The sequence below is a fragment of the Mustela erminea genome, chromosome 2 (genome assembly GCF_009829155.1).
Source record: "Mustela erminea isolate mMusErm1 chromosome 2, mMusErm1.Pri, whole genome shotgun sequence".
NCBI lineage: Eukaryota > Metazoa > Chordata > Mammalia > Carnivora > Mustelidae > Mustela > Mustela erminea.
Window position 1 is genome coordinate 154,491,371 of NC_045615.1, and position 144,179 is coordinate 154,635,549.

The window sequence follows — 144,179 nt, forward strand, 5'->3', positions numbered from 1 at the left end:
AAAAAATAAAAAAATAAAAAATCCAGTTAAGAAATGGGCAGAAAAACATGAATAGACATTTCTGCAAAGAAGACATACAAATGGCTAACTGACACATGAAAAAATGCTCCACATCACTCGGCATCAGGGAAATACAAACCACAATGAGGTACCACCTCACACCAGTCAGAATGGCTAAAATTAGCCAGTCAGGAAACAACAGATGTTAGTAAGGATGTGGAGAAAGGGGAGTCCTCTTACACTGTTGGTGGGAATGCAAGCTGGTGCAGCCACTCTGGAAGACAGTATGGAGGTTCCTCAAAAAGTTAAAAATAGAACTACCCTATGACCCAGCAATTATACGACTAGCTATTTGTCCAAAAGATACAAAAATAGTGACTCAAAGGGGCACATGCACCCCAATGTTTATAGCAACATTGTCCACAATAGCCAAATTATGGAAAGAGCCCAAATGTCCATTAGCAGATGAATGGATAAAGATGTTCATATACAATAGAATATTACTCAGCCATCAAAAAGAATGAAATCTTGCCATTTCCAATGACATGGATGGCGCTCAAGTGTATCATGCTAAGCAAAATAAGTCAGTCAGAGAAAGACAAATACCATATGATTCATGCATATGGGGTATGTAAGAAACAAAACAGATGAACATAGGAGAGGGGAAGGAAAAATAAGACAAAAAACAGAGAAGGAGGCAAACCATAACAGATTCTTAACTATAGGGTTAACACTAGGGTTGCTGGAGGGGAGGTGGGGGGTGGAGTAAATGGGTGATGGGCATTAAGGAGGGCGCTTGTAATAAGCAGGGAGTGTTATATGCAAATGGCAAATCACTAAATTCTACCCCTGAAACAAATACTGCACTATGTTAACGAACCTGAACTTAAATAAAATCTTAAAAGAAAAAAATTTGAATATGTACTATAAAATGTGTAGTAGTACATTTTAAATATTATTTTTAAATTATGCTTTAAGATATTGGTATTAAATTTTGTGCTGTTTTAAATAATATATTACTTTTTAAATCCAAATAATTATAATAAAATTATAATTTAATAAAAATGATTGCTTTAATACAAATAATTCTAGAAAGTGAAAACAAACCTACAGTGACAGAAAACAGATCAGTGATTGTCTGGGAAAGCAGGGCAGGGAGAGGAGAGAGGAAGAAGATTACAAGGATGTCCAAGGAAACCTTTGGGGAAGATACATGTTCATTGTCTTGATGGTGGCTACAAATTCCTGACTGTATATACACGTCAAAGGTTACTGTACAGTTTAAATGTGGGTATTTCACTGTGTATCTATTACATCTCTATAAAGCTATTAAAGGTTCATTTCTTCAGAATTCAGTTTTTAAGTATGATCTTGGGTTTTTCTTGAAAGTTCTTTATCAAGTTCAGGAAGTTCCCTCCTATTCCTAGTTTCCTGTTTTTTGGTTTTTTGGTTTTTGTTTTTTTCAGAAATGGATATTGTACATTTTCAAATGGCTTTTCTCTGATTATTGAGATGAGCACATGATTTTCACTTTTCAGTTTGTTACTACAGTAAATTATAATGACTTTAAATGTTAAATTAATCTGGCATTTCTGGGGTAAACCCCACTTATTCATGATGTAATATCCTTTTTATAAACTGATGGATTCAATTTACTAAAATTTTGCCTTGAACTTCAGCATTTATATTCACCAAGGATATTGGTCTGAAATTATTTTCTTATAACATCTTCACTTAGTTTTGTTATCAGGATAATCCTTACCCAGTAGAATAAGTTTTGAAGTTTCTTTTCCTCTCCAATGTGCTAGAGGAGATTGTGTAGAATTAGTTTTTTTTTGTTGTTTTTTGTTTTTTTTTAATGTTTGGCAGATTTCAGCAGTGAGGCCAGGTCCCGGAAACCCTCTCAAGGCAAGAAGCTGGCAATGGCCGAGGCCTTCACATTTGTTTTCTGTCTCTGAGATCACGCCTTTTGTTGCCTAACGTCCAATCTCTTAAAAGCCATTGTTTCATAAGCCTGTCAGTTTCTTCTGCTTGTTTCTGGTGGGAGAGTAGATCTGATCTCTGTTATTCCATCTCGTTTCAAACTGAATATTAGAGATTTGAAGTTAAAAGTGAATTTTAGATAGAAGTTTTTACAATGAAGTAGACTTTTTTTAAATTGACTACTCTTTAGACCTGTTTTAGGTTCACAAAAATATATACTAGACATTTAATGATAAAAAATTTACAAAATTACTGTATCATCTTAAAACACTGTCAAGGGAAGGCAAAGAAAAATTTAATCATGGTACTTTGGAAGCAATAATTTGGAGGAAAAAATGGTTTCGTTGAACTCTTCACTGCCCCAAACTCCTCTCTACATCCAGTCTTACCCCCATTACTCATTGTTTGCCCCGCAGACGGTGATCTTTTCAAAAGGTAAATTAGAACATATCTGATTCAAAACCTACACTGGCTTCTCGTTACACTTAGAATAAATTCAAACTCATTATCTCGCCTGATTTCCCATAACTCTCTCTTTCACTTACATTCTCCAGCTACTTACTTACTCGGGGCCTTTGGACTTTTTAGTCCCTCTGCATGAAACGCTTTTCAAATCTTTGCTTGGCTGGTCCCTCATCATCGTTCAAGTCTCAAGTTAAGGATCATTGCCTCAGAGAGAATTTCCCTGGTTGCAAACCATCCTAACCCACCAGCAATCACTGTCGTATTACCCTATTTTATTTTCTTCATAGTATTTACCATACTTTGAATGTCTTTATTTAGTATCTGTCTCCTCATTAGAATAAAAGCTTCTGAAAATGGCATTGTCCTGTTGCTCACTTGCATTTCCAAGATCAGAGCACAAAAACACCTAAAATATATTGATTGAATAAAGGATGAATGGAGAACATTTTCCTAAGGAGTTGAAAACTCTCTAATTTAACTGTATGCAGCAATATTAGTCTCTTTTTTGAACAGGCTTCCCACTACCGCCACCCCCCCACAGCCTGCCTGTTTGCCTACTTGTGATCTCTGTCTGTAAAATAAATTTTAAAAAAATAAATAAGTGCTTCTATAAACATTTAATATTTAAACAGTTGGGATTTGGGCAGGAGATTTAGCATTGGTCCTTAAGTTTTATCTTATTAAACTCAGACCAACATTATAATTTACTGAATAAAACCCAGATTCTGAAACCCAGCTCATGGGTTACTTCTCTCAGCTTCACAGCATCTACAGACTTGATACCCATGCCAACGGGGTCCTTATTTAAGTTGTTTAGAGAAATGTTCAGTGGGCTAGTGCTGAAAACAGACTTCTTCAGCATGCATCGCAAGACCCGCCTCTAAGCTAACACTGATCCATTCATAAGCACATTTGGGGCATAGCACTTCATTTTCAGTTAATTCATACAATACCATACTATCACACAGACTAAAATTCTCCATGTCATCCATAAGGATTGTATGAATACTTATCTTAAGTAATTAGTCTCTCCTTAGCCTAGATCTTTAATATCATGTGATTTCTCCCCTTGAAAGTCTTTCATAACATAAAAAGACCTTGATTTTCTGGAATCTTGCCACTTACACATTTAAAGGGATGATGATTTTTTTTAATAGCCTTCTTGGCTTTAAATCGAAGATGTAGCTGGACTCCCTTTATTTTCCTTTTAGTGGATTAAATTCTGCATTCAGTCTAAGAAGTCATTGCTCCCATCTGTCCTTGAACTTGATATATTAAAAACAAGTTTTGGTAATGAATGGTATTGTCCAAATTATCTCCAAAAATAGACCATCTCAAATACACCACAGGGTCATCAGGAACATGGCCTTTATACCTTATCTATATGTACCATATCTCTACCTTCTAGACCTTTGAGACACTACAGAATACAAAAGTAACTTTAGAGTCAATCCAGAAAAATAAACTGGGAGAAGATCTTACTAGCAACAGAGGAAGGGACTTCAGCCAAGACAAGCTGAAAAAAAATGATCTCCAAGAGAAATGAAGCAAGATAAAGCATTCAAAAATGGAAAATTCTTTATGTGTCTATATATACCCGATATAATGAATATATAATTGCAACCGGTTTAATTTTAAACATCCTGAAAGTCCCAAACATCCTATAGTCACTCAGAGTTCCACAAATCTGTTGTATATGAAGTTATTCACAAGGATTAAAGAGGGAGTTTTCTAAAGTGAGTTATTTTCTAAAGTGAGTCAGTTACCTGACGCGCAATCTATTCTTGCCCATGGGATGACCCTAGCTGGATTGCTCCTGTAGAGCTTCTCCTCCCAATTCCACAAGAGCAGATGGAACTTAACAGGAACCATTATCAGCTCTTTTCCATGGTGCCTTGGAGGCCATAAGCTGCTTTAGGGTGAAACTAAACATCCCTTTCCCAGCCACTGGCGGCCAGAAACTTACTGAAGTGGGGGATGGATGCAACTTTGTACCCTTTAGGAAGAGTTATGGCCATAGAAGTTGCTGGTAACAGTCTGCGCGAGGAATGGAAGTGTTCAATGCCATGAAGCAGGGTGTCCCTGACCCATGGCTGTGTCTATTAGCAGCTGAGTAAGCATTCCTGCCACAAACCAAGGAGGACTAGAGAAAGAAAGGGCAAATCTGTTTGGGGTGGCATTGTGGATGCCAATCTCAGTGCTCTCAACTTATCATCTCAAAAAAGGGTGAGAAGCATATTTCTAGACTCACCGATACGACTGTGCCTCATTGTCTGGAGACTAAAATAGCTAGCAGAACCCACAAAATTTTCAATCTCTAAAAAAGATGTCCACAGTATGTTGTAATAATGCCCCTAAACAAAGAAGATGAGACACCTAAAACCAAAGGGCCCAAAATTCAGGGTCTTGTTACTACACATGTCCCCCAACACAAACATCAACATATTGCTTTAAAGAAAGAGCGTACTAAGAAAATTAAGGAAGAGACTGCAGACTATTCTCAACTTTGGGCCAAGAGCATAAAGGAGGCCAAAGAAAAACGCCAGGAACAGACTGCCAAGAGACAGAGTCTGACTGTTATCTTGAGGTTCTGGCAGAGAATCTACTTCTAAACTCATTCAGGTTTTTGGCAGAATTCAGTCCCTTAAGCTTTAGAGGTGATGTCCCCATTCCTTTTCGGCTGTCAGGTGGAGGCTGTTTTCAGCTTCTAGATGATGACAGCATTCCCTGGCTAGCGGCCTGCTTGATCTTTAAAGGTAGCAATAGTGACTCAAGTCCTGCTCTGATCTCTGCTTTTGCCTATCTCCTCTGCTTCCATCTAGGGAAAGTTCTCTGCTGTTAGGCCTCATGTGGTTATCTTGGCCCATCCAGGTAACTGAGGGTAAACTCCCCCATTTTAAGGCCCACACCCTTAGCCACATCTGCAAAATCTCTTTTCCTATGTAACAGTTTTACATATTCACAGGATCTAAGGATTAGGGCACGTGGGGTGGGGGTGGTTGCAGGGGACATTATTCCGCCTACAACAGAATCACACAAACACTGCTCCAAAAAGAAAGGAAACAGCAAGTAAAAGGCCCAAGATGGGAAAGAATCTGGACAGGTCAGGTAGCAGGGAGGAAGGCCCCAGAACCGTAGCAGAATGAAGGAGAGAACTATAGTAATGACACCACGCACTTCTTTACAGGAGTCAAATTTTTCCCATTTGAGTATAAATTTATAATGTATTTTGAATTTTAGAATTAAGTCATTAAACGTGGACCATAGGCCTCCTAACTCCTAGTCCAATTCACCTTACAAAGCTACAAGTCATTAATATTAGTTGTTTCATATATACATGGAGAAATTTCTTCTCTTTGACATTTTTTAACCCTAAACATTTTTGCTTATTGCATACAGAATCTCTTAATATTGACCCGTATCGAATCATGTATATGTAAAATTTGCATTTAGATCAGGAGACAAAAACTAAGTTTAAAAAGAATATGAAACGTGAGGAAGAAACTTCATCCCAAATTCCTTTTAAAAATTAAAAAATTAAGACAAAAAACTGAACTCTCTTTTTTCCAACGCCTTTCCACAGAGACTTTTAGGGTAATCTTCTGTGGTTAAATGTTTATAAGGAGAATTGCACCTGTGTTGTGGTCTGTTTTTAAATAAACTTGCACCTGCAGTGGCTTTTCATAGAACTGCTATTTGGGATATTACATGTCGGTCGTTTGACTATTATGCAGAGCTGTTCCTCTTACCACACTACTTTCTGGACAGGTCCTAGTTTATAAATAACCTATTTCCAAAAATCCATTAAAAAAAAGCTAACATCCTCCCCCGCCGCCCCGCCTGCCTCTCTGCCTACTTGTGATCTCTGTCAAATAAATAAATAAAATCTTAAAAAAAAAAAAAAAAAAAAAGCTAACAGTTCAGATTTCACGGTTATTTTTTCAGAGACACAATAATAAACAAGATTTCCAGGAAACTTCTCAAACAATAACATGCTCCTTTTAATTCATGAATTCCAGTGGTCTGTCTCTTGATGCTTTAAGGAAATTCTAATCTATTTTCAGAGGAGGCCTCTGCTCTATTCAAATATGTCTGCTTTCCTTTTCCTATATATGATTTGCTAATTCCTGTTTCAGAATCTTTTTTACGCTGTCATTTTCCTCACTGTAAATTTCTTCTTCCTTTTTGCAAGTTCTTTTCAGAAGTCCTAAAATCCTTTAAAATTAATTCTGATAAGTCTTCCCCACATAATGTCATCTCATTCTGTTCACTCTATTACTCTCTGTACTTGGCTGCCCATCTGATAGCTCTTTATATCATTTTACATGAGTTAGCATATTACATTCTTATTACTTCTCTTCGTATTTGTACAGTTTATCTCATATACGAAATTAATGCTCTCTAGATGCAGAAGAGGGGTTAATAAAGAGAAGTAGCAATTGGCACCAAAGAACAGGATATGAGGAAACACCAAAAAAGAATTATAAAGAATCAGTTAGAAAAATGGAGGAAAAAATAAAAAATTTTTTTTGCTCTAACTCTTCTATTCAGAGTTTTTACATCATGTATAAGTACTATACTAATTTTGTTTTTCCTAATAGTAAGAAAGCATAAATTGATGATGGAGAATACTGAGGCAACTATTTTTAAAATACCTAATGCATTTTCTCAAGACAATCGTAGTAAGTCTTTGTATCTCTCGGAGTTTCGAATGAGCTGCTTTGGCCCAAAAGGTATGCAATAATTGATCATCTCCCAACCAGTTTTGCAATATTATAGTTATAAATGTATCTTAATTTTAATAATTTATATAATACCTAAAACACCATAATACTTTACACTGTAAAGATATGCTTTAAGAGACACACTATTCTATCTACCATCTTCCTACTGAACAAAGCAAATGCTCTAGAATCAGATTGCCTGGGTTCAAATGGCGCTTAGGTAAGTTATTTAATCTCCATTTTCCTCAGTTTAATCTATAAAATAAGCATAATTATAGTACATACTAGATGGGATTGATGAGAATTAACAGTTGTAAAGCACCTAGAACATGCCAGCAACATATAAACACTCAATTATTTTAGTCACTTTTATTCTTTTTTTTTTTTAAGATTTTATTTATTTATGAGAGAGAGAGAGCGCACACACAAGCAGGCACAGTGGCAGGCAGAGACAGAGAGAGAAGCAGGCTCCCTGCTGAGCAAGGAGCCCCAGGAGGGGCTCGATCCCAGGACCCTGGAATCATGACTTGAGCGGAAGGCAGTGGCTTAACCGACTGAGCCACCCAGGCATCCCGCCACTATTATTCTTTTATGTTGAGAAAAGATAGCATCTTCTTTCAGAATTACATAAGTGCTAAGGTATAAAGGTTGGCAGAATAGTGGCCTATCTAAGATATGTCCATGTCCTAATTTTCAGAACCTGTGAATACATTACATTACATGGCGAGGAGGAACACAGGTTGCAGGTGGAAGTTTGCTTGCTAATCAGCTAGCCCTCAGCTGGGGAGATTATGCTAGATTATCCATGTGGGTCCAACGTAATCACAAAGAAAAGAGGGAGGTAGGACAGTCAGTGAAAAAGTGAATGGAAGGCTTGAAGATCCTGTGCTGCTGGCTAGGGGGATGCAGGAAGCATCTAGAAGCTGGGAAAGGCAAGGAAAGCTTTCCTCCCCCAAGAGCCTCCAGAGGGAACACAGGCCTGCTCACACCTTGATTTAAGCCCAGGGAAACCATGTCAGACTTCTAACCTCCAGAACTATTAGGATAATAAATGTGTATTGTTATAAGCTAAGTTACCACTAAATTTGTGGTAATCTGTTAGAGCACCAATCAGAAATTCGGTGTCATTTTGGTTCACAATATCCTAGTATAATTGGGGCAACAACGTGTTTTTATTTTTTAAAAATTTCTCTTTACACACCTGGCTGGCTCCATCAGTGAAGCGTGAACCTTTTGATCTTGAGCTCCATGTTGGGTGGAGAGATAACTTAAAAATAAAAATAAATATAATAAATAAATAAAAATAAAACTTTAAAATATTTCTCTTTAAGGGGTGTCTGGTTGGCTGAGTTATTAAGCGTCTGCCTTTGGCTCAGGTCATGATCCCCAGGGTCCTGAGATCAAGCCCCACATCTGGCTTCCTGCTCAGCAGGAAGCCTGCTTCTCCCTCTCCCACTCCCCGTGCTTGTGTTCCCTCTCTCTCTTGCCATGTCTCCCTCTGCCAAATAAAAAAAAAAAAAAAAAAAAAAACTTGTAAAAACTCTCTTTAAGGCATTGAAATAAAGTTGCCATTATAGCAAATATGTATAAGGTGGTCTACAAGGTTAATGCCTTACCTAGCTGTAGGTACGCCTAACTCTTACCTAGCCCTTAATTCAAATGGTCATTCATTCATTTGTTCTTTCTTTCCACAAATATCTGTTGACATCTACTCAACATAGCAGGGACACAAGTAAACAAGAAAAGTCCGACCTTTGATTAGATGGGTTGACAGTCTATTGGGTAATGATAATATATATTCACAGGATGACCAAGTGCAATGTGTCATAGGAGCACAGATGTTGGAGGAGAGGGTAGTCAGTGTCAAGAAAGCTTCTGAGAGGAAGCAATGTCAACGGTGAGATTGAAAGATGAGTAAAAGTCAGGCAAAAGAGGGATGACTATGGTTTAGGATAAAATATAACACAATTTGGAGTTGAAATAAAACATGGTTATTCAAGGAAATGAAGGTGCAATATGGCAACAGAAATCCAGACACCATGTGCTTTATATGTTTCAACATCTCTTCCCTTAAGTACTTAGTACAGTGCTGTATGCAGTGCAAAATTAAAATGTTTTACATGGGTGTAAATTTAGCATTATTATATGATTTGGTTGTAGAGTAGTGATTTTGTACAGATAATTATATCATACTTGATTATTAAATATCGTCAGTTCAGTTCCTTAGCAACATAAAACAAGTTTTCAAATATAATCAGAATATTATCAGTTATCTACATTTATACAAAAGGAAATACTTAGGTAAACACTTATGTGTTCACTACTATTTTAAGTATTGTATAACAGAACGCTAATTGTAGTAGTTAGTAATCACAGTGTGAAGTAATGTTCCAATATGGCAATTAGCATAAACAGAAAGAAGTTGAAGGAAAATAATTTACAGCAAATAAACAATTCTATCAAAATCACAGAAGGAAAAAAAAAAGAAGAAATCTGCCCAAAATTAATCGATGTGGAAATAGCAGACCAATCTCTGAATGATAACCTTATTTATGCCTTATGATTATTTGCCTAGACCCTGAACACATCTATTACACTCATGCCAGAAATGAAATATGGTTGATGCCTCCTAATTTTCTTATTTTTCTGCCATTATGTTGGTTGAATTTGAAACCATACCTCTGACCAATCTTAGTCTATAAATCTGAGTCAAAGTTTTTCAGTACACATTGAAGCAGGAATGCATAGGTCTGTGGGCTCTACAAGTTTTTCATTAGTGATAAAATATAGATTAGGTAACAGTACAATGAAATGATTTAAAAAAAACCAAGTTCAGTGTGACAGACTTGAGTTTAACCACCAGTTACATAATCTTGTGCAAATTACTTCACATTTCTGAGCTTCATCCGTGGAAAGAGGATAATGGTACCCTTCTCAGTGATATACTATAGTAAGATAATGTACTTAAAAGACCTAATGCAGGACCTGATACATAATTAGCATCTCCCAAAATATTCAATGTTATTTTTTTAAAGATTTTTATTTATTTATTGGACAGAGAGAGAGAGAGACCATAAGTCTACAGAGCAGCAGGCAGAGAGCGTGGCGGGGTGGGGGGGGGCAGGCCCCCCACCGGGCACACAGCCCGATACAGGGCCCTATCCCAGGACCCTGAGATCATGACCTGAGCCGAAGGCAGAGGCTTAACCCACTGAGCCACCCAGGTGCCCCTAAGTGTTATTGATAATAGCTAGTGGAGAAGGCCCAGACAGGTATTAAAACTGGTGGACACGATAAAAATGCAAGTTGAGCACATGAGGAGGCTTTATTCAGATGGATTTTGTTGTTGGTGATGGTGATATGTCTCACAGGGCACATTACAGGTCTTAAACTTTAATAGATTTAAAATTATACATTTAAGTGCATATAGCTCATTTATTAACCTGAAACTTTTAAGTTTGACACTTGGTGAGAGACAGACAGACAGTCCTGTAACTGTAGCAGCAGGCAAGTAATATACTCCCTCTGGTCCAGTTCATGCGGGCTAGATACTTAGGTAAAAGCAATCAAATCTTATTTTGCCTGTTTTCAATTAAATATCAAATATAGTTCCATGTTCCAACTGAATGTTGAGGATCCCCAAATGTCTTTTCTAGTTTAGCTATTTCTCCATAGCTTCAGACTCATATATTCGATGTCAATAGACATTAAACACTTGAACTTCTTCACAGAAGACTCAAATGCAGCAGTTTTGAATTCTACAGCTCATTTCTGCCTGTTTCCTGCACGCTGCTAACCTCTTTCCTCTTGAGTTTTCTATCTTAGTTGGGGGAGGGGGAGGGGTTGTATCATCTACTCATTTGTCCAAGAAAACCTGGGAAGTCTCTGTAACGCCTTACCTCTCATACTTAATCAGACACTAAATCCTATAATACCATCTCCCCAAATAGCTCTTAATCTGTCCACTGTTTATACCCTTATTCCCAGGGCCCTAGTTTAGACACTAAAATTCATCACCTAAATGATGATTGTAACAACCTCCACACAAACATCCTGCCTATCTTACCTCTTCCCATCAATTCTGTCCTATTTGAAACCCTCCAATGGTTTCCCTCTTTTCCCTTAACATAAAGTCTTAAGTTATCTCTAAATACCACAAATAGATACAGATCAATGTCCCATTTGCAGAAGCTTATTAAATTCTTGGGTTGTTTTTAATAACTTCTAATACCATACTGAAATTTAATAGAGCTCAATTTAACTCTCATTATTTGATTAGCGATTTATCAGTACTTACTATGTATGGTAATTGAGTAATTGTATTAGATATTATAAGGGTTAGAGATTAACAGTGATATATCTGGAGGAAAGATGAGACAAGTATATAAATATTCTTAACACAATGGAGAAAATGTTTTAAAATCCCAACATAGGAGTTAAAGGGCTATCAGATGCTAATGGAAGGAAGCATATCAGAACATACAGCCTGAAGAAAATATGATTTTAGGTAGGCCTTAGAGGCCAAGAGTTGAGATATAGGGCAGCATAAGCAAAAGCCAAGAGATAAAAATCTCAAAATGAGAAAAAGAACATGAGTATTTTAGTTTGGCTGGACTGTAGAATTCTTTAAGAAAAATAGTAAGAAAGTAGCTGGAAAAATAAGTCAGGACCAGATAAAGGTGAACCCTGAACATTAGGTTAAGAGCTAAGGCCTTTATTCAATATAGAGAATGATAGAGAATGAGGAATAACTTAAAGAAAAACATTTTTTCTGAGCCATGTTCAAAAGACCTTCACCATTAAAGCTATACAATCAGTAGCTAATATGTAAATAATTGTATCCACAAGGTGCCTCATGATACAGAAATATAAAGGATTAAAATAATGTTTGGAAAACAATTACACAGTATTTAGTTATATTAGAGTTTGGAAGGAGAAATGGTGTTACAATCTCATTAAATTCTTCCTTTCATAATTGAGGCCACCAAACCAAGTCATCATCAGTTAAAATCTTAGACGTGTTCATGTGTGTATCCCATATTTCAGTACAAGTTCTGTATTTTACTTCCAAATTACTTTTAGGATTTGGGAGTCTTTAAATAGATACAGATCTTAGTTGAAAAAAGAAGCTATAACCTACTAGTTTCAGGGTAAGTGGTTTCTGAGAGAAATGAAAGCAGATGACAACTATGTCTTCTCTTCCATTTTCTTTTTTATGGTTAAAAATAATCCTTCATTCTTTTCTGTACCCAAAATTAGTTCAAGGAGTTTCTGTGATTATATCAAACTATCTAACGAAGTTGAACATCGAGGATGCGTTTTCCCATTATTACTAACATAAAATTATTTGCACCATTACTACTTCTTTGAGCATTAAAGAACAAGCAAAAACAAGGTACTTCTTGTGACATCTTCAGTCATCACATTCTAGTCTGTGACACTGGCATTAAAAGTAAAAATGCATTTAACTATTAGCTGAAGTACACAAAGCCATATAATAAACATTTGATGTTTCAAATGTCATTTTTAAATTTTAAAAATGGGGGGGGCACCTGGGTGGCTCAGTGGGTTAAAGCCTCTGCCTTCAGCTCAGGTCATAGTCTCAGGGTCCTGGGATTGAGCCCTGCATCAGGCTCTCTGATCAGCGAGGAGCCTGCTTCCTCCTCTCTCTGCCTGCCTCTCCACCTACTTGTGATATCTCTGTTAAATTAAAAAAAAAAATTTTTTTTAAAGCTGCTGATGACTAGAGAAGGTCAAAAGACACGGAAATTCATTGTTAAAGGTTGCTGTTTTCATATGCTGACAATGAGTCTAGAAACATATCTACTCAAGTACTGACCTAGATCCTGGGGATTTAAAAAATGACCACATGGATCCAGACTGAATGGGACTCATAGATCTAGTGGAGGGAAACAGAATAGTAGAGCACATAAATTAGAACAAAATGTTTCAACATAGGAGGGATCAAAGGTATGGCTGGAACGGTTATTTTTTGGCAAAACTGAGGGAGGGTCATGTATGCCATGAGTTTTATCTTGATACTGAGAGTCACTGAAAGTTTTTATGGAAGGATGTAGGTTGATAGAAATCATATTCTAGGAGGATATATAAGTCCTCCTAGATATATATGATTGATCTGATGATACTGAATCAAACGTACAGCACAGACTGGAAATGAGACTTATAAAGCCAGGACTAGCTAAGTGGTTAGCTAGAGCACAGTGTGGATTCTGAAGCCAGATTACCTGGGTTCAAGTTTAGTTCTACTCTGACTAGCCTTATCACCTTATTGAAATTCTGTGTGTCTAAAGTTTCTTCCAGCAGAGATTAGTATAGTACCTTCCTCATATAGTTGAAGAGCTTGTAACATATAGTTCAAGAGTTTGTAACAGTCTTGGCACATAGTAACTGCTCTCAATGTTAGCTTTGTTGCTGTTGTTGTTGTTGTTGCTACTATTATTGCTCTTGCTGCATAAGCCATAATTGAGTTCAATTTAAGCAAATCTAGTGGTAGAATACCTTCAACACCCAGAACTCATGTCCTGAATAATGTATCCTAATACCACCTCCTTCAAGATTCATAAAACCCTACCTTCTCCAGTAAGAAAATCCCCCCAAAACTCCTACAGTAAGGCCAAAATGGTATACTGAAAAAACAAACAAACAAAAACCTGTTGGCTCTCATTACCTGTAGCTTGCTAATGCCTAAGGCAGGCATCACAATAATGTAACAAATATTCAAATTGATGATAAATTATAGTTGCCACAAATATAATGGTTAAATGGTTATTCAGGATTTGTTCATTTTCTCTGGGGACTGTTTTTCACTTTATTTTTTTTTTAAGATTTTATTTATTTATTTTAGAGAAAGAGATAGAGAGAGGGTGTGAGTGGCGGGGGAGACCCAGAGTGAGAGGGACAAGCAAACTCTGCACTGAGCGCAACCTCATGTGAGGCTCCATCTCACGACCCTGAGATCGTGACCTGAGCCGAAACCCAGTCAGATGTTTAACTGACTGAGCTCCCCAGGCACCCTGTTTTTCACTTTAATTGCCATAGGCTCATAACAAAATTATTAAGCTGTCTTTTCATAAAAACAAATTGTTGACCAAAAAAAATTCCTCACCTAAATGGTAAATAAGTCTAAGATTAAGCCATGGATGATCAGACTATGGGAACTTCTGGAATTGAAAAACTGGCTTTTGAATGGTTCTTTATCAGAAAGATCTGAGCATGTTGGACTACAGCACTCTCTCAACACACAGGATACGGTAACTCTTTTCTAAATACTTAGCCAATGTAATTTTTAGTATAAATAATATTAGAGCAATGTGATCATTCCCATTAAAAAATATCAAAAATATTTTTCTAAGTTCTCTATAAAAATACACACATTCTGCAATTGCAGGGTCCAAAGATACAGATGTAGTGAAAAGAAGGGCCATCTGTACCCCAATGTTTATAGCAGCAATGGCCACGGTCGCCAAACTGTGGAAAGAACCAAGATGCCCTTCAATAGACGAATGGATAAGGAAGATGTGGTCCATATACACTATGGAGTATTATGCCCCCATCAGAAAGGATGAATACCCAACTTTTGTAGCAACATGGACGGGACTGGAAGAGATTATGCTGAGTGAAATAAGTCAAGCAGAGAGAGTCAATTATCATATGGTTTCACTTATTTGTGGAGCATAACAAATAGCATGGAGGACAAGGGGAGTTAAAGAGAAGGGAGTTGGGGGAAATTGGAAGGGGAGGTGAACCATGAGAGACTATGGACTCTGAAAAACAACCTGAGGGTTTTGAAGGGGTGAGGAGTGGGAGTTTGGGGGAACCAGGTGGTGGGTATTGGAGAGGGCACAGATTGCATGGAGCACTGGATGTGGTGAAAAAATAATGAATACTGTTATGCTGAAAATAAATAAAAAATAAATTAAAAAAAAAAAAAACACATTCTGGCCCTAAAGTATGGCCATAAATTCTCCAGTAACTCGCAACAAAATTAAGCAGAAAAACTGGGATTTGTGGGTATAAATAAAATTTAATTTTTATATATAATGAAAATTTAATACATTTAAAGCAAGGTTATAATTACAGTCCCACTTAGATGCAACATTCTCGAAGCAGTATTTCAGAATAACAATCTAGAGGCAGTCTCTCACCCCTCTGATCTCTCACAGCATGGGGCTTACATCACACACTGCTTTATATTTTAATAATCTGTGTGCATGTGTTCTTTTATACCTGATTATAAATTCTTTAAGGGAAGAGACTCTGACTAATTCACCTTTGGATCTACTACAACATGTAGTATGCTGCTACAGTGAGTAAGTAGTTAATATTTTTAAATAATAAAACCTATTAAAACTTACATTCAAAAATGAATTCTGTGCTTACCATCAGGACATAGGACTTTCACCCACATTTTTTAATTCATTAAATTGGATTATATTTAAAAGGCTTTAAAATGCTTAAGATACCTTTCGGCATTTAAAAAATATTTAGTTCAAAATATTACCTTTCTAAAAATTTGTATTTTTTTTCCAAATGACACTATTTGTTCTGCTAAGAAATTGTATGTCACCCTTAATTTTAGCATCATATTGGAAGTCCAGATTCTAGGCCCCTACATTTGAAGGTGTCATTAATACTCTGAATCTATCATATGTAATATCTGAAAACAGTAACTTTGAACTAGTCTAAGATTATAGGGCAGTCCTTTCATATTTCTAGCCTAATAATACTTCCAAAGACAAGTCTGATTAATTCTTCCCTATTTCCACCCTCTTCCTCAAATTTTTTTTTAAGATTTTTATTTATTTATTTGACAGAGAGAGATCACAAGCAGGCAGAGAGAGGAGGAAGTAGGCTCCCCGCTGAGCAGAGAGCCCGACGTGAGGCTCGATCCCAGGACCCTGAGATCATGACCTGAGCCGAAGGCAGAGGCTTAACCCACTGAGCCACCCAGGCGCCCCCCTCAAATATTTTAACTTATGCTCTTCTCTGTCATCCACCCAGCAAAACCCACCCTCAGGAAAAAGTCTGAAACTAATTTACACTGAAGAGGCAAAGGACTGGGAACAGCTCAGTGTGAGCTGGTCGGGGAGCCCTGTCCCAGGCTTCTGTGCCAGCTGTGCCAGAGTAACCTCCCCAAGTGTCTGCTTCCACATGTATAAGGCGGAAGTAGTTAGAATTAATGATTCCTAAGATTCGTCCCTGCCCAGATCACCGCCTTTAAGGGTCGTCTGCAGCCTTCTGCGTCAGGCATTCGGTTTCTCGCAGCACCTGCGACCGGTAACCAGGTATAGTCCTTCCAGGACTCAGTCACTGAACCAGCGCGGGTCGAACACGTGTTCTGTGCCTGGCGACAGCCGTGTTTGCAGAGATCTACGAGGTGATGGAGGAGGAGGAGGAAAGACAACGAAGCAAGTAACGAGATGGAAGCAACGCCCAAGCTCGCGCGACACAGCCAGCGCGTCCCCGAGTCGGGCGGGAGACTCAACCGGTCCTCAGCGCGGGGTGCTGCGTCCTGAGGCAGGTCGAGGTCTCGGCCGCGGGAGGCCGGGGGACGGGCTCCGGGTCACGTGCTCGCGGCACTTGCCCCGATTCAATCAGACGCACGTCGTGCGATTTGTTGAACGCGTGTCCCTGCTAGACCTCAAGTTCCTGAACTGCGGGACAGCGTGCGCGCGTGTCCACCATTTCCCCCAGAGGCTCACACACCGTGTCATGCTTAGTGACTGCTGAAGAATGGATTTAAAAAAAAAAAAAAAAAAAAGGCCCCCGCGAGCGTGTCGCGTCCAAACATCTTCCGGAGTGGCCGGTCCGCTGAGGCGGGGACCTGTGCAGCCCACTCGAGCGCCCGCAGAGTCAGCTCCGCCCGCGCACCGACCCCCCGGGGACCGCCTCGGGGTCACAAACCACCGCCGTCACCGCGCCCTGCGGGCGCCTCGCTGGAGGTGGGTAACAGCCTCCCCGAGGCCCGGCCAGGGTTCTCGAGGCCGGCGGTGCCGTCCGGGCCCGCGGTTGCGGGGCCAGAAAGGCAGCATCTGGACGTCGCGGACAGAAAACCTGCTTAGCTTCCGGACAGACGGGCGGAGGGGTGTGTCACAACGGCAGTCACTGGGGAGTTCCGACACGTCTACCCTCGCTGCCGGCCGGAAGCGCCCCGTACGATCACGCGACAGCTCACCGGACACCCCCGGGCCGGTCCGAGGCGTGGAGGCAGAGCCCCCCCTAGCGGCCCCGGAGACCGCGCCGCGAGATTCCCGCAAGATCCCGTCTCCTAGCCACGCCCAGACTCGCGAGAGTAGGAACCGCGATCTCAAAGGGCTCCACGGAACGGAACTTCCTACGTCTTGTGTTCCTACACGGAAGGATCTGAATTCACCGGAATCGATTGGCGTTCAAGGGCAAAAGCGAAGAGGGAGGTGCTCTTGAGGTGACAAAGCCTACCGGACGGAGCGGAAGTCCTGGTTCCTACGCCGCACGGAGAGGATCCTGGGGGCCGGAAGGAGGTGGAAACTCCTGCCGCGGAGCAATTCGCGGGCGGCCTGTCCGGGGAGGAGAGCGCGTGGCTGTGGAAAGAGGCGTGTGGCTGCAGCGCGTGGCCGTTGGCGGCGGTCGGAGGTGACCTAAGGCCTGACGTCGCTGTGGAACTGGAGCCCGTGAGTGATGGTGGGGAGATCCCGGCGGCGCGGAGCGGCCAAGTGGGCAGCTGTGCGAGCTCGGGCTGGTCCCGGCCCAGAGGACGAAAATGAAGACGATTCAGAGTTGCCCCCCTCGCCTGGGGACTCCAGCTACTACCAAGACAAGGTAGACGATTTCCATGAGGCCCGGTCCCGGGCTGCCTTGGCTAAAGGCTGGGGCGAACTGGAGAGCGAGGGGGAGGAGGAGGACGGTGATGAGGAGGAAGAGGTTCTGCCCCTGGATATTGCTGATGAGGACGACGAAGGTGGAGAGAGCGCGGGGGAGGACGCGGATGACGATGGCGGGAGCTCCGTGCAGAGTGAGGCCGAGGTGTCCGTGGATCCCAGTTTGTCGTGGGGTCAGAGGAAAAAACTTTACTATGACACGGACTACGGTTCCAAGTCCCGACGCCGACAGAGTCAACAAGAAGTGGAGGAGGAGGAAAGAGAGGAGGAAGAGGAAGCGCAGCTCATTCAGCGGCGCCTCGCGCAAGCCCTGGAGGAGGACGACTTTGGGGTCACCTGGGTCGAGGCCTTTGCAAAACCAGCACCTCAGGTCGATGAGGCGGAGACCCGCGTCGTGAAGGATCTGGCGAAAGTTTCAGTGAAGGAGAAGCTGAAGATGCTGCGGAAGGAGTCACCAGAGCTCTTGGAGCTTCTAGAAGACCTGAAGGTGAAGCTGACTGAAGTGAAGGATGAGCTGGAGCCGCTGCTGCAGCTGGCGGAGCGAGGGGTCATTCCCCCCGGAAAGGGGAGCCAGTACCTGAGGACCAAGTACAACCTCTATTTGAACTACTGCTCCAACATCAGCTTCTATTTGATCCTGAAAGCCAGGAGAGTCCCCGCGCATGGACATCCCGTCATAGAGAGGCTTGTCACCTACCGCAATTTGATCAACAAGCTGTCAGTTGTAGATCAGAAGCTGTCTTCTGAAATCCGTCATCTGCTCACATTTAAACAGGATGCTGGGAAGAAAGGACTGAATTCGAGAGCAAAATCCACCAAGGCCAGGCCAAAATCCGTTTCAGAGACCACTGCTGCTGCCTCTGCTGTTGCAGCCTCCTCTGATGATTCGGATCTTGATGAAGCAGCTGCGCTGAAATTCTATAAGGAAATAGAAGACAAGCAGAAGTTGAAGAGAAAGAAAGAAGAAAAGAGTGTTGACGAACAGGCTCTTGAAGATCAGAATGCGAAGAGAGCCATTACCTATCATATCGCTAAAAATCGAGGACTTACGCCTAGAAGAAAGAAGATCGATCGCAATCCCAGAGTGAAACACCGGGAGAAGTTCAGAAGAGCCAAAATCCGCAGGAGAGGGCAGGTCCGCGAAGTCCGGAGAGAGGAGCAGCGTTACACTGGCGAACTCTCTGGCATTCGCGCGGGAGTTAAAAAGAGCATTAAGCTTAAATAACGTTTTCACTTGGCTTAAGTTTTTCGGCAATAATTTTAGATCAATAAATTTTTATCTTTAAGTGGTGAAGTGATTGGATTGATACATAATACCTAACCTTAGATTTTAAAAATTCTTGTCAACAGGGAAATTTGGTTTGTTGCTCAATTTTTTTGTTGTTGTTCTTTAATTTGTATTGAAGTCATACTGGGAATTTGGGGAGCAGTACAGAAGTGTTTGGTAAAAGAGGTGGTGTGGACCAGAGCTCTCCGATATCCTGTCAAGTGGTCGCCTAGGAAAGTTTCCTGGGTGGTGAAGGAGCAACTGTCAAACTTAGAACACTTTTATAATTTTTCTTGTGAAGAGAATGCACCTTTGGAATCATCTTATTTGTAAGATGGCCTGTAAAATAGTTCTGACATATTAATTTCATTTACCTGAGTGTAATTCTTGAGCAGGATACTTGTAACTAATAGGTCTAATGTCAGCTTAAGGATTTTGTACATTCTGTGTGGTAAAAGCTTAGGAATGAAAAGGAACTTTGGTTAAAAGTAGAAAAAGACATGACAATTACGTTAATTGTGAACATTTTTCTGATAGTCCTTAATGTGATAAGGTAAAAATTTCATTTTCAGTACTGTACTGGGGACTACCAACAGTTGCCGTTTGTACACTCTACTTGCGGAAAATTTGGTAGGATTACTGTGAGGTGAGTGACAAGTTCAAGTGGTAAAAAAGAAAAAAAGTTAGAGCTTTCCTTAGTTATTCTGGTCTTTAAATTAGGAGGGAAATGCTGAGATGGTGAACTTGAAAATATTTGGGATGATGCCAGGGAAGAAAATGACCAGCCTAGTGAAGGAAAGCATAAAAGATGTTGTAACTATGTCACCGTTCATTAGCTATTGTTAATTAAATATCACTAGCCATTAGAGATACAAAGACGATCAGTGGTTAATATTTATTAAACAATCACCATGTACCAGTTGTGCATCACCTCATCTAACCTTTATAGTAACTTTGTGAGGTGTGGTACTGTTTTATAGATTTCCCTTAGGAGGATGCTGAAATTCCAGGAGGTTAACTTTATAAAGGACGCAGGCTTGGGATTTGGACCTAAACCGTCTGGACCTAAACCATCAGTCCAGCCTTTCTGGCTTTCCTTTCCTGATACATTAGGAAAAGTACAAATTTTGCAGTTAACTTAGTCGGGTGCTTTTGAGTTAATTACTTGATTTCCAACTCATTTTCTTTATGGTACAACTATACCTACCTTGGAGAGGTGATGTAACAATGGTTAAGAGCTTTGAGACAATAGCAAGTATGTGTTTTGGTTCTGCCCCCAATCCTTGGCATAGAACTCCCAAGCCCTTGTTAATTCCTAAGTGATAAGAGCACTCAGAGCATTTTTTTGTTCTAATGAGGTGACTGGGTGGGCTCCTGCTTGGCACTGGAATGGGGGCTAGTGCCCAGAAAGTTCAGGCCATAATGAAAAGCTTGGAATTTTCAGCCCTACCCCCATTCAACAGAGAGGAGAGAGGCTGGAAATGGAATTAGTGATTTATGATGCGTATGTGAGAAAGCCTTCATAAAATCCCAACAGTGTGAGGTTCAGGGATCTTCCAGATTGGTGAATGCATCCACGCGGACAGGGTGATGCACTCCAGCTCCATCGGGACAGCATCTCCTGTGCTTGGCAGCCTTTCGCACTTCACTAAATGAATCTCTTCGTCTGACTGTTCACCTGTATACTCCTATCCTTTAACAGGCTGGTAAAAGTTAAGTAAGTGTTGCCATGAGTTCTATGAGCCACTCCAGCAAATTAATTGGACCCAGGGAGAAGGTCGTGAGAACCTCAGATTTGCAGCTGATGGGGCAGAAGCACAGGGAACAGCTTGAACTATCCAGGCAGAGAATGTCAGAATTTAGTTAAATTGTACAATACCCAGCCAGTGTGACAATTGCTAGGGGGAAGAAAGGGGCTCACATCTGGTGTTAAGAAATATTGTGAGTGTGGTAGTATAAAGGAAAGAGATGTAAAACAGTTTTCCCAATTCGAGAGCAGACTAGACTCCCTGGGTTCGTAACCCATTTCCATCACTTAGTCTATGAGTTGGGGTACATCTCTCTGTTCCTTAGTTTTTTTTTTTTTTCATCTAAACTGGGAGAATCAGTAGCAGTGTCTGCTTCGTAGAGGTTTTGTGAAAATTAATATTAAATTAATAATTAAAGCACTTCAAACAATGCCTGTTACACAGCAATCACCTAGTAAGTTTTGGCTCTTAACTACAGGGTTGTGACAACACACCTCAGCACATAGGTGCCCAACGAATTGTAGCTAAAACAGAAACAGAATAAAGAATAGTATGTAAAAACGATTGAGAAATAATATCCTCAGTTTGAAAGAAGAGGGGAGCATTGGGTGAGCACATTAAGGAATACAGAAAACCTAGCACAAGACAGAGGAAATGAAGTTAAGAGGTTAATAATATTCGATGTTCTATGTCAAATCTCTGCCAGATGTATAAAATGAGGAGGAGGAGATATTTTAAAAGGAAGAAAAGCTTTCCATTTAGGAAAATGGAAAAAAATATGCCTGTTAAATATTCCACCAAATACTCCTTAAGAGACCTCACAACACATTGTAAACATTAATTCATTCTGGAATAGCTAAGATATAGGTGGTGCTATCCTAATTACAGACGTAAAAAATGGCCTTGCCTGATGTGAATTGATAGTTAATGAAGTAACAAATTGCTGGATATAGTATTTACATCATCCAAATTTTGTATATATTTAAACATTTAAAGGGCACTGAGATGTGGGGGGTACCATCCTAACATGGGAATAACTAACTACTCAGTGTGATCACTTAACCATAGCGACTCAGTGAACTCAGGAGTGTCGTGGGTAACAGTTCCAATAAAATAAATGACTGGTTTCTGGCATCAATCAATATAAAACAACATCCTCTTAGTTTTATGTCAGCATGTTAAGCTGTGGGTAACTTAAAAATACTAAAAAGTAAAGAAAATACCAAACTAGTGATCCAGTGATTTACTCTACCACTAACCAGCGGACGAGTTTTGAGTATCAATTTCTCTAAGCCACAGTTTCTTAGTTTCTTACCTATATTCTTGTGAAGGAATTAAATAAAAATAAATGTATCCCTTTAGTTTTTGTGTAGAAATAAATTTGCTTCTCAGGCTTCTTTTTTTTTTTTTTTTTTTTGAATTTGACAGACAGAGATGACAAGGAGGCAGAAAGGCAGGCAGAGAGAGAATGGGAAGCAGGCTCCCCACTGAGCAGAGAGCCCAGGACCCTGACATGACCTGAGCGGAAGTCAGAGGCTTAACCCACTGAGCCACCCAGGTGCCCCTGCTTATCAGACTTCTAAAACTACCTTAATGGTCAGAGCTTTTGGCCCCTGGGAAATTACTTTTTGTGGTCTTAAAGATAAAAATAGCTTATAATTTGAATAGTTATATTCACATATCTGACACAAAAAAACATCTCTGAAGAATGACTGGAATTGCTTATTCCTTGCTATTTGTCTAAAGTAAAAGTTTTAATATGTTACAGTGATATAACATTATCAAAATAATTCAAGAAAAGTGAAGGTCAGTGTAATTTACATCTCAGATCACAATGAGGAACAAGTACCACTGACTGAATAGAAACTGATCCCAAAAGATCATGTAGGATTCACCTAGAGTTCAAATCACTCAAACTGAATATTACTTTGGGTAATAATCAGAGTTGTTGTTTTTTTAAAGATTTTATTTATTTATTTGACAGAGATCACAAGTAGGCAGAAAAGCAGGCAGAGAGAGAGGAGGAAGTCTCCCTGCTGAGCAGAGAGCTCCATGCAGGGCTCGATCCCAAGACCCTGGGATCCTGACCTGAGCTGAAGGCAGAGGCTTTAACCCACTGAGCCACCCAGGTGCCCCATAAGTCAGAGTTTAAATATTCTTTTAGACAGTGATTCTTTTTAACACATTTGCATTATACCACAGAAACAAAATTAAAAATTTACCACCACTCGGGGCACCTGGGTGGCTCAGTGGGTTAAAACCTCTGCCTTTGGCTCGGGTCATGATCCCAGGGTCCTGGGATCGAGCCCCACATCTGGATCTCTGCTCTGCAGGGAGCTGGCTTCCTCCTCTCTCTCTCTCTGCCTGCCTCTCTGCCTACTTGTGATCTTTGTCTTTCAAATAAATGAATAAAATCTTAAATAAATAAATAAATATTTTTAAAAAATTTACCACCACCCAAATCAACAAGTGTAAATGTGTAAGTTTTAAATTTTGCTTAAAGTATATTTTCCTAATATCAAAGTTTTTAACTTAGTTACTTCAGCTATGCATTCCAGAGGTTTTCTGGATTCCTTCAGCTATACATTTTTGAGGAAGAAAAAATGATTTTTTTTTCCTTACATTTGCTTCAAAGCGAAGCTTTAAATGAGAGTAAATATTAAGAATCCACATTTTTAAAAGTATAAACAAAACAACAACCAAAAAAAAAACCCTGGAGGAAATGAACAAAATGGTCTGCCTTAAGGAAAACAATGTGGGGTAGCAAGTAAAAGTGACCTCGGGAGCCAGACTGAGTTCAAATCCCAGTCACCACTTACAATGTGTCTTTGATCTACTTAATCTCTTCCCAATTTCCTCACATTGAATAATGTATGATGTTCTAGCCATTTAAATAGTTAAACCATATAATATACGTTTAGAACAGCACCCAGCAGGTAAGTGTTTAGTGTTAGTTAATATTAACTTTTTTTATTATTAATCCATTAAAAAAATCACTCCCTCCACTTGAAAGAGTTAATTTTCTCCTTGGTTCTCTCAGTACTTTACAAACCAGAGCACCTAAGGACGAGGCGGTAAGTTGAAGAAGCAGATTTCTGTGCCCTACCATCACAGACTCGGATTTAGCAGGCCTGGTGTTAATCCAGGGATCTGTATTTTTGACGGGCACCTCAAATGATGCTGATCCAGATAACCTATAGAATACACTTTGGGAAACACTGCCCTGGGCACACTGGTCTTAGGTTTCTCTTAGCCAATAACAGAGACATGAATGAAATTAATTACAGGAATGAAATATGGGTGGTATTAACATAAGACTACAGAACCTCAATTGTTAGTCCCATGAGAATCTGTTGAAAGCAATGGACCGCCAGGCAGAACAATAACCTAGGCTCGACCACATTTTACATACCAGGAGTGGGTTCCTGGACTCTGAAGCCAGGAGTCCTTGGACCTCAGGAAACCTTACACTTGACCTGTTCCTTTTATTTACCCTTAAGCGTTGCTTTATCTAATACATACTCTAGGAGACCATCTTATGATGAGTGAGAGGGGATTATTCAAAATAAGCAGATGAGGGACGCCTGGGTGTCTCAGTTCGTTGGACGACTACCTTCGGCTCAGGTCATGATCCCAGAGTTCCAGATTGAGTCCCACATCGGGCTCCCAGCTCCACAGGGAGTCTGCTTCTCCCTCTGACCTTCTCCTCACTCATGCTCTCTCTCATTGTCTGTTTCTCAAATAAATAAAATCTTTAAAAAAAAAAATAAGCAGATGACCAAACAACTGTATTAGCACTCATAATTCTTTTATTCTTATTACATGAGCAATTTATATGTATATATTTTTTTTAAGATTTTGTTTATTTATTTCACAGAGTAGGCAGAGAGGCAGGCAGAGAGGGTAGGGGGGCAAAGCAGGCTCCCTGCTGAGCAGAGAGCCCGATGCAGGCCTCAATCCCAGGACCCTGGGATCATGACCTGAGCTGAAGGCAGCAGCTTAACCAACTGAGCCACCCAGGTGCCCCTACATGAGCTCTTTTAGACATACAGTTGACATTTGAACAATATAAGGATTAAGAATGCAAACCCACACCCCCATGCAGATGAAAATCCCATATCATTTTTGACTCCCCCAAAACTTAATAGCCTACTCTTGACCAGAAGCTTTACTGATAGTATAGATAGCAGATTAACACATTTTTATGGTATGTGCATTATATACTGTATTCTTTTTTTTTTTAAGATTTTATTTATTTATTTGTCAGAGAGAGAGAGCACACACAGGCAGAATGGCAGGCAGAGGCAGCAAGAGAAGCAGGCTCCCTGCCAAGCAAGGAGCCCGATGCAGAACTCGATCCCAGGACCCTGGGATCATGACCTGAGCCGAAGGCAGCAGCTTAACCAACTGAGCCACCCAGACATCCCTATATACTGTATTCTTACAATAAAATAAGCTAGAGAAAAGAAAATGTTATTAGGAAAATCCTATGGAAGAGAAAATACATTCACCAAACTGGACTGTTACTTATTGGAAAAATCCACATAGAAGAGTCCCTGCACAGTTCAAACCCATATTGTCAAGGGGCAATTGTACTTATGTTTCTAATTACATCATATTCAAACCTACACATAAAGGGAAATTAAGGCCAAACAAATAAGTTTATTCCTTAAACTTCACTTAAGTCCAACTTGTCACAATCACTTCTGTTCAGGGTCCCAATGGCACAGAGTTTTATAAGATTTCAGGAAGAGTAAAAGTATTTCTGAGAACTACTAGAGGAGTAAATCTGTTGTGTACTGTAAAAAGGAGAAACTCAAAGATGTCAACTTTCGGAGAAGACTCATTGGTGAAAGAGATAGACATGTTGAAGTTGGACTGATTAACTGCTTAGTTAGGATGCTGTGGGACCTCAAAACAGGCATGTAGCTCTTACATAAGGAAGGCAGAGAGTTCTTTTTGAGTAGAATCTGGGAGGAAGAGTGAGTGTGGCAATGTGGGGAATGCAAACATTTTAAAGTTTATCCAGGAGCACCTGGGTGGCTCAGTTGGTTAAGTGTCTGCCTTTGGCTCAGGTCATGATTCCAGGGTCCTCGGATCAAGCCCCATGTCAGGCTTCCTGCTCAGTGGGGCATCTGCTTGTCCCTCTGCTTCTGCCCTTTCCTCTGCTCGTGCTCTCTCTCACTCTCAAATAAATAAATCTTTTTTTAAAAAAAAGTCTATCCAAAGGCAACAAGGGCGAAACAAGGTTGGAAGATAATATTGGAAAGGTAGGGAGGGGTTAGATCATGAAAGACCTTAGATTGTATCCCAGATACGAAGAAGACAAGCAAGGTTTTTTAAGAATCTATGCAACATAATTAGATCAACCTTCAGATAAGCTAATTACTCATTCTAACTGCTGTAGAGCAATGGAATTGGAATAGATTAAAAATAGAGGCAGGAAAACCAGCTAGGATTGCAATAATACAGGCAAAAAAGAAGATTCCAATTAAAGCAGCGAAAACAAATTAAGGAACAGATTTGACAGAAATTTAAAAGAGAATCTGATGAAGGCATGAGAAGTGGGAAAACAGTGAATAAAGTCATACAAGGCCAGAAATCTGAACAACCGCATAGTTTCAACATTACTGAGGTATTAAATTCCAAGCTGACACAAAACATTATAAGCTTCTCTAGCGTAAGCCTTTGAACGCCCCTTTTCCACAGTAAACACAAGGAACACCACTTTGCTCTTTGCTATTAATAGAACTTCGTAAAATATACATATATAATTACCAAACTCTTAATCAAAATCATCCCTCAACATGTTTTGTTTTCTATTATAAAGGCTAGGCCTTCATCATAGACTATTTGCAATACAGGAAAGTGGAAAAATGGAAAAATGCATCCATATTTCTTTCACCCGAAGAAAACTGCCATCGCTTGACCTGGGTTAAGTATATTGCTGAAGATAAATATATCTTAAGAGCGCATTGTAATCTCATTAAGAATATTATATTAAGAGTAGTGCTTATAGGGGCACCTAGGTGGCCCAGTCAGTTAAGTGCCCGGCTCTTGATTTTGGCTCAGGTCATGGTTCAGGTCGAGACCCCTGGTGGGCTCTACACTCAGTGGGGGGGTCTGCCTGAGGATTCTTTATCTCCCTCTCCCTCTGCCCCTGCCTGCTGTGGGCTCTCTCTTTCTCTCTCTCTTTGGGACAAATAAATCTTAAAAAAAAAAGCAGGGCTTATATTTCTAAGAGTTTAACGGATAAACACGGAGAGGACATATATATATATTGACTAAGTATTTTTATAATTACTCTTTTGCAAAAATAAGTCAGTGACGGTCATCAAAACCTTGTGAATCAAAAGGAAAGAACATTGGACTCTCCAGAGAGCTTTCACACTGAGGCTTTATATTAACTAGTTGGTGTAAATAAATTTCTGGATTAAAATCAGAAGTTAAACATGAAATCTTGAGTGTATAGTTTTCAAGTAAGTCTTTCCCCAAGTACCACACAATGAAAAACAAACTGCTCAAAAAAAAAGTTTTTTTTTTTTTCTCAAGATTTTATTTATTGACAGGCAGAGATCACAAGTAGGCAGAGAGGCAGGCAGAGAGAGAGGAGGGAGCAGGCTCCCTGCAGAGCAGAGAGCCCGATGCGGGGCTTGATCCCAGGACTCTGGGATCATGACCTGAGCGGAAGGCAGAGGCTTTAACCCACTGAGCCACCCAGGCACCCTTATTTCATTTTATTTAAGATTGTATTTATTTGAGAGAGAGAGCACAGAAGGAGAGCGAAAGCAAAGAGCAGACTCCCTACTGAGCAGAAAGCCCGATGTGGGTCTTAATCCCAGGACCCTGAGATCATAACCTGAGCTGACCCAGGCGCCCCATGAACTGAGCTGAAATACCTAATTGACTGAGTCACCCAGGCACCCTTATTTTTTTTTTTAAGTTTTAATTACTTAAATAATCTCTACATTACACATGGGGCTTGAACTCATGACCCCGAGATCTTGAGTTGCCAGCCCTTCCCCCCGAGCCAGCCAGGAGCATGGAAAACTATTATCTTGGAATCATTACAAGCCTATACACAACACTGAAAAAGAAAAAAAGCAAAAACAAAAATGTTCCATCTGTTCCCAAGTAGTATTTTTTTCTCTCACCACAGTTCTAAAAAGCTTATGCTAAAAGTACATCCATGATATTGATTTCTAAAAAGTGTTGTCACACGTTCTAAGAGTCCATCCTTAAGATCACCAGAGGATTTCAAAAAAAAACCGAAGGATAAATAAAAACAAAATGAATGTAGTTGAAAAGCCTCTCTTGCTTATTTCACAAGAAAATGAATAAAGCCTGATTCTTACAGAAGCTTGGATTTTGTCCCTTTAAAACAGTACAGTAAGATGTTCTGTGAATTTTCAAGAAGCAACATGTTTAGGCTTGTTTTTATAATCTTGGCTTCCTTAAATGTGTGCAGCAGCTGAATCAACCCTTACTGCACTGAAGCTGATGCAGAGCTGTGATCATATTATTGATCCAAAAGCTAAAAGCATAAGCAACTAGGAACTTGGAGTACCATCCACCTTTAAAGAAAAGGCTCACAAAGAGCCTTACCTATAAATTTTAAAGAACTCATATTTCAGCTGGCTTTCTATATTCATTACACGGCCACTTAATTAACGACATAAAACATAAATAGAACTGCTTTTAAATGCAGAGAGGCACGCACAAAAAACAATTACACTGCAAGATTCCACAGCATGTCAGTGTTTCTTATACCTATGGGGATCTTGGCTAACTAGAGAGGAGAAAGCTGGCGATTTAGACTAGATCATGTTTTGTACTTGAACTCCATGACTTCCTTGGCTGATTGTGATTTGTGAGGACTCTGCTCTTTCCTCCTACCTTCAATGGAGTTAAGTGTATATTCTTGTCAAATTCTTTACTGAAACATTGCAAAACATCTCCGTGAAGGAGCTATAATCATACTTAAATTTTTCTGCATGCAAAAACAAGGTAGAAGATCCAGTTAAGGATGGACATTAAAACCATATAACACACCCGGAATCTTTAAGTTTTTCTTTTTGAGGTATTTTACAGTTTGTAATTCCTAAAAGGCAAATATGTGTTTTATCAAGATTCTCACCCTCACCAAGACTGAAATAAAAAGGCCAAACAATCTCCCCAAATGCTAAAGATACGATGAAAAAGGTTTTTTTCCCCCTCAGTTGAGTTTATTTCTGAAAGTTCTATGCTGTTTTGCCAGTAATAAAATATAGCTAATAACATTATAGCTAATAAGAAGTTGACAGGTCTGGTCTTAAAGGCTTTCCCTGAATTTCTTATTTAATCTCCACAACATGTCTGTGAGTAAGGAATATAATAATTTTTACAAAAGAGGAATCCTGGCTCAGAGCACAAGGAACTTAGTCAGGGAGGCTGCAGCGCTGGGATCAACAGGTCAGGGAAATGCCAGAAACAGAAAAAGCTACAAGAAAACGGTCAAGCTCCTTGACGTTAGCTGCTCCTAAACGTTTTTTAAAATAGTTTTTGTTTCAAAGTTTTTTGGTGAAAGATAGTATTAGAAGGTTCACGTTAATTCCTTGTAACTTCGAGAGTGATTTTCAGAGAATAACAATAAAAAAGGTTTATTTTCCCAGAGAAGGACAGCTTCCTCTGCGGCGGGAAGGACAGAAAGAGAAAAGCGGGCGCCCCTGTGCCACAGCAGGGGCTTTGATGGGGAGTCCGCACGGGTCCCCACGCCGGCGCCCCGCAGCCCGAGCGCCAAGCCAACCCGCTAGGAAACCCGCGTGGAGGCTCGCGGAATCCGGCGTCGGAAAGCGCGGTAATAACCGGAAATCGTCTCTATTGGAGAAAGAAGCGTTTGCTGAGGGGAATGACTGGATCCGTCAGCATCGACTCAAACACTGAAAATAGAGCCCCGGGCCCCACGGAAGGGAAAACCGTCGACCTGTAGCCCACGCGGGTCGCATCAGTTCTCGTGTTTGGTTGAAAATGCGCTCGTGCGCGCCCGGAACGCCCGAAAACCCGGGAGCTCGCGTCCCAGCAGAGACGACGCGTCTACAGGGCGCGCGTGACAGGGAACAAAAGAGGTGGCGGAACGCGGACGCCCCCCTCGAGTCTGTCCCAGGCGGCGCTCAGCCATGAGAACCGTGAACCAACGGTTCGAGTCCGCGCGTGTGAAAGGCGAGTGGGGCCGCTGAGGACCCGCGCGCTGGGAGGCCCCTTTTAAAAGGAGCCTCGCCCCTGCTCCCACCGCGATCGCGGCGCCTCCGCGCTCCGGCTGACGGGAGGCGGCAGCCCCGGGAAACGCCACGGGCTGCGGCGCCCCGTCTCCCGCCCCTCAAGCCCCGGGGGGCGGACACCCCTGACGGCCCAAGGGGGCCGGGCTCGGGGCGGGTGAGGTCGCGGCCCCGGGCGCCGTCTCCTCCTCTAGGGTCGAGAGGGAGGGCCCCGCCGGCGGAGGGAAGCGGAAGGCGGGACGTGGGCAGAGGAGGACGCCGCCCCCTAGGGGAGCCGCGCCGCTGGCTGCGGGCCGGGGCGGGAGGAGCCGCGCGAGGAGGCGGCGGTAGGGGGACCGCGCCGTCGGGCGGGGCCGCCGCTCCCGCTGGCTCCGACCCCGGCAGGGCGGCCTGTAGACGGCGCGGCGGAGCGCAGACGCCGGCCCGCGGCCGAGGAGAAAGGTGGCGGCGGCGGCGGCGCTGACGGGACGAGGCGGCGACTCGCCGCCGTGACCCTCCGCTCCCCTGCCCGCGCCCGGGAGCGAGTCGCCGGCGGCGGCGAAGGAAGGAGCGAGCATGGCTGAGACCCCGCCGCCGGCCGCCTCCGGCGCGGAAAGTTGCAGCGAGGAGCCGGCGAGGGGCGGGGAGCCGCTGCCGGAGGAGCCGCGCCGCGCTCCAGCCGGGGCGGCGGACCGAGAGGGCGAGGCGGGGCCGCCGCCGGCCTCCCCCGCGGGGCAGTCGGAGCCCGGCTCGCCGGTGGCCGCCCCCTTCTTCCTGCTCTACCCGGGCGATGGAGGCGCCGGCTTCGCGGCGCGCCCGCCGCCGCCGCCGCAGCAGCGCGCCTGGAGGACGCCGCCGTCGCCGGGCTCCCCGCTGCCCTTCCTGCTGCTGAGCTACCCGAGCGGCGGCGGCGGCGGCGGCAAGCACCGTGAGTGGCGGCGGGAAGGGGGGACTCGGCCGGGAGGCGGGCGGGGGGCGGGGAACTGCCGCGCTCCGGCCGCCGGACTGTTTACCTCCGCGTCTCCCCAGGCCGCGGGCTCCCGCCCGGCCTCCCCGCCCCTCCCGGGCCGGGCGCTGGTCCTCGCCGGCCTCCCACGTGCTCGCCGGATCCCGGCCCCGGGTCCCAGGCTGGGCGCCTTCCTCGGAGAAGCCGAGGAGGGGGCGGCGCCCCGAGACCCGGCGGCCGCGGCGACCCGCCTAGGGAGGGCTCCCGGCGCCGCGGCCGCCGAGTAGGTGTGGCTGCGCCGCCGCCGCCGCCCGCGCGGCCTCAGCCGCACCAGTAAAATTTTTACGAGCGTTCGCGGCGCGGCCGTGGGTCCCACAGATTCGTCCCCCCGGACCGGGAAGAGAAATCGGGACCAGTGCCCGAGATGTCGAGAAGGGGGACGTGTGGCTTTGCAGGGGCCGCTCCCGAGCTTGGAGCGTTTGGCAGGAAGAGGCCTCCGCCTTTCGGCCACCCGGACGCGGGAGCCCTCTGGTTGCCGCGGACCCCACTTTGGGCTTTGTCGGCCCACAGATGTTCATTGCTGCTCGCCGTGAGCGGGGCCCTAGGGCGGACAGTGTGTATAAAAAGACTGGGAGGAATGTGAAATCTGGTTCGACAGGACAGGGTCTTACAGTAGGAAAATGTGGCTGGAGATACCAGGCGTGCCATAAATGCAAAATACTTTGCTGTGTGAGTTCTGAAAAGGGGGAGAAACTTGCCTAAAGGGATGAGGGGATCTCTCTTTCCCAGAGATAGAGCTAAAGGTTTCTTTGATCGCCGCAGCAAACCTTTTTTAACTGCTCCCCACAACCAAGAAATCCCGACTTTGCCTTTTCTAACCATCCATCCCCTATGAAAAGATTAACATTAGTTTAATGTTTTCTGGGTGCATGTGCTGTGATTATCAGAGTTAATCCTCACATCTCTGTGAGATACGATGCCACGTTTTCAGATAAAGCTAAGGGTCAGTATTATTGAGTGACCTGTCCCAGGTCACAGCCTTAGAGAAGGAATGAAGTTGACCCAGATTCCCTGCCTACCAAGCCCGTGATCTTTAAGCAAACCCCAGAGTTGGGAAACGGATGGCATGGTTCTCCTAGCTTAGGGGGCCACTGGATTCAGCTGGAGGTAGTAGTCCCGTGTGACCTTTTCTGTATTACCTAGAAAGGGGGCCAGCTCTGACCACTAACAGTCTTAGTGAAACCATAGTTTGTGTGTTGGAGTGGTCTGTGCTTATCTCCAGATGGGAGTCTAATTAAGGTAGAAATTAGTCCTTTAATAAGCAGAGGAGATGGAGATAAGAATATTGACCACAGTACTTTCAGTTTTCTAAGGAATCTGCTTTCTAGTTTGTTTATTTAAGCACAGCCCTTTTTTTATCCTTAAAATTTTATTTCTGTGTAATCTGCTTATTAACTATCACTATAGAGTGGAAACAGTCCTATCAACTCTTTATAACTCTCAACAGTTCTGGTACAAAGTTTGACAGAAGAAATTTTCAACTGTTGGCCATTGTCATTTGTGGGGATTATCTGAATTTAGGTTAATTTATTTGATTCTTCCCCTATTAAGGGTTGGCTTTATTTATTTATTTATTTTTTAATTGTTAGAAAATTAGGGCCTAAGGGGCACCTGGGTGGCTCAGTGGGTTAATGCCTCTGCCTTGGCTCAGGTCATGATCCCAGGGTCCTGGGATCGAGCCCCACATCAGGCTCTCTGCTCTGAGGGGAGTCTGCTTTCTCCTCTCTCTCTGCCTGACTCTCTGCCTGCTTGTGGTCTCTGTCTGTCAAATAAGTCAAATAAGTAAATAAAATCTTAAAAAAAAAAAAAGAAAAAGAAAAGAAAACTAGGGCCCAAGCATGATCAAGATCAGGAATGGAAGACCTAAAACTGAAGTTTCATACCTATGATCTCTTAGTCTCTACCTTACAGTAGTAGTAGTGTATTAAAGTAGTTCTTGAGTTTTCATTTTTGTCTTGTTATTTTATATCTACTTCAGAACACAGTCATACTTGGAAAAAGGGGGTACTCTATATATTAATTACAACATTTCTTGGTGTTCAGTGCAATATTCCTTTCTGTGATGTACTTGAGTATCAGAACTCTGGGTCTCCTGCCTGTTGACTTGAGCAGCCTTAGAACAGTTTTGGTTTTTGTTTTTTGTTTTTTAAGATTTTATTCATTCATTTGACAGACAGATCACAAGTAGACAGAAAGGCAGGCAGAGAGAGAGAGAGAGAGAGGAGGAAGGGGAGCAGAGAGCCTGCCGTAGGGCTCCGATCCCAGGACCTTGGGATCATGACCAGAGACAAAGGCAGAGGCTTTAACCCACTGAGCCACCCAGGCGCTCCCAACCTTAGAACACTTTTAAGAAGATTTCTCATTTCAGTCGCCAGGGCGGTACTTGGATTCAACGTCAACACCCAGTGAATGTTTGCCTCCTCAACACCTAGTTTTTAACTCTTGCTAATCTATTTGCCAAAAATGCGTAATATATAATAACTTTGAGGTATTGTATATTAAGTCAATGTCATCTTTTTATTTTAGAAATCTTACCTGTATTCAGAGATTTGAAAAATTCATCTTTATATTTGAGTTCAGAAGCTTTGTTTTGAATGACACTGATAAAGAAGAGCAAAAATGTGTGTGTGGGGGGGAGAAGTAGCCTAAACTTTTCAGAGTTCATGATGTATAGTGTTTCAATGTAAAACCCTGCTAGATATAATGTCCATAAAATATTCAGCATGCTCGAAGCAATATGAAAGAAGGCTTCTGATGTGCCTTGTTGGATCATGTCCCTTTCTGAGTCTTGGAGTGCTAATCTGGTACATTTTGATGCTACTAGCTTTGAAATCTTGATGCTTTAAAAAAAAATACTTGATTTTTAAAAATTACAAGTAACACATAAATCTTCCCATTGTTTAAATGTTTACCCTGCAAGAGTACATTGAGTACAAAGTACAGTTTCCTCTGGGGGGGGCACCCCCACCCCCATTTCTTTTCAGAGGCTATCACTTGAGTTTGGTGAGTTTTCTTCGAGAACTTTTGCGTGCATTCATCGACGTGGATGTATTCATCTTGCATGAGGCCTTTTCAGCCTGTGTAGAACCTTCCATACCAGTTTCTCATAAACTGTATAGGAAGGAGCTACTTTTGTGCCTTGGTGCAGTACTTTTAATGCCTTCGTTTTCCATCTTTTGAAGTCTTCTCATGGATGGCAGCATGGGTAAGAGACGGCTTCTTGGTGTGGAGGAAGAGGCACTCCCGCTGTGAACATGGTTATCAGCTTCTGTTGACACATACTCGTTCCTTCTTCCAACTCCCAGAGCTGGAACAAACATTGATGTTTATGACAGTGACATACAAATGACCTGCATCTTGCCTTGTCTTATCTCATTACAGCAGTGTACCAAAAGAAAAGAAAAAAGTCCAGCACAACAAAGAAGCAGCTTTCTTTCTGTATTTGTATGTGCTGTTTTGAGATGTTGGAAGGGACTAGGAATAGAATAGAAAGAAGAAAAAAAAAGTGTGAAGGCCTGACAGCATTATTCTGATCACCCACTTGGAAGTTCAGTATACCTAACAGTGAATACCTTGGTTGGGCCAGGAAAGTTCAGAGAAGGAGGCTTCTGGAAACATCCACAGATGCACTTTAAGAATCCCTGATTTGGGGAGGAACTTCTCATTTATGTATAAATGCAGGAATGAGTAAGGGAAGAAAAAAGTGTTATGTCTAGTTTATACACATACACGCAATTTAAAAATAGATGTACATGTGCATGTACGCACATTATTGTGTGTGTATATGTATGTATTGATTCATTGATCTTAATTTATTCTCCATGGACATTTCTGGTTTTTTGTCTCTCTTTCTTCTGTTTTCATTAATTAATAGTATTCCATAAAGCATTACACATGGTCAGCAGTTGAATACACATTAATTGGTTCATCTGCTGCATGTTTGTTTTTTTTTTTTAATTTTGAAAAGACAAAACTACTTTTTTTTTTTTTTTAAGATTTTATTTATTTATTTGACAGACAGAGATCACAAGTAGGCAGAAAGGCAGGCAGAGAGAGAGAGAGAGGAGGAAGCAGGCTCTCCGCGGAGCGGACAGCCCGATGCGGGGCTCGATCCCAGGACCCCGGGACCATGACCTGAGCCGAAGGCAGAGGCTTTAACCCACTGAGCCACCCAGGCGCCCAAGACAAAACTACTTTATCCTATTTCATAAGTATAGAGGTACCTGCTCAAACTCAGAAGTCCTGGGGATAGGACTGAACCATCAGAACCCTAACACTTTGAGCACTCATCTTTATACTGGTAGATTTGAGAATGGCAGATTGAGTTGTGACTTTTTTAAAGACAGCTTTTTGGTATAATAAACGTAGAACAGAGCAGTGTCTCAGTTTACAGTGCTGTGATTCACAAGTCTTCAGCTCTTTTCCAACTATATTAAGAATGCTTTCCCTGAAAAAAAAAAATGCTTACACCTGTGTTAAGGATCACCATCTATAGGCAGCTATAAACACCCATTTAAAAAAAAACAACCCCATCCTTCAGCAATGTAGCATCTTCAGACAGTATCTAATCGTAGGTTAGTGACTATCAGAACTGGAGTTTAGGACTCAGGAGTATTTATTTATTCACTTATTTTTAAAGATTTTGTTTATTTGTTTGACAGAGAAATTACAAATAGGCAGAGAGGCAGGCAGAGAGAGAGGAGGAAACAGGCTCCCTGCTGGGCAGAGAGCCCAATGCAGGGTTCGATGCCAGGACCCTGGTGTCATGACTTGAGCCAAAAGCAGAGGCTTAACCCACTGAGCCACCCAGGCTCCCCAGGATTCAGGAGTATTTAAATAGCTAAATGCAGGTAGGTCCCTTGTACCTATAGCTGCAGTGACCCGAGCTGAGGGAGCAGAGCTGGGTCGTGCCCCGGTTTTCTGTGGCTGTGGTAACCTGTCTGCTGCTTCCCCTTCCCAAATGGGCTTTTATCACCACTGTTGCCTGAACGTTCACTTCTCCCCTTCCTCCCGCCTCCTTCCTTTTGTTTGCTCCTCTGGTCTGGCATTATCAAGAAGTCAGAGCACGCTCTGAGATTGACAAAGCAATGACTTCAGAATATTAGAGGTTATCTCAGACTTTGTTTTGACTGTCCCCGTCCTGCTCTTCATTGGTTGATTGTTACAGAGTTTTCTTTTTTTTTATTTCTCATCTTAGCTTCATTCTGGATACTGGAGGGTCCAAAAAGACTTCATTAGATGAAGTTTAACTATAGTTCTTTAACCCAAACAATTTCAGATAAAGAATGTGAGCAGTAAGATAATAGTAGTACTTAGCAGCAGCTGCCATTTATGGAATATTTCCGTGTGCCATGCAGAGAGCTAGAAAGTTCACATGTATCATCAATACTTACCGATTTTTTTAAAAGATCTTATTTATTTATTTGACAGAGGGAGAGATCACAAGTAGGCAGAAAGGCAGGCGGGGGTGGGGGTGGGGAGATGGAAGCAGGCTCCCTGCTGAGCAGAGATCCGGATGTGGGGCTCGATCCCAGGACCCTGAGATCATGACCCGAACCGAAGGCAGAGGCTCAACCCACTGGGCCACCCAGATGCCCCAATACTTACCGATTTTTTGATTTCATAATATTTCTAATAGGTAGAAGTGCCAATACATAAAACCACTCTCTTAACAATGAAAACTAAAAAGAAAAAAAATGGGAAGGAGTAGTTCATATAGAATTCATATACAGAGATGGATACAACATGTTTTTCTTCAGAATATTTGATTCAGTATCTCTAAGTAACTTTTCTAAATTATTATAAAATACAGAAATTCTCGTAGAGTTACCTTGGATTTAAAAGTTGTCATTCCGGAGACACAGATCTTGTGGTTTTAGGATAGTTCTTACCTCAAATTTTAGCACTTATCAGAATCACCTGGATGTCTTACTAGCACAGATTATCTGGCCTTATCTCCAGAGGTGTTTTGTTTATTTTTTGTGAGGTATAATTGACATATGACATTATATTCGTTTTGCATATACCACATAATGATTCACTATTTGTTTATAATGCAGTTTTTTAAGTGAGGTACAGAGAATGAATTCATATTCCTGCATAGTATGATACTGTAGTTCATGTCCTTAATCATTGTATGCTCCTCAAATCAGTTTAGGTAGAAGGCAGTAAAATTTGCTGAGAGAGAGCAGAGGAAGGGTGGCAAAGAAAGCAACTTTTAGGGCTAAAAGACTAGTATTGTACTCAAAACATATTCCCCTGACTTATTCTGTCTTGTATCTTTTTCCTTTTCGTTTGGCTTTTAAAAGAAATCTATGTTAACAAGGTAGAATCTTACAAAGAAGCTAAGGGAACATATTTTTCTAGTGTAGGTTATAGACAGTAAAAAGTCTGGGAGGGTGATGGGGAGAGTGTAGCAGAATTAACTGGGTGCTCTTTCCTTGTTGTCTAATATTTTTGGAAAGTCCTTAAATAAGAGCATTGCCTAAGAGATACACTGACTCTTTGTCATTGTACAAAAGCTAACATGTAGCCATCATAAATAAAGGAATCCCATTTTATTTATTTATTTATTTACTTACTTACTTATTTATAAGTAAGCCCTACACCCAACTGGGGCTTGAACTCACAACCCCAAGATCAAGAATCACATGTTCTGAGCCAACCAGGTACCCCAAGGAGTCCCATTATAATGAACTTTGCAGGATATCACACCTAAACCTTATAAACATGGAAACTTCTTCCTGTAGTGTGAAGTGGCTTAACTATTAGCTTTAACATTTATTTTGGGAAGTCAGTCGAGTATCATAAGCATGGCTTAAAATTAGGAGGAATGAAATGCTTTATTTTTTTTTTTTAAGATTTTATTTATTTAGTTGACAGACAGAAATCATAAGTAGGCAGAGAGGCAGGCAGAGAGAGAGAGAGAGGAGGAAGCAGGCTCCCCACCGAGCAGAGAGCCCAATGTGGGGCTGGATCCCAGGACCCTGGGATCATGACCTGAGCCGAAGGCAGAGGCTTTAACCCACTGAGCCACCCAGGCACCCCAAAATGAAATGCTTTTAGAGTTTTAAAAGCAGTCATATTTGAGAGAGTACCAATATGGTCCCCTTCTCCACTATAATTATGAAAGGTTCATGGTCTTTCTAAAACATCAGTCAGGGGCTTCTGGCCAAGCTGGTATCCTGTTTGCAGGGCCCCTCTTCATGACTGACTGGTTCTACAGTTGCTCCATACCACATAGACTTGACAGGCAACAGGTGTCAGAGGGAGAGGCATGGAGGTGGGGCAGAGGTGGGAAAGTCTGAAACTTTATAAAACAGAGGAGAAGAGAAACTGTCACATACTCAGCAAGAGGAATGTTGAAAGCAGAAGTTGTTTGAGCAAGCTGCCTTTTAGAATGTGGTTCCTCTAACTTTAAATCTGTTTAGGGACTCTCCGAAGACATACGCCTCTGTTTCCCCTGCCTTTTTTATGAACTTAAGAAATCTGGTCATCTGATATGAATGGTAAAATTCTGACCCATCTCTTCTTCCTTCCTCAAGGCCCGAGAAATGCCCCAGCATAGCCTTTGCTCACATTTCCTTTTTGTTTTCCTCTACCTCAGTCCTGTGAGCATCTCACCCCCCCACCCCGGCCCCCCGAATTCTCAAGCACTTACAGTGATGGTAATGGCTGGTATTTATTGACTGCTTACTTTGTACAAAGTGCCATGCTGAGCATTTTATTTACATTACTTCCTTTAACTCTGAAGTAGTTAATATTACGTCTGCATTTGCCATTGAAGAAGCAGAGACAAGTGGCGCCTGGGTGGCTCAGTGGGTTAAGCCTCTGCCTCTTTGGCTCAGGTCATGATCTCAGGGTCCTGGGATCGACCCCCCCAACGGGCTCTCTGCTCAGCAGGGAGCCTGCTTCCCTCTCTCTCTCTGCCTACCTCTCTGCCTACTTGTGATCTCCCTTTCTCAATCAAATAAATAAATAAAATATTTAAAAAAAAAAAAAAAAGAAGAAGCAGGCACAGAAGCAAATATTCCAAGTGGTGAATCTAGAGTTTGCTGTGGGCCTTCTGGCCCTACAGTCCACATGCTCTCAGCTTCCTTCATCAGCTCCACTACTGAAATCCCATCCTAAATTGAAGGCTCCTTTTCAGACAGCAGCAACCCTCTAGTTTCTCATTCTACTCAGCAAAGCTCTGCTTGCTAAATGAATAAATGAATGTGAAATCCACAAGTCACCAGTTTGACAGAGAAAATAGTTATACACGTAAACAAAACACTGATTAGTTGTCTGTGTGTCAAGGACTTAGGAATTTCTTAAAAACTTATAATTGCCTGTTTCTTGTCTGTTACCTTGTTCTTCATGTTTATAGTGACGAACACATTGTAGGCGCCCTGTGCATATTAGATGAACGAATCTATTATATACAAATGAATAAAGTCTGTGTTAGAATGACGTGTTTATTGGGGCATGAATACAGCTTGATTTTGCAGAAATTGGGAGTTTTCATGGTTAAGGTGAAATAGGAGGGTGAAAACATACCATTGCAAGAATACAGAGTGCTTTGGAGTTCTATATTTATACCAAGTATCTATTGAGACTCTGATATTTGGTAGGTACTACTTTTAAGTAGATGTATAAAGAGGTGTGCAAAGCAGGCAAGGTTCTCAAGGAGCCCATGATCTTTGTGAAGCTAGTTATTTAGTTTTATAGCTGAGTAAATTGGGACAAGAGCAGAATATATTTGCCAGGAATACCTACTAAGTTGCCGGCAGCCTTATATCTGTAGATCATTGCCTGTGGCACTTAGCCATGAAATTGGTTTTTGTTATTAAGGTAGGAGTTAGTTGGTCTTATGCTGGTTAATTTTTTTTTTTAAGATTTTATTTATTTATTTGACAGAGAGAGATCACAAGTAGGCAGAGAGGCAGGCAGAGAGAAAGGAGGAAGCAGGCTCTCTACCGGGCAGAGAGGCCGATGCGGGGCTCGATCCCAGGACCCTGGGATCATGACCTGAGCCGAAGGCCAAGGCTTTAACTCACTGAGCCACCCAGGCATCCCATGCTGGTTAATTTTAACAAGTGAAAAAATTATACATTATAATACTCTTGGTAGTGTTTGTTTCTAACAAAATAATGATAACTCAGCTTCTCCGTTATAATCATTTTATAGTACTTATTACCATTCTCGGTTAATACTTCAAAGTAGTACTGAGTCATTCAAATGTTATAAACCTAAATTTGTAGAAATCTCAGCATTAGAGGTGGACATAATAGATTTTTGTTTGAGAGAGGGAAGGAAGTAGAGGGAGGGAAGTTGTAGGGAGGACTAGAGCATGTGAAAACATCATGATCGTTCAACTGAATAATCTTATAATTTAGGGGCATCTGTGTGGCTCAGTCACACAGATCAAGAGCCTCGGACTCTTGATCTCAGCTCAGGTCATGATCTCAGAGTCATGAGATGAAGCCCTGTGTCGTCAGGCTCACACTGGACATGGAGCCTGATTAAGACTCTTTTTCCCTCTGCCCGCTCCCCTTGTGCACTTTCTGTCTCTCAGGGGAAAAAAAAATCTTACAATTTAACAGAAACATCTGTACCTTCCACCAGTGTCATCATGATGGTAATTTATCAAAGAAACCCTTCTGTGCTAATAGCAACTAGTAAAATGTGGGGGTGTGGGGGTAAGATCTTTCTTCTTAAATTGTAAAACTGTGATCCAGGAATCCTGGGGAAGTAGAATTTGTGAACTTTACAAACGATTTAATTGCACAAGTTGATACATTTTAAAAAACACCACTGTGTGCAGTATAGAAACTAGGTAATAGGAGGAGACAACTACCTGTAAAAGAAGTAAGTGAAATGGTCTCTTACCTTCAAATCTTTTAAGAATTGACATACATGAGGCACCTGCATGACTCAGTTGGTTAAGCAGGGGCCTTCAGCTCAGGTCATTATCTCAAGGGTCCTAGGTTCAAGCCCTACCCCGCCCCCCAGTGGGGGAATCTGTCGGCTGTCCCCAGTGGGGGACCTGTTTCTTCTGCCTCTCCCCTCACTTGTATTATGTCTGTCTCTCAAATAAATAAAATCTTAAAAAAAAAAAAAATTAACATACCTACAAGGAATCTATTTCTGAAAAGTATCTAAATAACATCATTTGAAACAAGATTAGAAATAACCCATATATACTCATCAGCGTGAAAATGGATCAGAAAATTCTTTACACATATACAATGGAATATTACCTCACAATACAGCAGCCAAAAGGATAAAAGGATAGTGTGCACCGTAGCTGCGCACTGCTTTGTGGATGAGTCTTTAGAAATGCAGTGTTGGGGCGCCTGGGTGGCTTAGCGGGTTAAAGCCTCTGCCTTCCGCTCAGGTCATGATCCCAGGGTCCTGGGATCAGGCCCCACATCAGGCTCTCTGCTCGGCAGGGAGCCTGCTTCCCCCTCTCTCTCTGCCTGCCTCTCTGCCTACTTGTGATCTCTGTCTGTCAAATAAATAAATAAAATCTTTAAATAAAAAATAAAATAAAAATGCAATGTTGACTGAAACCCTTTCTGTAAAGTTAAAAGAAGATGAAACTAAATACATTGTTTAGGTATCCGTATAGTCATAATAGTATTTTTTAAATTTTTTTCATAATAGTGTTTTTAAAGTAAGGTAATGATTTACACAAATTTCAGAAGTAATTGCCTCAAAAGCGGAGGCAGGAATTCAGAAGAGAGAAGGAGCACAAATTCAAGTTGTTGGTTCATCTGTTGGGCGATGGTTCTGTGGATATTTGTTATGTTTTTTAATAATTAAAATCACACATTGAAGTTCGCTATTTAAAGAAGTCCTGGAATAAGTCGTTTTAGAAAATAATTCCCTTCTTCATTTATCTTTTCACACTACTGATTCTATCAAGTGTTTTGCATAGGCCCTAAGTTAGCAGATGAGGAGGAACTCGGCTATTTTCAGCTCTTTTCCTCAGGTGGAGGTACGGTCAGTAGTGTATCCTTCGTGGTGATCAGGAAGAATTTGGTTTCAGCACACAAAAGGGGACATCTGTGCTGGGTTCCCAGTGTCTCAGAAAATACTTACTATAAACCTGACCAGAATGTCAGTGGAATCTATGGTTTGTAAAGCGTGAAAGCTAATAAAAATTTCCTCTTCCTCTAATCTTAAATTTGTTGAAATTAATATTTGGGAAATTTTATGGGGATGGTGCCTCATATTAAATTGGTTTTGCTTTTTGTTTAGTTTTTATTTTCCCTAATTAAAATTTAATCCTTGGGTTGGAGTGCTGACGTTTCAAGGCATGAAAGAAAACATGGACTTTGGTTTGGGGAGCGCCTGAGGGGCACAGTTGGGTAAGCATCCAACCCTTGATTTCGGTTCAGGTCACGATCTTAGGGTTGTGATTGAGCCCAACGTAACGGGCTCAGTCTGGAGCCTACAGCCTGCTTGGGATTCTCTCATTCCCCCTCTCTCTGCCTCCTCCCCTCCAAAAGGCAGATCATGATTTCAGATATGCTGCTTGCTAGTTGTGTGATCTTGGACCAGTGATTTGGCTCAGCTTTGGTTTTGTATGTAAAGAGGTGATACCAGTATCTGCTTTGCAGGGTTCTTGTGAGGCTCTGATACAGTATTTGTAAAGGACCTACAGGAAAATAGAGGTTCAGTACATGATAGCTACCTTAAATAATAATTTTTCCACATTGTATAACAGGGACATTGAGCATGACAAATCAGTCTTCCTCTTATAATAGTAGCTGAGTAAATATTCTTTAAAAGGAATGTGACTTCTGACTTTGACATGTGAATCTCATTTGCTGTGAATCAATTACAATGTGGAAAATTTGAGCTGTGTAAGCAGCTAGAACATAGTATTATTCAGATCATCACCTTGGATTTGAATTTCACTTAAGCCTGTTAGTTCCATTTTAGGGCCACAGGCTACACCTCAGTCCTCCTCACAACTACCTTACAAGTATGTGCCTTTATTCACAGGTAAGAGCAAAAGAGGAAAAAGTTCCAAGGTTTGTCTCACTGATGACTTAATGGTATCTTTACATTCTGAGCTAGTACTAAACAATGTTCAGAATTATTTTTATTAGTTTAAAATAGTGCCTGTTTTCATAGTGAATTCTTGGCTTGTGAACAATGAGAAACTTCATGCTGAAGATTCTGGGGTGTTTACCTGCAAGCAGATACGCTTTAAAGAGTGGAAATACAGGATTTCCTTCTTACCCATGGTTCTTATTTCTGAAATGACTGCTAATACCTCCTCCAGCTGATAAAAAACTAAAAGCTAGCTCACGCAGGAAGGCTTTTCTTTCCCTTCAGCTTCCCTCCTGGTGTCTTCTCCCCGGAGAGAAGGACCTTTGGCAGGAATATTAACCAGGTTTCTCTGCCATTGACCAAGAAGTTCTTGTTATGCTGGTGTGTTGCAGTCAATCCCTCTGTGTTCAGAGTGAGTAAATGCTTCCTGGTTGGTTGGTAAAAAGATTGTCATGGTTTGTGACAGGCTCAATTCAGGTATTGGTGGACCCTGAACATGTCCAAGTATTCAAATTTCTTTTTGTTTTCACCGTTCTGTATCTTAAGAATGTATCAGTGACCTACAGTGTTGATGTCATGTGTACGGATAGGCCGGACTCTTTGGCATTGCGATTCCCGGAACTATTCAGTGTAAGTTTAATTTAAAGGTTTTAACAATTGCTTACAAGATTTTGAAGTATTGCATAGCTTAAAGTGAAACTATAACCTATTCCCCTTAAAGTTTTAATGTGTAAGATGGAAATGTACATAGCTAGAAAGGAATCAGCCCGTAATTAAATGTGAATGTGTTAAATGAAGACTTGTGTTCAGGATTTGGATACATAACTCTGCCTCCTTGGAGAGGTGACCTTGTCTTACTGCTACACATACTGCTGGTATGTGGAATACTCGTAGTGAGTATTTACTGGAGGAATAAATGAATGACTGAATAGCTCTGGGTCCAGATGTAGGATAATGGTGGAAGAGATTTAAATAGAAATGAACAAACCTAGGATATTTCGTTTTCCTTACTTGCTCATTTTCTTCCTGATTGTAAATGATCATACACGAATATACATTTTGACATTTACCAGTTTGCTTTCCCTCTACCAGTATGAGAAATGCCTGTTTCTCTACAGTCTTGTTTTTAGCATTATTTCTTTGAGATCAACCTCAAATTAAGATGAATCACTTATGAAATTTTAATATATATGTAAATGTAATATATCATGCATATATAGTATATAAAATACAATTATAATAATATTCAAGGAGAATTTTTTTTAGTTTTCAGAAATCAAGGTATCCTTCTGATGAGAAATCTTCAGTATGTAATAAATCTTAGGATATATTTCTTGAAGTTAGAGGTTTCTCCTTAAAATCAGATCCTTAGGGGCGCCTGGATGGTTCAGTGGGTTAAGCCTCTGCCTTCAGCTCAGGTCATGGTCTCAGGGTCCTGGCATCGAGCCCCCCATCAGGTTCTCTGCTCAGCGGGGAGCCTGCTTCCCCTTCTCTCTCTGCTTGCCTCTCTGCCTACTTGTGATCTCTCTTGCTCTGTCAAATAAATAAATAAAATCTTTTTTAAAAAAATCAGATCCTTAAATAGAACAGACACTTGTTTTCAGTTGTCTAAAACATTTTCAGAGAAAATCTTTATCATGCCTTATCTCGTCATTTATGTGGCTCAGAAAGCAAACACCTAACTTGGAGCTAACAAGGTATAAATGCCTTATTGGATAATACAGTAAGTAGATAGGTGTGTGGCTGGGTGAGTTGGTTGGCTGGTTTAAGAGAATATGATAATATGCCCTTGGGATATTCCAGGATGAGAGGCTTTTAAAAATATAACATAGCTTTATCTTCTGACTAGAAACATAATACAGGGGCACCCAGGTGGCTCAGTCATTAAGTGTCTGCCTTCCACTCAGTTTGAAATCCCAGGGTCCTGAGATTGAGCTCTGCATCAGACTCCCTGATCGGAGGGAAGCCTGCTTCTCCCTCTCCCACTCCCCCTGCTTGTGTTCCCTCTCTTGCTGCATCTCTCTGTCGAATAAATAAATAAAATCTTAAAAAAGAAACATAAGACATACTTTATGCAAACACTTGGTAAATACAGCAGCATCAGAAGGGGGAGGGTGCCATTAATTGGAAGGAATTTTGCTTTTTTACACCATCAAGTTTTTTTCTTGCACTTCTGTCCAGTCTAGAAAAGTCAGGTTTTTGTACCTTGGGGAAAGAAATTATAAATGCCTTAGAGTATGATATTTAACTTGAAAATCCACCTTAGCTTTTTCTTAAAACACCACCTTTGGCAGAGTAAAGAATTTTAATAGCTAGGTATATGAGAATAAGAGATGAGAGGTGAATTATGTACTCGTTAAATTAATCTGCCTCTTTCCCCATCTTTGCTGCGGGGTACCACCCAGTGTTCATTGTCTTCCCGTTATGCAGCCCTTTTATCCCGGAGCAGGGCAATGGATGAGGATCTGTGCCTTGTGTTATGTCTGATCACAGTTTGACTAGCACAGTCTGGAAGTGGGTTGTGCAGGATGAGAACAGCAGCCTAATTGCTCTCCCTGCCTCAGCAGCATCTATAAAGCATCCTGGGAATTGCTCGCCCCACGTTCAGAGCAGCTGGTCACATGAGCCTGGATTTTCAGTTCAGTTCATTAGTCAGCCATTTTGGTCAACACCCTGCTTACTGCGCACAACCAATCCTATTAGAACTCAGCATCCCGGCTCATCTGAGCAGATCCTGGAAGTGATTTCTGCAGTTCAGGATTTTTTTAAGCTCAATCGAAACTATTGGTTTATTTTTCGGGGATTTTTTGTTTTTGTTTTTGTTTTCTGGGTTTTTTTTTTCTGCACAAAGGAGGATTTTTCACTTACTCATGCAGAGGCCAGTTTTTTAAAGCCAGCTAAGGTGGCATCGGCTGTGCGGGATTTAAAGCCTATAGCTCAGCTGAAAAAGGTGGGGGAAGGGAAGATCCAAGGAGAGAAGCTAGGAGAAGACCAGGCATCATCTTCTTTCGCTATGTGCTAGGAGCTTTCGATGAGAAAAGATAGTACAGAATTGTTTATCTCGAGCAGTTGGTTCTTAAACCGTAAGGCATTTTTCCTTGTGTTTTGTTTGAATCTCCCCCACCCCTTTTCTTGAGAGCTTTGTTCCAGAGCTTTGGATTTGGGGTTTTTTTGGTGAGGAGGTTTTATTTATTTTTGTTGGGGTGAGTGTGTGTGTGTGTGAGTGTGTGTGTGTTGTGGTCCCAGCTGAGTCATCATGTCTGCTCTGACGCCTCCAACCGATATGCCAACCCCCACCACTGACAAGATCACACAGGCCGCCATGGAGACCATCTACCTTTGCAAATTCCGAGTGTCTATGGACGGAGAATGGCTCTGCCTGCGAGAGCTGGATGACATCTCACTTACACCTGACCCAGAGCCTACCCACGAAGGTATGGTCAGACCCTGTCCACTAGCGTCTCACTAGCATCCTCATTGTTACGGTAGGCTGGGAGGGTCAGGGACAGGTAGGAAGAACCCATCCTCTAACCGTTTAGCAACCACGGAAACCTTTCATCCTTACCTACTACCCAGTTCCCCTTCTCTGCTCTAGGGGGAAAAATACTTTTTCCCTGCCGCGAGGTATCCTTTCAAAAGATGCTGGTGCCTACTTAGAGTTCTTTGTCTTTAAGCCTCTAAAGAGAACATTTGAAGTCACTTATCACATTGGGCCCTAATTGATAAGGAAGAAGCTATTAATACTGATTATGTACTAAGATATTATGGAAATTGCAGTAATTCTTAATAAAGTAAGTTAAGACAGTATGACTATAAGATCGTACATGACATAATTGAGACACTTGGTGTTTTACCAAGAGGCATCAGGGTATAATGTTAAACAGGCTATGATACCTAGAAATTATTTGGTCAGACATTATCTTTTTGTAATAATGTGGACTATAGATGAGAAAGCAGTTTTACATTCAGTGCTGACTGAATGAATATGGATGCTTTAAAAAGGATAATGCTTTGAAAAGGTTAAACGTGATTAATAAGGTAATTGCTACCCATGGGATCTATTGGCCATTGCTTTTTTTATAAGTTATTTGTGGTAACTGTGATGACCCATTTGAAATTTCCACGGTCAATACCTTTGAGACTTTTGTGGTCGCTTAACTTGTCACTTTCTCCCAGAACCTTTTCTAAATTATCAGAGGGTTTCTGCTTGTACCCCTTAATTCTCCTAACTCAATGCTGTAAGGAAGAAAATTAATTTGAGTCATAGATGCCAGTATTTGTTTCTTATGTAGTGGCTTCTTAGCTAGTGTTTTTTCTCTAACTTTAAAATAATGAAGACAGAAATATTTAGAAATGAGGAGAAATCCTTTATCAACATCTGCCTGGTATTTAGGCATATCTGCAGAGTAGAGAGCATGAGGTGAATTGCACATAGCAGATTGGGTTAGGGAAAAGTGGTTCCTTGCCCTTGACCTTGTATTGCAATCTTATCATGACTCAGATCTCACCCTTTATTCCGAAAAGGATTTTATTTTCCCATTTGGGCTTAGCCTTGAGAAGGTTTCAGAGAGGATTAATTTCACAGAACACAAAGCAGTCATTTCAGTGTGTCTTGCAGGGCGGTGTTTAAGTAGTTTTTAAGGCCATTTGCACCTTTTCACAATTGGGTTTTCAGTCGGGCAGCTTCCTTTGGCTCGGAGTCTCAGACTCAACATGCACAAGGGTTGGAAAACATCAGCCGGAATTTCACAGAAAGCCGGTATTGTTGACAATGGCCTCCAAAGGTTTAAGAATTTTAAGGAAAGAAAAACACATTTTTAGAAGGCTATCAAGAAGTCTTTGGCGAATGCCTGAATTTTCATATTTTGTTTTCAAAAATATTCTCATCCATCTTGAGCAATATGGAATATGAAATACTCCCTTAATTATAAAACCCAGTATATCAGTGTCTCAAAAGTACTTTTTATCAATTTTAGTACTTTGACTTGTATTTGTTTCTTGAACAAGATTCCTATGAATCTTGAGTGAGCAAACTTGAGCTGTTTGGTTCATGTAAGCAATTGTAGTGATGCCGTATGAATCCTTCGAGGGGGAGTCTATGAATGTATATATTCATTGGAAAATATACCTGAGCCCAAACTAAGCTCTAAGTGGCACATTCTTTGATGAAGGAAAATAGACCACTAGGGAGTTCTCAACGCCTTAGAACCAACTATAGAGAGTGCGGAGGAAAACAGAGAAATGCTGTCATTGAATTTTGGAGTTTTGCCTTAAATTGGGCAAGAGAAACAACAATTTCAAGTGATTAGAAATGGAAATAATAAAAGAAAAGTCCAGGCACAGGAAGGCATCTAGGTTTAGTGATCTAGGAAACAAGGCGGTGCTTTACGGGGCTTTTATTTCCTTTCTCTGCTGGCTGATTCAGGATGTCTGAACAGTCATTTGGACTCAGGAAGTGCCTGCTTCAATATTAGTGCCAGTGGTGATTATTAGGTATAATTTAGCCATCACCAGGCCAGTGGTAATGTGAATCTCACCTTGTTGACAAAACGGAGCACTGGTGCCTGGCCACGCAGGAGTGTTCACGCTGTAGTTCCCACTGACTCACTGATGGAAAGCTGTCTGACCACACACGTCCTGCAATGAGGCGTTCTGACTCTCACAAGAGAAAATGGTCAAAAAGCAGAATATACCCTCATAGGACGATAATCTATGTTACGTGTGGCCTCAGCAGTCGAAGCTTTGCAGTTTCTAGCTTTTGTTTCCCGAAAACAGAGCTCCTCCCACCTCTCACTGTGCACCCCAAGTACAGGCCTAGACCTAGAGTTTCTGCCTAGCTTAACCCTTAAATGCACGGGAATGGAAGCATTCATTTCATTATTTCAGCACTTACTGGTAGCCAAGGAGGTGATCTTTCAGTACACTTGAAAAAAAATTTTTTTTTTAAGATTTTATGTATCCATTTGACAGAGAGAGATCACAAGTAGGCAGAGAGGCAGGCAGAGAGAGAGGGAGAAGCAGGCTCCCTGCCGAGCAGTGAGCCCGATGCGGGGCTCGATCCCAGAACCCTGAGATCATGACCTGAGTTGAAGGCAGAGGCTTAACCCACTGAGCCACCCAGGCGCCCCTTTAAATTTTTTTTTGAAGGTTTTATTCATTATTTATTTGTCAGAAAAAGAGAGAACGGTGGGAGGTAGTAGGAGAAGGAGGCTCCCCATGGGGGGAGCCCGATGCAGGACTCGATCCCAGAACCCTGGGATCATGACCTGAGCCAAAGGCAGATGTTTAACTGATTGACACCCAGGTGCCCCTCCGTCCACTTTTTTTTTAAAACCAGGAGGAAATCTACGAATCTATGATTTTAAGTGGATTTCCCCTAAAGATAGGAGCCTAGGACTAATTCTGCAGGAGAAGAGAGGGTTCAGGAAAGGCTCCATTCAATGAATGAAACTGGGCTACACACCGTACATAACAAGGCGATCATCAGGCAGATGTAGGGTGAAGGGGGCCATTTCCAGCAGTACCTGGTGAGCTGGGTGAGCCAGAGAGTAGCGAGTAGTTAGCACCGGTAACTATCTCATTGTAGGTTAGGAGGACTAAGTGAGATAGCTAATGAAAAACACCCTATAAATGTTAGTTATGTGTGTAGTAGTTATTCACGGAGCCATAGCTTGAGATGCAACACATTCTTAAACACACTACCAATTTAATGTCTATTTCTGTTTTTATGGCTAACTCTTTGGAGCAGTCTAAACTAGATGTTTACCAGATAGACTAATGTAGTAGTGAGTAAGCTTAAATTCACGTTTTAGCATTGTCCTTTCTCAGACCTCCATAAACAGACAAAAAATTGGTTAAAAGTATAAGTCAGTTATCAAGCAATACTTATTTTCCTTTTAACCTTTTACAGAGTGGGAATCTGATGTTCAATTTAATACAATAAAATATACCATCTGGTTACAAAGACATCTGTAGGCTTTGAAATTACTTTTTTGACTTAGAAAGCTTCCTTTTCAAATGCAGATAATAAGAGACAGACTATGGAAGAAGTGGTCTGCAGGGCAGACGTGGTGATTTCCAGGTCAGAGAGCCGTGTGTGACGACAGACCTCATCTGTGCTGTGACCACGTAACTCTGCAGTGTCCCTGATGTTGCAGGTTGCTTTAGGGTTCATCACAAGAGCAGGCATTACTGTTATATTTAAAGAGGTGGCTTATCTGACACATCTGCAAGTGTAGTAGTGCTGCTGCTCTGTATGCGAGGATGTGTTTTGGCCCGTCTGTTGGTCAGAAATATTTATTGGCCGTCCCTCGGTGCAAAGTCTGGTTCTAGGGACTAAGAAATTGACAGCCCTTCACGCGTCCCAAAGGACAGTGCGGGTGCAGATTGTGGGTACAGATTTGTGATCAGGTTTTTCCATTCAATAGGAAATACTTTACCAATAAGATATATTGGGGAGTACTCTACTGATAATATAAAATAATCGAGGAAAAATCCCCTAAAGATGTAGTAGAAGGTGTTACTCAGTGACTACGGGAATGTCTGGTGCTGAGATAATCCCACTGACATTTACTAATAATGTACTTTTACTCATTAATATGACTGCACTCTAGTATAACCCTGTCCTGCTTGGGGAGCTACATGTTTTCATGTAAAAAGTGCATGTCCCAATGGGCATTTTGGCAGGGAAAGCCAAATGGCTATTTACCAAGAAACTTCATAGCATGAATTCACTGTAGTCTAGTGCAGGGCTTCCAAATGTAGGATCCTTGATCTTAAAAATCATACATAAAATTTTATATCTTTATTTTTTTTCTGGAAGAAAAATCCTTAGTGTCCATTTGAACCCCCCCACAAAGGAAAAAAGTAATACTTTAAAAACTCAGTTTTTTAATCATACAGACCCTTGGTCCTTTATTCAACATCATTTAAGTATCCTACTTATCATTTATGCCCCACACCCTACCTTAGTAGGTCCTAAGGTACAGCACAGGGAACAAGTCCAGTCCTCTGTATTTTCTGGACTTACTGGCAAGTGGGGGGGTGTGGAGTGGGGTACTTCAAGCAAGTAAAATGATAGTCATTGCAGTACACTGGTAGAGTCAAAAATCTTACTCCAGGGAAGGTTTCCGATTGAAGTAATGTTTGAGGTAAGACCTAAAATATGTGCAGGAGTTACCTGGGTATTAAGTGGAGGCAGCGGGTATTGGGCGGTGGAGATGGTGAGGAGACAGTACTCTCAGAGACCCGAATGCCAGAACTGAAAGATTTATCAGTATATATTTTCAGCCCCTTTCCAAATTTCCTTTCCAGGTAAATTTCACCTCTAACCAGAAATATTAATAAAGCCACATGTTCTACTAGAAATAAAATGTTAGAGGTAGTGATGAAATAGCAGATTTTTTTTTCTCCTCTGATTGTGCATAATGTTAATTTTTTAACCATAAAATCTTAAGTGTTTTAACAGTGAATAAGTGTATTATGTGTGTGCATTTACTCCTATACTTTAACAAAATGAGCATATATTTAATAGTATAATATGTGAATTTTAATAGCCCTCCTACATAAGACTTAATAGTCATTTCTCTAAATTATTAGAAAAACAAAACAACTAATACTCTTATTTTATTAAAAAAATCAGATTTATTTTGTAGATGGTTTTATTTTTAAATTGGAGCTGTTGGACACTTCTTATAACAAAATTCTTTATTGGAAGTAGGAAAAACAGTAATAAGCTATTAAATCGTGAACAAAACTGTGGGGTCATCCATTTATAAAAAGCCATTTTTTTTTAAAGATTTTATTTATTTATCTGACAGATAGATCACAAGTAGGCAGAGAGAGGAAGGGAAGCAGGCTCCCCGCTGAGCAGAGAGCCCGACGCGGGGCTCTATCCCAGGACCCTGGGACCATGACCCGAGCCGAAAGCAGAGGCTTTAACCCACTGAGCGACCCAGGTGCCCCTATAAAAAGCCATTCTTAATGGTAAAAAGTTTAAACCAACTATTACTCTTAATATTGAATCCTAGTAACATGCAGATTTTCTATTTTCACTTATTTATATGTGAACATTCTCTTACCTTTTTGATGATAAGCATGTATTTACTGAGAAAATGTTAAGCATGCAGTGCTCAATGCTGCTTCTGTGAAACTAACTGAACTTGATGAAAAACCAAGCCTCCAGTTATTTTTATAAGTGAACGTGTTAATCATATCAAAAGCATCACTTAACTATATAAATTAGCTCTTTTGCATTTAATGCAACACATGTATACACACAAGGCATCTGGCTGTTACAGTTTTCTGTTACGGTTAAACAAGCAAAGAGTGCTGCGTATGTTGGGGCGTAAACGAAGGATATCTGTGTTGTGTTCCAATACAAAGTCTTTAGTTTTGCCTTTCATTCTCATTTCTAAAACTACCAGGAGCCAGGAATGTCACATCTAGATTCTGCACCTACTTGCAGTTTTTCTCCAAACCCATTTTTCTTCCTCTATTGATTCATTCTTCATAAAATTGCCAGGAAGTCTTTATGAAAGCAAACTTTTTGTTCTTGTACAAGAGCCCTATTTCGGGCAGCCTTCTCTGTTCCATGTGGAGTAGTCCTGGGAAGGAGGTGCTGGGGTTGGGGTGGGAGGAGACGTTATCACCTACTGAGTAGTGATTTTGTGCCAAGAACTGTTTCCTCTGAGTAATAGGTACGTAGTATCTCATTTAATCATGACCGTAATCCTTTGAGCCAAAATATTATTACCCCCCTTTTACTAATTGACCCTTGGGAATATAGTCAGTGGTAGAGCCACAGATCAAATGCAGGGAGCCACCATTCAGCCAGAGCTCAGTCAGTGGAAGTCCAGCGACAGACCTGCATGTAACCAAGGACATCTTCCCCGGTGACATATTTCCAGCAGTTTTGCACACCATTGTTCATAGCATGGGCCAGCTTAAGTCCAGTGAACGTCAGAATGAGGTCAAAGCATGTCTTTTGGCGTATGCTTGGCGATTGCCATCAATTAAATCGGAGATTATAGCTTTTATCCACTTGTTTTCATTTTCTTCTTTCCACTCATTTTTATGAAGTGCATGAAAATACTTACATGATTGCGCAGATACTACCAAACAGCACAAAGGGCACATCGCTGAAACTGTCCTGCTGGCAGGCAGGAAGAACCTTTATGTGCTCAAGTATCCAGTAGATGTACGAAGTGATGTGAAAAGGTGCTTGTGGTAAGAGAAATGTTCATGATTATGGATCGTTTGAAATAGTCACTGCGTTGACTCCTTAGTCTTTAAAGGCCACGTATTTCCATCCCCCTTTTTGGGTAATTTTACTTACCTGGTGTGTTTTGGTGTGTTTGTTTGTTTGTTTGTTTGTTTCCAAACTCCCATTCAGTACTTAACGATTGCAGCCAGCGGGTTGATTCTCGCTTCACCAGGACCCTGATTATTCTTGATGTTACACTTTCCCTCTTGCGATTCTGCATGCTGGCATCAGATCTGGAACCGGGAGGCCCCTTGACTTCCTTCATTCACAAGACCTTCTCTAGCATGTGCAACACTCTTCATCTCCTGAATCGTTGGGTACCGTCTGTGCCACTTGATTGAATGCGCTTGGAATCATTCTCCAATGATGAATTTCAATCTGTGTGATTCCTCATTTATGAAATTACGTAGAAAGTTCTTTGGGGCAAAACTTTTCTTTTGCCTCCTTCAGAAGGCAGTACTGTGTACTGTTTATGGCAGCTGTCCAACGACACACTTTGGGTGAACTCAGTGATACCTCCTAACCCCAACAGATGATCAGTGGTGAAAGAAAGGATTATTGAAATACCTTCCCTCCATTACATACAATTTATGGTTTTTTTTTTAGTTTTTTAATTTAATTTTTTTTTTAGTCATTTATCTTCTATTCCAGACTCACTGTATCTTACCTAGATTATTGAAGTTTAGTGTATCATAATAATTTGTTACTGTTGTTTTCTGATATATCCATGACTAATACTCAGCGCTGATGAGAGTATAGGAACACTGGGGTGTGGTCTCTGCTGGTAGGCATATACGTTAGTGCAGACTTTTTGGAAATCAGTTAATCACTGTGAATCAAGAGCCTCAAAAAATTAAGTTCCAGTGATTATACCAGACATCCATCTAAAGGAAATAATAGAAATACTGATTCAAGGCACAGTTTTATGATTTATAGTAGCAAAACCTTAAAAAGCAGTACAAGTATAGCCGAACAGGAAAATGGCCCAATAAATTCTAAAACATCTGTACAACAAGCACTAGAAATGGTGTTTTTGAACAATATTTAATGGCATAGGTTATTGTTTAGAATGTAATTTTTAAAAGCTGTCTCCCAAACTACATACACTGGTTACAGTTTGTTTTACTCACCACAAGTAAAACAAAATGTACCAAAAATGTTGAAAGTTATTCCCTCTGGATAGTGGAATGACAGGTGATTATTAGGATATCCTTTATACTTCTTTTTGTCTTCCAAATATTCTAAAGAGGATATATTACTATAATAGGGAAAAATGCTATTTTTTTTTAAAGCGGAAAGTAAGCTTTTTGAAAACTGTAGGCGTGCGGTCACCCATCTGCCCCGTACTTAGGAGTACTTTCCATAACAGCTTCACATATCCACGAAAAGGAGCAGTTGCCTGAACGCAGGGCTAGTGCTTTGAATTCTATCGTCAGTGTCATTTTTGCATGTGCATGTGTTTGAGTTTTTCCACGTCATAGGCCTGTGTTTATTCACTGGCGTGCTTTGTTTTCAGAGCTCGGTTTCTGAAAGCTCCGTGCCGTGCCCAAGGGTAACCACAGGGTCTAGACTCTAGTGCATTCAGTACAGTATTTGATTTATTCTTTTCAGAAGGGTTCAGAAAAGAAAAACCAAATTGAGAGGATTCTGGTTTTCGTAGAATCCCGCTCTTGCTGTTTGCTTTTGATATGGCACAACTTTCGTAATCTGCCCTCGGTGAGATTATGGGAACGTTTGCTGCCAGCAGCCTGGATGGCCTCAGATCTCTGCCGTCAGGGTCTCCAGCTTGTGACCGCAAGTGCACCAGGCATTCTGTGTGAACTTCTCCAAGTGCGGACGTGGTAGCTTTCAGTACCGTCTCAGAAGCTTTACTGGGCAAAGTTCTTTGGACAAAGTTCATCCCTCCTTGTTTCTCTGCTGTGGAATAGCTTGGCTAGTCATCCTTTCAAGGTAAGTTTTGCCCAACTTTTATGAAGTCTTCTCTGGGAGAGAAATCTCAGCAGAGCTGTGTGAAGCCTCAGAACTGACCATCGTGCTCTCCGTAAAATCAGCTTTTCCTGGGGTGTCTGGGTGGCTCAGTGGATTAAAGCTGCTGCCTTCAGCTCGGGTCATGATCTCAGGGTCCTGGGATCGAGCCCTGCATCGGGCTCTCTGCTCAGCAGGGAGCCTGCTTCTTCCTCTCTCTTTGCCTGCCTCTCTGAGTGCTTGTGATCTCTGTCTGTCAAATAAATCAATAAAATCTAAAAAAAAAATCAGCTTTTCCTTCTCATTCCAGTTCCTCCCAGCTCCTTCATGCCCTGCGCTGGGGTCTGCTTCCGTGCGCTGTCTTTGATCACAGTGACTCACCCTCTTTCCTCCCTGTTGGCGAGCCTTTCCGGACCTTTCTCAGAACAGAGCTTTTTCTTTTACCTTTAATTTGTGCCTTTCTTAATGGAGTTTACATTAACTCTTTTTTGGGCTGTCAGCTTCCATGCCAGGTCATTTCCTCATACCCTAACCGCTGACGTATTTATCATTTTCCAGATGTGAATCTGTGCCAGATAGGTAACTGCTCAGTGAGGGAGCTCGATTAGAATGCGGCTGGTCGGATTCCAGACACGGGGACCTGTGGGGCTTGGCTGGAAAGGGCAAGGGCTGTCATCTGAGAGACCCACAATGTTCTCTGCTCTTCGGGTGTGCTGTATTTTGGTTTTTTTTGGCAGTGCCTCCATTTGGGGAGAAAAATAGAAAGTATAATAAGGCACAGTTTTCCATTATGGGTCCCCCAGCCCCCCACCAGTCCACTATGACTGCTATGAAGTACTTTTTTTTTCCCCAACAGAAAGCAAGATCTATAGCAGGAAGGCAGGGGAGGGGCAGAGGGAGAGAGGGAGATGCAGACTCAGCAGGGAGCTGGATGTGGGGCTCCATCCCAGGACCCTGAGATCATGACCCGAGCCGAAGGCGGGTATTAGTCAACTGAGCCACCCACATGCTCCTGAAATACTTTTGAGTACAGAGGAGTAATATGAAAACCTGTTCCTTAGAGTTTTTCACATTTGAACTTTGCTGGAGAACAAATGGAAAGATTTGATGAGCTTAGAAGCACTGTGTAGAGGGATATAGAAATAGATTTGTTGACAAATTGACCCCTAAGTACTTATTTTTCATTATAATTAACTATTCCCAAATAAAATGTATATGTCAGTGTGCTGAAAATAATGGAGGGTTTTTAAGAAAGTGTGTATATGTTATTGTTATGTACATATGTATTTTATGGAAACAACTCTATTTTTCTAGCTATATAAATGATATATTCACACTGTAAGAGTTATAGAATACAGAAGAGTATAAAACACAAAATAGTAAAATTCACCTAAAGTTCTAGCACCTATGGATAACCACAGATAAGATTTAGTAATCAGATTCTCTTTTTTCATTAATACGTACAAACAGAGTTCACTTACAAGCTCACACAGATTTTACATGTGAAATAGTATCATTCCTGTGTTGTGTGACCTGCCTTTTTTCCTCCATAGTATCTTTCCACATCAGTAAATAGAAATCTGTATCACCTCATTTAATGTCTTCCATTTTTTGGATATGCCATGATTTCTTTGACTTCCTTGTTACAACTTTTAGGTTGTTTCTAAATTTGGCCACCACTGACGGTTAGGGTACATCATTATGATTATAATTTGAGCACTTTACTAATCTTCCTTTTGAGATAGGGATTTTTTGAGTCAAATAGTAAGATATTTTTGTTTTTTAGACACATTTCCCCAAGCTGCCATAAACATTAAAAAAAAAGTCTTTAGTAGCATGGTATCTTGAACTTACATATTAGCTACTTTGCAACTCGTTTTTGCCTTTCCTTTCTGCAGTTGGTTGTGGTTTCTCACAGTACTAAAATCTGAACTTTCCAAAGGAAACAGTTGTGTGTAGGTTTTTTTTTTTTTTTAAGGACAGTTGATTCAGCAGCTATAAACTGCATGATTATATTTTATCTTTTTTCTTTCTTTAAGCTAATGACAATATCCTAAGCAGAAGAGAATGAATTTTACTGTTAAAAGTATAATGAGAAATTTCATGATTTTCTGTGATTGCTGGAGTCTGTTTTCTGGGGTAAAAGGCTGCTGGGATTTCTCCTTTCTTCTAGAGCTATAAAACTTAGCATGTCTAATGCATTTTTTTTTAAAGATTTTATTTAGGTCACAAGGTCACAAGTAGGCAGAGAGGCAGGCAGAGCTGGGGGTGGGGGTGGGAAGCAGGCTCCCTGCCAAGCAGAGAGCCCAGTGCGGGCCTTGATCCCAGGACCCTGAGACCATGACCTCAGCTGAAGGTAGAGGCTTAACCCACTGAGCACCCAGGTGCCCTAGGATGTGTCCTGCGTTTCATTTGAGAATTCCCTAATGTCTAGTCCTGTGGGCAGCAAGCTTCCCAGTTGAGGATATCAGACTCCTCATGTTTACTTCTTGCTATTCAGGGAAGGCAGCAGAGGGGCTACTGATGTGGGGGTTCCCCTTTTCCTCATCCCCTCGGTCCCTATCAGCCCATATCCTCCCCAACCTTCCAGTGTCCCATAGCTGCTCACCCGACTTAGGAATCTATTTTATCTTATTTCTCCAGTACCAATCCCTTTTTATCTAACGTTACAGTTACTTAGTTTTCCTCAAGGGCAGTGTGTCTAGGGGTATTTTCTGTTCGTGACTTCTGTACAAATTGCCTTAGTAAAATCCTTTGCTCAGCCTACATACTAAGTATTAAATGGCTCAAGCATTGATAACTGTACTAAGAAAGCCTGTATTTTTCTTGTGTCTTTCTCCTTTCACACAGAATACTTCTAACACTTCTGGTCACCAAATATGTGTGTGTGTATGTGTTGGGGGTTAGGAGGAGGTCCTAACACCAAGCAATTCTGTGACACCAGCTGGGTGTCCTGTAGTTTAACTCAGTTCTGACTCTGTCCACCTGGAGACAGTGTCAGATCCCACAGGTTAAGGGCTCAATCCTGCAAAACTGCCCCCCACTCCAGATACTAATCACAAGTAGTAGATCCCCAGGTTACCCACAACTTCTGTCCAGCTGGGCGACAAATCAGAGACTCCCATGACTTCTTTCCCCTTAGATTCAGTTATTTGCTAGAACAGTTCACAGAACTCAGGGAAACATGCAGGTTTGCCCTTTAGTAAAGGATACGATAACAGGATACAGATGAACAGTCAAATGAAGAGATACACAGGGAGAGGTCTGGGAGGGTCCCAAATGCAAGAGCTTCTTCCCGGTGGATTTGGGGTGTGTCACCCTCCTGGTATGGACACGTGTTCACCATCTGGAAAGCTTTTAAACCCATACTACAGGGATTTTGTGGCGCTTCCCCAGATAGCATGATCGGTAGACTCCGTTTCCAGCCCTTCTGTCTAAAGATCCAGCCCTTCTCTCTAAAGAAGTGGGAAGCAGGACGGAAAAGTCCAAGCTTATAATCGTGGCTTGGTCTTTCTGGGCTCCAGCCCCCATCCCGGAGCCCACCCCAAGTCGCCTCATGAGAACAGAAGTGCTCTGAGTGCTGTTATTACTTAGGAACTCGCAAGGGTCAGAAGCCCTGTGCCAGGGACTGGGGAGGAAGACCAAACAGAGATTTCTCGTTTAAATCACAGGATCGCAGTCGCTTCGTGTTACTTTTTTCAGGACCATTTGTGTTTCTCCGGTGATGTTTTTGTTTTTACTCTACTGTGGGGAAAAGATAGATCTTGACCTAAATTACTAGTTTATTAGAACAAAACCTCTTAGCATTTTTAAAAACTACTTTGGCAGTTCCTGTGCTAATATTTGTATTACCAAGCTAATTGTGTGTTATTAGTTTAACAGCAGCTCCTCTGTTAAACCTGTCGTTTGGTCTGCTTATGTTGACTTGTTTTTTCTACCACGTTTAGTACTTATTTTAGGGTCTTTTTTTAAAATCCCACTCTATTTGCTTTCTTAATTATGGCAGATATACTTAGAAGAGTCCAGCTTGTTAGCCAAATGAGAATACAGGGCACGTGTTGGTTTCTTGTAAAGGCAAAGTCGACACAATATCTAAGGAGTGTGAGCTTTTTTTTTTTTTTTTAACTATATTTTCTTTCTTTCTTTTTTTTAGATTATTTATTTATTTATTTGACAGACAGAGATCACGAGTGGACAGGCAGGCAGAGAGAGAGAGAAGAGGAAGCCGGCTCCCTGCTGAGCAGAGAGCCTGATGTGGGGCTCGATCCCAGGACCCTGGGATCATGACCTGAGCCGAAGGCAGAGGCTTAACCCACTGAGCCACCCAGGCGCCCCCTTTAGCTAGCTTTTATTTTCACAAAAGTCCTTTAAAGAGTTATTTATGATCAGTAGTTGGGGCTTCAGGAAGATTTTCCCCCAAGAAACTGTAATATACTTTGTAAATCAGAGCCACCCAGCCTCAAGGAGACGGTGCAGCTTGGTTGCATTTGTCTCTAAACTTGACTGTAATTGGGTTGTCTATAGTAACGACATTCCTGAAAAAAAAAACGTGTATCAAAAAGAGAGCTCTCACAGCCCTGGACCTGGAAATCATGGAGAAGCACTTCGAGCTCTTTCAAGCATTTTTCTTTTCTTTTCTTTTCTTTTCTTTTCTTTCTTTCTTTCTTTCTTTTTTTTTTTTTTTAAGATTTTATGTATTATTTGACAGAGAGAGATGCAGCGAGAGAGGGAAAACAAGCAGTGGGAGAGGGAGAGGGAGAAGCAAGCTTCCCGCTGAGCAGGGAGCCCGATGTTGGGCTCCATCCCAAGACCCATGGATCATGACCTGAGCAGAAGGCAGACGCTTAACAACTGAGCCACCCAGGCACCCCTCATTCAAGCATCTCTTAAGAGAAAAGGAGGTTGGGGTGCCTGGGTGGCTCAGTGGGTTAAAGCCTCTGCCTTCGGCTCAGGTCATGATCCCAGGGCCCTGGGATTGAGCCCCACATAGGGCTCTCCACTCAGCAGGGAGCCTGTTTCCCACCCACCCTCTGCCTGCCTCTCTGCCTACTTGTGATCTGTCAAATAAATAAAAATAGAATCTTAAAAAAAAAAAAAGACAGAGAGAGAGAAGGAGGTTCAGATAATTCTCTCATCCAGAAAGAAAAGATGGAATTACACAGGGCCCTAGGCCTTGTGAGAACAGCGGCCCCAAATCTTTATCCATATCAGAGCCAGGGCCCCTTCTACCAGACCACACTGCCATTGCCACCAAGCAAATATTTGACAGTACTATCTAATCAGTCTGCTGACTTAGTCATTCTTAGACCTGAAACAGAACCATAGCCCAGAAGATAGTTCACTGAGCCTCAAATAAGCTGTGCTTCCCAATGCGGGGCTCTCGTGTAGTTGCAGCCTTGTCTCTTATCTCTTGACTTTGAAAAATGACTTTGTTCATGTGCATCTCATGAGTGTGGTAGGTACAGCATTTCTGACCATTTAATCCAAGCATCCAGAGTGGAGGGGTGGTCCTGATGTTTCGTCACCAGACTCAGGGCACTACACACGGTGACAGTCCACTTGGCATTTCCAAGCTCTGCAGCTCCTTTCCTTGTCAGTTAGTGCTTTGAGTGGGAACTGAGGCTGTTTAGCTAGAGTAACTTTAGAAGCTCCCTTTACTGTTTCACATTTACAGTATGTATTTGATACGGGTCTGATTGCTACAGCTCTGAATTATGCACCATTGATAGAAAAATTGTAATGCAGGCCTCTTCTGTAGATTATTGTTCTCTGAAATTCATGAATAGGTATTGTATGACACAAAGTTATTATAGATTTTTAGATCAGGCAAAACATGCTCGAAAGCAACCAAGTATTATCCCTAAGAAAAATGCAATGTTCTGGGGGAAAAGATAAGAATTGCCTATGGTACTACCATCTTCAACTCATGTATTTAGATACTTTCATTGTTTTAATAACTTGACCATATTCCAAAGGGCATAATTTTTTTAATATTTTATAAATCCTTCTTTGAGAAGATTATAAAAGAACATCACAGTATCCATTCTTTATTGTAATGAAATGCTGAGCATGTCATGGTAAGTAGAGAACAACTTTGGAAGGAGAAAAAAACACCTTTTTTAATCTTTCGGGGGGAGGAGAGCTCTTTTAAATTGATTCCATCTCTGACACTCGTAATTTTTAAATTTGTTTTTAAAGCATAAAAAAATATATATCTGATTGGAACAGACTGGGAAACTGCTGTAGTTGGGACACGGCAAGGGGAAAGTCAGAGAGACCCCTTGTACTCAGCACCCCTCCCTAACTGGAGATTTATTTTCCAGAGTTCTTCTGTGCACAGGTCTTGGAGGACCTCTGTATTTTGCTTTGGTATCTAGGTAGACTTTTATTAGGTGACAAATACAGTTTATAGGTGAAGAAAATGTAGGATAAAATAAGAATATTCACCTTACTGACTTTCACAAAGTCAACATAGCAAGTCTTTTTTTTTTTTTTTTTAAGATTTTATTTATTTATTTGACAGAGATCACAAGTAGGCAGAGAGGCAGGCAGGTGCGGGGGCCGGAGGAAGCAGGCTCCCGGCTGAGTGGCTCGATCCCAAGGCGCTGGGATCATGACCTGAGCGACCTGAGCTGAAGGCAGAGGCTTCAACCCACTGAGCTACCCAGGCACCCCAACATAGCAAGTCTTTGGAGTAAACTCATGTGATAGTTAAGATTATATTCTTGTAATTCTGTAATCCTAGGTAATATAAATCTGTAGCAGGAGATTCTACTTGAAAATGATATTTTAACATTAATTTACTTTAAAAATAATAGTAACTAATGCTGATACTGTGCTTTTTCTATATGAAACACTATCTTTATTACATATATATCCACAATTGCAGAATCCAAAAAAGCTCCAAGCATTTTTTGTAAATTTGCCTAGACTCATTTGGTGCTAAAACATGACCTAAATTTATTTGAGGCTATTATAGACATTATTCTTTCTTTCTTCCTTTATTAGTTATTTATTATTAACTAAAAATTAACCAATTAAATTACAGTGATAACTTAATAAACTGGTGAGAAATGATAAATTCTTTTCTAAGATCGTGATTCTGTGTTATTGCCTCAGACCCTATGGTGGTTTCTGTGGTATATTTTTCAGGAAGGAAGGTTTATTGTGGACAAAGTATCCTTTGCCCATTTTCTCATTTTCATTATGCTTCACCTTCTGACAATTTCTCTTTATTTGCTGCATATTTATACATATGAAATTCACATGATTTTGTGTTTGCATATAAATATTGCAATAGTGTACAATATAATAGCTTCAGAATTACTGCAGGAGAAGCTGGTATACTTTTCAAAAAATTTCCATAGGTTTCCAAAATTTATTTTCAAACAGTCATCCTACAGCTTTAAGACACAGAGTACTATTATATTGTAATCTTCGTGGTCTTTTCTGTCCTTCTGCCTCACGTGGAATATTCTGTGTACAAGAACATTGAATTTGTAGTAAAAGGAGAGAGTACTTTTATAAGTGATTTGTCTTCAAAGTAGCATTCTCTCCTTTATTTTTGATCTGGGGAAGAATTGTGGGGATGGAGGGCTTTGGGAAAGGTATTTAGATTTTTCTTTGCTTATTTTAAGAAGAGTCACTAGTTTGTATCATGACATTTGGCCTAGTCTAAAAAGCATTCCCTTATTTTCCAGCTTCACTGAAGTGGTCAAAACAAACGTTGAATGAAATCAACCTTGTGTGCACTTAAAAGATACCAACAGACTAGTCTTGATTTTCAGTGGGAAAAAAATCTTTTTTACTTTTTTGTGGGATGTGCATCTTTGTTATCTCTTACTAGAAATTTTGAAATTATTTTAGCTTTGAAGCAGATTTAATAGTCTTAGTTGATATCTCTGCTTAATGTCCTCCTCCTCCGATGTTCCCAGCCCCTTTCACTGTTAATCTCTGGGTTAAGCTGAAAGCATTCTAGGAAATCTCCCTTTCAGTTATCCCTTTTGAAACCTTGTTTTTAATAGCACTTTTCTTTCTTGGCTTGCATGACATTTTATCTTTCTTTTCCTTTCTTTTTGCCGTTTGCAAAGACTCTTGGGAGGATTTGACAGATTTGGTGGAGCAAATGCGCGATGATACAGAAGGTGCGTGCCACACCAACATCTTTCAGCTTTTTTTCTTTCCTCTTTTTCCTTTCTTTCTTTTCTTTTCTTTTTTTAATTTCTAACCACCTTTTGATTGTTTTCCATAAACCAGACTGTCTGCTTTAGGTTTTGTTTCTCATGGCAATAACTGGAATAGTAAGAAATATTTGCCAGATTTTTCCAAACAGGTGCCTCATTTGAACAGGGTTAGGGTTTTCAGTCTTACATTTTAAATCTTTCTCCTTGTGGTTCCAAGCACAATGTCATAAGTACATGTTTATGCTGTCCCTTTAGGATGTTTGTTGATATCATGTTTTAAGGGGACTTTATTTCAAGTTATATCAAATTTTTCTATGGCTTTTTGTTTTTTCATTTATTTGTTGGGAAGATGTAAATCCTTTTATCATTCATGAAAGTATATATTCCTATGAGTTCCACAGTATCAGAAACAAGACAGATCCCAGGAATCTGAAGTATCCAGGCTGGAATGTTGTTCAGATTTGCAGATTTCCATAGCATTCAGCACTTTCAGCTTGGTCCTGTAATAGCATTACTTTCTGGTGGAATTACTTCCAAGAGTAGCACCTATGTTCCAATATATGAAGGCTCCCCACACCAAGAGTTGTTTCTTCTGTAATCGGCACCTAACTTTAGGGAGCTTGACGTAATTTACATAATTTATAATAAAAATAGAAAAATTGAAGTTTGGCTCCACTTTATTGAATCAATTTATGTTCTCCCACTTTGCCTGGGCCCTGAAGTTCCCCCAGCTTCAGCACATAGACATCCCCTGGCTTGCGGGCAGACCGAGTGGCCAGTGCGTGAGGGCATCAGCCTCCTCTCCTGCCTTGCCTCCTGCAGTGTTCCACTGGGAGCATTTAATGCCCCCTTCTCCCCCCCCTGCATCCTCCCCCCGCCCAACACACCTGTCAGTCCAGATGGGAGCATCTCGAAGGAAGTGCTCCTTGACAGCTGTGGCCCACATTCATTTCTCCATTCCCCAAGCCTGCAGGACTTGGAGCTTGAGCCATTTTACTTGTTCTTCTTGTGTGTTTATCGTCCCTAGTTCGAGTGTAAAATCTTTCTATGTCTTAAACTTCTCAGTGTCCCTGTGAGACCTGGGGTGGTACTGTGCTCAGTCCCTTTGGTCATACCAGACAAGACTACCCATGCCCAGTAGTATCTTCTTCATCATTGTACTTCGAATGAGTAAATTATTCTAAGTTTCATCTCATTTCCTATAGTGAAACTGTGTCTTTATTCCAACTTTGATTCTGCTTTTATTGTAACTAGTTGTGTGTAATTCAGTGAAAAAAATGAGTATTACATAGTTGATTGACAGATCATAGACGAAGGAAAACAAAGAGGCGGGTGTTGATTCATTCGCTGAGTAGCGTTTACTGTTAGGTTAGCGGCTGTTCTGATGATTTACCAGGCACCACACAAGTGTAAGGTTTTGATTCCTTTAATAGGCTCGGCCCTAAAGAAAAGTGCTTCATAAAAGCCAACTAATCTGTGCCATTCTTGAAGACTTCTTCCCTAGCAACCTGGCAAAATTCCATTTCTTTAATACAAAGTACCACTTCAAGAATCAGGCCTACTGCGAGAGGCAGCCTCCTCGTTTTCATTGCGTTTTTGAGGGAATTTTTGTGAGTGATTATTGTAGGTAAAATCAGAAAGGGAAATAAGATTAATTGTAATCGTATAACACATTAAAAACCTGAAGTTGTGAACTGTCTCAATATTTTGATGACCTCAGTGGATCACCAGTCACATAGTGTATGGTAATGTTGGTCAAGAATGTATTTTCAGAAATAAAGTCTTTCTAGAATGTAGTTTTAAGAAAAAATTAGAATGGGGGAGGGAAATGACTTTACTCATTAACTTTTTTGAGTCATTTCATCCTTTTTTTATTCCCATTTTCTATTTCTCTTGCCTCATTTCAGTTATGTGAAATGCTAGTTTTACTGCACTGTTTAACTTAAGAGTTTTTATAAATGCGTACTTGTAACAAGAATAAACATGAGGTACGGAGTGTTGCCCATGCGTGACACACTTAGCAGCTCGGGGTCTGCGGTGGATTCCGGTTCCAGACCCTGAGAAAGTGGACGATGGATGTGGGCTCAGATCTTCTCAGGAGACCTTCACTGCTGAGCCGTTTCAATTCTGTTTCTCATCTGTTACCATGGATTTGTCCTAACAGTTGCCTTTTTAGTAGATGAAGTGTTAACACTGGTTTCCAGCCTCCTGAGAATTTGCTTTTTAAAAGAACAAACTCTAGGAGGTTATAAATTAGAACTGTTAGCTTTGGGGTTTTGTTTTGTTTAAATTTTGTCGAGATTGAAGTTTTTTCTGGTGAACTGATTTCTTACAGTGGTGGTTGGTGTTACATTCAATGTGTCTGTTACTCTTGTTTGATTGAATATGAAGTGTTGCCTTCGGGTGGAAAGGTAGCATGCTTTCAACACTGATGCATTATCTGGCATCTCATCTCATTACATACTATTACTGATTTGTGTCTAAAATTTGGAAACTCACTAGAAAATTATGAAAATTAAATAAAATAATAAAATCACATAATATACTATCTTTAGTTTCTCAATAAATATTAAATTCCTTTCTATACTCATTACTAGCCTCTTATACGGACTCTGAACTTACAGTTACCCAGATTACTACCCATCTCTCTAAGCATTGAAATGGTTGGGACGTTACTTGAATTAAGGAAATAATATACCTGTATGAAGTATTATTTGACCAAGATTGCTTACTGGTTCCTTCACATATTTTCTTTTGGGTTAAGACTTAACATCTACCATCTTTAAAAATGGAAGGAACACATCTAAGAGATATTCTTAGCATCTAGCGCTGTGTCACATAGTCATTCAGTAAAGGTTTATTTTAAATAACGTTCTTACACTTGTTTATGGAGAACCATATTTCTAACACTTGACATACACACATTTGTGTAGTCTTCAAAACCCTATTACATTTCATAGATGAGGAACCTGAGGCCTGCAGAGTTAAGGTTCCCAGTGGAATACTGCTCGGAAACAGAGAGTAATAACCCATAGATACACACAGCAACCTGGAGGAATCTCTAAGCAGTTATGCCGAGTGGGAGGGGAAAAGCCAATTTAAAAAAGTTACGTACTGTGTGATTACATTAATTTAACCTTAAAGTGATAAAACATATATAAATGGAAAATAGTAGTTGCCAAGGGTTGAGAGGGGGAAGAGGGTTTGGCTGATGGCAACATTGTGTCTTGACTGTAATTCAGTGTCAGTATCCTGCTTTTGGTGATGTAGTCTAGTTTTGCACGATGTTACCCTTTGGGGGAACTAGGTTAAGGGTACGTGAAATTTCTATTATTTCTTACAACCGCATGCGAATCTACAGTTATCTCAAAATAAAAGTGCAAGGTAAAAGCAAAGAGATAAGAAGCTTTCCCAGAGTCCCACAGGAAAGAGTGCAAGTAGAGTTGAAACTCTGCAGGCTTCCCCTAGAGCTTGTGCCCTTAACCACTACACCAAAGTTCAAACTTACTTGACTCAAAACCCACTGTAAAATATGCTTTATCAAAACTCAGTGCATACATCATTTATTTGTATGTATCCAGAACATACATTTTGTAAAACAATACATGACCTCACTATAAGGGACATATAAGGGACATAGTAAATCGATTGTATACTTCACTGAGGGGTGTGACCTTTAGTTTGAAAAATGTTCTAGCCATGCAGATAGAAGAAAAAGGGCTTTTCCTGAAATGACTCTATTTCAGATTCTGTTTCCTGCGTACAATTATTGGCGTCCTCTAAATTGGGTCACTAACCCTGCATCCTTCTCTTTCTCTTTAAACCTATCTCCTCTGGTGAAACCTTCTAATAATTGTCACTATTATCCCTATGCTAGTGATTATCCAGCCTCCAACTTTAATTTGCATTTACAACTATGTGATGAAAAATATGTTGAGAATGCTTCCATGTAAGTGTCCTCTACCGTATTCAAAACCAAGTTGATTTGACCCCTTACCCCCAAAACAGTTACTTGGTTTTTTCATTTTCACTTCCAGTTTCACAGGGCAAAAATCTTGGATTATTTGTGACTCTTCTGTTTTCTGACTGGGTTTAGTTCTTCATGGCAGGCCGTTCGGGTCCTCCGCCCCCAAATTCCCTTGGCATTATCCTCTCAGACTCATCATCTTCAATTTTTGATCATACTACTTCTCTGCTCAAGTCCTACCGTGCTTCCATTGCTGGGTTCAAGTCTAGGTTAGAGACCCTTCTGTGCTTTCCACTTCTTCCCAGGAAGACCTCCCCATTCCGTTCCTATTCCTTTCCCCTGACTTCACACGCCCATTCCCTCCTTTTTTTTTTTTTTTTTTTAAGATTTTATTTATTTATTTGTCAGAGAGAGAGTGAATGAGAGCGAGCACAGGCAGACAGAGTGGAAGGCAGAGTCAGAGGGAGAAGCAGTCTCCCTGCTGAGCAAAGAGCCCAATGTGGGACTCGATCCCAGGACGCTGAGATCATGACCTGAGCTGAAGGCAGCTGCTTAACCAACTGAGCCACCCAGGCGTCCCACACCCATTCCCTCCTTTTGGAATACGTCCTTCTGTGTTTCTCTGTTCTGTGATTTCACAGTGAGGGTCTTCCTCACGTCCTACAGGATATGGTCGTGTGTCATTTGGAGCACAGGTGTACAGTATTCCAAGTGTTAAGCTAAGGTTTGAGATTACTCAAAGGGTACATGAAATTTCTATTATTTCTTACAACCGCATGCGAATCTACAGTTATCTCAAAATAAAAGTGCAAGGTAAAAGCAAAGAGATAAGAAGCTTTCCCAGAGTCCCACAGGAAAGAGTGCAAGTAGAGTTGAAACTCTGCAGGCTTCCCCCAGAGCTTGTGCCCTTAACCACTACACCAAAGTTCAAACTTACTTGACTCAAAACCCACTGTAAAATATGCTGTATCAAGCATATTTTTTTTTGCTCAAATTTTTGCTCAGGTCCGGGGTTTATCCTACTTATAAGCTAAAAAATGATGCTGATATTGTTTCTTGGATACTGGCAAAAGACAAAAAACTCCTAGTCAGAGACGAAGGACTTTGTTATTCATGACATCGCAAGCATCTGAGCTTGTGTCTAGGCACACTTGTGTCTTGCATAAGAGCCCCACCTGGGAGACATCGTCTGGCTCAGCAAGATGTTCCGCGTTCAGTGGGTTTGTGTTGCGTCTGAGGAGTACTGAGTTTGGAGAATCCATTGCTTTTACAGGAAGCGGTGACAAAGCCTTACCTCTCATGACTTATACAGCTGCCTAAACAGCCCTGACAAATGATCCAGGTTAAAGAGTGGTCAGGGGCTTGCAGTCTTGATACAACCCAGTAAAGATGTGTTAGTAGCACAGAAATCCTAAAGAGGATTTTCTTTCCTAACATTTTATGGTAAAATGTAAAGATATGGGAAATTTCTCCAGTGTCAGGGAAAGTGAGAAACAAATCTCACTGTTGTAGACCAGAGCTCTCGCTCTTCTGGGTCACAGTGGTGCCTCCAACATTTGAATTCTTTCTGTGGAATAAGTTGAACAAAGCAAGGAACTCATGGATTTGCATTTATCTCCTCAATTTCTTATGCTGCGTCAAAATGAAGACCACTATTGTCCTACTTCTAAACATTCCCAGAACTCTTGGTGTTCTTCTGTGGTGTTGAATTTGGAAACCAAACAAATTGATTATATTATGATATGGGAACCCAATAAGGAAGAAACCAGCGTTTTTTCATAGGGAACTCTTGAAATGCATTATAACTGGACTTCTTAATGATTAGAGAAATGGGTGCCTAAAAGAAAAACAGTCTTTTCCTCTACTGCTCACCACACTTCTGACACCAGTTATGTGCGGGGTTTTCCCACACCAACCAGTTCTCCAACGTCTATTCAATTCTGACGCTATCTACCTGGAGTTAATGCGGACTCTGTGCGCAGATTAAGGGCTCACTCCTCCAAGGTACCCCCTCATTTCAGATGCCAGTTGCAGGGCTAGCTTGTCACCTCTCCTTCTGACCAACCAGACAGAGATCAGATTCTTGTGACCCCCCCTCATAAGGTTTGGTAATTTGCCAGAATGACTCAGAGGCCTCAGGAAGGGTTTACTTGTTAGATTATGGGGTGCTATAAAAGAATGTGGTTCGGGAACAGCCAGGTGGAAGGGACGCATAGGGCAAAGTCCGTGGGAAGGAGCACAGAGCTTCCCTACCCTCCCTGGGTGCTTCACCCTCCTAGTGCCTCAGTGGTTCTCTGAACCTTCTGGTTAGGATTTTTATGGAAGTTACATTACATAGGCATGATTGAGTAAATCATTGGTCAGTGATGATTGAACTCAGTTTTCAGCCCCTCCTCTCCTCCTCGGAGTTGGGGGGTGGGGGATAGCCGAATAGTCTAACTCTCTCATCGCATGGTGGTTTCTCCTGGTTAACCAGCCCCCATCCTTTTTTTTTTTTTTTTAAGATTTTATTTATTTATTTGACAGACAGAGATCACAAGGAGGCAGAGAGGCAGGCACAGAGAGAGAAGCAGGCTCCCTGCTGAGCAGAGAGCCCGATGTGGGGCTCTATCCTAGGACCCTGGGATCATGACCAGAGCCGAAGACAGAGGCTTTAACCCCTGAGCTACCCAGGCACCCCAACCAGCCCCCATCCTTAAGGGTTTTCCAAAAGGTGCTCATTTTACCTTTAACTCTGGAGCTATTTCAGGCGCCAAGGACAAAAATTAAATATTATAACAAAATGTGCTTCCATGGCTCTTATCACTTAGAAAATTTCAGGGGGTTCAAGAGCTCTTTGTTAGGGGCGCCTGGGTGGCTCAGTGGGTTAAGCCGCTGCCTTCGGCTCAGGTCATGATCTCAGGGTCCTGGAATCGAGTCCCGCATCGGGCTCTCTGCTCAGCAGGGAGTCTGCTTCCTCCTCTCTCTCTGCCTGCCTCTCTGCCTGCCTCTCTGCCTACTTGTGATCTGTCTGTCAAATAAATAAATAAAATCTTAAAAAAAAAAAAAGAGCTCTTTGTTAGGAATCAGGGATAGAAACCAATATATATTTATATAATGTGATGATATATATATATATGATGATACATATATGTGTATATATATATGTGTGTGATATATATATATGTGATGAGATATATATATAAAATTATTTTACAGTGCTTAAGAATGAGTGTGATAATAGTGATAGTAACAATGGTTTGGAAACATTAAATTGCTAAATAAGCTCATTCTTTTCAGTGCTAATGCCAATCAAAAAGGATTTTTTATGCGCAGAGATGAGAGAACAATAAGGAGGTGGCAGTTAAACTTTGATCTGAAGCAAGGGAAAATAGAACCTCTTTTTTATTTTTAATTACGGAATTTTTCGAGTAAGTAAGGAGAATAATGAACTCTAGAGTTTCCATCACCCGGCTTCAGTAATTGTCCATATTTGTTGATCTCACTTCGTCTATTTCCACATTTTTGTTTCTGGAGTACTTACAATCCCCAACTTACAACTTTTTGATTTGATGATGGTGTGAAAGTGATATACATTCAGTAGGCATCATTCTTCAAATCTTGAATTTTCATCTTTTCCCAAAATGTGGAGTAGTCTCCCGTGATGCAGGACAATAGCAGAGAAATGTAGCTCCCAGTCAGGCCAGGCAGTCACAAGGGTCAACAGCTGAGACACTTAAAAAAAAATTCTGTGCCATACAACCATTCTGTTTTTTTTACTTTCAGTACACGGTTTAATAAATTACATGGGATATTCGACACTTTATTATAAAATAGGCTTTTTGTTAGATGATTTTGCCCAACCTTAAGCTAATGTGAATGTTCTGAGCACCTTTAAGGTAGGCTAAGCCAGACATAATGTTTGGTGGTTTAGATGTATTAAATGCATTCTTAACATAATCTTTTCACCTTAACAGTGGGTTTATTGGTATGTAACCCCATCGTATCTTGAAGAAGGTCTGCTATTATTTTTTTTTAGGATTTATTTATTTATTTATTTATTTATTTATTAGAGAGAGCACAAGCAGGTCGAGTAGCAGGCAGAGGGAGAAGCAGGCTCCCTGCTGAGCCAGGAGCCAGATGTAGGGCTCCATTCCAGGACCCTGGGAGCATGACCTGAGCCAAAGACAGTCTCTTAACCAACTGAGCCACCCAGGTGCCCCAAAGATCTGTTATTTTAAAGGAAACTCCAAATGCTATGCCTTTCCACTTGCAAATACTTCGGTATCACACCTAAAAAAATTAACAATAATTTCCTAATATTACCTAATATTTACTTAGCCTATCTTCAAAGGCTGCTTGTCTCAAATATGACTCTTTTCATTTGGTTTATTTGAATTTGGATTTATTATGTCTCTTAAGTCTCTAGGGTTTTTTATTTTTTAATTTTTATTAATTTTTTATACTGCTGTTATCCTCCTTATTTCATTTTATTTCTAACTTTTTACTTAAATTGCAGTTAGTTAATGTAGAGTGTAGTAGTAGTTTCAGGTGAAGAATTCAGGGACTCATCACGTACAACACCCGGTGCTCATCACAGTTTGACTCCCGCCACTTACTAAACCCATACGCTCCCTCCTCCCCTCTAGTTTTTGTAAAGAACAGCTTTACTGAGATAGAGTTCACTTACTGTCAAGAGTCACCACTTTAAACTGTACCGTTCAGTGGTCGTTAGTTTGTTTACAGAGCTCTGCATGCATCACCACTACCTAACCCCGGAATACTTTGATCACTCTATAAAGAAACCCTGTACCAGTAGCATTGACTCCCTGTGCCCCCTTCTCCCCAGGTTCTGCTAACTACTAATCTACTTTCTGTTTTTGGAGATTTGCCTGTTCTGGATATTTCGTTTAAACAGTCATTAAATTTGAGGCCTTTTGTGCCTGGCTTCTTTCACTCAGCATAAGGTTTTCAAGGTTCATTCGTAATAGGGCGTGCATCAGTACTTCATTCCTCTTTATTGCTGAGCAATATTTCATTGTACAAAGCACATTTTATTTATCAGTTCATCAGTTGATGGACATTTGGGCCATTTCCACTTTTAGGCTATTATGAGTAAAATTGTTAGGAACACTCATGTACACATTTTATGTGGACATGTGTTTTCACTTCTTGGGGGTATAGACCTAAGAGTGGAATTGCTAGGTCATGCTGGGGACCATGGTTTAACCTTTTGAGTTTTCCAAAGCTGTTGCACCATTTTACATTCCTGCCAACAATGCAGACGGGTTCTCCATAGTCTTGTCCATACTTATTATTTTCCTTTTTAAAAAATTTTTTAAAGTATATCCATATTTGTAAATGTGTAGTGGTATCTCATTTGCATTTCCCTAATGGGCATTTATTTCATGTACTTATTAGCCATCTGTGTATCTTTTCTGAAGAAATGTCTATTCAAATCCTTTGTCCATTCTTTTTTACTGGGTTATTTTTCTTTTATTGAATTGTAAGAATCCTTTGTATATTCCAGATACTGGATAGGATACGTAGATTTTTTTTTCTCCCATTCCACGGGCTGTCTTTTAATTTTCTTAATCATGTCCTTTGAAGCACAAGTGTTTTTTAAATTTGATAAAATCCAGTTGAGTTTGTTTTAATTTTTTTTTCATTTTTTTAATCCGGTTAATTTTTTTCTTTTGCTTGTACCTGTGGTGTCATCCAAAAATCCATTTAGTCACATTCTATAATCCTTTTTATATGTTGTTAGATTTGGTTTGCAAGTACTTTATTGAGGGGTTTGCATCTATATTCATAAGAGGTAGTTATAGTTTTTCTCTATCTTTGTCTGATTTTGGTCTCAAGGAAATAATTGGTCTCATAGAAAAAGTTGGGAAATATTCCCTCTTCTATTTTTTGGAATTGTTTGGGAAGGATTGCTTTAATTGTATTTTTTAATGTTTTAAATGTACATTTCAGTAGTGAACCCATCTGGTCCTGGCTTTTTCTTTGTGAGTTTTTTTTTTTAATTACAAAATCTTCTTAAAAAATTTTATTTATTTATTTGACAGAGATCACAAGTAGGCAGAGAGGCAGGCAGAGAGAGAGAGAGAGGAGGAAGCAGGCTCCCTGTGGAGCAGAGAGCCCGATGCGGGGCTTGATCCCAGGACCCTGAGACCATAACCGGAGTCCAAGGCAGAGGCTTAACCCACTGAGCCACCCAGGTGCCCCACAAATTCAGTATCTTTACTTGTTACAGATTTTCTGTTTCTCAAGTTACTTTTGGTAATTTGTTTATTTCTTAGAAATTGTCCATTTTATTTAGGTTGTCTCATATCTAGGCACACAATTGCCAATTAAATAATTATATTCCCTTATAATCCTCTATGTTTCTGTAAAGTCGGTAATTATGTCTTCTCGTCACTCCCGATTTTAGCTATTTGAGTCTTCTCTCTTTTTCTGTTGGTCACTCAAACTAAATGTTTGGCAATGTTGTTAATCTTTTGAAAGAACCAACTTTGAGTTTTATTGATTTTTCTCAGTACTTTAATGTGCTCTTTATTTCTGTTTTAATCTTTATTACTACTTCTTCCTGGGGCTTTCCCCTAATATATATATGTATTGGTTGCCCTTGAGGAAGCTGTCTGTGAAATTGTCGAATTATGATATGCTGGATCTAAAAGGGTCATGTAGGTCGGTGCTTCTCAAACTTCGAGTGCACGTACAGAAACCCTGGGGTCTGGTTAAAGTGTGGAACTTGAGGTTCTGCACAATGGTTCAGTGGTACCATTGGAGCCCAAGGTTTCCCATTTCCAAAAGCATCCAGACGACGCCCGTGCTGAGGCCAGGGCTGCATGTTTGGTGGTAAAAGTCTAGTTCATCTGGTATCAGAGTCATCTGTGGGGTTTTCTAAACAGTGTTGTTTCGTTGTTTCTCTCCATTCCCGGGATAATAATATGCGCCCCCCACACTGGTACTGCAGTGAGTCATTGTGATTGATCTTGTGTGTGTTGTTTCCATCAGATAAAAGAATTACTAAATAAGCTTAACCTTCTCACTTGACAGATGAGGAAATTGAGGCCCCAGAGAAGTAAGACTCCTTGCCTGGTGGCATATAATTAGTGCAAATAGGTGACTAATATCAAGCACATTAAGATTAGTGGGTAGATATAATCTTCTGATGATAAAGCTTGATTTTAGCAAAGTACAGCTTTGATTATGCTATCCAAGGAAAGGCAGCAGTGAAGTAAATTTGTTGTTAAATGTTCTCAACTTCTTTAAGATTTCGACCCAGAGAAGATTTTATTGAAGTGAATTTCCTCTTTGGTACTCTAAGTAGAAGTGTGTATGATGTTTGGAATGACATTAAGGAGAATAAATAGGTAAGATAGCCTGCTTTTCCCTCTCCCACCCCCCCACCCCGCTTGTGTTCCTTCTCGCTATGTCTCTCTCTATCAAATAAATTCATTTTTTAGTGATCTCTACATCCAACATGGGACTCAAGCACACAGCCCTGAGATCAGCGGTCACGTGCTCTACCAGCTGAGCCAGGCTCCCCACCTCTTGATTATTTTCAAACAAGGACTGAATAAAAAGTTCATGATCCTCTTGTACAAATAATTGTCATCAGACTAGTTAAATGGTGGTTTGGGGTTTTTTTTGTTGTTGCTGTTGTTTTTAAAGATTTTATTTGTTAGACTACCAGCCGGGGGAGTGGGAGGCTGAGGGAGAAGCAGACTCCCCGCTGAGCAAGGAACCCAATGCAGGACTCAATCCTAGGACCCTGGGACCATGACCTGAGCCAAAGGCAGACGCTTAACCGACTGAGCCCAGGTGCCCCTAAATGATGTCGTATTACAGGATCTTTTCGGTGCTTTCAATAATTTCTTTCACTATCAAGGATAACTCATTTTACACCCAATTTCGTACTCTAAGAAATATTACAGAAAAAATCCAAAATAGATTTATTTAGGAACTATTGGTCTTCAGACATTCTGAGCACAGAGTAAGCTTTCCTCTCTGTACTTTCTGTTAGTTTTTAAATCTCATACTAATGTTCTTAGGTATCTTGGGAAAAATTCTATATGACCACTTTTGTTTCTCACATAGGATAAATTTTTGATCTGTCAGATAACCAAGAAGTTCTAAAAAGCGACTGCTTGTGCATACAAATTATTCCCACCTTGCCAAAAATTGGGCACAGTATAATAATATTAACATATGTTAAATATAACTTAACTTTCCTTCGACTATTCATAAAACATTTCAGGATTTCTCTCTATGAATATTAGCCATTGCACTAAAGAGACAAAATGGGGTCTTGGTCAGATGATGGGTTTGCAGAATGGTGTGACCCAGTGTCACTCTTAGCTTTGTGATTTTGGGTTCACTTTTTGTCATCTCTGTTAACTAAATGAGCCTCATTACTCTGTAAAATTCATTAAAATTTCCTCATATGGAAATCCACATTCTTGAAGAGCTATAATGAAGATCTAGGTGTTCTGGAAAGAACTTTGGTTTGCAAATCAATTTATATGGTTATTGTTACTGGAGTCATTTTTGCAGTTTCTTCAGTGCCCTGCCGCCACTGTGTTCCCCACCAGGTGCTTTGTGTCGCCATCTGTCTGCCCACCGAAACTAGAAACATAGAAGTTACTCTCCACACTTCCTCCTTGATACATTCTACCCCTAGAACGTCCCCCAAAGCTAAATCCCTCTTCTCCGCACAGCAGCGGCGGACCGCGCTAGCTCACCCCTTCCTCGTTTTCTCCCCAGCTTTTGTGTTAGAACCTTGCTTGCTCCGCAGCTCTGCCTTCCTGCATCCTTCCGGCCGCCGTCTACACGGCTATGGGAGCGGCTTCTCTGAAACTCACATCTGTGAGCTACACCTCTCGTTAAAATCTTGGCTGACTTTAAGGTAAAATCAAGACCTTAACCAGGACCCTTAGCAGCCTCTCCTTTACCTGTTTCCCTCATCTGTTCTCACAGCATTTACTCATGTGCACCGTAAACTTCTGACATGTTTCCCATTTAATTTTTCTTAGTGGGCCAGGTTCTTTCATACTTAGGGGCCTTTGCCCGACCTGTTCCTTTCATCCTGCTCCCTCCCAGCTCTACGCCTAACCCTCCTCGTCTGACTCATCCTGTGTTACTGAAATACATGGCACCTAATGACTTACTTTTTTAAAAAAGATTTATTTATTTTGAAGAGAAAGTGTGCAGGCGGGGGATGAGGCAGAGGGAGACGGAGAATCCTCAAGCCGACTCCCCGCTGAGCGCAGTGCCCCACAAGGGGCTCGGTCCCAGGACTGTGAGGTCATAACCTGAGCCAGAATTGGAAGTCAGCCACTTAACCCACTGAGCTACCCAGGCACCCCCTCCAATGGTTTCTGTGTATTAATTTTGTACTTCTATAAATTATTGTATTTTTATACAAATTCTGTTCATTTGATTTTCTGGATGTAAAATGAGATCGTATGAGATCAGTAACATTTGATGCAGTTTCACAGGTTCTGTGTTTCTGGTTTCTTTATCTTCTTCACTTGCGTTCCTCCACCACCCTCAGTACAGTGTTAAGTAACAGCCATGTAAATGGATATTTCTTAATTTCCTTAAAGTGCTACAGAGTGGGGGCACCTGGGTGGCTCAGTCGGTTGAGTGGCTGCCTTCCACTCGGGTCATGATCGCGGGGTCCTGGGATCGAGCCCACATCGGGCTCTCTGCTCAGCAGGGAGCCTGCTTCTTCCTCTCCCTCTGCCTGCTGCTCTGCCTACTTGTGGTCTCTCTCCATCTCTCAAATAAATTTTAAAAATCTTTTTTTAAAAAATGCTGCAGAGTGAATAAACATTTTATAAGCTAAAAACAAAGCAGCCTTATCCTCTGAAAACTTAGATCCACATGCTTGCCCTTTAAATATGAAAGGGAAGGGGACGGGTCAGGTAGCTTTCTTCTGTAAATGTTCCTGCCATGTCCTGTGTATACTTTTGTTAGTGTTCTTACTGCAGTACGTTTGCACTGCTTCTCAAACTTGTACACATCCAGCGGCAGAGGAAGTTGTATAGGGCTTACGTACAACCTGCCTGATACTTTGCATCAAAATCACATCTAGTATTTTAGCCTTAAATACATAAAACTTATATTTGAGTCCATAGAAAGGGTATAGTTGACCTAATATAAAAACATTTTAATTTTATTTGTCCTGAAATAAAATTGATCTTTGTCGAAGATGATAATGTCTATTGTGAAATTTCAGATTTTCTCTGTAAGCTGTCATGTTTTGTTCTCCAAACATCTGTGCGCCCAACTTCGGTAAATAGTAAGCACTTTGGTGTGAGGAACTAGGTCTTTCATCTCTGGAGTCCCAGCATTAAACATAGTATCTAATACCCAGTAGATGTTTACTGTTTATTGGTAAAAAAATAAATAAAAAAGAATGAATGAACAAAAGTTCAGTTTTGGACTAATAGTGTTAAATGTTAACATTGTTAAACATTTTAATTGTAGATATTTTCTCATAGAAAAATATAATGACACTGTGAAATTCATGCATTTTTAAAAATCATTTTCTGGCCTATACAATATAACAAAACTTTAAAAAGAAATGTTTTATAGACGTGCCTGGGTGGCTCAGTTGGTTAAGTGTCTGTCTATCTCGGGCTCAGGTCATGATCCCAGGGTCCTGGAATCAAGCCCTGCATCAGGCTCCCAGCTCAGTGGGGAGTCTGCTTCTTCCTCTCTTTCTCCCCTTGCTGTGTTCTGACTCTCTCATTCTCCCTCTCCCACTCTTTCAAGTAAATAAAATCTTTTTTTTTTTTTTAATTGTTTTTAGTGGCACATGGGTGGCTCAGTGGGTTAAGCCTCTGCCTTCGGCTCAGGTCATGATCTCAGGGTCCTGGGATCGAGTCCTGACATCAGGCTCTCTGCTCAGCAGGGAGCCTGCTTCCCCCTCTCTCTCTGCCTGCCTCTCTGCCTACTTGTGATCTCTGTCTGTCAAATAAATAAATGAAAATCTTTTTAAAAATTGTTCTATAGTTAAAAGTATAAAATATACAGGAAAGATTACATTGTAAGTATTCAGTACAATGAATTTTCACACACTCAGCTATTTCACATAACTAACCCCATATCAAAAACCAGAACTTTACCTGCCCCTCAGAATTCCTTCCATGCTCTAATTGTGTCACTGAAACCCTTTTTGACAGCATTTATTCATTCTGCAAAATCAGAATGTGATTGTGATTTAAGATAAGTAACAAACCAATTGTATAGAGTATTTTTTATTCCAATGACAGGTTAGTGATTTAGTGATCATTACTACTAGCCAACATTACAAAATGTAAAAAATAATATAAAGTACTATTTTCAGTAATTTGCTTTAGTACTAAATAGAAAAGCAATTAAAGCAATTATTAAATTTTAATTTTTTATTATTAAAAAGTGTTATATTTTTATTATAAAAATTATTAAAAATTAATTTAGTACTAAACAGAAAAGCAATTAAAGCAATTAAAATTATTTGTAATGCCCATACTCTCATATACTATTCAACACAAAAATTATGATAATAAGCATCAAGTAATAATCATTTTTAAAAAGATTTTGCATTATATAATTAATAATGAGCAGTTAATTCTTTTGAGCTATTTTGCCTAACTTTCAATTTTTTTTTTTATTTTTTTTTTTTATTTTTTTTTTTTTAAAGATTTTATTTATTTATTTGACAGAGAGAAATTACAAGTACACTGAGAGGCAGGCAGAGAGAGAGAGAGAGAGAAGGAAGCAGGCTCCCTGCTGAGCAGAGAGCCCGATGCGGGACTCGATCCCAGGACCCTGAGATCATGACCTGAGCCGAAGGCAGCGGCTTAACCCACTGAGCCACCCAGGCGCCCCCTAACTTTCAAATTTTTGTTTGACCTTCTTTTATTTGTTTAGAGCAGTAGTTCTTCATGGGGAAGAAGCCTGATTTTGTCCCCCAGGAACAGGCATTTGGTATCTGGAGACATTTTTTGGTTGTCGTAACTGGAGAGGGCTACTGACACCTCATGGGTAAAGGCTTGGCTGCTGCTGAACTTAATTCCCAGAACAGCCCCCCACCAAAAAAAGAATTATCTGGCCCAAAATGTCAGTAGTACTGAGCTTGAAAGCAGTATTTTCTAAAGAATAAGTGGGTTGTGTTTGATGTAGATGAGTTCAAACAGGCTATAGCGCCACACTAGTAATGTACAGGCTATTAGGACTTCAGTTTCCCTAGGCATTAGCTCATCTTTCTCCATAGCTTATTCACCAGACCCCAAACTGATGTTTTGAACATTCTGCTAATGATTCTAAGAAGAATGAGATGAGGCAATGTTTCTAGAAGTATAAATCTATCATCACTTCTGGCAAAAGTCTCACATCCAACTCTCTGATGACATTTCCTTGTCATCTGTTGGGAGGCAGTAGAGAATCTAGTTGCTCTCCGCAAACATTCATGCACACTCACACACCTCTGTGCCATTCCTTCCATCCAGTGATTATGGGAGGTTGGAAACACCAGAGTGCAGGGTGCCCAAGTGTCTCAGTCCATTAAGGGTCCTGCTCTTGATTTCTACTCTGGCCATGATCTCTCAGGGTCATGAGATCGAGCCCTGCCTGGAGTTGTGCCCTCAGTGCAGAGTCTTGCTTAAGATTCTCTCTCTCCCTCTGCCCCTTCCCCTGCTTGCTTGCAATTTCTCTCTCTTTACAGTAAGTATGTCTTAGAAACACTGGAGTGCACAGAAATGCCAGTAACAAAGTTGAAAATTAGTATCTGATAAAGCTGTATTTTAGGGGGTTAGATTATTGTGTATTTTAGTGTCACCTTGTAAATTTGTTCTGGTCTTGACAAGTTGACCTGCCCCGAGCGAAGAGTCACATTTGAGGCACAGCCTTAAAACATTTGTTGTGCAAGAAAGAATCAATGATAACATATGCCACTTCTGACTTCTTAATGAAGTGTTTCTCTGAAAATATCTCAGAGAACACAACAAACCAAGTTTATATAGTTGGGATTATAAATCTGCAAGTCCATAAACTTAATGAAAAGTAGCTTAGAATTTGGCATTTGATTCTGCTTATTCAACTTGAAAGCAGATACAATTGAAAACTTTTCATGAAGAAAATTAGGAACAAGTTGAATGAAATAATCTGTTTTATGTTGTAGCTTTTTTGTGTTACGGGTACATGGATTTTATTACTATTTTTTGTCAAGTGGCAAAATAGTTCATGGATGTCTGGGCCTTTTCTAGTTTTTAAAAACATGATACATTTGACCTTTGAGAGGATCCATTAGCTTTCGTGTCAGATCTAGATCCAAATTCTGCCATTTATGAACTGTTTGGCCTTCAATCTGTTAAAAGTGTGGTCCTGCTTTACCTCTCTAAAAGAAGGGACGATATTTAATGATGAAGTCACAAGAATTAAGTAAGGTAGTCCTGTAAAAGAATGGCCAGCAGAGAGAAGGATAAATAACCTTTGGAGTCACTGGTTCATTTGTGAGTAGATTCTAATGGCCTCTGTCGGAGGCAGAGAGCCCTGGTTTAGACTCTGGCTTTGTTGTCTCTTAGCGGCTGGGCTCAAGGCTTAGCTTTACACTCTTAAGCTACGAGTGTAAGTTGGCACTCTCGGTCACTGTCTCACGGCCCGGTGTAAGGAGGGATTGAAATCCTAACTGCCGGGAGCAACCCACGGTACCCGGCACAGAGTAGGCACCAGCAAGTGGGAGTCGTGAGTGCCTGGATTGTTCTGAGTTCTGTCGGATAAAATGTGGTGCTTAGTCCCTTTCCTCAAGTAGCTTATCACACTGTATGCCGAGTCTCTAAACTGGGGGAGCTAATACTGTTAGTTTATTTAGTAATGCTTAGTTTAAATAATAATGTAATTAGCATAAGTAATAATACTAATAATGTATATAGTGTATTTGGAACAAAGTTTAAGACTTTTTTTTTCCTACTTTGGCTGTAATTTTTAGAGCGCTTGACAGACTGTGGAGAAAGGGGGCAGGGCCAGGGTGGCATCATGGAGACCGGCGGAAAGGCTGTGCAGTCGTGGCTGTGATGGGCACCCGAGTTAGGGTAATGGCAGGGCTAGTGGTGAGAGTATTAAGACTGTGCTGAAGACCTGAAATGGATAAAATAAGTAATTTCACTGTTGCATCCAGAATATTCCTAAGGGAGGGGCGCCTGGGTAACTCAGTTTGTTAAGCATCCACCTTCGGCTCAGGTCATGATCCCAGGTTCTGGGATCAAGCCCCGCCTCGGGCTCCCTGCTCAGTGGGGAGCCTGCTTCCTCCTCTCTCTCTGCCCCTGCTTGTGTTCCCCCCTCTCTCTGTCTCTTTCTCTGTCAAATGAATAAATAAATATTTTTTAAAAAGAAAGATTCCTGAGGGAAACTGGCATCTTTCTTTTTTTTTTTCTTTTCAAGATTTTATTTATTTATTTGACAGACAGAGATCACAAGTAGGCAGAGAGGCAGGCAGAGAGAGAGAAGGGGGAGGCAGGCTCCCCACTAGGCAGAGAGCCTGATACAGGGCTCGATCCCAGGACCCTGGGACCATGACCTGAGCCGAAGTCAGAGGCTTTAACCCACTGAGCCACCCAGGTGCCCCAAGGCATCTTTCTTTTTAACAGCAAGTAAAACTTGGCAGAGAATATAAACCGAACAGTACAGTTCAGTGCCACTGTCTTCATTCTCAGTAAGATACCAACAGCCCTACCGAGCTTTGCTCTTGTACCTTCGATGCTCATGTCAACACAGTGACATGCTGAATTTTTAAATGTGCTGTTTCCGGTAACCATGGTCCATTCTCTCTCTCTTTGGCTGTAGATCCTAATTATCTCATGGCTAACGAACGCATGAACCTGATGAACATGGCCAAGCTGAGTATCAAGGGCTTGATTGAATCCGCTCTGAACCTGGGGAGGACTCTGGACTCCGACTACGCTCCCCTCCAGCAGTTCTTCGTGGTGATGGAGCACTGCCTGAAACACGGCCTGAAGGGTAGGCCATGGCCCCAGGTTGCAGATGTGCGCACAGCTGTATTCAGGCAGCACATCCCGAAGAAGAAAAGCGGTCTTTATGGAGCCCAAGAATAAGAGGCTTGAATTAGTAATACTAACCTACTGGAATGCCGCCTGTACGGGCACAGGGATGTGGTTGAATTAAAGAGCACACAGGGCTTACGAAACACTGATCTCTAAATTCTAGAGCTGGAACAGACATTACTAGTCCAGTACGGCCCTTCTGTTTGACAGGTGGAAAGAGGCCTAGAATGAGCACTAACTTGCCCAAGGTCACACAGTGGACTCCTGCTTTTGCGCGCTTCCACTTAACCATAAGGTTTGAGGACAGGACCTGGTCTTGTTCTCCGTGCTCCTTCCCTAGTACCTAACAGCCTGTTTCTGGATTATGTATTCTTTCCCATTGGACTGTTTTCCTCACTAATAGCATGCAGCTTTAAGTACTATAAAATGTTTTATTACATCGGGCTAGTTATAAGTTCTTCCTGAAAGAGAAAAGGCTGAGTCTTGGGAAGTGGGAGGTTTTTAATTGTCACAAAACGCTACCTGTTCTGAAAGCATGAATAGTTTTAGAACTGTCTAATAATCTAGGACTAGTTCCCTGAGAAAAAGGATTGAACGGATGAGAAAGAAGTGTGTGTACGTGTTTGTGTATTGAAAGCATGTTTATGTTGCAAAGAATATTAAAATACTTCTTTTTTTTTTAATCACCTTAGCTAAGAAAACCTTTCTTGGACAAAATAAATCCTTCTGGGGGCCTCTAGAATTGGTAGAAAAGCTTGTTCCAGAAGCTGCAGAGATAACAGCAAGTGTTAAAGATCTTCCAGGACTTAAGTAAGTTTAAGGTTGAATTCTGTTGGGAAAACATTCTTATTAACTATCTCCTTGAAGACTAAAGATAATGATGACCATAATAATTTATTTCATAACAATCCAAAAAGAAAACTCTGTGCGTCAGAACTGTTGTGAGAGAACTACTCATATCGAATACGAAGAGAAGTGTACCTGTGAGGGATAATTATTATTAATTTTAAAGAGCTTGTGTATTCATGTTAAAAGACCTAACGTTTTCTCATCCTCTTAAAGCACTTGTGGGAATCAGTTTGAATCTCAAGAAATGAGATCTAAGGAGGGAGCATGCTAAACATGATTAAGAAAAAGAATGTTTGAGAGCCAAGATTAAAACAGTTGTGAAGTGGACCTTAGCTACAGACACTGGGAACCTGCCCCAGAACTTGAAAAAGAGTAGTAACCATCGTACTAAGTTAGGCTGGTTTAACTTTAATTAGATAGCGGCCTACGTGGACTGTGTCCGCATTACTAGTATGTGGGTACTTAACGTGATCCACACTAAGTCTCTGAGGAGTTACGATTGCTAACGTGATGGAACGTTTTCACTTGGGCCTCCCAGAGGATCTGTCTTCAGATCGTAGTCTCATTCAGTAACTAATTCTTCACCAGAGCACTTGTTCCAAACACACCCCCAGACCCACGAGCCCCTCCATTGCACCATTCACTCCACGCAGAATTCCTCACGTAGAGATGAGGTGGAGGAAGTCGTAGGGAGCACCTCAGTGTGCATGTTCTACTGAGGACTGTGAGCCAGAGGACGGGAATCTCCCCCACCGTGGCCCCAGCTCTGCTACTTTGAGTTGTTCGGTTCCTGTGTTTCTCTAGGACACCGGTAGGCAGAGGAAGAGCCTGGCTTCGCTTGGCATTAATGCAGAAGAAACTCTCAGAATATATGAAAGCTCTGATCAATAAGAAGGAACTTCTCAGGTATGAACATCTTGTTAAACTTTGTTCTTTTCTTGCCGGGTTCTATATCGTATGAGGTCGAATCATAGAAATTTGCCATTTTCACAGATCAAAAACAGTTGATATCGTGGCAGTTTCATGTAGCTCGACTAATACCTTCTCCCACACCTCACACACACACACTCTTGAACAGACACTTATTTGGTACATATGTTCAGTCTGTCACTGTGGCACATATACAGGGCAGTCCAAAATGTGATAACCCCCCCAAAAACAAGAAAGGCTTTTGACATCTTGGCATGTGCCCAGGCTCAGTAAGCCAGGGAAGCAGACATGTAACATGAAATTTAGAAAGAGCATACACAAAAAAATTTCCAGATGGATTATAGATATAAACAGGAAAGGGAAAGCAGTAAAACTTTTAGAAGAAAATACAAGGTAGACACCATTTTCTTAAATAAGACATAAAAAGCTCTACTCTTAAAGGAAAAAAATTGATACATTGGTCTGCATTAAAATGAAGAACTTCATTTATCAAAAGACACAAGGTTAAAAGGCAACCCGCAGAGTGAAAGGAGCTATTTGTAATATATATCTTCAACAAATGATGCACATTCAGGGTATGCGAAGAACTCCTTCAATCCAGTAAGAAAAAGAGAGCCAAGTAAATGTTAAAATGAGTGAAGGGTTTGAATAAGCATTTCACAAGACAAAATCAAAATGGCTAGTAAACAGAAAAAAGGGGGGAAGGGGTCGTGGCTGCCTCAGTCAGTGGAACATGCGACGCTTGATCTCGCCGTCCTGAGTTCAGTCCCACATTGGGTATAGAGCTTACTTTATAAATACGTATAGGGGTGCATGGGTGGCTCAGTCGGTTAAGTTGCCTGACGGTTTCGGCTGAGGTCATGATCTCAGCGTTGTGGGATGGAGCCCTGCCTCAGCCTCCACGCGCAGCAGAGTCTGCTTGAGGATTTCTCTCCCCCTTCCTCTGCCCCTCTCCCCACTCATGAGTGCACGTTCTCTTTCTCTCTCCCTCTCAAATAATCTTAAAATATATATATGTACATGTACATAAATACATATGCATATATATATAAAGATACGTAAGTTCACAAGCTATCATGTAAATGCAAATTAGAATAACAGTGTGGTCACACTACACCTCCGCTTATAAATAAACCAGATCTCTGAGGCAAATTTTGAAAAACCAATTTTTTAAAGATGCTTCAAGATTGAAAAATTGTCCCTTGCATCTCAAATGCAAATAAATATAAGGGAAAAGCATAAACAGTCACTTCAATGAAAGTATCATTCTCCTCACTTTTCTTTCAGGGACTAATATCTAGAGTCTACTCATGCACGTATTGTCTAAAATAAACTATCCAAGCCATCTGTTTGGGGTTTTTTTTTTAAGTTTTTCGCTATTATTTTGGTACCCGTATTCAACCATGAGGCCGGCATTTTCTGCTCGTCTCAAGATTACATCATTGGATTCTTGAGGTTTTATTATTGGTGTCGTGTGGATTTCACTCGCAGTGAGTTCTACGAAGCCAACGCCCTCATGATGGAAGAAGAAGGAGCCATAATTGCCGGCCTCTTGGTGGGTCTGAACGTCATCGATGCCAATTTCTGCATGAAAGGGGAAGACTTGGACTCTCAGGTATGCGAAAGAGGCCCGGTCACCAAGCGCGTCTCTGAGCTCTGCTATCTCAGAATTCGGGTGCATCGGATCATACCAACCAAATTAAGGGAAATTCTGTGAGTCATAAATCGGATTTTCGCATTTTTGATGTGAATATAAGCAACTTACTTTTCCTTCTAACTTGACTCATTTATGTATTATGAGTGTTTTTCACATTCTTGTCTGGATTGTAATCCGTGCCTAAAATATTTTATACAGATTGGGGCTCCCAGGTGGCTCTGTCATTAAGCGACGCCCTTCGGCCCAGGTCACGATCGCAGGGTCCTGGGATCGAGCACCGCATCAGGCTCCCTGCTCAGTGGGGAGCCTGCTTCTCCCTCTCTCTCTGCCCCTGCTGTGTTCCCTCTCTCGCTGTCTCTCTCTCTCTGTCAAATAAATAATTAAAATATTTTAAAATAATAAAGTAAAATATTTCATACAGACTAAAATGCACACAGAGAGACACAGGCTAAAATACATACACAGGTGTGGCAGTTACTAATACAGACTAAAACTAAACTGTTTAGGTTCGGATTCTGCTGCTATATTTTTTAGCTGAATAAATTTTGTAGTTAGTTTCTTGATGCATCACGCTTCTTAGCTGTAATACAGGGAGAAAAAAGAATATCTGTATCTATTTCATAGGGTTATTGTGAGGAATGAAAGAATTATTACATGTGATGCACCTGGTACAGAGCCTGGCACATATGAATTGCTCAATAAATAAAGCTATCACTTTCACTATGACTCTTTCTCACCCCTTCACTTTCACTATGACTCTTTCTCACCCCTTCTCTGAAATACTACAGCAAATTTCTGTTACTTTATACTCTGAGAAAATAGAAGAGGAAGTAGGATATTTTGACCTCAATTTTAAAAGAGAAATAAGCTGAATGATAGCAGTCCTGAAAAATTTAGACATATTGCATCAATGTAAGTTTGGAAGAATAAATACCAAAATGTTATAGTGGTCCTCTCGGGGTGGTTGGAACTATGGGTATTTTATATTACTTCCTTTTACTTACCTGCATTTTCTGAAACTTCTTTAAGGAAATAGGCATTCTGTTTGTAATTAGAATTTTTAAAACGTTGTTCCTAAAAGTGAATAGGGATTCAGTAGCAGAATACTTGAGAGAAACCAAAGAGAAAGAAACTTTAAGCCTTAAATTTATAGTAAGCTTTCTGTTGACTTTCTTAGAGCCTTGTGTTGACTTGCACGCTTGCACGATCTGGTCTTCTGGTCCTGTTGCCTTAATCTCGATTCTTTACTTACTTTCATCTGTTCTCAACTTCTTGATATAATAAAAGTAAAACATTTTCCATCCAAAAAAAATTTTTTTAAATTCATTTAATTCATGACAGAGAGGCAGAGGGAGAAGCCGTCTCCCCCACGGAGCAGGGAGCCTGATGTGGGACTCGATCCCAGGACCCTGGGATCATGACCCGAGCCGAAGGCAGATGCTTAATGGACTGGGCCACCCAGGCACCCCATTTTCATCAAAAATTTCAAATAATGGCCATGACTTTATTGCTGTTTTGAATGCCCAGGAAGAGATATTGTATTATGCCTTTAAAAAAGTATCTAATTTTATATTAAATTTTGAAAATTCTCTCTGTAGGTTGGAGTTATAGATTTTTCAATGTATCTCAAGGATGGGAACAGCAGTAAAGGTAGTGAAGGGTACGTACAGAGACAACGGAGTTCCTTTTTTCTTTAATGTTCTTTGATAGCCTTTAAAGTTTACCACAATGGTGCTTTAACAGATTTGCTGAAAGAATTTCTGATGATATAGTTTTCATAGTCTTGTCAAAAAGAGCTGACTCTTGTGCCCGCTAAACCCTAAGAGAGGTTTTAGTGAAGTGATTTTCCTACTGTGTGGTTCAGGGGTTAATAAAATAAAGGGGTTTATAAAGGAATTCAGTGTTCCATCTCTTGAAGTAGTATTTGAAAACATGGTCTTCTTGATCAGGAGGATTGCCCTCTCGGTTTTGTTAAAACATGAAATATGAAACATGTATTATGGACTTATATGAAACATTGACATTCGGGGTAGCAGAGTGAGGAGTATTTGGGGACCTGCACTACTGTTTCAACTCTTGTAAATCTAAAATTATTTCAAAAAAGTTTTTGAAAGATCCATATGGTCCCTAGAAATTAGACATCAGATGCATACTGCCTAATACTCTTGATAAATTTAGCAGTTGAAAGCACCATTAATCTGACATTCTTAATTTTGGACATTGAGCCAAGACTACATAATTTATTCTTTTAGTACACAGAGGTATGTGGCCTTGATTTGACTTTAATTGAAAAGTCTGGCTTTCTAACTTGACTGTTACAAATTAGTTGGTTCCAGAAGTGAACTTCCTGTTTCCACTCTTTATTTTCTCATGTAACATTAAACACTTGATCTTTGTGAAAGCCTTTTATACCATTCACTTTGAAATGAAATCAACATTGAAAGGCAAAGATATGGCCTTTGGGAATCACAATTATTATGCCAAAATCAGCTTAATTTAATTCCTATGACAAATGGAAAATTGTTAAAAGGAGTACTGGCAGAACTTTAGCTAAATCCCAGCCAGCAGGGAGCCACGACAAGGCCTCCAGCATCACGGACAAGCAGCACCAGGAGGCCCACAAGAGACCCCTGGTAGCCCAGCGGGCAGCTTCCGTGAGGCAGAACTCAGCCAGGGAGAAGGCGGACAGTATTGAGGTTTATGTCCCTGAGTCTCAAACCTGACTCTGAGACCAGGAAGCAGAAAGCAAATAATTTTAAATTATTTAAAAACTATATACAACTACACACAAACTAAAAAAAAGAGAGAGAGAGAGACAGACAGAAAGAAAAAAAGCTATCAATTATGAGAAGAAAATTTTTATTTTTAAAATGCCTCTGATAGAATGTATAGAATGTAATGTTATACCTATAACCGAAGTTATTAAGGTATGTAAGCTGCAATAAAGGCCTTTTAATGTAGAGAATTTTTTGTTTCATTTTTAAGTATCTGAGTCTTTTTGGAAGCGTTATACATCAGGTCTGTCTTTTGGTTCAGTGTGTCTGTACTATGGTTTTCTTTCTGTGTTCTATGAAACACAGACTGGGGGAGGGGTTCTTGGTACTTCTAATGTTATTTATTTTATTTCTACACCCAGAGATGGCCAGATTACTGCAATTCTGGATCAGAAGAACTATGTAGAAGAACTCAACAGACACCTAAAGTAAAGAATGAGTTAATACTTCTACTTCCCTGGGGATTCTGTTGTGAAGGAAAGGAGAAGTAAACAGAAAACTGATGAACCATGAGGATCAGTTCAGGCAATACTCAACAAAAATACAGACTTCCTGCTTGCCGGGCACTAAGCTAGGCACTAAATTAAATGTCGTTTAACCATTTTGGTGACCTCTAGTGAAAGGCAGTATAAGATTAGTATGTAATTATGACTCTAGTGATTAAATAAGTATGTTCAGTTAAGAATTCTTAAACATGTGACAGACATCCTTAGTTCAGTAGATCCAACCAGATATTTCAAGATTGAGCTTGAGCAAACCACTTAGGACCTTTAGATTAGTTGTATCATGTTGGTCCTTGCATTTTTCATTTATACATTGAATTGATGGTATTAACTTACCCTCCCTTTACTATCACTAGCATTAATTTACCAAATACTATTTTTCAGAACTGTCCAGAACATGAAACAGTCTGTTGATATTTTCAAGTATATTGGTGTTCTTGCTCTGCTAAAGACTGTCAAATAATTCAGAAAAATTAATATACCCATTAACTATTTTTTAATAATTCTCTTACAAAGATAATTTAAGTAAAACCTATAGCATGATTATACCAGTATCAGTATAAATATTGAGTAGTCTTGATTTCAGCTAGAAGATTCAAAAACAATTTAAGTATATTTTCTCTGGGGACCAAGAACTAATAATGACTACAGTGAATTACGGAGAGGTTAGTCAAGCAAAAACACACATTTGATAGTGAAATAAAAATGTGAGTTACTCTTTTCATGCCTCAGTTTCTTTATCTATATTTAGGGATATCTGGTGCATAGGGTTGTTGAAAGGAGTAAATGAAATAAGGCAAATAAAAACATTTAGGAAAGTGCTTGGTACATGGCAAGCCCTTGATTCAGGTAGCTTGTCCTTATATGTACGTAAACTTTAAAGCTGAGAGTGCCCTGGATCAGCTCTGTTGTTTCATCCAGCAAGTGCTTTAGTGCAGAGCTCAGTGCCAAGGGTACAGCAGGTACGATCCACAGCCCCTTGGGACTGTCTTAGAGCCTGCAAGTCCACCGTGAGTTGTGGACATTAGGCGATGGGGTGATACCTGTGATGCATGTGTACACGGTTAGGGCAGGATGTTCTGTTTTTCAGGAGAAATGTTTATGTTTTTCTCCTCTTTACAGTGCTACGGTAAACAATCTTCAGGCAAAAGTGGATGCGTTAGAAAAATCCAACACTAAACTGACAGAGGAGGTGAGTGTTTTGGAAATTCTTTGACCGACATACAGTTTACTAATGTGTAGTAGTGGAAGCTTGTAGCTTGATACTCATCCTTTGCTCACTGAGCAGACATTTGGGTACTGCTTCTTTTTTTTTTTTTTTTAAATTTCTTTTCAGCATAACAGTATTCATTGTTTTTGCACCACACCCAGTGCTCCATGCAATCCATGCCCTCTATAATACCCACCACCTGGTTCCCCCAACCTCCCACCCCCCGCCCCTTCAAAACCCTCAGATTGTTTTTCAGAGTCCATAATCTCTCATGGTTCACCTCCCCTTCCAATTTACCCCAACTCCCTTCTCCTCTCTAACTCCCCATGTCCTCCATGCTATTTGTTATGCTCCACAAATAAGTGAAACCATATGATAATTGACTCTCTCTGCTTGACTTATTTCACGCAGCGTAATCTCTTCCAGTCCCGTCCATGTTGCTACAAAAGTTGGGTATTCATCCTTTCTGATGGAGGCATAATACTCCATAGTGTATGTGGACCACATCTTCCTTATCCATTTTTCCGTTAAAGGGCATCTTGGTTCTTTCCACGGTTTGGCGATTGTGGCCATTGCTGCTATAAACATTGGGGTACAGATGGCTCTTCTTTTCACTACATCTGTATCTTTGGGGTAAATACCCAGGAGTGCAATTGCAGGGTTATAGGGAAGCTTTATTTTTAATTTCTTGAGGAATCTCCACACTGTTCTCCAAAGTGGCTGCACCAACTTCCATTCCCACCAACAGTGGAAGAGGGTTCCCCTTTCTCCCCATCCCCTCCAACACATGTTGTTTCCTGTCTTGCTAATTTTGGCCATTCTAACTGGTACTGCTTCTGTGCAAGAGCTAGACAACGATTTCTTGGTGCACTGATTGGCGTGTGCCCGACTGGCAAGCTCCCACCCTCCTGGGCCTTATTTTCTCCTTGCGGGGGGAGGGTCAACAACCTAAAGAGCGCTGGTCGGAAGCCAGCAATCCCTGCTTGCGTGTCATGCTGCTTACGAGTCACGTACGAGAGTCAGTCACTTGACCTCCAAGAGGCCCAGTTGCCTGCCCAGCAGATGAGAAGTTTACACTTCTCCTTTCAGCCTCATAGTTACTCTGAAGATCACAGAATATATACGGGAAAATCCTTAGAAAAGTCCCCAAATAAAGAATAAAAATTAACCTTGTGCTTTGATTCTGATTAGTAAAGACATTTTTAACTTGTTAGTGTCTAAACTACATTTTTTCCTTTTATAGCATTAGATGTTTCTATGAAAAATCTTTTTTTTTTTTAATTTATTTACTTGACAGAGATCACAAGTAGACAGAGAGGCAGGCAGAGAGAGGAAGGAAAGCAGGCTCCCCGCTGAGCAGAGAGCCCGATGCGGGGCTCGATCCCAGGACCCCAAGACCACAACCCGAACCAAAGGCAGAGGCCCAACCCAACTGAGATAAGACTTTATCTTATCTATATCTTAATCTATTTCTTATTATAACTATCCTCTTACATACTGTGGCATACATTTGGTTTAAATAGAACCAAGTTCAGGCAGCAGTCAGGAAGATTGCTGTTTTTGTTTTTGTTTTGTTTTTTTTAAGATTTTTTATTTATTTATCAGAGAGAGAGAGCGCGCCAGCGAGCACAGGCAGACAGAATGGCAGGCAGAGGCAGAGGGAGAAGCAGGCTCCCTGCCGAGCAAGGAGCCCGATGTGAGACTCGATCCCAGGACGCTGGGATCACGACCTGAGCCGAAGGCAGCTGCTTAACCAACTGAGCCACCCAGGCGTCCCAGAAAGGTGCTGTTTAAACAGCTTTCTTCAGAACATTTTCATTGTCGTAACTTTAAAACACCTTCCCTTTGACTCAGCTCTGTGGGCTTCACTTTTGGATGTAGATTCTTAAATTATGTTAAAACTTCATGGAAGGACCCCTGGGTAGCTCAGTCGGTTAAACGTCTGCCTTTGGCTCGGGTCATGATCCCAGCCCACTGGCTTCGTCCTGTATCTGGCTCCCTGCTCAGCGGGAGGCCTGCTTTTCCCTCTGCCTCTGCAGCTCACCCTGCTTGTACTCTCTCGCTCTCTCGCTCTGTCAAATAAATAAATAAAATCTTTAAATTAAAAAAAAAAAAGTAATGGAAACGATCCTTAGAATTTTACTCTACAAAGCTTTGGAAATACTCTGATTAGAAATGTTGTCCTGTGGGCCACTTGCTCCTCTGTTGGGGCAATAGGGCACCGCAGCGAACCATGGTCTCTAGAGCCGGTGGGCGACCTGCGTTCATGCCCCGGCTCTGGCACTTGCTAGCTTTCTAATCCTGGCCAGTAACTTCAGCCTCTGTTTCTTGGACATCTTCTCTGTAAAATGGGAATGATAAAATAATAGTCAAGTTTTTGTGGGAATTAAATGGTGATACATAAGGACCCAGGCCAGTGCCTGATATTACCATAAGCGGCCAGTAAACGTGGTCATTAATTTTATTCCCTCAGTCACAAGACTTCTCCTTCTGACCTAGATTTATTTTATTATTACCAATGTTAATTAATTCATTTATGTACTTATTTTGCCAGTAACATTTAATTTCTTGAAACTTAGAATTTTTAGAGACAGGTAAGCCCTTGTGTGTAGGCTTTATAAAGAAGCGATAAGACAAATTAGATCTGCCTTTTCCCATTTCCATCTATTTTGGATTTAAGGGGGCCAGTAAAAAACCAAAACCAAAACCCCTTTTTTCCTCTCCTGAATTCTGAACCGGTATGATGAAATGAGAAGAAGTAAGCAGGTAAAGATATGTAAATACACACTTCATTCCTGGTAAAGCTGAATTAGAAGCCCCACTTGGATATAGAGCCATAGTTTCCTGATACTTTCTCTGATGTTAAGGTCTTGGGAGAACCTGTTTGAGGATGTCTCTGGATCTAGAAAGCAGGCACCCTTGTCCAAAGTTAACTTTTTTATGCACTGTTAGGCCCGTGGAGCAGAGAGGGCTTTATGGGCTTCCAGACTTCCTCTGGAGAGCATGCCTGAGCCCTGGCTCCTCTGTACTTAGGCACTAGAACGGGAACCAAGCAGAGCCTGTGCTTCCTGCTCGTGAGATCATGTAAGGGCGACTAGCCCGGCGGAGAGGAGCTGCTGAGTGTTCTTCCTCCTCTCATCCAGGCTCCTCCGTGTTCTCTGGGGGGAATCCAGGTTAGCAGGTGCGGAAGTGGACAAAGCGTTGGCACTTTTCCTTTCCCCGTCTGTAGAGTACAGATATAAACGTCTCCCTGAGCACATACCGCTAGTAGTGTCACCTTCCCTGTTCAGGCACTGAAATGACAGATCTCTTCGATACTTAATGGCATCTTTTAGTGAGAACTTTGAAGTTCCATTTCTTTACTCTTAAAAATCATCTATCAAAGGTCTTCGTAGGGTTTATGAGTCCCCAAGGCATGACGTGACCTCTTCATTAAACGTTTTAGAAATAGGTATTATAGCTAAATATAAGTTACCCATGAGAACACCTTTGAGATAATCTTAAGTTAACATTTTGGTACTGAAAAAGAGTTTACACAAAAAGCAGCAACAGGAGATCCTTTTTTTTTTTTTTTTTTTTTTTTAAGATTTTATTTATTCATTTGACAGAGAAAGGGAGATCACAAGTAGGCAGAGAGGCAGGCAGAGACAGAGGGGGAAGCAGGCTCCCCTCCAAGCAGAAAGTCCAACGCGGGGCTCGATCCCAGGACCCTGAGACCATGACCTGAGCCAAAGGCAATGGCTTAACCCACTGAGCCGCCCAGGCTCCCCAGGAGATACTTTATTTTTATCTAACGTAGTTTAAAAATACTTTTCCTAATTTCTGATACAGTAAACATTTTTATGCGATTACAGATAACCTTCTTTCCTTCTCTAGGAATACGCAAGCCTGAAAGTTATGTCCTAGAAGATCATGGATTATTTTATCCTATTTACCCTAAAACTTACCCTAAATTTTTTTTTTTTAATTTTTTTCAACAGCTTGCAGTTGCAAACAACAGGATTATTACCTTACAAGAAGAAATGGAACGAGTTAAAGAGGAAAGCTCCTACATATTGGAATCCAATCGGAAGGTTAACCTTACTGGATTTGTATAATATTCCTAGAGAGTGTTAATGTGGCGGGGCAGGTGAGGGGAGGGGCTCTACTCTAGAGGACTGTTTGGAAGCATCAAGCACTTGCACTGTTTTTACCGAGATTCCTTGCAGAATCGGGTAATGATGGAGCTTACGTGGGTGTGAGGTTCTTACTACAGACGCTCCCTGGCTCACCTCTGTCTCTATTGTTGACAAATTTCAAGAACCGGTCTAATTCAGTGTCTTGTTATGGACTCGTGATTTGTACTGTATTTAAGTGTTACGTTTATTATATTGAATATACCGTTGTTTTCAGGCCCTGTTACTACTTGTAAGAAGTGTTTATTTAGTACCACTGGGAGTTACCATGTAAATGAGTTTTCTAGATAACTTGATCCCTTAAGGTATCAAACTTTTTATATATGTCTACACAGATTTTTTTGCAAATCTTTTATGTACTGCACACACCTAAGCAATCCTAGGTAGAGGACATGATGTAACACAATTAGCTGCTCATGATGACTGAAAGTCCTAATTACCAACATTGGCAATTCCATGCTAAGTTATAATGATGCCACTTATGGGGCTGTTGGAATTGATTGAGCTTCTAGCCCCTGTACTTAAATGTTTCCAGATTGCTCTGGGTGCTTTTTCTCTGCTTTTATATTCTCGCGGACATCTCTCCCTTCTCACTGCTGTTGGTATTAGTGTCTCCCCACTGCCTTTTACGTGCAAGCTTCTGTTCTTCTGTGATCTAGGAATCCAGATCGCCATGGTTATTAAAATTGTTCCGCTAGAGTAAGCAGCTAGGCTCAGAGTGGGGACTAGTGTAGTTCTCTGTGAATAGTGGGTTTGACTTTAATGTGTGGGTGTTGTGAAAACAACTGTGACTCCTCACAATTTTCTGATGATCTGCTTGTTTTTAGCTATGATCTCTCTGGATGGTTGGACACTTCAAATGTGAGATCTCTGAAGAAGGAATATATTACCGTTTGAACCTTTGGCCCAATTTACATTTTACAGTGAATGCCACTTTGTATTTAGAAGCTGACTTTTAAGATTTCTTGCACTTGATATGATAACCTATCTTAGGACTTTAAACAAAATGACGAGAAAACCCAGTTCTGCTGAGAATTTTTTACTTACCAAGCTGCTTCATTTTCTTTGTTGTCTTTATTCATTATTATACCTGTTTAGTTAAATATAAAATATAATCATTTTCCCTTACTAAATAGCAGTGTCAGCTAACTCTATATAGATTTTTTTTAATCCTTAAATATATGTACTATTTTGTTTATCTTTTCAAGGGTCCTAAGCAGGACAGAACTGCAGAAGGACAAGCACTGAGTGAAGCCAGAAAGCATTTAAAGGAGGAGACACAATTGCGACTGGTAAACTTAACTTGTGTTCTAGTAGTTCAGTAACCCATTAAACATAAAGGCCCACTTGGATGTTTGATCGTAACAGATCAGGCTCAGGAACATTAGTAGTGGGCCAACAAATTTTTGTAGATCCTAAAAAACTGTTTCTCATTCCTTTTTATTTTTAATTTTGAGTATATTTATTATAAATATAATTAGACATGAAGGCAAATTTTCATATGGTTGCTTTTTACCTTCACTGGACATTACTTGCATAAAACACTTTTTTTTCTTTAAGTTTAATTCAATTAGCCAACATAGAGTACATCGTTAGTTTCAGATGTAGTGCTCAACACTCTTAATCAAGGATATTACCTAATTTTGTAGGAAAGGCTCGCTGCTTATTGATGAATACAGTGGATTTTGCATATAGGAAAACTGTAGAAAATTTCTAATTATCTGATTCAACTAAAATGGCATCGAGGAAGCCCTCTTAGCTAAGTCTTAGGGTGGATTTTTCCATATCGTAGCATTTGCTTAAGAGAATATTGTTCGTACAGAGAACAGTGATACTTTAGTTGCTTCGGTGACTTTTTTTTTTTTTTTTTTTTAGTATAGTTCATACAGTGTTACATTACTTTCAGGTGTATATTTCTCACTCTTTTTAGGTGTATATTTCTCACTCTTTTTCTACCTCAGTCCTCGTCCTGCAAAGATTCTGTTGTCTCCTTGGAGGATGTGTGTGTGTATAAATGTATAATAGTGAATAATACTCCTGTAATAGATTTTAGCCGAGGATTAGTACATTGATACCTCCCTGGTATTGGTAAATGAACTCCTCCTGCAGTAGTGATGGTGCAACAGGCTCTCCCCCCAGCAACAGTGTCTCTCTCCGAAAGTAGGAAGAAGCTCAAAACAAAGGTGATTCGGTTTCTAAAAATTATGACCACGTAACAGTGTATAGAATAGAATTTCAGATGTTCTGAGCAAACAGCAATATAAGTTTAACATCCTAGAATTATCACTTTCCTTCTATGTGTTTATGAATTAGATCTCAAAACACTTCCTATGAGGAAGATCCTAGAAATAACCCATGTCAGCATTTCGGAAGCAATCTGATTGAATCAAGCTAACCGAGCACAGAGGGACACCTCAGTTAAGTGGCACATGTATCTTAAAAATCTGACACAGAATTTTCCACATGCTTTTGTCACAAAAAGATAACGGTTTATTCAGAAAAGAAAGAAACCATGCAAGTTCCTACATACGCCCCAGGGAACAGAATGGTTGGAGAAGGAAATTCAGGTCTTTGTAACTTTGATCCTCCAAATCATGTTGCAGTAATAATGACTGGACCAAAAAGGGGGTTCATGTTACATGATTATAAAAACTCAAGTTACCATTTCGATCATTTTCACTTACTGAGAAGTTTACCCTCGAGACCCAGGGTATCTTTCGGGTTCCTTGGGCTCTTGATGACATCAACAACATCCAAATTGAAGAGAATTGCAAGTGCTTCATTTGGTGCTGGCTCGGATAGCACTTTATGTACATTTCTATGATAGAACATGACACCAGTTGTCTCGCTGTAATGAAGTGTCTCAAGTATGTGTGTATTTCAGACCTATTAAATAGCACTGTCTCTGGCCTACCAAGTTTTGGGGATTTGTAAATTACTGAATAAACGTTTTTCAATGATCCTAATTATTATTCCTTTGTTAGTATCTCTGCATCAAATGATAGCTTGTAGCTATTTTGCCCGAATATTCAGACCTGAGAGTGTTGGAGTTTACACCTTTTCCTGTGGAATTTCATAGTTTCTGCTTCGTTGAGGAAAGAGAAAATGAGCAGTTTATTTACCTTTGGGGGCAGGATGTGGAGAAAGAACTGGAGATGCAGATCAGCATGCGACAGGAGATGGAGCTGGCCATGAAGATGCTGGAGAAGGATGTCTGCGAGAAGCAGGACGCCCTGGTGTCTCTGCGGCAGCAGCTGGATGACCTCAGGGCTCTCAAGCATGAACTTGCCTTCAAGCTGCAGGTAGGGCCCAGAGGAGGAACACACTCACTGGCTCTCTAAACCCCTAGGGTTCCCTCAGCCCCTCTGGTCTCTGGAATCATGCTTGACGTACAAGAGGGAAGACTCACGTCGCATTTGGAGGCTGGCGGCCCGTTAAACCGCAGTAGAGATCAGACGGTGTAGGGTCCTATGCTGTTCTGGAAAGCCATAGCTCTTTTTCAGATTCTGGTGGGGAAAGTGGTCTTTTTTATCCTGTAAAATAATTTCTACACTCCAGCCTCCCCTGTCAACTGAGCTATATATTCCATTAGCTTTTTTTTTTCCCCATTCTTTTTTTTTTTTTTTTTTTTTTTTTTTTAAGATTTTTATTTTATTTATTTGTCATAGAGAGAGAAGTGAGAGCAAGCACAGGCAGACAGAGTGGAAGGCAGAGGCAGAGGGAGAAGCAGGCTCCCTGCCAAGCAAGGAGCCCGATGTGGGACTCGATCCCAGGACGCTGGGATCATGACCTGAGCCGAAGGCAGCCGCTTAACCAACTGAGCCACCCAGGCGTCCCTTTTTTCCCCATTCTTTATTTAAATTCAATTTTTAACATATGGTGTATTAGTAGTTTCGGTAGACTTTAGTGATTCGGCAGTTGCACAAAACACCTGGTGCTCGTCCCATCGAGTGGCCTCCTTAATGTCCATCACCCAGTTACCCCATCCCCCACCTCAGTTTGTTTGCTAGAGTTAAGTATCTTTATGGTCTGTCTCCCTTTCTGGTTTCGTCTTATTTTATTTTTCCTTCCCTTCCCCTATGTTCATCCTTTTATTTTTCCTTAAATTCCACATGGAAGTGAAATCATAGGTACCTGTCTTCTGATTGCCTTACTTTGCGAAGCAACACGGCGTTAGTTCTTACACTGAAATGATAAACTGATGAGCCTCGTAATGTTCATTTCTGTGACAAAGCTGCACACAGCAATACCGATTTTAAACACTGCATTTTGTTCTTTCTCCATTTGGAAATTAACTGATAGACAAATATATGAGCAATTCTGTTTAATCTCTTACCATTAGGTTCAGAAAGCCGTGTGTGATTTATTTCAGGATTTTATGTTCTGTGTATATCACTCATATTTCTTTTCCATAACAGAGTTCAGACTTAGGAGTAAAACAGAAAAGTGAACTAAACAGTCGTTTGGAAGAGAAGACTAATCAGATGGCTGCTACCATCAAACAACTCGAACAAAGGTAAAAGTGCTATTTCTTGAGTGAAACATCTTGGGCTTTCCGTGCTGGAAGGGAAGAGAATGCTATGCACTTGGCCGACAAAGTGTATGAAATTCTCCCAGCTTAACACCAGACATGCTAGTAGAAAGCCAGTTAAATTTTGTGTATCTCTAAGATGTCACTGAAAACATTTGTAAGAAACCTCAGGCTCTCCTGACTGTTTTGAACAGCAGAACAGTAATCCTCTTACATAATCCCATTTCGGTGTCATGTTGGAGGAGGGAGGCCCACAGGATGAAAGTGCTTTTTAAAAATTTTTTAAAGGTTTTATTTATTTTTGTGAGAGAGAGAGAAAGAGCGCTGTCAGACACGCACAGTTGGGGGGGGGTGCGGGGGTGAGGGAGAGGCAGGCTCCCCGCTGAGCAAGGAGCCCGATGTGCGACTCGATCCCACGACCCTGAGATCATGACTTGAGCTGAAGGCAGACTTTTAACTGACTGAGCCACCCAGGCGTCCCAAAAGCACTTTTAAATATGCTGGCAGTTTTGGTTTTATTCTGCCTCACCAAAGTCTTGGAATGCGCTGGCGCTGGTGGCGGCAGCATACCGAGGGCCCTTCTACCACTAGAACGCCTCTCTCCTTCCCGTCTCCCTTTCTCTCTCCTTTCTCCTGAGCCGTTCTGTAGTGTCCACTGCCCCCCTGCCCGCAATCTTACCTCTGTCCGTCTCCAGCTCTGTCCTCCTCTGAAAACCCAGTCTTGGGTTTCCGTCAGGTACCTACAATTGAGGCTGCCCAAAACACACCCTCTCCCTGGGCTGCTTTTGTTTCTCTTTGGCTGAAACCACCTGTTTTCTTCGTGGTGACTCAGCCGCCAAGAGAAATGGCCAAGATTTCAAGACTGAAGGAACCGCGGCACCCGTGGTCACTCAGCGTGGCCAGTGTGGGTTGCCACTTCGAACACCACGGATGACCCTTCTTTTACTTGAGCCGCGAGACTGCAGGCCCCTGCGCGCCTGCGCTTTCCCCACCTGCTCCTTGCCCAACAGCCCCACCGGTTAGGAAGGCCCTTCCTCTTCTCGCTGCCTTGTTCTTTGATCCTTTTTCTACCTTCAGGCTCCAAAGCCACCACCTCTCCTAAGCTTCCTCTGATGCTTCTTCTCAGATTCCTCTACCCATTTGTCCTTGTCGGAATTCCCATAGCCTTACATCCACACCTGTCTGTGATGCTTCCTTGTCACCTTCTGCTTCACCTTCCAGCCCTTTCTATATATGTATCATCTGATGAGAGTGTGCATTCCTCCGGGATACTTAATGAATTTTTTAAGTTCCCTCATTGGCTCTGTCTTAGTGCCATGAACACACAAGGAATTCATTTAGCAGACGCATGAATGAACAGATGAGTGGATGACTGCTTTTATTCAGATAAATCTTGACCAGGAAGGGCCCTGAATGGCACTGAATATTAATGGTAACTCACGAGTTAATTGCAAATCAGTAAACAAGTTTGAAGCTTCTGATTTGGCTGGTTTTAAATAAAAAGGTGTCAGTCTCTCCAGAAAGTTCTCTAAGTGCTTGCTCGTAGCAGTTACATGTTTATGATTTAACAAATTAATTTCGGTGTTCATAAATTGGGTTTTTGAACTGTTGCATAGAATTATTTTTTAATAGTTTTTTGACTTGGCATTTGAAGTAGAACTAAAATAATGAGTTCTTCAAGTATTAAGCTGACTTATTCTCTTGCTATTTTTGTCTTTCCCGTTTATTCATTCTCTCATTCCCCTTTCACTCCATTTTTGTTTTTATTTTACTAATTTAGTGAAAAGGATTTGGTGAAACAGGCAAAGACCTTAAATAGCGCAGCAAATAAACTGATCCCAAAACATCATTAGGCATTTTGCATTTCGTCACCTCGCAAGTCTGATGTACAACTTAATTGTAAAGAAAGAAATCTGAAAGTTATTTCATTTAAGCTCTGATTCTACATAAAATGTCACCAAAAATCGACTCTGAATTTGTTGGACTTAAAAAACAACAACAACAATTTGATATCTAGGCCATGGGTTTTTTTCTTCTTCTTTATTTTCTCCCTTGAGTTAGAACATTTAGTATAAGTTCTTAATTAATTGCCAAATCAACTTCAAGAAATTACTTTGTTGACCAATAAATAAATACACCTTAAAAAAAAAAGGTTGAGTTGACCGATAAATAAACACCATTTAAAAGTCGACCAATAAATAAACACACCATTTAAAAAAAAAAAAAAGCCTAGGGAATGGACACTCTGTGCATCTTTTATTGATGCCTTTACAGCTCAGTCTCAGACAGTACCAGATTCTAGGTGCGCTGTCCATGCCAGAGAGCCTGCTCTACCATTGCGATGTAATGGACTGGAGGTGACAGCCCTACAGACTTGGACTCTTCTAAAGTAGCTCTGTCTCCTAGGCCACGGCCCCTCCCCACGTTCCTTGTGTAGGTTTACTCCCCAAGCCACAGATAAGTACTTAGCATTTCACTACAGTTCTGTTCTCCGTAACCAAGATTGCTTGCAACTTTTTTGCCTTAGTGACTTTGAGGGGGGAGGGAACAAACCCGCATCCTTACATTTCTTTAAAGTTCGTAGAGATAAAGTTAGTGATTAGGTAACTTACGATAACATACTAATGTGGAAGCTTGGAAAACCCTCCTAAGATTCGCCATCTTCTACCTCTGCCATTTTCCTGTAATTCCACTTCCTATTTAGGTAGCTCAGAGAGAAGAATTTTAATGAAAAAACTCGTCTCCTGTAAAAACAAAACACAACACAACACTACACAATTTTCAGATCTATCCTGCTTTTCCTTTTGGAGTAAAGACAACAAGGTATAAACATAAGTGATGGTTTCCCACCTGTCATTTCTCGCTAGAAACATTTACTTAAGAGTTTCTATTACTTTCTGTTCCGATGGGGATTTGCTAATGTCTCTGGGAAACTAACCATCTAATTATTAGAAAACCATTTCAGCGTAGGAAATAGATACATGATAATCTCTTTATTATTATTGAGTCTAAAAATAAAAATTTCCCATAGATCTCCATACATAGTAATTAGCAGGGCTTCTTTTTCTAAGTGACCACAGATCTAGTCCCCTTTCTAGGCTTTACATTGTAAATAATCCTATAAATACTTGGATTTTTTTTTTAAAGGATTTTTTTTTTAATGACTTTTGATTTGGGGGAACAGGCTTTACATAAGCTTTCATTCCTTCAATAAGTCTTGACAAAAAAAAAATATTTTTTTTCTCATTTTGGTATGATTTGCAGCATTTCAGCTGCTTAGGTGGGAACAAAGATAACCCCCACCCTTTGCTTCCAGCTTTGAAACTCTTTAACTTCTTCTTGGAAAAACCAGAATTAAGAGAGTAAGGTAGATTTCACGTGTGCTTCTATAGGTCCTTACAGACTTGAACCAAAGTCAAGTCAAAGAGCATATGACCAACCTCATGGAATAAACTGTGCTCTTGAACTTATTTTAGTTCTTATAATTTTGCACCTTTTCTTATCTTCATCAGCCTTTTGTGGTGATGAGTTGCCTTTTCTATGAGCATTTGGGAAGAGTGTTCCAACATTAAAATAAATCATTTTAAAGACTACAGAGTATGCTTTCCAGTTCTATTCTATAGAGCCCCGGATGTTTCACCTCTTAGAACGTGCTTCTTTATAAGTGCAAAGTTACGGGATTTATAGAAGAAAGCATTCACTAGAATTTTCCAGAGAATGTGATCAGGAATGTCATATAGGCCCGGTGCTGAGTTCTTTGTCCACTAAGTCACACACCACCTGGTAGGAATGGAAGAGGAAAGAGATGGCCAAACTCTGACAAAGGCTTTTCCTTAGAGAAGAACTCAAAGCCTAGCTAAGGGTTCATGTACAATGTCAGTGATTTAATACAGATTGTGGTGTAGGGAAAGGACCAGGAAAATGTTCTCGTTGCGCGTGTAAGAAGGTAGTTGCCCATTTGCAAGTTCCAGTTATGTGTGTAAAGCAGAAATATAAGGTACCAAACCTGTTAGGAAATAAACCCAAACAAAGAAGTGGGTTTGACTTTAATTCCTGTGTACTTGAGGTTGGCTTTGGATATGGATTTTCTAAAAAGTGATGTTTTATTGTTTATCATCTAATGGCTGTAAACTGTAGTACTAGAATAAAAAAAAAAAATTGGAAAATCACCTTTTCCTCTGCCTGGTTCACCTTCATCTTGCCTTTCTTTAGAGTTTGTTTCTTCTCCGTCTTTCTTCTCATCCTCGTACAGTTTCTTCCCCTGTGTCCTGAAACGCATTTTTTTTTTCCCCTGTATCTCTCCACGCCTCTTCCTTGGGTTGCTTTATTTTGTGTTGTAAACTTGGTCTTCCTCCCCACCGTGGCTTTTGTTTTTTATCACAAGTTCATGTGGCTCACATCCAGATTGCGCCAGGCTGAGCGGGGCCGCCAGTCGGCCGAGTCAGACAACCGGCTCTTCAAGCAGGACTTCGGAGACAAGATCAACAGTCTGCAGGTGCAAGTGGACCGGCTCACCAGGCAGCGGTGAAGAGAGGGCACCAGGAGCTCCCAGGGCGGTCGTGGGTAATTCTAAGGCCGGCAGCAAGAGAAGGAGGTCCCCTGAGCCGGCCCTCTCTGTCCTGTCTTCGCAGTGTCCTTTCTCTGGAGTTAGCAAGGAAGCTTCGCATATATCGACATTCCCATATCTTTGTCAACATGCTTTGCGATCAGAAAAAGAGGAAACTAGAACCCAGGGCCCCAGATAAAGAGAGAAAGGGACTAAGAGAATTAATAGCCCACATAACACTGATAAAAATAGTATTCCCTAAATTTTTACTGTGTGCCACAAACTTTATGAAGCACCACACAGGCATCCAATCCCAACATCTTCCCAACAACCTGTTCGTAGGAATTGTCTTACCCCCCACTTTTAGATGAAATTAATTAAAGCTTAGATGTGTTCAGTTTGTCCAGATTGACACAGTTCAACAAGTAAGTAGCAGCACTTTAAAAGTCTGTCTCTCTGACTCCAAGTCCTTAACCATTAACCACTCTTCCATATCATCTGTCCAGTGAGACTCAATTCTTTGCTGAAGCTACTGACTTCAAATAAAGAGAACTTTGTTGTTGGATATAAAAGCACATGGCTGCCAAGGACACTAATGGCGGACAGTAGAACTGGACATTGAACATTAAAGAGAGACCAGCTAATTAAGATGAAGTGGGACAACAGAGCTGGTACTTTTGGGTGGTTTCTTGCTGAAATTCTGTACATAGTGTCTTTTAATTGTAGTTAACCCTACTAAACATCATTCAGTTGACTACAACTCTTTATTAAGAGCTCATCTTAAATACTGATATTCAGAGTGGTGACCCTCAGGCACTGGGAGATCTTAAAGTACATCCCTTTTTTAAGATTTCTTTTATTTATTTGAGAGAGAGAGAGCCTGAGCAGGGGGAGGGGCAGAGGGAGAAGCAGACTCCCCGCTGGACACGGAGCCCCACCTGAGACAGTCTCAGGACCCTGAGATCATTAGCTCAGCTAAAGGCAGGCACTTAACTGACTGAGCCACCCTTAAAGTACATTCTTTTTTTTTTTTTTTTTTAAGATTTTATTTATTTATTTGACAGACAGAGATCACAAGTAGGCAGAGAGGCAGGCAGAGAGAGAGAGGAGGAAGCAGGCTCCCCGCTGAACAGAGAGCCCAGTGCGGGGCTTGGTCCCAGGACCCTGGGATCACGACCTGAGCCAAAGACAGAGGCTCTAACCCACTGAGCCACTCAGGCACCGCAAAGTACATTCTTAATTATCCAAGAAATAGTAAACATATTGTCTGTATTTAGTGTTACTGGTTTTACTCTATTGTGTTTTAACACCTTAAAACCTGATTGTCCATATATATCTGGTAACTTTTTATTAATCAAGTATTAAAATTTAATTGCTGAGCTTTAAGAAAGGGTTTGGCATTCTTTAGCGAGTATGATTGCAGAAATTCAAATTATGATCCTTTTCCTCTCCTGCCCATCCCAGGCACCAGCTTGAGTTAGAACTAAAACTGGAAAGAGAAAGAAGGTTACAGAACAACAGAAGCATCCCAGGAAAGGGTCCTCAGAAGCCACAACCCAAAATGGTAATATTTGTTATTCCCTTGGTCATTTACTTAATTTTTAGAGGCTCCCTCGTTGAGCTGGACGGTTTTCTCTCTGGCAACACAAGCTCAATGCTATGGCCTCGAGTATGTCGATGGCAGATGAGACCTGGAGTGAACACAGGCTTTGGTTCTCAGTCTACCGCTAGACACTCTCTCTAACTTGATTTCACTTTAAGTAAGATGATTTGAGTGTCTTAACAAAAATTCATGTTCCTTGGCCTTCTTCTGCCTAATACCTTTAATACTATGTTGGAGTAATCCTTCCCAACTCTAAGTTTCCCTTCAGGAGAATTGTCTTAAATGTGGATTTGCTTCTGTATGCCTATTCAGAATCGTGAGGTTTTCAGTTTTACTATGCTCAAGGTACTTTTCTTGGGAAAATTAGAACAAGAGGGAACTAGAGTTGGCTTGGGGAAAAGAGAGTAATACAGAGTGTCTAAAGAACAGCAGTTGAAGTTTCTATACAACAGCCTTAGGAGAGAGACCCCCAGCTCCTGTAGTGGAAAGGAAGCTAACGTTCAATGAGACCATCTCTGGGACCCAGGAAATTGGAGCCAACCTTTTCAAATAATAAAATCAGAAAAGTATGTAATACCTTTTGTGTCAAAGAGAAACACAGGAGAAAAGTAGCTTCTTGGTTCATGTTATATATAACAAAGGACAAATGTATTAGCTTCTTATTTAGCATTTTTAGAGAAAGAGATGCTAGTTTGCTGGAGCGTAGCAAATAATAGTAAGTAGAAATTTATTATGTAGTACTCATTACTGCTCCTTTACAGTGTGCAGAATACTATGTTTTTGGCAGCACACCATCTTTATTAGTTCAGTTTCGCAAACAGAAAATCTCCTTAGCCGGGCTTGCAGAGATTTATTTATTTATTTATTTATTTATTTATTTATTTATTTTTTTAAAAGATTTTATTTATTTATTTGACAGAGAGAGATCACAGGTAGGAAGAGAGGCAGGCAGAGAGAGAGAGGAGGAAGCAGGCTCCCTGCTGAGCAGAGAGCCCGATGCGGGACTCGATCCCAGGACCCTGAGATCATGACCTGAGCCGAAGGCAGCGGCTTAACCCACTGAGCCACCCAGGCGCCCCGCAGAGATTTATTTAAATGCTTGGCCTATCTTACCTGCTTTTCCAGTGAGCCCTTGAGTTTCTCAATCTTACATTGCCCCACAGTCGGGGTTCCAGGAGTGTAAATATTGCACTAATCTCCTTTCCTTGACACTTGAGTGGTCTAAGAACGTACATTCTATTTTTGGAGGCTGATGGGCAGCAGGTCAAGACAGACAGCAGTGTGTGCGCCACAGAAAGAATTCGTCACCGAGAACCGCCCAGGCATGGCGTACGAGCGTTAGTAGAAACGCAGTTTGGAACTTTACATTGGTCCTTCAGAGTAGAAGTATCATCGGGTTGTACAGGCCGTGTAAGTTGTCAGGACATCGTGGCAGCTGCTTGAGTGTCCAGAGAATTACAGTCTGCTGGACACGGCGGTGCTCGGTTTTCCCAGTTTTCCAGAGCTCAGCTGGGAGTGAGGGTGGAGGCAGATAGAGATTTACAGAAGGAACTAACATCCCCTAAGAAGGAACTGATACCTTGAGCTCACTTCGTAAATAAATCCAGTATATTCTGAATTTTCACTGAACCTCAAGAGTTAAGAAGGAAAATATCTACTCTGAAAACCCAAACGGTTTTGTTTGTGGCAAATGCTATCAGAATAATTTGTAAGAAACTACTTAGAGTGAAGAATGAGGGAAACTATCTTGAAAGTTAAATTCCTTCCCTAAGAAAAAAAAGCTGCTTAGCTTTATATACCTAAGCTCAGAAGAAAATGTCTGCAATACCATCACTGTTGAACATTCTGAATAACTAATAAATTGGGCTATTTTCTTTTGGCAGGATGGGAAGCACAAAATTCAAGAGGAAAATGTTAAACCAAAAGAGGCCCTGGACGAAAGCCACAGGTGTTTGTTAATAAAGTACTAACCAAGATAGAACGCTAGTTTGGGGCGGCACAAAGGGGGAGAGTTTGATATATTCTGGCAGTGGCACAGACCAGACAACGACTTGTAATAGTAACACTCCAGAAAGACATTTTGAAGGGGGAATGAATAAATCAACCAGAGAACACATACTAACCCACGCCCACTTAGTCCATTTCAAGAAGGTGACAGAGCTGTCCTCTGACTCTTCCCCGGTTAATCCCCAAATTCAAATGATCGCTTCAGCGGTCATTTCTCATCTTTACTGGGTTGGTATCACAGAAGAACGAAGTACAAATCATAGCAATTCTTAGGGTTTTGGGGTTTTGTTTTAAGATTTTTTTTTTATTTATTTGTCAGAGAGAGAGAGGGAGAGAAAGAGCACAGGCAGACAGAATGGCAGGCAGAGGGAGAAGCAGGCTCCCTGCTGAGCAAGGAGCCCGATGTGGGACTCGATCCCAGGACGCTGGGATCATGACCTGAGCAGAAGGCAGCTGCTTAACCAACTGAGCCACCCAGGCATCCCCAATTCTTAGGTTCTTAAATGAACTCCAGTATGGCTTGTTTCCCCCACATGCTGTGTGAAAGGCAGCTCTGTTTCCAGTAAATCCTCTTAATTTCTTCGTGTCCTTTCTCTTAAGGGTCTCCAAAAGCTTCACTTGATGCCTTTTTCTTAACTCTTCATCTGATCTGCTCACTATGAAAACCATAGGATTATTCAAGGAAGTTGCCTTTGAATAATTATTTTAGCAGGTGGAAATAGAACAAAATATTACACAGTGCCCCTGCATTAAAAAATGAAGGAGATCCAACTGTACAACATTCTGGAAGAGCCAAAACCATGGAGACCGTGCTTGCCAGGGGTTCAAGGCTATGATGGATTTTTTAGGACCGCGAAAACACTTACATGGGGCTGCGGTGATAGATACGTGTCCTGCAATTGTCCAGACCCCTAGAATGTACGACACCAAGAGTGAGTCCTAATGCAGCCCGCAGACTGAGTAGTTATGATGTGTTAGTGCAGGTTCATCCGTTGTCGCATCGTTTACCCCCCGGGTGTGGATTGTTGATGTTGGGGGAGGTGGAAGGGCCGGCGAGGCATATGCGGAATGTCAGGACCTTCTGCTCAGTTTTGCTGTGAACCTAAAACTGCTCCAGAATCAGTCTGTTAAGAACAGCAGCAGCCATGGCTAGTAATGAGAAAGATCTATAGCGGGACTTGGAGAGAACTATACTGCATACATTTTGGCAGCCGTCCCTCTCCAGGCTTTGATGCCTCAAGAATGAGGTAGTGTGGGGGCGCCTGGGTGTCTCAGTGGGTTAAGGCCTCTGCCTTCAGCTCAGGTCATTATCCCAGGGTCCTGGGATCGAGCCCCACATTGGGCTCTCTGCTCAGCAGGGAGCCTGCTTCCTCCCTTCTCTCTCTCTCTGCCTGCCTCTCTCTCTGCCTACTTGTGATCTGTCTGTCAAATAAATAAATAAATAAAATATTTTAAAAAAAAAAAAAAAGAATGAGGTAGTGTGTCACCTGAGCAAAGTCACTGCTGGAGAAGTTAAATCAACACAGTTCCAACAAAAAGACTCCTTATGCAGGTACTTGACCTCCAAGGCCAGAATGATTCCAAAGCCTTTAAGTTTACTCCCTAAGAGCACATGGCCTGATTGAGGACTAACCTTAAATGACCCTGCAGATCAGCATGGGACAAAGAAAAGAACTCGAAAGGCTGTAAAATTAATGAGGGCTTAAAAGAGCCTTTCAGAATCAGCCCCATTCCAGACTAGAACTAAGTCATTTACAATCAGGAGACCTTACAAGCAAGCATCTGATTTCAGCCCTGGGAATATAAGACACTATCTTCTACCTATATAGTGCCCTGCAGCTTAAATAGTGTGTTTCACATTTGTTACCTCCTTAAAAATGTAATTCTCCAGAAGAGAAAACTGAGGAGCACAGAGAAGTAAGGTGGCCCACCTAAGGGGCTTCTGCTTCTCATGTCTTCTTTGTTGAAGTCCTTTGCTCTATGTAATAGCTGCTTCCAGAGCCTGTCCTGGCCAGAGCAACAATCCTAAAACATGGCCAGGTTTCTTGGGATTCGAGTCCGAGGAACAGCTTGGACACCTGGTCACACTGGTGGTCACACTGCCCCTCGGTGGAAGAGAATCAGAACCACTGTGGATCTGTGGTGTATTATCCCCAGAACTGCTTCTCCTCTTAAATTCTGTTTTCAAATTGGAAAAATGAGGGTGAGCTTAGCTAGGCCTCAGGAAGAAATAGTTCAGCCTGAATGGGTACTCCTGTGACAATCTCATTCCTTCCCCTTACCCTGATTAATTTGCTAAAGTTGACATTTTAAGGACATTTGGAAGAGGGGAACTAATACAGGACATATAATGGGTAGATTTCTATAATATCATAATAAAAGATACTAAAATGAATAGCATTGGCCATTGGAGTTTTACAGGCTGGGATACGAACGCTAAACTATTTTCTTGGTAGTGAAAACGAAGCATACATACAATATAACTCCAAGTCTGTTTTTAAGCAGGAACTATAATTTAAGTCAAGGATCAGAGTCTGCTAATAAGATCTAGCCACCAAAATTTCCTCTCCTTGGAGGTCAAGATTAACAAGTATGTCAACAACGTAAAAGAACCGTGGTGCTGCTTTTCCTGTGCTTTTGCAATGATTCACATAGAAATATAATAAGTTGCTGTTTTTTCCTGTTTTTAATTTTCCATTGTAGGCTGCCGTCTCCCCCTGAGGATGAACAGGTAATGGCTCCCCCCCGTTCTCAGACATCTCGAATGAATTCTGTAGTCACCTGTACTGTCCCTGGCTGTACACAGGCAGCGTGGAAAGTCGGTGAATGCACACAGGCCCCTGGGGCCCCCCCTTGTAACAATACCCTTACAAGTGCATTTGCCTAAACTATCGCCTGCCAGGAAGTCGCAGAGCTCTGAGCCGTTTACTAAGTAAACCGCAGGACTCGCTTCTCTCTTTGCCATACTGTGGGACCTAAGAGAGCTCACTGTACCTCTTTTCCCCTTAGTTTTTCCTTCCATAAAAAAGACTTAATGATTACTTGGAAATAAACAAATATAAATGGTTGTGAGATACTTTGCAAGTGAGACAGGCTAAGACAACCTGCAGAGAAAGAGGATAAGTGTGGCTATGACTGAGCCCATCCGTCGTCCATGAGATACCAGAAAAGCCTTCTGCCTTCCCTTCTTGATGATACAGTAGGACAAGAGAGATGGGGCTTTTTTTTTTTAACTTACTACTTCACACTTGTATCCTTGAATTTTCTTTTTAGAAATAAAATCATGTTACTTTTTTATAAAAATGAAAAGAGCTCCAAGAGTATTGATGGGATTCCCAGGGCTGCGTTAAGGAGTTAGAACCATATATAATTTGTTTCTTTGGTTTCCAGATAGTTTGTAGTGTGGTTCTATTAATTTTGTGATTAAACAAATGAATATTCTGCAAGTATTACTGTTTCTGGGCTAAGAGACACTAACTCGCTCAATGTGTGGTTTAGAATCAGCTGCTGCTCTCTGAGAAGCCACAGACGTGTCAGCTGTGCCGGGAAGGCGGCGGCCGAACCAAGGTAACAGTGCTGAGGCCCAAACAGGTTCTTCACAGGGATGGCCCTTTCAGTACTCGGGACTTTGCTGTGTAGAGTACAGAGTGGGGAGAAGAGCAAAAGCAAGCATTTATAAAATACCTGTTAAAAAATACGTTTTTTTTTTCCCAGCCATAGTAAGTCATGTCAGTAAATCCCCATTAAAATAAATATAAGTAATTTTAAAAATAAACTTATAACTAAAGGGCTATTGAGTGCCTATTGTGTGGAATGTGCTATTTCCCATGCTCAGGAAAGAATAATGAACCAACATGGACCAAGTCCCTGTCGTAAAGCTTGTCGCCTTTGTGTCATCAGTTTATGGACGAAGCACCTTGGGCTCAGAGATTTTAGGCACATTTCTCAAAGTTCCTCAGGTCGTAAGTGGCAAAGCCCGGCTGCAGCCTGACTTTGGCCCCTAAATCTATACTCCTCCGATACTTCCTCCTGCCTAGAACAAATCAGATAGTTTGGGGCAGGAGGGATTCTCTGAATTATTTGGAGAATCGGCCTCTTGCCAGGGCACTGCGCCTTGTCTACCAAACCACTTGCTTTCCCCTTGGGCCCGCGGGGTCTCTGGCAGAGCGCTTGGCCGAGGCAGAGAGAAGGAAGCGTTCGTGTCCGGTGGGTGGTCTGATGGCGGCTCTTGGACCTGCTGCCACTGCTGGCCCCCAGCACGGCATTCGGTGCCCATTTTATTGTAGATGCTCAAAAATGGACAAATGACTGTAAGAAACAGGTGCTTGGAAGAGAGAAGGAAATGTGCCCAGATTCTGGATTGCAGCCTCCGTGCTGCCGTTTGTGACCTTGCTGACTCTTAGCGAGCAAAGTCATAATATGACCTAGTCTCAAATAAGCAGAATCCGATCAAGATGAACCTGCCTCTCTAGAATTAGAACTGGAATTCTAAACATATTTCCCGAAATGAAGAAACAGCTAATCTAATTCGGGCTTTTCTGAGCTGTGCAGGATAACGGCAGTATGTCAGAGGGAAGTTCCTCTCGGGCTTTCAAATAAGAGTGGCCCCTACCTCTGCCGCACTGTCAGGAAGACGAATTGTTTGGGAGAAAGTGGCATTATTAACGGGGACAATTACTCTTCACAGGCTTTATACAGGGACCCTTGGAGCTCTGTGGGCACCACCCTGTCACAGCCTTTCCAGTGACACTGCCGGAGTGACCCACGTGCTGCCCCATTGCGTGACCACGAAAAAGTCAAAACGCTTCATAGACTGATTGCCCTATAAAGAGGATGCAGGGGGCTGTGCTCCTGCCGCACTGATAGCCCAAAGGATGTGCTTATAGAGCTTTCCAGGAAAGCATTAAGTGCATCAGTGTATCAGGAAGTACTTTGGTTTCGTACTCAGCAACATTTTTAACCCTAGGCTGGCTACCCGGCCCATCACCTGGCCACTCACTGCCTCATTTGGAGTATTCTTAGATACTTCCAAACTGATTTTGGAATTAGCCCCCCGAAAGTGAGTGTAATGAATTAAAGTATTCTAAAGATACATTATTTGTGTACTATATGTTCTTTGGAATTCTGTGGCACTACTTCTCCTCGTTTAGATCTAAGAATGAGATGGTAAGCTTCTTCGTAGACAGACTGTGCTTGGTCAGATACCATCTGGCACTTAGCACACATTCAGTCAATACTGGACGAGGCATTGCGCATCTCTCGTATGTGGCCATTTGTAGCCCATGTGTCTGTGCGCCGTGCACTTCTGTTCCCCACCTGACCTCCCTCGTCTCCTCGCAGAATGTGTGTAAGAACTGCAGAGGGACTTTCTGTAGTGCCTGCTCAACAAACGAACTGCCTCTTCCTTCAAGTATCAAGCCTGAGCGAGTTTGCAATCCCTGCCACGAGCATCTGATGAAACAGTACTCCACCAGCCCATCGTAAGACCGGAAGCCGAGACCTGGACCAGTGTCTGCACCCATGTTAGATGCCAGGATCTCCTAGAGCCCAGAACTTAGAGTCAGCTCCAGCATTGGTAGGAATGATTTAAATAAACCGGGTCCAGGGAGAAAAGGCAGTGGTTGGGGGTGCTGGAAGGTTTGCTCAGTTACCCTAATGACTGAATGAATAAAAGTTACTCAGCTGAGCCTCTCTCTTCTAAATCTTAAACAATCCCACCTTTGAAGGCTTTATTTTTTAGCATGTCTTTGGAGGAGCTATTTTTATTAATAGTGATAATACTGGCATGGACATAATAGGAGAGAGGGTCCATACAGATAAGAAAAAAAGAATAGGAAAATGATCATCTCCTTTTACATTTGCAGATTCAAGGGGGAAAGATAAATGTTAACTGAGATCAAAATTTAGACGTTTTATATTATCCCCAGGTGCTGCTAGACATAAACGGTTTCCTCTTCACCCCCACGAACTACCTCTTTAAAGTATCTCTACCAAACTGTGAACCCAAACTCAGGGAAAAGAAATTACAGAGTAATATAAATTTTGAATGTACTTAAAACAATGTAATTTATTACAGTTTCAGGACCTGAAAGGTCCTGGCCTTACAAGTGTTTTCAGTATCCGAATAAGAGGAACATTTGCCATTTCTCCACTTAATGACTTCAGAAATAAGTATCTGCCCTTTTCAGAATGTCCTCCTGCAAAATAGAAGCCAGCTCCGTTCCTAAGCCTTCCCTGCTCTCCCAAGTCATAAGGACAACTGTTTTAAAGATAAGGTTTGAGTTTTGCAAATAGGAGGTATTGAAAGCAAAGGTTAGGCAGGTGTAAACAATTTTAATTTGTCCGTGGCTGAGATCAATTAGCTCAGAATATTTATTTTCTTGACTAAGGGGTACCTTTCTGAGCCAAGAATTAGAACTGGTAGACAGATTTTTTGGAAAGTGTGATACTTAAAACATCTCTTCATATCAAACCCTTTGGGCGAAAATTGGGGGAAGTGCCTTCCACAAGGGAAGAAAAACAGTGGTATGTGCTATTTTGATTATGTTACATGTGTCTAGGTTATTAATTACAATTAAGACCTAAGAAGATGCGGATTCTGTAACTGGTTTAAGATTCCGGGGTGGAAATATCTTGGAACCATTATACTTGACAAATTCTCCTCAAAAGGGTTATAGCCTGGAAAAGAGTTGTTATTCCAAAAGTCTGGCCTGTTACATGGTGAAGCTGAGCTTTTAAAAGTACTAGGGAAAAATAAAATCTAATAATTCTAGCCTCGGTTGTTGACTGTTTTTATCCCTTTGGAATAATTGTGTGTGTGTGTGTGTGTGTGTGTGTGTTTCCTCATTTTTGGCCATCTGCATGTTCTCAGCGCTGTTCTAGGTGCTACAGGTAGAGAGAGAGAGAGAGAGAGAGTGTGTGTGTGTGTGTGTGTTTCCTCATCTTATTTTTGGCCATCTGCATGTTCTCAGCGCTGTTCTAGGTGCTACAGGTAATGTGGGGAATTATCCCAAATTAGCAAAAAGCTATTTTATAACTAGTTTTGTATCAAATTGCAAAGAGGAGGCAACTCAGTACCTGGAATGTGAGGAAGAATAAGTAATTAGCCACTTGAGATTTTTATTGTGACTTAACACACAAAGCTATTTAGGCTTTTTCTTTTTTTTTTTTTCCCCCCCGACAAATCTCCAAAGATCTCTTGGTGCAGCTGGTCCACAAAAGCAAGGAAACCAAGTCATGAATGCCTTGACTTCGTGTTAGTTCTGTCTTCCTTAAAAATTGTGCTTTCCAGTATTCACAGTGTACACCAACAAGAACACCATTCTTAGGAATAAACAAAGAGGCAAAAGATCTTTACACTAGAGACTACAGAGCATTGCCTAAAGAAATTAAAGATCACAACAAACAGGAGGACACACCATGTTTATGGATTGGAAGACGATATTGTTCAGATATCAATATTACTCAAAACCATCTACAGATCCCATGTAATCCTATCAAAAACCCAACATTTTTGCAGAAATAAAAGCACCTATGCTAAATTCATATGGAATCCCAGGGGACACCCAAATAGCCAAAACAATCTTGAAAAAGAACAAAGTTGGAGGTCTCCTTTCTTACGTCAAAACTTAGTACAAAGCTACAGTGATCAAAACGGTATGGTTTTTTTTAAAAAGTATGGTACTGGCTTAAAGACCTAGACCAATGGAATAGGAGAGCTTAGAAATACACCTTTATATATATGGTCTAAGGATTTTTGAGAAGGGTGCCAAGACAAGAAGGGACTTGAAGGACAGTGTTTTCAACAAATTGGGTGAGAAAATTGGATGTCCACAAGCAAGGGAAAAAAGTGGGACCTCTACTACAACATATACAAATATTAACTCCAAACTGTTCAAAGATCTAAACAAATGAGCTAGAACCAGAGATAGGGGGAAAAAAACAGGAAAAGATTCATATTAGATTTGGCAATAATTTATTGGATAAGACACCAAAAGCACAGGCAACAACAATAATGAAAAAAACATGGGTTGGACTTCCATCAGAGTCGTGGAGAAACTGGTACTCCTGTGTGCTGTTGGCAGGGGTGCGGCCACTGCCGAACAGTATGGCGGTTCCTGAAGAAATTAAAATCACCAGGTAATACAGCAGTTCCCCTTCTGGTTATGCTACATCCAAAAGCGAAAGCAGGGACCCAAACATATTTATACAACTATGTTCATAGCAGCATTTACAACAGCCAAAAGGGGAAGCAACCCAAGTGTCCACCAAGAAGAAACAATGCGGCAGATACATACAATGGGGTATTCAGCCTGAAAAAGGAAGGAAATTCTGACGCATACTACTACACAGATGAATCCTGAGGACATTACAAGTGAAACAAGCCCGTCACAGGACAGATGGGACTCCATTTGTGTGAGGTCCCTGGAGCGGCCGAATTCAGACACAGTAGAATGGTGGTTGCCGGGGGTTTGAGGGAAGGGGGGATTCAGCTGGGGAAGATGAATATGGTTTACACACAGTTCTGTCTGCTGAGGGGGTCTGGAAGCCAACACTGGTAGCAGTGGGCACAACCCGATATCCAATCTTTAATTAGAAACTAAAGCTTGGGGTGCCTGGGTGGCTCAGTCGGTTAAACATCCGCCTTCTGCTCAGGTCATGATCCTGGGGTCCTGGGATGGAGTCCCGCATCGGGCTCCAGCCCTGCCTCGGGCTCCCTGTTCGGCAGGGAGCCTGCTTCTCCCTCTCCCTTCCCCCGGTCATGCTCTCGCTTGCTCTCCTTCAAATAAATAAGATCTTAGAAAAAGAAGAGAGAAAGAAAGAACAAAGCTGGGGTTTTGGGTTTTTTGTTTTGTTTTTTTTTGTTTGTTTGTTTTTTTAAGATTTTACTAGACAGCACAGCAAGGGGAATGGCAGGCAGGTGGAGAGGGAGAAGCAGGCTCCCCACTGAGCAAGGAGCCCATGCCGGGCTCAAAACCAGGACCCTGGGATCATGACCTGAAGGCAGACGCTTAACTGAGCCACCCAGGCGCCCCTACAGCTTGGTTTCTAACACCATTATCCATTAAAAGGAACCAGGGCTCTTCGAAGAAATGGCTGATGCTAGATCTGGGACATCTTGTAATGCCAGAAAGTGAGAAAGTAGCATAAAAACCAAGGGGTCAAGGACATTGAAGGGATACAGTGGCCAATAAAAAGCTCCCGGTGGCCAAAGCTTAAGTGTGAGCAACGAAATAATGTAGAATAGGGTTATAAGCCAAAGTACAAAATATTTGAGCTCCTATTAATACAAAAGATTTTAATTAAGTGAGGGAGAAGTGGCACATCTACTCAGAAAATTCCCAAACGATTTTCTATTTCTTCAAAACGAAGCTTAACTTTCCACCTCTTGAATGTGGGCTGTGCTTAGTAACTTGCACAATATAGAAAGTACAATTTTTTTTTTTAAAGTACAATATAGAAAAAGGAAAAAGGAAATGTATAGTCACCCAGCAAACCCTATCTTGGCCAGGTGATCAAAATTGATGTCAGTGATGAGTTACGCTGCAAACATGAATCTTTAATAAGATGAGTGAAAATGGGACCCTGGTGTTCTTCCTCACCAAATCCTCTAACCCCACTGTAACCATGAGAAAAACCTCAAAACTCCACTGAAAGACATTCTACAAAATACCTGACCAGTCAGTACTCCTTAAAATTGTCGAGGTCGTCAGAAACAAGGTCAGAGGTTACAGAGACATGATGATTAAATGTAATGTATCCTGGAACAAGACAGGAGGCAAAAGCCAATAAAATCTAAATGAACTAAGATACACTGGGAAAGCTGCTGGTCGTTTCGGATTGATCCCCTCAGCATATGGCTGACCTGGAGATTTCCAGAATTCTCGGAGGTCACAGTTTCTGTATCCTGGACCAATGATGATAATTCTCTAGATCTGTTGAGATTCTTCCAAAATGTTAATACTCTTGATGTAAAAGGGCAGGGTAAGAATCCAGGACATACTCAAAATAAAACGTAATGGATTAAAAAAAAAAAATCTAAATGAAGTGTGGAATTTAGTTCATGGTAACGTACTAACATTAGTTGTGACAAATACACTGTACAATGTAAGAGGTGAACAATAGTGAAACTAGATGAGCTACATGTAGGAAATCCATTTTTCCAATATTTTTGTATACTTAAAACTACTCTGAAATGAGATTTACTTAGGGGTACCTGGCTGGTCCAGTTGGTGGGGCACGCATCCCTTGATTTCAGGGGTATGAATTTGCACCCTACATTGGGTGGAGAGATTACTAAGGAAAAGTAAAATCTAAAAAAAATTTCCTTAAATTAAAAAAAGGGTACTTTCATACTCATAGATCTAAACTTAATGGAACTTAACTCCCTAAATGTTTATTTCCAAATAGAAGTTTCCTCAGAATGGGGATTTTAAGTCAGATTTATAGCTCAGTGTAAGTCAATAAAGATGTATGATGAAACTCTTAAAAGAGAATTTAACCGTTCTATGAAAGGACCCCAGGTATGAACTAGTGATTTTAAAGTAGTTCTTGGGGTCACTATTAAAGCCTTATTTTAGCTTTGCTCAACAGAAAAGGTAGGCCCTTTTGAAAGAATTGTATTTCAGAAGTGACCATATTTTGATTTATAATAAAACACTTTTCAAATAACTTAGCCTAATATATCCCCTTAATGGTCCCTCAAGTCAAATCTTAAGGCTTCTTAGACATTTCTTGGACATTACTGAATCTTTTATTCTCAACATCCCTGAGGACAATTAATTTTGTTAACACATTACTTTTGTACAGAGAGTTTTATATGCATGTCAGTCTACCAAATCAGAAATTAAATATCTGGCATGTATAATTTCTACACCTCGAATAAAAGTCAAATTTTATCCAAAGACAGCATATTGAAACAAAAAGTTATTTAAAAAACAGAGCCAGTGACCAGTTGTAAGCATTGCTGAGGATGTCGTAGTCCTAAGAGTTAATAATTACGCTTGGTAGAGAGGGAGCACTCAGGCCTCCAACAGGCAGAGAGGACAGAAAAGCTATAGAAGGGACACCTGGGTAGCTCAGTGGGTTAAAGCCTCTGCCTTTGGCTCAGAGTCCTGGGATCGAGTCCCACACTGGGCTCTCTGCTCAGCAGGGAGCCTGCTTCCTCCTCTCTCTCTGCCTGCCTCTCTGCCTACTTGTGATGTCATCTGTCAAATAAATAAATAAAATCTTTAAAAAAAGAAAGAAAGAAAGAAGAAAAGCTATAGAAGTCCCCAGGCAGCAACATCGCCTTACCATTTTGGGGTGCTGCTTTTTGACACAGTAGCATCATTCATATTCAATTATAAGGTCTATCAAAAATAATTTATTCTTTAAATAAACTTAAAGTTCATTAAAAGCAGGTTAAAGTTTTTAAAGTTAAAAGCTTTAAAACTTAGGAGCACCTGGGTGGCTCAGTGGGTTAGAAAGTCTCTGCCTTTGGCTCAGGTCATGATCCCAGGGTCCTGGGATCAAGCCCCACATGGGGCTCTCTGCTCAGCAGGGAGCCTGCTTTCTCCTCTCTCTCTGCCTGCCTCACTGCCTACTTGTGATCTCTGTCAAATAAATAAATAAAATCTTAAAAAAAAAAAAAACTTAAAAATTTAAAGCAGGTTAAAAATTAGTCCAACAGTATAACTTGTATTCCCCCATTTGCTTTCTTGATAAGACCAAGAGATAAATGAATACCACAGCCGGCCTATCAGAGACTGTGAATAACTCAGTGTGTCTTTAACTCTTGGTCTTTATTCTCAAATGTCATCGTCAAGTAACAGAAAGGTTAGTTAGAACCAAGTGTGTTTTGGGATCACAGGTCTTTGAAAATACTTGGGAAATTTCACCTGTGGCCTTCAGATTCAGTCTGGATCACTTTAAAGACTTTTTCTTAAATGTACCATAGTGATCCTTGAGAGTTTCACTGAGTCCATTCATATTCTAGTCTACACTGGCTCCATGGCTTCCCCAAGTACTTTCAAAAGCATTTCACTACAATGGCCTAATCCTGACACAAAACCTAGCAGGCATAAAAGGGGAAATTTAAGAGATGCACCACATAGGGGTGCGTGGATGGCTCAATTGGTTCAGCACCTGGCTCCTGAATTTGCTCAGGTCATGATTTCAGGGGCGTGAGATCAAGACCCGTGTCACACTCCACGTTCAACATGGAGGCTGCTTGGGATTCTCTCTCCCTCTCCCGCTGCCCCTCCCCTACTCCTATGCTCTCCAAAATAATAAATAAGAATTACACCACGCAGGGACACCTGGGTGGCTCAGTGAGCTAAGCATCCGCCTTTGGCTCCGGTCATGATCCTAGGGTCCTAGGATAAGAGTCCCACATCAGGCTCCCTGCTCAATGGGGAGCCTGCTTCTCCCTCTGCCTGCTGCTGCTGCTGCGCTCTCTCTCTCTGATAAATAAATAAATATATATTTTTTTAAATCTTAAAAAATTATACCACATAAAAATATTTTCTGCCATGACTAGCAAACAAAACGGCAAAGCGCTGAGGGGAAAGGTATTTATTTAGCTCATTGCAAGAACAAAGGGCTCCTATTAAGAAAAAAAATCAAACACAATAAAGTGGTCAATAAACATCATAGGAAGGCAACTGACAAAATTCAGTTCATGGAGACCTTTACAGGTTAATCTTATTTCTTCAAATAAGGGCAAAAGATATGGAAAGGGAAACATACAGGTTAAAAGAAATAATAGGCACTTCATTTTCACTAAAGAAGGTATTTGTGGCCTTCTTTAGGCCACAAATATATATGGCCAAGAAGCTTATGAAAAAAGGTTCAACATTATCAGTTGTCGGTATTTGTATGGCCAACAAGCTTATGAAAAAAGGTTCAACATTATCTGTTGTCATGAACAGCAAATTAAAGCCACAATTAAATAACCACTACACACAGAATGGCTAAAATCGCAAGCTGGCACCAAACGGTGAGGATGTGGACCTAGGATCCACCTTCCAGAATGTCTTATTCACAAAGGCTAGAAGACTAGGAACTAGATTTCTCAGAATTCCCTGCCAGCAGGGTTTTGCATTACATTCTGCCTATAAGAGAGACTCACACAAGCTTTGCACAGTGGGAGAGAAACAGAAACTACAATATTTTTCCTTGCCACTGGCAAGCATGACATGTGCTTTGGCAAACATTAGATTTAAGATGCTTCCGGAAGCTTCTGGTATTCCTCCTGTGAATTATTTCATTTAAGTGGTGAATATGTAGCTGAATCACAGTCAGCCATTTCCTGCAACTCCTACAAATCCTGATTTCCTGAAAGCCATCAGCAGCTTTGTTTAACCTTCATCCTCAAGGCCTTTCTGTTTCCTTAGCAAAAATTTGACACATATTCCTTATAAGGCATGAAATCCATAGTTAGAAACTTAAAATGAATAACATAAATACTTACGTAATTATTTTAGTTGATAAGTAAAATTTTCCTTAATAAAAATATTAGTTTGTAATTCTTTTCAATTAGGATATAATTTAAATGTCTGGTTCTAAAATAATTTTATTTCAATATTTCGCTTTAATAGCTATAAGGACTAAAAAAAGACATCTCACAAAACTATGTAGATAAAAATAGAAGATGTACCTCATTAGCTATGCTTATAAATAATAATATGCAAGAAAATTATGATATGCAGAAAATTATGAAACTTTCTAGAACACTAAATAATACCCAAATAAAATGGAAACAGATCTTGAGTTCTTGGATAGAAAGGTTTAATATTATAAAGACTATAATTTTCCCAAAAATAATCTACTGGAACTCTCATATTGTTGGTTTTACAAAATAGGATGACCACTTAAGAAAAAAGTATGTCAATTTCTAGTAAACTTAAAACTACATCTACCTTACAACTCAGGTTATTCAACTAAATACTACCCAGAAGAAATTAAAATGTAGATCCACAAAAAGGCTTGCATAAGAATGTTCATAGCCACTTTATTCACAGGAGCCAAAACTAGAAACAGCCCACTGTCCATCAGTTGTTCATCTAAGTGAAAGGTTAAACTGTGGTAGTTTCCGATAATGGAATACTTCTCGGCAATGAAAACAGAACAAAAAGCTGAAAAAGATGACTCTCAAAACATGCTAAGTTAAACTTTATACTGTATGATTCCATTTATATGAAAATTCTAGAATAAGTCAACTAATCTATGGCCAAAAAAAAAAAAATTCTAACAGGAAGAGGGGATGGGAAAGGTGCAGGACTTGACTGGGTGAAGAAATCTTGTGATATGATGGAAATGCTCCACAGCTTGCCAGAGGTTACACGGTTGTACATTAAACTCATCACGTGACAGGTACACTTAACACTTGTTCACTATAAATTTCACCTCAAGGAAAAACTCTACAGTATGTATTTCAAAAAGCTTAAGAGTTAAGTATGTCTACAACTTTGATAACTATAAAGAAAAAAAGACAGGGTGCCTGGGTGGCTCAGTTGGTTAAGCAACTGCCTTCGGCTCAGGTCACGGTCCCAGAGTCCGGGGGTCGAGTCCCGCATCAGGCTCCCAGCTCCATGGGGAGTCTGCTTCTCCCTCTCAACTTCTCGCCTCTCATGCTCTCTCTCACTGTCTCTCTCTCAAATAAATAAATAAAAATCTTAAAAAAAAAAAAAAGCTTTATTAAAAAAAAGAAAAAAAAAGACGGATAGATGCACAGATATGATGAAGAAAGTATGACAAAATATTACTTGTAGAATCTAGGTGTAGGTGTACATATGTTTATAATTTATTCTCTATGCTCAAAATTTTTTATTTAAAAATGTTGGAGCAGAGTCATAATAACCAACTGCAACGTAAGGACTGCTGTTTAGATCCTGATTCAAATAAAACTTTTTAAAAAATCACTTTTCAGAAAGGTATTTTTGACAAGAAATTAGTATTTTTAGGAATGGTGGTTTTTAAGTCCTTTTTAAGAAAGAGATGCATGCTGAAATAGGGTCATATGTTATGAGGCTAGGTCTTGGATTTGCTTTAAGATTGCTATGAAGAGATAAGTAGACAGGCATAACAAGGGAGGGACAAATGGGGTTAGGATATGAAGACAATTCACAGAAAAGGAAACCCCAGAAGTCTTAAACATGAAATGCTACCTCCTAAGAGAGTATCACTGCAGTTTTTTTAAACCAGTCAGATTGGCAAATAGATTGCTAATATGCTGTGTTAGTGAGGCTATGGGAAAATGGACACTTGCGCTGCTGGTGTAAACTAAGAAAAAATAAATTATTGTTACAAGTTTAATTTTAGATATAAATTACAAGTGCACATACTCTGACCATTTATCCTAGAGAAATTGGTGTATGTACAAAATGACATAAATTTATACAAGATAATTCATTTCAGCATTACAATAGCAAAAGATTGGAGACAATTCACCTGTTCACCAGTAATGGACAGGTTAAATTACATAGATCTATACTGTACATTTTAAAAAATGAGAGGATTCGATATATGGATATAAAATGATCTTTGGGATATATTAGAAGGGAAAAATGGCACAGAATAGCATGTAGAGTTATGCTATAATTTATATTTTAAAAAGAAATGAAAAGGTCTATTAAATATTTGCTCATCTATACAGTAAACATCACTGGAAGTTTACCTGGAAACTGATGACAGGGTTGCCTGAGTAGGAGAACTAAGTGGCTAACGTACAGGATGGGAAGCAGACTTCACCGTATACCCTTGTATATCTTTTGAATTTTATTTTGTTCAAAAAATAAAATGCAATTTATAAATCACCCCACCATTTATTTTCATGTCATCAAGGTTTAAGAACGAAACTAAACCTTCCTATATCCCTGTCCTAAAATTCAGGAAGAAAACCACGTAAGAAACTGGGCAAAAGCTCTAAAGAGACATCTCGCCAAAGACAATACGCAGATACAAATAAATACATAAAAAAGAGGCTCACCGTCTTGGGTCATTATGGAACTGCAAAATCAAACAAGATAGCCAGTGAACACCTATGACAACAGCTCAAATTCCAAACACTGACAACACCCAGTGTTGCCAAGAAGGAACTGCTACAGGAACTCGCACTCACTGCTAGTGGGAATGCAAAATGACACAGTTACCTTCAAGAGTCTGGCAGTTTCTGACAAAACTAAACATCGTCTTACCATATGATCCAGCAATCGTCCTCCTTGGTATTTACCCAAATGAGCTGAAATCTTATGTACACACAGAATCCTACACAGGAATGTTTTATCGCGGCTTCATTCCCTTCCCGCAAACCTCAGAGTCTCACCTAGTCTGCACTGAGGGAAAACCTATTCCTACTACACATTGTTTTGTAAAGCCTCTGGAACTTGGGCCTGCCTCTACCTTACATCGGAGATACTCTGTTCTACTCCGTAACACAGGCCCTGCCAGTTCAATGTGAACGCTTTCACATGACTTAGGGGACACTCTTAAAACAATGGAATGTCTTACATTATAAAAGGAGTAAGGTCTAACCCAGAGGAAACACTCCAAATGACAATCTGTTAAAGGACTGTTCCTGGCACAGGACCTGCTGACTCATCAAAAGCAGGGCCATTGCCTCAAAATGGCCTGTGGCTGTAAGGGGCCTTCTCCCGCTCCCTCCGCCCCGCACCACAGTAGTAAGGGTTCCGAGCCCCCCACTCCACAGTGGATTCAGTCTCTCTTCCCACCTGGCAGAAGCCTCATTCACCCAGGCAGAGGGACAACTCTGGTTCAGCTTCCTTCTCCTGTCAGGGAGTGTCCCCATCCGATCACAATCTCCAGCAACGTTCTCCACGGTGTCTACACGCTCATCATCAGACGGCCCCTGCCACCCCTGCCATTCAAGTAGCTAGCCCCAGCAAGATGGGTCATCTCTCCTTATCTAAACCTGCGGTTTTTCCATAGCTTTATCACCAAAGAGATGATAAAGACCCAAAGGACCCACCAGAAGAGCAATATTCACCATCATTACTCCTTTCAACAGCTACTATACAACCCAGTCTTGTCGTATTTTGGGAGATAGAAGTATGTCTTTTGATTGGATGGAAAGGTTACTTTTAATCTATTATGTACTTTTCTTCTCTTCCCAGTAGCTACATTTGCCTTCTCAGCAATCACTCATTTACTAGCCTAAAGTATGAGTGATCACCTACTAAGGGAGTCAAGTATACGAATTCCTAAGATGACTTCCCAAGAACGGCCACCTTTTGCACTGAGCCCTCACCACTGATGTGGCAAGACAACCCGGGCCACCTTCATGCATACCCACCACATAACATCTTGATGATTTTGCTCTCATTCTTTTCCTAGAGCTGTACAAATGAAATTCATTAGCTTTAAAATAATTGCAAATGATTTAATTTCTCACCAACCCCAATCCCAACAGTCCCTATAGATTTTTTCCACAGCAAATAAGATACATACTGCTCAACAGAGAAAAGAGCATATTCTAACAGATCACACAGCCATAGACACCCCTCTTCTGATAGCTTGGTATACTCCGCCCCATAGGAGAACACATTTCTACTTTGGTAATACTGAAGATGGTTAGATGCTCAACGAAGTCATGTTCACATGGGATGATAGAAATACAAACGAAAATTACAATTTCTTCTCAGACCACACCAGGATTTGAGGTAACGAAAATATATTTGGTTGACAGACACACTCCAAAATAAATACTCTTAGGTAATCTGCAGCCTGAAAGAAGCCTTCATTTATTGACTACTTACAGTACAGTGATTTCACATCTCAGCTGGTAATCAGAGATGGTTATGTATTAAGGGAGAGAAGGCGTCATCTCTCTTCCAGATATGACCTCTCAGAAATCGGGGCTAATTCAATTTTAAGAACTAGAATTGTATCTCCTGGTAACTATGTGGCAGTCGTCACCCTGAGAACAGGAACAAGGCAAAGAAAGTATACAGGACTTTGATTCTCCTACACAGGTGCATGTAAAGTTAGTTTATTAAGGACTACATTTTGAAGCCAGCCATTTTGATCCAATATTTAAATAACAAGCTGTTTAATATTAAAGCAGAAGGTACCGTCACAATGTGACAGAAGTACAGCTTTATCCATAAACCCTTCACATAGTTATACATTAAATGCTATTTTTATTTAAGCAAGGCACCCCTACTTGTTCTAAAATATGGGATGTGCTATCCCATTGAAAAAGCAAAATGAGGAGACAGATTTTTTTTCCTCTCAGGAGCTGGTTTGAATTCAAGTGAAGCCATTAACGTCCTTACCAGTCAGGACTGTTTTGACATGTCACTTCACAGTTTAGACTAACAAACACCCTTAAGGTTTACCCACAATCAACAAAAAATTGGGGGGTGAGTGTTCAAAGAACTTTTAAGACTAGAATTCTCTCCTTACGGATACAGGCACCAAAGTTAAATGCCTTTAGCACAAGGCTTAGAAAGGCAAACATTTCTAAAGACATAAAACTGCCAAACTGTTGTCACTTACACTCACTAACCTGTGGTACTTATTTCTGGTTTTCTTTTTTTTTTTAATTTCTACTCCTACCTAAATAACCTAATACACCTAAAATTAAAACTACTCTGCCAAACCTTAATGATTCAAAGGTCTGAAACCTTTCCTTGCTTTGGTGAGTATTTGGTTAAAATAAATCAGTATTTCATTCCAGAGAAGTTTTACAGCAGAGCCTTAATTCAGAGGCAAAAAGACAAAACCTCCAACAGAGCATTTGTAAAACAGGAGAAAGACTTTCAAGGACAGTACTGAATAAAAATATGTAGTCTTTTCATTGGGTAACACATCTTCTATGAAAACAAACTGTTTAATCATATAGAACAGAAACCAGATTTTTAAATCAGATCTTGAACAGATTAAACAAAAATTTAAATTTGTGGTTTATTTCATAATTCCAAACTGAATCTTTCCTTTTCTTAACAGTCCACTATGCAATTTGTCTTATAAGCAATTAACCCAAAACCCCCAAATCCTTTCTCTAGCAGTTGCTGCTACAAAACTGGAACTTTATATTCCACGTCCAAGAAAGATGTGCAAATGAAATGCTTCTTGCTTCGTCCTGAAAATAAAAAGAAAATGTTGCACACTGACTCAAAATGAAAAAGTGGTGCAAAGTAAATAAATAAAAGAAAAAGTGTTACCATACCATACTCTTTCCCAGACCATTTAGAAATACAAATTTAATAATTTTTTTAAAGTGGGCTTCATGCCCAGCATGGAGCCCAACAAGGGGCTTGAACTCAAAACCATGAGATCGAGACTAGAGCTGTTATCAAGAGTTGGGGACACTTACCCAAATGACCTACCCAAGTGCCCCAATACTTTTTTTATCTGATTTAGTGCAAATCCATTTAGTGACAAATCCATTATGTTACAGTGAAGAAAATTAGACATTATTGTTTACATCCTGGTATAAAGACAAATTTTCAGAGTTGAGCACAAAATATATTTTACATAGATTTTAGCTAATATTTAACCTCACAAGATTATGGGATTTTATATCCAAAACAGCCTATGACAAATACAACTATGAACTATAGTAAAGAAATGCCTCATGTATTTCCAATAAATCATTACAGTTAACTATCTCAAATGCACCACTATAAATAGAAAAATGATTATAATACATTAAAAGATTTTATGGGTAAATAAAAAATACCACATAACATTTAGTCAAGGGAGGGGACATCCAAACATTCAGTAGATTTGTCACACATTAAGTTAACTCTATGAAGTTGTGTACTTCCTAGGACAGACAACTGTTTTCATAACACTTTCTTAGGAAAGAGACAGTGAGGGACGCCTGGGTGGCTCAGTTGGTTAAGCAGCTGCCTTCGGCTCAGGTCATGATCCCAGCGTCCTGGGATCGAGTCCCACATCGGGCTCCTTGCTCGGCAGGGAGCCTGCTTCTCCCTCTGCCTCTGCCTGCCATTCTGTCTGCCTGTGCTTGCTCTCTGCCCCCCTCTCTCTCTGATAAATAAATAAAATCTTTAAAAAAAAAAAAAAAAAAAAAAAAAAAAAAAGGAAAGAGACAGTGGTACATTAAGTGTAGATAATAATGAAAAATCCCAATTTCAAATATATCAATTTTGTTTGTTTGTTTTATTAACATATAATGTATTATTTGCCCCAGGGCTACAGGTCTGTGAATCATCGGGATTACACATCAAATTTATCATTTTAAACGTTTTAATATCTTGGAACTAAGGAAATGTGTTTAAATTTTCTAAGAAGAACGCATACATAAGCACATTTTCAGCGTCATATATAGATATTAAAGGTAAAAAATTATTCTTAGGCACACAGCAGGATGAACATTGGGGATGATGCCAAAAGATTCTATATGGGAAAAATACCCAACGCCACTATTCAATCATAATGAGTCCTATTTCCCAAAAGATTTTCATTCCTTATTTTGATGCTTGAGTCCTCTTGATCAGTCTGATCATTATTAAGGGGCTCCTGGGTAGCTCAGTCGGCTGAGCGTCTGACTCTTGATTTGGGCTCCAGTCACGATCTCGGGGTCATGGATGGAGCTCTGCGTTGGGCCCTGTGCTCAGCACAGAGTCTGCTTCTCCCTCTCCTTCTGTTCCTTGCCTGTGCACACATGCACACCTCCCTTCTCTCTCAAATAAATAAAATATTAAAAAAACAAAAAGGTTTTCACCATATTACAAATTAGTGAGTTAATGCCTAATTTATCAATTGAAAATAATTCCCACAATTATACCTCTTAAATTTACCTTATTATCTAGAGTCCCTGGAAGTCTTATTTTCCCTTTGGACATGAATTCAGGAACAATTCAATATATCTATGATCTGAGAATGACAAGAAAAATTCATTTTAAGAAGGTGAAAACGGAGAAATAATAATATAAATTTTCTCATAGTTTAGACAGCAAGTCAAACCCTTTGTCCATTTCCTAATTAAAAACAAAAACAAAATTAAAAAACAAGCAAAAAAATATCCCACCTCCACATAGAAATATTCAGGACAATTAGCAAACAAATGCTTTTCATTACAATATAGTGTTCTGTCCTTTCTACATTTAATTTAGGAGTATTAAAAGAGCACAGTTTCCCAAAGAAAAAGTCTAGGCAAACTCCAAAACAGAGAAAGGTGAAGACAAGCTGAGCTCTGACAATGAACACCATGGGCAGCACTTACGAACATGGGACCGGTCCTTGAGCATAGCTGCAACAGCGTCCTCATGGGTATCGAAGTGCACGTCCGCTTCTCCAGTGGCCTTCCCATTAGAACTGTATTCCATGGTGATTCTAACAGGCTTCAGCGGAGCAAAGAACTAAACAACAACAGAAGCCAGAAGGAACATAATGGTACTAGGTCCAATTTCTAGCAGTCTAAGACTCTGCATTTTTGTTTCAGACTATGACTGATACACCCAAGACACTGTTCTTAGAAAATCTCTTTAAGCAACAAAGTAGTTACACATCTACCATGTCTTCTGGCTTTTCCTATCCTCTGAGAACTCAAGGTCACATTTCAACTATCTGTTCACAGAAAAAAACTGTACAATACACAACACATCAAGAGAGCTCTAACTTTTCTATGCCAGCAAGGACCACTTTTGTTATTCCTCCCACATACATCCTTCCCTGTTTCTGAAGAGCGCCCATCTTTCATTTCTTAGTCATTTTTATATCAGATATGCACCTGCTCACCAGTTTTTTTTTACCAGCACTACATGAACAGAGGTACCACACTGAGTGGTTACCATTTCAAACCAAAGCAACAGAATGTAATGCTTTAATGAGACTGTGCAACCTCTGCCTGGTTTAAGATATGATTCCTATCAAGCTTTTTTGAAATAATGGAGACGGGGCGTCTGGATGGCTCAGTGGGTTAAAGTCTCTGCCTTCGGCTCGGGTCGTGATCCCAGGGTCCTGGGACTGAGCCCCATTATCGGGCTCTCTGCTCAGCAGGAAGCCTGCTTCCCCGTCTCTCTCTGCCTGCTGCTCTGCCTACTTGTGATCTCTGTCTCTCTGTCAAATAAATAAATAAAATCTTTAAAAAAAAAAAAAGAAAAAGAAAAAGACAACTCTGAGGACCCACTACTAACTGATGATTCTAGCTTTGGTTCTACCTTAATTAAGTATATGTCCTCAGATTCATGAAGTCAATATGGCTATTGTTGTTTCCCTTCCTTTTCATTTTTTTTTTTTGAGATTTTATTATTTGACAGAGAAACACAGTAAGAGAGGGAACACAAGCAGGGGCAGTGGGAGGAGGAGAAGCAGAGAGCCCAATGAGGGGCTCAATCCCAGGACCCTGGGACCACAACTAGAGCCAAAGGCAGACACTTAACAACTAAGCCACCCCGGTGCCCCTCTTTTCATACATTGTTATAAAATAAAAATATTTTTAAAATTTCTTTCTCAAAAATTAGGGAATCCTGAAGAAGGCTACAAGCTTCTGAGCACTCAGGTGAGCTGGGATTCTTGCTCAGCATATACCTCTTGCTCAGCATATGATAAACTCCCTCTGGGTCTCAGTTTCCTAAACTCAAAAATGACTAAGTTGAACCAATTTAAAGAAAAACCAAACTTCCTTCCTTTGCCTACTAAAGCTACATCATATTATTTTGTACCACAAAATCCTCTTATCATTAAACATTTGACCTTAAAATGTAATAAAACCCATACTTCTCAGTGGAAGAAAGTAAGACAAGCTTCCACAAAAAAGGGGACGCCTGCCACTTTACTGTACAAATCATTCAGAAATAGGGTATTTTCTTCTGTATCTTTCCCAAGTTAATATAAGTTTAATTTTAGGATTTTTGTTCCAAACCTATTGAGATTGGATATCTTACTGCCACACACATTTATAATGTCTTGGGCATTAGCTTGGAAAGGCAGTCCTCGCATGTGGACAAAATGCAGTGAAGATGCAGTCCCAAAGTCAGCAGCCTCTGGAAGCTTTTCCGACATCTCCTTAGGCAACTCTGAGAGGTGGAACAAAAAGCACCGTCAGTAACAGAAGAAATTCAAGAGTTATTAACAGATTATAATTAGTTATGCCCTTTATGTCAAAATCCTCAATTCTTCCTGAACCAGTAAGGAAGAAGGGCTTTATTTTTAAAAGCAAAAATGTTCTGAAATTTCTGCCACCTAACAAATATCACCTGAACACCCATGAGGATTTAGTGCAAAGATTTAGTGCCTCAAACCACTACGAGATTACATAAAAACAGATCTTTCTATAAAAACAGAAGGAAACATGATTATGAGCGAAAAAAAGGGCAACGAATGTTCTGAGTTATAGGCACTTTAAAAAAAAGAATAAACATGGTAACGGGGTAATTCCATGGCACGGGTTTAAAGTTTTATTTATTTGAGAGCGACCGTGCACCCACGAGGGTGGCGGTGGGGCCAGAGGGAGAGAGAACCCTGAAGCAGACTCCCTGCTGAGCTCCGAGCCCAACGCAGGGCTCAATCCCAGGACCCCCATTCATGACCTGAGCAGAAATCAAGAGTCCACTGCTCAACCAACTGAGCCAGTCAAGCGACCCACCATGGCATGAGTTGAAAAAAGATCGATCAAACTTCAAAGATCCCACATGTGGCTTTGCGGTTAGGAATCAGAGGAGTAATTACTTTAGTCAACATTCAAGCTCTCTAACTATTCTTTTCTCACCTTGGTTTAAATGTTGACATTTTAAATTCTTTTATTATATCTGTGCCACCCAGCTTTGCATATGGAATCCACAAAAACAGTTATATAAAAAACTTTTATGAAATAATTAAGCCCTTCTGCATATGTTCTAAGTACATACAACACTCAAAGACAGATAAATCTTCCAACTCAATTCCCTGGTCCCATAATCTAATAATTCCATACAACGTGGTCTTAAAAAATATTTTAAATATCAAAACGTGCAAGACAGATCCAGTAAGTCTCATCATGACGCAGGTCCTTACCTATTTCCTTCTCACTTTCAAAAGCTGTCATGGGTCGAATATCCTCACTTACTTCATGTTCTTCAAAGACCATTTCTGGCTCAGTTATATACTTAGCAGTAGGAGAAGATGCCATTTTTTTTCCCTTATGAGAACCAACATGTGTTCGGACTTCATTCCTTCTGCTTGGAAATATCTCTATATACCTGTATCAAAACAAAAGTGAACAGACACAAATAATGCAAAGTAACTTTACACTGAAGTCATTTAAAATAGAACATGCAGATATAATATTTCTGACAGCTTATGAAACAAAGTGTCCAAAGATAACAGATGAGAGAGAAAAAGACTAGATACAGATACTAGTCCCTGAAGAGTATTCTCAACAGAAGGGGCCACTGATTTAATCTCCCCCACACTCTGCCCAAGGCAACAGCTTTCTTCATACACATTTAATTAAGAGTATATTCTTTTTTTTTTTTTTTGAAGATTTTATTTATTTATTTGACAGACAGAGATCACAAGTAGGCAGAGAAGCAGGCAGAGAGAGAGGAGGAAGCAGGCCTCCTGCTGAGCAGAGAGCCCGATGCAGGGCTTGATCCCAGGACCCTGAGATCATGACCTGAGCCGAAGGCAGAGGCTTTAACACACTGAGCCACCCAGCCGCCCCTTAAGAGTATTTTCTATTCTGTTTTATTTTGTGAGAACAACTATGCCAAGACAAATTGTGTGTATGAAAATATGTGGTAAGGAGGGATTTGTTTTCTACTATTGTTTTTTACTATTGTTATTTACTATTTGTTTTTTACTATTTTACTATCGGTTAACTATTTCTTAAAGCCTTAGAAGACAATTCTGTGAAAATCAATGATATCTGTGTAAGATATTAAACGTCAGAATACATGAGGAGCTAAAATCCCCCAGAACTTCAACAAGACACCAATGAGAATTTGATGAACTAAATGTCAATTCTGACTTGTTATCTGCTTGGCAGTGGGATTGCCTATTAAATCCAAGCTTCTGAAACCAGTTTTTTTCTCAATACCGCTTTTCCAAATTAGGTTATTAAGCATAAATTACAAAAACCATTTGTATTTACAGATCTATAAAGATTAGATAGGCACTACTTCTTAATTTATTATACACTGCCATAATCTTCCCACATAAAAACGTTAACACTAATCTATTTGTTCTAAGACACGTTATAAGAAAATGTGAAGAGTACTAAAAGAAAATGGGAGAGGAGGCTGGTTTGCATACACATTTTTATTTTAAAAAAATTTTATAAAGACCTCTACATCAACTCTATACACAGATCCTGAAATACACGGCTTTATAATAGCTTTTCGTTTTTTTAAAACTTCAGCGGAGCCAAATAAAACAGCCAGAAAGCAGCAAAACAATAATCCAAAATCTGACACTTTTCAGTACTCCAAATTTGACACAAATGAACTAATCCAACACTATATGCATCCAGTGGGATGTACAGCAATACCTATAGTGTATTATCTGTATCAAAATGTTAACCCAAATCAATTCAAGACTTCAGCTTTAACTTCCCATTTTCAGGAAGTAATAGAAGATACAAAGGAACAAAGTCACACCATAAAGAAGCAACAAGATCAACATAAAACATGAGACATTGTACAAGAGGACTTAGTTTGTTCAGAAGTTAACTGCATTTTTAAAGGAAAAGGGAATAAAATTACAAAGGTGAAGGAGACTTGTTCTAGTTTAAGAGAACTATAGATACAACAATCAAATGCCATGCGTGGACCATATCGAGATTCTGGAAGCAAAAGAAAAAAAAAAAACACAAACATCTCTGAGGGGCACCTGGGTGGCTCAGTGAGCTGAGCATCTGCCTTAGGCTCAGGTCATGGTCCCCGGATCCTGGGATCGAGCCCTTATTCGGGCTCCTTGCTTGCGGGCAGCTGCTTCCCCCCTCCTCCCAGCTCAGTGCGCTCTAGCTTGCTCTCTCTCTCCAAAAACAAAACAAAACAAAACAAAACAAAAACAATCCACAACTCTGAAAAGACAATTTTGGTATGTTTGGGAAAGTGTGACTGTGGACTGGCATTAGACAATAAATTACCGCTCATTTTGTTAGCACGGGACTGGAGCACTATGAGAATCTGTTTCACTCACCGGTTACCAATTTCCTCCCTATGTTTCAATAGGGCTTGGTTGGCCATTTCTGGTTCTTCAAACTGCACATAGGCTTCCCCTGTTTTTCTTCTCCCTCTGTAGTCCATGACAAAAGTAATGTCTACTATATTCAGTCCTAGGACAGCAAAAAAATTACTACAGATTTAGTGCTACTAACAGGAGCCTTTTTTATCCTTAGGACTAATACATTCATTTACATACTAGTAATTTTTTTTTTTTCATTAGTATAACCTAAGGCCTGTTTTGCTAGTCTCTAAGTTGGATACATGCCTAAGGGAAAGAAAATTATTATGCAGCAAAGCTAGTAACACCTACACATCTATATTTCCAGAATATTTAGGATTCATGCAATCCATCTAAAATACACAATCTCTGGGGTTTTTTTGGGGGGCCATTAATTATGTAGTAGGGGAAACAGGAATTTAGACTAACAACACTACTAATGTTACATTTTTCAGAGCTGAGAACTAGACAATAATGCTTTTAAATGATAAAAATTGTTACTTTCTTAGACAAATATGGCCACTCTTACAAGAGGTTATCTTCCTCAACAGTAAAATAAACCTGCATGAAGTAATTCTGAAATGTGACATCCTCCAAAGGTCAGCATAATTGGTCAAAACACTTATGTAATCTATAAACATTGGTAACCTAAGTGAAGAGTTCTCCCCTAGAGAACCTAATACAATTGCATGCAGTTACCTAGGAAAAGGTTCATTTAAGATATAAAGAAAACACTAAGGGGGAAAAAAAAAAAAGAGGCCCCAAACATGATTTAACTGGAAAGCACCTGCAAAGAAGTCTACGATGTCTTTCTCATTGCAACTATACGGAAGTCCTCTCAAACGAACCACACCATCGTTGACCACAGGTGAGGACTTCACCTGCAGGCTCTTCATTAAGGCATCCACATCTTCATTGTTTATCTCATATACTGCAAAGAAAAAGCACACAAGCATGCACATTTCCATAGCAAAGGAAGAAGACATTAAAAAAGAAAAATCATACTTAGTGGGTTATCCAAGAATGGAGAAGCCAGTATTTTTAATCTTTATGTACTTCTTCGGAGAAAATAACAAATGACATTTACTGAATATTTACTGTGTGCCAGCTGTGACTTATTTAAACGTCCCAGCTTGGGAGGTGAACTTGGTCAACATCCTCATTTTATAGATAAGAAAATGAGATTATCTCTGCGTTTCATTTTCATGCCCTGTAAAAGGGCAAATTCGTAATGCCTATCTCCTTCATTACTGCTAAGGATCAAATGAAACTGCCTTCGGAAGTACAGGCTGAGGTTCTGATCACAAAAGCCAGAGCACGATTTCACGCACCTTCCACATATCGCTGTCCCATGTACATGCGGTGCTTTTCTAAGGCTTTTTGCACATCCTGCTCGGACTCCATTTCAATTAAGGCATCACCCCTTCGTTTCCCGTCTCTGTTTAAGAGGAAGTGTATTCCATTCTCACCATTGCGGATCCTGCAGTCTGAAAGTACGGCCGTGAAATCAAAACCCGAAACCAAACTTTTAGCTCAATTGTACAAGTCATGAGAATGCAATCCTCAGATTCCAACAACAAAACAATCCATGAACCAAAATGTCTATCCTATTCCCTACAAAAACCCCCATCACTGAAGGCATCCAAACGCTAATGAGATGGTAGTCTATACACTGTTCCATTTTTTTTCTTTTCTTTTTTTTTTTTTTTTAAGATTTTTATTTATTTATTTGACAGAGAGAGAGGGAGAGAGCAAGCACAAGCCTGGGGAATGGCAGGCAGAGGAGAAACAGGCTCCCCACTCAGCAAGGAGCCTGATGTGGAGCTCGATCCCAGGACCCTGAGATCATGACCTGAGCCCAAGGCAGCAGCTCTGTGCTTTGTAGGAAGGGAAGTCTGCTTATCCTTCCGCCCCTCTCCTGGGTCGTGCCAGCTTGCTCTCGCTCTCTCTCAAATACATGAATAAAATCTTTTTCAAAAAACAAATAGGGGCACCTGGGTGACTCAGCGGGTTAAAGCCTCTGCCTTCAGCTCAGGTCATTATCCCAGGGTCCTGGGATCGAGCCCCACATCGGGCTCTCTGCTCCGCAGGGAGCCTGCTTCCTCCTCTCTCTCTACCTGCCTCTCTGCCTACTTGTGATCTCTCTCTGTCAAATAAATAAATAAAATCTTTAAAACAAACAAACAATCCAAAAAACCCTTTTTAAAAAAGATTTATTGTATCTACTTATGTGTGAGAGAGAAAGTGCCAGTTGGAAAGCAGAGGGAGAGAATCCTCAGGCAGGCTCCCCCCACTGAGCATGGAGCCAGACTCGGGGCTCAATCCCAGGACCCTGAGATCATGACCTGAGCTGAAATCAAGCTGAGCCGTTAGCCGACTGAGTGACTCAGGTGTCCCCTAAAAGCTTTTTAAAGAGGAAAATGAAAAATCATAGTGAGGTCCAGAACTTAAAAATTAATCACAGATATGTAAACATTCCAAAAGTGTTATTAAGGAAATTACATCCCTTGACAACTAAGCAATCTTGTATTCTAAATGTATGTGTTACGTAAAGAGCTATGCTGAACTGGTTTTGCGGTTTGGTCAAGTACATACCAAAACTTCTGGAGAAAACTGGTTTCTACCATGTTGTGAGACTACCTCGCACTCAAACAAAATTACGTATTTCAAACACACGTAGAATATACCTGAGAAAAAGTTAACCACATCTTCTATAGTGCATGACCAGGGCAATCCTTGAGCTCGAATGAGATAAACATCATCCACTTCTTCTCCTAACTTGGACGAAGCCAACTCGTACTCAGGGAGGGGCGGGAGATCTTCCAGGTACGTAGTTTTGGACTCCTTCCGAGACAAATGAAGAAAAGTAAAAATACTTCTTTGAACAACCTTACTAGGAATATGTTTATTTCTGCAAACCAATGCCCTGGATGTTATTCTTAGGGGACAGTTACTATTTCAGAGGCAAGAAATAAACTTCACAAATCCCTAACGCATCCTTTTTTGGCTTAAATTATACATTCTAACCCAACAAGCAGGTATATCCCAATGACTTCGCAGGACAGAAATTTCATCCAGGGCTTGTTCTTTTTTAAATTATCGGTCCCGAATTACACCTAATGATAGTGTTTTAGTTAAGGAAGGACAAGAAGGGTCCCTTCAGTTGGACAAATATGAATGCTTCCTACTCACTGTGTGCGGTATCAGGCTCTCATCCCAAAGAGCTTACCATCTAGACTAAGACGAGCATTACAAGACAGGATGCTTTATGAGCTACAATTAAGATCCAAGATTATTAGGACTCCAAAACAGAACACTAACAGAAGAATCAAGACATAAAGATGTGCCTCAAAGGAAGCACAGAATTTTGACAGCAATATCTAAAGCATTCTAGTTTGAGAGGTGAGGGGAAAAAGCAATATGAATGAACAAAAGCCTGTTTGCAAAACAGCAATAATCCCATTTGGCTCCACTGCAGGGTACAATTAGGAGCCAAAGAAGATGAGCTGGCAAAAGGAACCTGGTACCATACAGCAGAGGGACTTGAATGCCAAGCTCAATGTGTCCCCTTCATCCAGTAGGCAAGAAAGAGTTAATAAAAGACATTTCAGAGTGGGTAAAATAACGAGAGAGCAGGGTGTTTGGAAAGACTAGTCTGTCAACTGGTAAATCAGACCAACTGAGTAAGGAAAAATCCTAAGAGGCAAAAGCAGTAGTGTAAGATTAACAAGAGCCTGAGACATCCCTCAAGAACTGTATTTTACAAGATTCAGCAAAAACTGGAATTTAACAAGATTCCAATCAGCACTACAAGCATAACCAGGAACGACAACCGCAGTTTCAAGACTTGTCCTCTTTTGGGGCTGAAGAAAAAGATTCCTTGGTACCATCCGACAGTTTACACTAAGACTTAACCTCTACCTACAAGGAGTCCATGATGCATGGAAACCTCGAGCAGAGAGATGTCTTTCCCGTACTTCATAAAAATGCAACAAGCACTACGAATCAACGTGGAAAGACCACCCGGGCTCTCAGGCAAGCGACTTGCAATCATGCTAAGGAGGTGCTTCACGCCTTTGCAGGTTCCCATCCTTTCCATGAAGACGTCCACATAAGGTTAGGAAGTCCATGATCAATCTGAGCACAGTGTCTGACACTAGGAGAGGCTCAACAGATAGCCCTATAGTCAATTTCAGAGGGGAAAAACAAACAAAAACAAGAGAGTAGCCGCCTCGCAAAGGCCTAGTAGAGATCGTCGGTGTTTTTTAATCAAGGTACCGTTCCCCATTTTCCCAGAATTCCACCCGCATCTCCAGCTTTTACCGAAAAGGGCAGCACAAAGTATTGGGCCAGGATTCAAGTCCATGAGCTCAGCCACGGGCAGCCGAGGCCGGGCTGAGCAGCCTCCGGGTTCCCGAAGTTCAAGGAGGAGCCCGAACTGCACTGAGAGAAACAGGATCGAGAGGCAGGAGGTGGCAGGGAAAACGGGCGCGGACGCTTCCCGGACCCGCGTTCGCGAGCAGGAGCGAGGCTCCCTCCAGGGCACACGAGACTTGCAACCGGAGTTCCTAAAGGGCACGCGGACTTCACCAAACACCGTCCATCCGCTCCCGGGTCCCCGGGTCCCCGGGTCCCCGGGTCCCGGCCCGACCGCAGGCGTCCGCTCTTCTCGCCGCCCCCCCACCCCCAAATCGGTCCCCACGCTGTCCTCCCTGTCGGCGGCGCCCCACGGCCCGAAAGGTCCTTCTGCCAGAGGGGGTGGAAGGGCAGGGGTGACCTTCAGTCCAGCGGGGCAGCCCGCCTCTCCCGGCGGCACGAGGCACAGCGGAGCGCGGGCCACGAGCCTCCGGCCCCTCGGCCCCAGCCCACGCCAGGCAGCGCGTGGACCGTCCCCTCAGCAGGCTTGGAGGCGCGCCGGGGCCGCCTAGGCCTCTCGCTGCGGCCGCACACAAACTCCCACCCCTCCGCGGGGCCGGCCTCCCGACTCGACGAGCGGCGTGCGGAGAGCGACAGGGATGCGGGGTGGGGGCGCCCACAGCCGCCCCAAACCTACCATGGGCCGGCGGGAAACAAGGCCTCAACATTCACCCCCAGCCACACTTACACTGCCCAACCGGCCAGACACTCGAGAGAACAAAACAAGGAGAAAACCCGGGGCCTGGGAGAGCGTCCCTTGTTCTGGGGCCCAATAGGAGGACGGGGCGGGCGGGGTGGGGGGGCGGCTGCGCGGCGCGTGCCGCGGCTCCCCGGGCGTGCACGCGAGGCGCCGGCGGAGGGGCGCGGGAGCGCGCGCGCGCGCGCGGCCGGGGAAGGGTCCTGCGCGCGGCCCCTCGCGGCGCCCACGTACCTGGCTGTAGCTCCGCGCCGGGCCCGCGGCCGCGGCCAGCGACTGCGACAGCAGCGGGGCACGCAGGGCCGGGTAAGATGCCGCGGCCGCGGCGGCGGCGGAGGCGGCCGCGGGGGGAGGCCCCGCCAGCCTCCCGGCGGACGGAGGCCCGGTCTGGAGGCCCCGCGTGTGAGAGGCGGCGGCCGCGGCGGCCCCGAGCAGCAGCAGCAGGCGGCGGCGGCCCGAGACGCCCGAGGGGAAGGAGCCGGCGGCCGAGTAGAAAGGCAGGCAGGCGGCGCCGGTGCGCCGGCAGCTGCTGCAGTTGCAGCCGCAGCCCCGGAGCAGCGCCCCGAGCACCCAGCGCGTCCCGGCCATGGACTCCGGAGGCGGCGCGGGGCCTGGAGGCGGCTGCGGCTGCAGCGCCAGCGGAGGGGGAGTGGAATCCAGGGCCGGGGAGGGGGCGCCAGGCACATGCGCCGCCGGCACCCGGGGCCGCGGCGAGTCGGGAGGAGGCGGAGGAGAGCGCGCGGCTCCGCCCGGTCTCCGCCCCCGGGGCGGGGCTGCCGGCCGGCCGGAAGGGGCCGCGGGGACCCGGGGACTACAGCCCCGCGGCTCTAACCCCCGGCCGGGCGCTGAGCCCCGGGGAGGACGGAGCGGGTCCCCTCTTGCTCTGGGGAGGGCGGAGACTCGGGGCTCCGGCTGAGCGACGCCCCGCACTGTCCCCCCCGAAGCGCGCGACTCGAGGGGCGAAAGGGCCGTTTGTGAAAACGATTGTTACAAAGAGGTTGGGATCATATCGAAAGTGTAGTACCCCCGAAACTTGAGGTGGACGGTCAGTTTTCTTTGTTTTAAAATGAAATATATAGATCCTTGTATGCCGATAATGTACAGAGCAAAAATAAAGCCTCCTCTAATAAATGAGTGCACAGGCAGAGGTTTGCAAAAAGGCTGGTTGTCGTTTTCCTCATCCGGAAACCCGTTTGAGATTAATAGGCAAAAGGGAGTACTGAGAGTTAAAAAACAGAAAAATCTGAAAAATTTAAAGCTTTTTATTAAGGAAAATCTCAGAGTATACTGAACTTCCAGCATTTCAGAAATTTATTTTTTTCTTTTTTCAGTCTTATATGTCACCACCACCACGCTGCAAACATTTTCTCTTTTGCTGGACTATTTTAAAGCAAACCCCAAAGATCATGTCAGCGCCTCTTTCAGCAACACCTTAAAGTGATCAGGACTTTAAAAGAAAGAAGAAAAATCAGGATGACTCTTGGATTTGTTGTTTTGAAGTATTCAAGAAAATTGTGTTTAAAATTTGAGTTGTTGACTCTGGCCTACTCTTAGGAAAAGGAAAGTTCAATATTTCCCAGAAAACCCTTTCCCCACCAAAAAAAAAAAGCAAAGAACAGGAAAAAAATCTGATTGGCTTGGCTTTGTGGATTTGAAGTATCAAAGAAGGGGTTTCCTCATCTGCAAGATTTAGAAATCCGAGAGGTGTTCTGTTTTTTTTTTTTAATCTTCCATTCAAGCAGGAAAATGGGTTAGCCCATCATAACAGATTACCACTAAATCATAATCTGCGAACATGTTAGGGATTCTGCCTATATTGACTCTCATTTTCTTAATTGCCTTCATTTTCTTAATAGCGGAAGCCATCATGCATAAAACACAAATCTGAATGGATGAGTAACTAAATACATAGAATGAAATCTTGCGGATTATAATCAAGAGTAACACCAAAGTATTAAATAAAAAAGTCTCAATTTTTACTTACAGGAAGTTGGGAGAATACAAGGGAGAAAAGAAACTAATTTTGAACAATTATTCAATTATCTAAAAAACATTTACTAAGTGCTTTTTGTGTTCCAGGCATGATGCTACACCCTGTGCAATCGGGTATAATAATAGGTTTACAGACAAATATCAAAGTGATGTTTAGGTTTTTATGTATGTCTAGATTATAGAAAGAATAACAGTCTTTGTAAATTGAAACTAATGACTTACGGAACACCAGTTTTAAAAGTTGTATTAAATATTATTTTAACCCAAATAAATATAGCCCTCTTTAGTGCTAGTTATACTTTTATTATGGAAATAAGATTTTTGGACAAAAAATTTAAGACACTGTTGACAAGAGTGGTGACAAAGAAGATGAAGAGAGAAGACAAATTTTAGGAGGTAAAATCAACAGGATTTGAGGTTAGATTAGAGAGGGGGATAGTGTTTTCTGTAATTGTGTTATTGTTTGGAGTTGGGAGAGAGGGGTGGGGACACCTTCTCATCCCTGGGCATGTTTAGAAACCAATGTAGAAATACTGGAAGCAAATCAACCCCATTTCTGTTAAGCCAGAAAAGACTGTCGTAGAAGTATTCGTTTGAGAATTGTCAGTATAGATGAAGCTTCTGGTTTGGATGAGATTGCTAGGACCAAGTTGGAGTGAGAAGGCCTAGAAACAAAGGACATACTACAACAGCGAATGCCCTGTAGGGGAAAATGAACTTGCAAGGAGAGAGAGAAGGAAAAGAAAGAGAATTAAAAAGCAAATGAAGGAAAGCCAGCCGAGTGTTTCTCTGGAAGTGAGTAGGGAGTATCTTAACAGTGTCAAGTCCTTACTAAGATCATTACTTACTTGTCAATTGAGATGAGAACAAAAAGTGTCTTGGATTTAGTGATATGGAAAGCCTTCAGTCATCTTGTCTACAGATGTTTGGGGGTAGTGGTAGCAGAGGCCAGAAGAGAGCAGGGGTGAGGAGATGGAGATTGAAGTGCAAAATAAGTTTGATTCTGTAGGTGAGAAAAGGTTAAGGCAGTAAAGGAACTTTAGGTCAAAAGTGGGTTTTGTTTTTCTTGTTTGAATTAAATTGGGTTAGATTAGAGCATGTTGAAATGGTGCCGGGAAAGGATTCAGTTGCTATGGATTTAATTGAGTAATCGGGAGAAAATAGGCATAATTGATGTGTGGGTTCCTAGAAGGGCGAGAGAGGATAGGTATCAAAGCTCAGGTGCAGAGATTACCTTTATATGGGAGAGAGCTCTGCAGTTTCCCTAATTAACTGTCAAGCATATTGTTCTGCTACGGCCACTTAGCAGTTACAGTACAATATACAGAGTAGCACTAACAGAACTTTGACCTCCTTCTCTCCTGCGAATTTATGAGCCCTTTAAATTGGTGGAAAGAAACACTGTATAGATTTGGGAGAGTAAGGAGAAGGACTGAGAAAAACAATCACCTCCCATTGCTAGGAAAGAATTTTCAAAAGAAGTCCTCTTAGTGCGAAAGAGCACATTATTGGTAGCTAGGAGAGGACCTGGAAGTCCCGGGATGATTGTTCTTACTAAGAAAGAAATGAAGGAACGCGTTTTATTGTTAGTGCCCCTTAATTCCTGGAGGTGAACACACTTTTCTTCTGATATGCAATGAAGTTGAGTTCATCTTAAAGGTCCCACCCCACGGCCTCCTTTGCATTTGAAAGGAACAAAAAAATCATGAACCATGCATGTCAATAAACCTAGGGTGGCAAAAGGAAAAGCAGTGCAAGTGAAGTACCATAAAGAAATGCTGCCCATTTGTGTAACCTGTGATTAAGGTGCCATTCATCATCCAAGATTAAAGGAAGAGATTTATTGCATTGAGTAGATGCAACAGAACTTCAAGAAAGTTACCTCCAAGGAAAGACAAAGAGGTGCATTTTATCACCACTACCACTGCTTCATTCTTTTATCTGACAAAGAAAAGTGATCCACTGGAGCCGCAAACTCAAAGATTTGGTTTTTGCCACAGTGATGCCTTTCCTAGGTCAGCTTCGTCAGTTGACCTGTATTCACTATTGTCAGGTCCATGCTAACCAAGCTTTATGCCTCTCCCGTAGATTGCATTTGGAAAATCACTCTGGGAGGAATAAAATGTACCTATTTATGATCGACCCATGACAGGCCGATCAACTTCTAAATACTGCAGCTTCTTCACTTGTTAAAATTAGCGTTTTGAAGTTAAGATAGGTCTCTAGGAAAGAGTAGCTGATTAGTTATTTAAATGAAATGTGCTGTCAAGAAATAGTAACATAAATATAAATGAAAATATTTATATTAATCATGGCCCATTTTTCCCATGGTAAATATGGACAAGACTGGACATGGGAACTCTATTCCCAAGGGCATTCCCAGAACACATTATCGAACACAGTTATTATAGGGAACAAATTTACCCATGTAGATGTAGCAGTCACAAAACTGAATTCTCTGTGAAGGCTCAGACGGTACAACTAAGAAAAGCTCACACCGAGGAGATTTAGAAAGTGTGTTGATGGGCTAGAGCATCATCTGCCCGTGTTTACAAAAATAAGGTGGTTTTTACTGGTCAGCTAATGAAAAGTAATCCCATCAGCTAGCTTTTCCTAGGAGGGCAGAAGCTAAGGTGCACCCAGAGCCCAAGTCTCTGAACATCAACTGACGCACAAGGTGCAAAATAATCAAGAAGCCTTTGTTAATAGGCATCATTCTGAATAATCATCTTTTTAAAATGGGCACCGGGGTGGCTCAGTTGGTTAAGCGTCCGACTCTTGATATTTGGCCCAGGTCGTGATCCTGCGTCCTGAGGGTGAGCCCTAGGACAGGCTCCCCAGTCAGTGTGGAGTCTGCTTCAGATGGTTTCCCCCTCTCTACTCTTCTCCACTGGCTCCCTCCCTCTCTCTCTTTCTCTCAAAGAAAGAAAGAAATAAAATCTTTGAAAACAAAATAAAATAGGTAATACATGAACAAAGTGTTAAAAAAAAAAAAAAGTCAAGCCATGCAGGATTATAGAAGCACACATGTACACACGCGCACACAGAGTCCGATTTGCCTCTATCCACTGTCCTCCTGCTACCCAGTCCTCCTCAAAGGGGCTGTTCTTGTCTGTCCTTTCAGAGATGATCAGCGCAGTTTCCTCACTTCTAAATTTGGTAATTCCGCTGTACTTGGGATTTTGACAAGTTTTCCACCTGCTAAGAAAGGGTGTCCTGAAGCCCGTGTCTTCCTAAATTGAGAGCTAAAGGAAAAGGAAATGCAAGAGACCACCGAGATCCTTGTCACAAGAAACAGAGGACACTGGGAAAAAAAGGCATGAAAGGAAAAGGTAAATCAGCTATGATATTTGGAAGAACAATGCTCCCCTCTTTAACAACATAGCTTAATTAGGAAGAACAAAACTTTAGA

At 41.1% G+C, this 144,179-nt stretch overlaps 3 protein-coding genes across 20 annotated transcripts; 2 read left to right on the plus strand and 1 right to left on the minus strand.

The window, feature by feature from the left end:
• The first annotated feature begins 17,616 nt into the window (after positions 1 to 17,616).
• Positions 17,617 to 19,340, plus strand: UTP3 (UTP3 small subunit processome component). The gene has a single exon (XM_032334511.1). It carries the CDS (start codon positions 17,850 to 17,852, stop codon positions 19,272 to 19,274), a length of 1,425 nt encoding a protein of 474 aa, XP_032190402.1. The 5' UTR covers positions 17,617 to 17,849; the 3' UTR covers positions 19,275 to 19,340.
• A 10,831-nt stretch (positions 19,341 to 30,171) lies between these two features.
• Positions 30,172 to 114,319, plus strand: RUFY3 (RUN and FYVE domain containing 3). 17 transcript variants are annotated; one of them, XM_032334513.1, is made up of 20 exons: positions 45,423 to 46,782; positions 63,668 to 63,721; positions 82,545 to 82,718; positions 83,455 to 83,572; positions 84,416 to 84,517; positions 86,033 to 86,156; positions 87,797 to 87,858; positions 89,335 to 89,400; positions 90,598 to 90,667; positions 94,666 to 94,758; positions 96,069 to 96,152; positions 97,995 to 98,162; positions 99,279 to 99,376; positions 103,796 to 103,915; positions 105,402 to 105,501; positions 106,789 to 106,950; positions 107,424 to 107,488; positions 110,251 to 110,278; positions 111,046 to 111,114; positions 112,888 to 114,319. In XM_032334513.1, the coding sequence occupies exons 1-20, from the start codon at positions 46,605 to 46,607 to the stop codon at positions 113,029 to 113,031; spliced, it is 2,079 nt and encodes a 692-aa protein (XP_032190404.1). In that variant the 5' UTR covers positions 45,423 to 46,604; the 3' UTR covers positions 113,032 to 114,319. The 17 variants fall into 17 exon arrangements, 16 of the variants coding, with proteins under 16 accessions (XP_032190409.1, XP_032190414.1, XP_032190403.1 ...); XM_032334518.1 differs by lacking the exons at positions 45,423 to 46,782; positions 63,668 to 63,721 and adding an exon at positions 30,172 to 30,262; XM_032334512.1 differs by lacking the exons at positions 45,423 to 46,782; positions 63,668 to 63,721 and adding an exon at positions 30,603 to 31,225.
• Positions 114,320 to 124,906: 10,587 nt separating this feature from the next.
• On the minus strand, positions 124,907 to 139,502 carry GRSF1 (G-rich RNA sequence binding factor 1). Of its 2 annotated transcripts, none has more exons than XM_032334530.1 (10): positions 139,010 to 139,502; positions 136,350 to 136,506; positions 134,994 to 135,149; positions 134,450 to 134,593; positions 133,639 to 133,774; positions 131,512 to 131,696; positions 130,414 to 130,535; positions 128,741 to 128,876; positions 128,316 to 128,391; positions 124,907 to 126,631 (listed from the first exon to the last, which is right to left on the minus strand). In XM_032334530.1, exons 1-9 carry the CDS (start codon positions 139,361 to 139,363, stop codon positions 128,342 to 128,344), a joined length of 1,440 nt encoding a protein of 479 aa, XP_032190421.1. In that variant the 5' UTR covers positions 139,364 to 139,502; the 3' UTR covers positions 124,907 to 126,631; positions 128,316 to 128,341. The 2 variants fall into 2 exon arrangements, with proteins under 2 accessions (XP_032190421.1, XP_032190422.1); XM_032334531.1 differs by lacking the exon at positions 139,010 to 139,502 and adding an exon at positions 138,716 to 138,829.
• Positions 139,503 to 144,179: the final 4,677 nt, after the last annotated feature.

What these genes read in the sequence shown, in the direction of transcription:
- RUFY3 (XM_032334512.1), top strand. Translation starts at nt 30,874, where the DNA reads ATGGCTGAGACCCCGCCGCCGGCCGCCTCCGGCGCGGAAAGTTGCAGC. An exon ending in GGGAAGACTTGGACTCTCAG is followed by an intron (nt 86,157 to 87,796) that starts GTATGCGAAAGA and finishes TTCTCTCTGTAG; the next exon opens with GTTGGAGTTATAGATTTTTC. An exon ending in GCCCTGGACGAAAGCCACAG is followed by an intron (nt 107,489 to 110,250) that starts GTGTTTGTTAAT and finishes TTTCCATTGTAG; the next exon opens with GCTGCCGTCTCCCCCTGAGG.
- GRSF1 (XM_032334530.1), bottom strand. Translation starts at nt 139,363, where the DNA reads ATGGCCGGGACGCGCTGGGTGCTCGGGGCGCTGCTCCGGGGCTGCGGC. An exon ending in GGGACAGCGATATGTGGAAG is followed by an intron (nt 134,594 to 134,993) that starts GTGCGTGAAATC and finishes TTTTCTTTGCAG; the next exon opens with TATATGAGATAAACAATGAA. An exon ending in CATCGTAGACTTCTTTGCAG is followed by an intron (nt 133,775 to 134,449) that starts GTGCTTTCCAGT and finishes TTGCTGTCCTAG; the next exon opens with GACTGAATATAGTAGACATT.
- UTP3 (XM_032334511.1), top strand. Translation starts at nt 17,850, where the DNA reads ATGGTGGGGAGATCCCGGCGGCGCGGAGCGGCCAAGTGGGCAGCTGTG.